At 40.0% G+C, this 140,208-nt stretch overlaps 10 protein-coding genes across 13 annotated transcripts; 5 read left to right on the forward strand and 5 right to left on the reverse strand.

Moving 5' to 3' along the window:
* Positions 1-7,082: 7,082 nt before the first annotated feature.
* LOC115370273 (protein sel-1 homolog 3) lies at positions 7,083-15,864 on the reverse strand. Its single transcript, XM_030067218.1, has 23 exons — positions 15,791-15,864; positions 15,213-15,687; positions 14,401-14,527; positions 14,184-14,305; positions 13,726-13,841; positions 13,574-13,635; positions 13,325-13,457; positions 12,719-12,854; positions 12,382-12,516; positions 12,069-12,274; positions 11,756-11,935; positions 11,003-11,122; positions 10,428-10,568; positions 10,255-10,317; positions 9,959-10,132; positions 9,739-9,866; positions 9,561-9,644; positions 9,379-9,469; positions 9,175-9,262; positions 8,958-9,067; positions 8,722-8,849; positions 8,152-8,254; positions 7,083-7,332 (listed from the first exon to the last, which is right to left on the reverse strand). Exons 1-23 carry the CDS (start codon positions 15,842-15,844, stop codon positions 7,243-7,245), a joined length of 3,066 nt encoding a protein of 1,021 aa, XP_029923078.1. The 5' UTR covers positions 15,845-15,864; the 3' UTR covers positions 7,083-7,242.
* A 1,122-nt stretch (positions 15,865-16,986) lies between these two features.
* stim1a (stromal interaction molecule 1a) lies at positions 16,987-59,675 on the reverse strand. Of its 3 annotated transcripts, XM_030066658.1 has the most exons (15): positions 59,484-59,675; positions 58,927-59,012; positions 58,557-58,689; positions 49,170-49,300; positions 45,795-45,909; positions 43,418-43,529; positions 41,675-41,790; positions 36,233-36,410; positions 28,312-28,489; positions 25,893-26,060; positions 23,916-24,016; positions 22,919-23,151; positions 21,871-21,951; positions 21,068-21,131; positions 16,987-20,255 (listed from the first exon to the last, which is right to left on the reverse strand). In XM_030066658.1, the coding sequence occupies exons 3-15, from the start codon at positions 58,675-58,677 to the stop codon at positions 19,742-19,744; spliced, it is 2,112 nt and encodes a 703-aa protein (XP_029922518.1). In that variant the 5' UTR covers positions 58,678-58,689; positions 58,927-59,012; positions 59,484-59,675; the 3' UTR covers positions 16,987-19,741. The 3 variants fall into 3 exon arrangements, with proteins under 3 accessions (XP_029922518.1, XP_029922517.1, XP_029922520.1); XM_030066657.1 differs by lacking the exon at positions 58,927-59,012 and having other exon boundaries at positions 59,484-59,674; XM_030066660.1 differs by lacking the exons at positions 21,871-21,951; positions 58,927-59,012 and having other exon boundaries at positions 19,742-20,255; positions 59,484-59,672.
* An 828-nt stretch (positions 59,676-60,503) lies between these two features.
* LOC115370425 (post-GPI attachment to proteins factor 2-like) lies at positions 60,504-66,632 on the reverse strand. The gene is made up of 6 exons (XM_030067441.1): positions 66,337-66,632; positions 65,902-66,081; positions 65,569-65,818; positions 64,934-65,040; positions 63,960-64,068; positions 60,504-61,358 (listed from the first exon to the last, which is right to left on the reverse strand). Exons 2-6 carry the CDS (start codon positions 66,070-66,072, stop codon positions 61,228-61,230), a joined length of 768 nt encoding a protein of 255 aa, XP_029923301.1. The 5' UTR covers positions 66,073-66,081; positions 66,337-66,632; the 3' UTR covers positions 60,504-61,227.
* Positions 66,633-67,129: 497 nt separating this feature from the next.
* Positions 67,130-80,739, forward strand: chrna10a (cholinergic receptor, nicotinic, alpha 10a). 2 transcript variants are annotated; one of them, XR_003929248.1, is made up of 6 exons: positions 67,130-67,310; positions 69,238-69,383; positions 69,527-69,681; positions 70,414-70,946; positions 72,473-73,381; positions 80,729-80,739. XR_003929248.1 is itself a non-coding variant. In XM_030067438.1 (5 exons), exons 1-5 carry the CDS (start codon positions 67,226-67,228, stop codon positions 73,141-73,143), a joined length of 1,590 nt encoding a protein of 529 aa, XP_029923298.1. In that variant the 5' UTR covers positions 67,130-67,225; the 3' UTR covers positions 73,144-74,730. The 2 variants fall into 2 exon arrangements, 1 of the variants encoding a protein (XP_029923298.1); XM_030067438.1 differs by lacking the exon at positions 80,729-80,739 and having other exon boundaries at positions 72,473-74,730.
* Positions 77,097-78,032, reverse strand: LOC115370424 (olfactory receptor 52N5-like). Its single transcript, XM_030067439.1, has one exon. The coding sequence runs from the start codon at positions 78,030-78,032 to the stop codon at positions 77,097-77,099; it is 936 nt and encodes a 311-aa protein (XP_029923299.1).
* Positions 80,740-84,954: 4,215 nt separating the features above from the next.
* LOC115369749 (olfactory receptor 52A1-like) lies at positions 84,955-87,558 on the forward strand. The gene is made up of 2 exons (XM_030066414.1): positions 84,955-85,884; positions 87,457-87,558. Exons 1-2 carry the CDS (start codon positions 84,955-84,957, stop codon positions 87,556-87,558), a joined length of 1,032 nt encoding a protein of 343 aa, XP_029922274.1.
* A 13,504-nt stretch (positions 87,559-101,062) lies between these two features.
* LOC115369750 (olfactory receptor 4D1-like) lies at positions 101,063-106,928 on the forward strand. The gene is made up of 3 exons (XM_030066415.1): positions 101,063-101,965; positions 106,481-106,550; positions 106,756-106,928. The coding sequence occupies exons 1-3, from the start codon at positions 101,063-101,065 to the stop codon at positions 106,926-106,928; spliced, it is 1,146 nt and encodes a 381-aa protein (XP_029922275.1).
* A 5,741-nt stretch (positions 106,929-112,669) lies between these two features.
* On the forward strand, positions 112,670-113,968 carry LOC115369751 (putative gustatory receptor clone PTE03). Its single transcript, XM_030066416.1, has 2 exons — positions 112,670-113,570; positions 113,925-113,968. Exons 1-2 carry the CDS (start codon positions 112,670-112,672, stop codon positions 113,966-113,968), a joined length of 945 nt encoding a protein of 314 aa, XP_029922276.1.
* A 7,320-nt stretch (positions 113,969-121,288) lies between these two features.
* On the forward strand, positions 121,289-122,224 carry LOC115369752 (olfactory receptor 52E4-like). Its single transcript, XM_030066418.1, has one exon. The coding sequence runs from the start codon at positions 121,289-121,291 to the stop codon at positions 122,222-122,224; it is 936 nt and encodes a 311-aa protein (XP_029922278.1).
* A 16,637-nt stretch (positions 122,225-138,861) lies between these two features.
* Positions 138,862-139,794, reverse strand: LOC115369753 (olfactory receptor 11A1-like). Its single transcript, XM_030066419.1, has one exon. The coding sequence runs from the start codon at positions 139,792-139,794 to the stop codon at positions 138,862-138,864; it is 933 nt and encodes a 310-aa protein (XP_029922279.1).
* Positions 139,795-140,208: the final 414 nt, after the last annotated feature.

Here is a 140,208-nt window from a genome sequence, read left to right on the forward strand (position 1 = left end):
TATTAATCTCAAGTCCAAGGTCAAGCCTTGTAGATTTAAGACAAAACTGGAGGAAACCATAGATCAGTGGAAGGGCATAAATGAATTTCATAAACACTGGGGAGTTTACTGCTACAGGTCATCCAACCAAGTACAGAGTTAACAGAACTACAGGGTTCCTTGGCTGCTATGGGAGAGCTCACCAGAAATGACAACAATCACAGTGGCACTCCACAAGTCTGAACTGGTGGAAAAGTGGCTGGAAGAAACTGGGAGGAAAAAAACAGAACAGGAACACAGAAAGTTTGCAAAAAAGCATGTGAAATACTGAAAGCATGACGCAAAAGATTTTGTGGTCTGATGAAACGTAAACTGGAGTCTTCAGCTGTAATGCAAAGCGCCATGTTTGTTTGAAACTTCCTACCAGAAGGAAGACTTTTTTTTTTTTAAGATTATATTTTTGGCATTTCTGCTTTATTTGACAGGCACAGTAGAGATAGATAGGAAAGGCAGAGGAGAGAGAGGGAACAATGTGCAGCAAAGGACCTGAGGCCAGATTCGAACCCCGGTCGCTGCGATCGGGACTAAGCCCTGGTACATGGTGCGCGTGCTTAACCGGTGAGCCACCGGGGCGCCCCAAGAAGGAAGACTATTAAGTATACAGAGAAAAATGAATGAAGGCATTCATGTGACTGCATATACCTTCATGTGCAGTCATACAGTCAAATACTATGCAGGCAAATTCTTAAGAACCTGCTTCAGGGTGCTAAAGGCTTCATATGGGGATAATACTTTATGTTCCAACAGGACAATGACCATAACCATACAGCCAAATTATCTGTGGAATGGCTTCAGAACAGGAATGTGCAAGTCCTTGTGTGGCCCTGCCAAAGCCCTGACTTGTCTCCCTTTGAAAATCGGTGGAACGACTTGAATATAGCTGTTCACAGATGTTCCCAATCAAACTTCACTGAGCACTGCAGCAAATCTGCAAAGATCAGAGAAAATCTACATGTTCCAAGTTGATGTAGATATATTAAAATAAAAAAAAAAAAAAAAAAAAACAATAATCAGGAGTGTACTCATCAGGTTTTCTGGGGGCCACTGAGGCTTGCCAATTCTTTAGTGTGATCTGCCAATCACCAATCCAATGTGATCCAGAATTTTACCCCAACTTTAGATTAAAAATGGCCTATGATGTCAAAGTACACAGCAAGCATAAATTTTAAAATTGGCCTCTCCATGTGCAAATGAAGTCAAGTCAAGTCTTATACTATCATAGTGCTTCTTGCTCCCCTATTTACACTGAAAGCACATCAAAAGTTTACCATTTGGCAGCATAGCCTCTGTCCCACTAATTAAACTTTTTCTAGTCACTGGTCAAACCGCATGAAACACAGAAATTAAACATCAGAAATCAACTGCCAACGTCAGACAGACAACATTCATAGCCTAGCAATGCCCATCTGACTGCACCAAGCTGCTGTATGTATGTTTGAACACTCTCGTGACTGGAAAGTTGAAGTGGTGATGACCTATATAAAATGTTTATCTGCTGATTACCATCACCTGCCGATCAGTCAGCTCACCCCTACGTGCAAATGCTGCCAAATGTGCATCACCAAACTTACAATGCTTGACTGTTGAGGTTGGGCACTGTATTACTGTACACTGTCAAAAAGGGATGTCACACAAAATCTGTAACAATAGTTTGCAATCTGTCATGCATAGGTGAAGGAGGCCTATTGTTCATATATGCACTTTAAATTGTAGGGATGGACAATATCAGCATGTCATCAGTATCAGCTGATACTGGCTTTACAATGAAATATCGGCATCGGCCCAAAATGAAAATTTCTGCTAATATGGCATGCTGATATGTGAAATAGGTCAAATTTGAAATGGTTTCAGGCAGAGCATGACCCAAACCTCTTTAAGTAAGATGAATCTTAGTTTTGTTTGAAAGAAAATGTAAAATAACTATGGCATGTTGTCCATAACCTAAGTTGAAGTAGTTTTCTTAGTTTGCCCAGTAAATGTATACATTTTGAAATTGTATTTTATGTCTGCAGCTGCCAGTGGGCAGTGGTACGAGTAGACATAATAACCTGTTAATTCCACCACAGGTGAGACTTCTCTGCAATTAGGTGCATCAGTATCAGCATCAGCAATTGGCCAAAGGAGTTGGAAAATATCAGCATATCCGATAGCAGCCTAAAATCCAATGTTGTGCATTCATATTAAATTCATTTAAATTTAATTTTCCTTAAACACCAAAACACCAACACAGGACACTAGACACAAGCCGTGCACTGTATATGATTTTTTCCAAGCACTGCAGATAACCACAAATTTGCACATTGACACTTGTGAATGGTTGATGTTCTGTCCAAGATTTAAATTACAAAGTGCATATCCTGTGCTCTCACTTTCAGCGAGGACTCACAACACACCAGAGTCCATCAGCATAATTAAAACAATTCACTTTGGAAGACTCTGGGTGTACTTCTCAAAATGAGGCTGAAAAAATGAATCAGTGGCATAGTCAACTGATTAACTGTTTTTTCTCTTGTAAATATAGGATACTGAAGGAAAACTCAGCCTATGCAATGTTTTTATGGCATCTTATATAAAAAATAAACTATACATATTAGGTTTCCATTTAGGTTTGTTGTGTAACATGTACAACCACCTGAGTCATTTCTTTTTTTTTAAGGTAATATTTAATGAGGGGAAACTGTCCATACCACATGTGAGAGTAGCACATAAGTGTTGCATATGCACCGTGGAGATCTGCTCTACAAATGTAAAAATAACCCAGTCTACCAGTCTACCAGTATACAGAAAATGAATAACTTTGATCACCCTGTCAGCATTTGTTTTGATCACCTTGTCAGTACCACCTAGCGACAGCTTAGTAACTTATCCCCTACATAGCCTACGATAGTCTGTAAATGGGAACTTAACAATATCACACAAATTTGGTGAAAAAGCACAAGTTTCACAGCCTTGTGGTGGGTACGAAAACTGAGGATGCAATCCCACACAACCCTAAAACAAGCACTCACTTATTTTGCCTATGACTGACCCTTCACTATATGTGCGTAAAAAGATTCTGCAGCACATCCACACCGCGAATGGTCTGCATACATTTCATGTTCAACATAGCCACGGCATCAGGTACATTCTTCACTGACGGATCCCTGAAGGAGCCATCCTAGAGCAGGGAATGTCATGAAGACACTCAGAAAGATAAAACTCAGTGACTCACTGAGCTGAAACACCATGCAGGCATGGGCTATCATGGGTGCACAGTGGAGGTGCCAGACTTAATTAGGGCTTGCAGAGACTCACCTGCTATAGTCGTATGATCTTGATCAAATGGATCCAGCTAGACTTTTTGTTTTAGTAAGATGAAACTGACACTCAGCTGAAATTCAACCTGGCAGCTGTTTCAGAAGACCCACATGCCCAACACTGGCCTTTGAGCACAGGCCCACAGCATCAGTTGGAGCAGAGATTATTCAAGATGGACTGTCTCACGCTATACAAGCTGAGACTCCGCAAATGAGTGCATGCATAGCTGTAAATTAACAAATCAATTGCTGAGATCGAGGGTACTCCACAAGTCAAGTTTAAAAAGTTGGATAACTCTGAAGATTATACTATTGGGAATATGTTTCAGTCATTGGTTGATTAATAATCTTTCCCTAGATGGCATTTGTAAGGAGTTATTGGCTAACTTGTTTATGCTGAATTGTGAAATAGCCTCCAGGTTGGGTATTTCTGCAGACATATAATGTTTTGAATATTCTGAGCAAATATAGAAAGGAAATGTAGAAGAAAATCGCTCCTTAAGATAAACCATGTCATTGTCCTGAACAGAAATTCAAAATTTAAACATGCAACGTTAAATTCCAACTGACTAGAGGACTGGAGTGTGAAATACAACAGCAAGACAGCTAACGTTTAGTTCATGTTAATTTACCGGTATGTGTCAGCAATGAGGATGACCCTCCTTTTCAGTGCCTTTTAGTTGCTGTCAAATGAATAAATAAACACAAAATGATCTTTAGCAGGCAACAACTGCCACTTCTTGTTTTTACACAACATCAACACTCAGTGGCCACTTTATCAGCTCCACCTGCACAAATACAGCCCAATACAACTGTTCTACCATGAAGTTTCCTTCCTTTTTTCTGCTGCCTATAATGCTCAGGTTTTCTTTCTGTCACAGTCATAAGGGGTGTTAATTCAGTTCTATGTTTGGCATTGAGCTCACAGTCAGTGCTGCTGTTGTACTGGACTGCATTTTATTGAGAGCTGTTTCCACTATTCTGTCCCCCTCATTGTATATAAACAGGGAGGACAAAAAAATTAGAAACACCTCTCAATATAATGTAGTCCAGTACTAGTCAGGACCGAAAATTGAAAAAGCCCCTTAGAAAAAAACATGGTAGGCATTTTTGAGGAAAAGCACTTTATCTGTTGTTTCTGTATGATTTTTTAGTGCTGAATCCATTTCTGCCTATGCCAAGCTGTAAAAGTTACCGTTTAGTCATAATTATTGATTAATTAGCATGATTATTGATTAGTCGCCCAAAGTTAGAAATGGCTATCAGTTTCCTATTTGTCAATATTGTACACCTGTACAGGTGGACCTGATAAAGTGTATTCATAGCGGGGCACACCGGGGTGATTTAGGTTTGACGCTAACGTCAGCTAACGTTAACCGCCCAAAAAAAAAAAAAAAACAAAAAAAAAACGCTGTTTAGAATAGGCCAGACTGGCGTTTAGCTAGCATTAACATCGCTACTTTGACCGTAAAATTAAGTTTATCTTACCTGTGATGTTAAAGGAGTTAATGCTAGAGATAACTTTGAAGAGAAGCACCTGGTTTTCATCTTCTTCTCAGAAACCAGAGCCAAGTGACTCCTTGACTGCTCTGATGGATTACGACGGGATTTCTAATCGGCTGACGTTCACTCTCCACAGCCTTTCACTAATGTTAGCCATGACCAACCTATATGCCTAACCCACACCTTAACCTAACTCTAACTCTAACCGTAATCCCAACCTTAACCAGTAAGCAAAATGATAACCTAAAATGCGAAAAAAAATCCGTTGCTATACCGAGAAACGCAAATTAGCGCAAGAGAAGCCAGAAAGTCTCAACGCACTTACTGACAGGGTTACCAGGTCTGTGAGACAAACGGACCCAAACAGCAACTCAAAACCAGCCCAAAACCCGCCCAACCTGGTATAAAAACGGCCCAAAAATCAGCCCAATACCAGAACTCAAAATATGCCCATAAAAATCCATAGCCTATATGTTGCTTTTGAAGTCCAACAGCATTGCTATAATTGCAAAATGCACTATAATATCTATAAAATAACATCATAAACATTAAAGGCAATTTCCCCGGCAAAGGCAATTGAAAATCATTTTAGCTCACCTGTTAAACTGCTGGCTGTCTCCAACATAAAAAAGAACGGGAAAAAACTCCATGAACTTGAACTATTTGCAGCATTGTCCAGTTTCTTTTTAGACATGTTGAGATCCCTCGCCCTGGTCCCTGTCATACAGAACTGTATTGAACAAGGCCAGCTTCTCTCTGGTGGGCTCAAACTCGTGGCAGCAGGTTTCATTAGTCATTCAAAATATGAATCTTTATTCATAGGCATTATTCATCATCTGTATGCCACAGGTCTGCCCAAGCCCAATCGCGGACAAACTTTGTTACCCGCGGAAACACTTAAAAAGTAGCCCAATTTGGCGGAAAAAACGCGGACTTGGCAACCCTGCGCAAGAGAAGCCAGAAAGTCTCAACGCACTGACTGACAGGCGGGGAGGGGGCGGGCCTACGAATACCGCGAGTTTTTGTTTTTATTTATTTGTTTATTTTCACATTCATTTATTTATTTGTTTATTTATTTTTAATCTAACTAACCTTTTCAGATGTATTTCAGAAGTGTTTTGGTCCTGCAAGACTTCAGTGGCTGACAATGTCATGCAAGGACAAGTGATTTAGCAAATATGATGAAAAGCATGGGGGGTCAGTATTTGGTATATAGGCTCTATTGGTATTTGTTAAACCCCATTACGCATGTCAGTGCTGTTTTTATCCCACCCCGACCACCAACACCCAACCTTCACCACCTGCCTTTGAGCAACTGCCACACAGAGAGGCAAAGTAATTAAATTTGCCCTGTGGTGTTAATGAGATGTTGTGTGCTAAATGGACTTTTCCTCTTGGAAAGTGCCCATAATTGCTTGCTTCAGTTTGGTTGACCAGATATCAGGTAGAAGGAAATCCCCTGGTATGGCTGTGCTGACTTGTGATGGAAATAGAAGGTAACAGACAAAGAAAAGTATTTCTGCAGATTTTTTTTCCCCCTTTTGAACAGTGGGGGCTCTGAAGCCCTGAAGTGGCATGAGTGGATGGAGAGAGATAGAGTTTCCACACAGTAATATAAAACAGTAATATACACCAACAATAGGTCTGTTTACAGTAAAATGAATGTGCTCATGAGATAGGCAAATCCAGTTTTTTATTTAAGGTACACACATAAGTTATTTAGTACTCACATAATGGTTGCTGCCAATTTTAAGATAAATTGGTGCATAGAAAATAAGCAGAAAATGCTTTTGTGCGCACACTATGGCAACCAGGGTTATTGTATTATAAGTAAACAGTTTTACTCCAGAACCATATTTTGGTGCTATCACGCTATATCAGGAGTGCAAGACAGCGCAGTGTGAGTGGACTCCAGCTTGCTGTATCCATTATTCATGCCAGACATGCAGCTGCACCAGCCATTCATTACCTGAAATCCTGTAGTTCATACACTCACAGACCTCCGTGGGGCGAAGGAATCATTATACTGAGCGACGGCGGGACATTGATAAACAATGTCTTTGACCTACTCCAAAACTTTGATCTGTCTTAAAACTAACTGCAAGTCAAAAACACTTTCTGTTGGATCAAAATATTCAGGCTGCCTTTTTTTATGAAAGGTCAATGCATTTTTTAACAGATACTTACAAAGCAGACACATCACTGTCATGTATCTTCAAAAAATCAAGATTTATTCTTGTCACAGTCACACTATTGTCTTTTACAGATAGCGATCCTCCAGTGCAAATAGATTGTGACTCAAAGTATTGATGTGCAGTTGCTGTGCCAGTTTGTCTTTGTTGGTTTCTGATATTGTTGAGTCATTCAGGTCAGTGCACGGCCGGCCTCGATAAGAGTCATGGTGCTAGTGAAGAGACAGGCCACGCCTCCTGAGGACACCAAGGATGATTAAAAGTATCGGTGGAGCTGCGGCCACTGCAACAGCACTGCAGAACTGTGGGGAAGAAGATGAAGAAAATGTCGACAAGATATCACACCACAGGAGGCTACATCTGTACCGATGTAGCCAGTGCAGGAGTCCAAACTTTTAATGTATGTCTGCTGAGCTGCTGCTGGTCCGTCTCTCAGTCTGAGAACAGAAACAACTACAATTTTGTACAATTTTTTCTATCAGTGTTTCGAGGCACTGCTTGTACTACTTTATAGGAACAGTTCACCCAAAATAAAAATAAAAGCTACTTTCCCACTTACCCTTAATACAACTCCACCATCCACCAGCAAACTGCATCTGTTCACCTCCAAGGAGGACAAATTTGGGGCTGAGAGATACAGTTTGCCAGTGCTGTTGAGCAGGAAATAATTCCCCTAAAAACTCTTCACCTCCAAGGACTGTGGATTATGAAAGAGCTGTTGCTGTTACAGTTTGAGCTCCACAAACAAAAATCCACTCAGCCCCATTTTATTGGGGTGGCAGGAGACAGGGAAGATGGTGCCAGACTGGAAACCAAGCCAGTTCACATAGAAACTATCTGGATTGATAGATTCAATTAAGAGGAAGCAAGAAAACATCTTTTTTGTACTTTTGGGTAAATTGCTCCTTTAAGCTGTCAGCAAAACATGAGGGATGGTGGTGTAATTTGTCAGTTGGAAGGCATTACAATTTTTTTGTTTTGTTTTGATTAAAAACTAATTGTAATGTATAATGTTCAAGAAACAACTGTTTGCAGTAGTAATGCAGGAATGCTGCTGGCATGGATACATGAAGTTTAACCTCTACAGTGGCTACAGATGTACCTGTGTACGTCACACAAACCTTGATAGCCGCACTGTAGTCCTGTTGGAATGAATGCAGGTAAACACTGAAGAGGGCAAGACTGCAGGGCAAGTAGGACTCTGTACCTTCTGAATCTCTGCACCTTTTAAAAAAGAGAAATGATAATGAATGCTTCATCCACTTTACCACTATAGGCTAAGGGCACATACAGTGCTATGAAAAAGTATTTGCCCCCTTCCTGATTTCTTTTTTTTTTTTTGCATATGTGTAAACACTTAAATGTTTCAGATCATCAAACAAATTTTGATATTAGACAAAGATAACCTGAGTAAATATAAAATACAGTTTTTAAATGATGATTTCATTTATTAAGGGAAAAAGGCTATCAAAACCTACCTGGCCTTATGTGAAAAAGTAATTGCCCCCCAACCCTAATAACTGGTTGTGTCACCCTTGGCGGCAACAACTGCAATCAAGCATTTGCGATATGATCTGAAACATTTAAGTGTGACAAATGTGCAAAAAAATAAGAAATCAGGAAGGGGGCATATACTTTTTCACAGCACTGTATATGGACAACCTGTGTGTGTGCATGCAGTCAGTACAGACCTTTTGTATAAAGTAGTTAGGAGCAAAGTGTCGTCTGCCAGGTAAAGCTCTGGAAGGTCCAAGTCAATCAACAGTGACAGCGGCAGCCTGTAACCCTCCTCAGCAAGTAGCCCAAGGCTGTACCAGCCCTGTGAAATAAGAATGTCATTTGGAAGCATATGTATACACACGTATAATCACAAATCTACAAAATTAGACAGGCATACGCCAGGAAATCCTTTTTCAAAGAAGCATACCTGTGGATCCTCCCTTAGTGCTGCCAGTTTGTACATCTGTGCTGCAGAGGACAAGTCTTTCTCTCTCTCATTCTGGCCCTCATACAACAAGTCACCCACTCTAATTAGTGCTGTAAAGGTAACAGGATTATAAGTGTTAGAAATAAAATAAAAAGACGGTTTGGTAGGTTTGCATGCAAAACTTCCAAGAGCAAACTTGCAAAAGCTGCTTATTCACCATAAGTGTCAGGATTTTGACTCTGGATGGTAAGGTTGTAATACCTCCACATACAGTCTGATGCAAAAGCTGCATCCAGAAAACTTCCCTGTTGACATCAAGAATTTTTTTTTTTTAATGAATGAATAATGAATAAAAGAATAACAAAACCACAACAATGCACCTAATACAAAAGAACAGCACATGCACTTTTCTCCAACTCACCGTATTTTGTTCACACAGATATGCAACGTTAAACTGACCTGCTGCATACCCTGACTCAGCAGCTATCAGGTAATATAACACTGACATCAACCTGTTGAAAAACACGAGCATTAATTCAGCTGTAACTGGAAACAAATTGTCTCACCAGAGTCATAGCACGTGTGAATATAGGATATGATTACCTGTCACTCTTGAGATAAGAGGCCAAGGCTTTCTGTAAGACGCTGCCCAGGTATCCATTCTGCTCCGCTGCCCACTTGACCCACCTGCAGGCAGTTAAAGACATTTTAACATGCACTGGTCATGGAGGGGCATATTGATATGTCAAGAGACACATAAATAATAAGATCAGTGACTAACAGTACGGCATCAGATGGCCGCCTGTTCACATAGCCAGGAATCCCAGTGGTCCACATATCAGCAAGGTGAATCGCTCCACTGATGTGGCCTCTCCCGGCAGACTTCAGATAGTACTTATAGGCCATGAACTGTAAGAAAGACAATGTATTACTCATACAGTAAACTCAAATTAACACTACAGTATAGGCAACCTAGTAGATGCATTCACATTTGACCTAACCTGGTCTGCAGCTTTGCCAGGATACTGGCCTTGGGAGTACATGACACCAAGATTCATTGCAGCATCTGGACTGCCACGGAGGTCAGCCTGTTCCCACAGCTGCACCGCACGCTCATAGTCTCTCTCATACTGCTCATAGTACCAGGCAAGGGCATTGAATGCAGGAGCAAAGCCCTGTGGGGCAGAATAGTATGCCAAGCAATGCAGGGTATAAAAAACTTACAGTATACAGTATAGATCATCACACAATGTAACACTAGAACACTGAATCATAAAAAAAAAAAAAAAAAAAAAACCTGGTCCATTGCTCTCTTCAGCAAAGTGACAGCTCTTGGGACATCTTTTTCAACCCCGTGACCCTACGGAGCAAAGAACTAATATTCACCAAGGAACGCTATTCCAGCAGATGATAATATCACTTGTCCTGTTTCCAAACTCTGCATCTCTCCCCATCAAATGTAAGTCTGACCTGCAACAGGACGATGGCATAGTCATAGATTGACACTGGGTCCTCCAGTTGGACAGCTCCCCTCTCATAGTGTCTCACAGCCTTCTGGATGTTTGCAGTCACTCCCTGCTGACCCCAGAACAGCATGCGGCCAATGGCTTGCTACAAGGTAGTGGTTGAATCATCACCAGGATTTAACAATACAGCATGTCCACCTGCCTGAGATCAGCACTTTTCTTGCCCAAAGCTACATTTTCATGCAAGACAAACAATTTTGCATGGCAAAAATCTTTGATGCCGAGTAATCATTATCCACTTACACTTGTGGTTATGAATGAGAACACACATACGATACCTGTGCACACACACACACACACACACACACACACACACACACACACACACACACACACACACAAGCTTTGGTTATAATTCCTTGGAATTTGAATTGAGCTTCTTGTCTTTTTTCCCCTCCTTGTCTTTATCTGTATTTAGGTGCTTTGATTTCTGTAAAGCACATGGTGAAAACCTGAATATGAAACACATTCTATAAATAAACCTAGAACTTGTCAAACAAACGCAGTGAAACACGGTACCTCAGCCTCGGCTGCTCCGTGGCGGGCCTGTAGTTTCAGCCAGTGGAAGATATGGTGGTTCTCATTGGTCTGGAGGTTCAGCATCTCCTCATTGTTCAAGTAAATAGACTCGACAGTCGCCTAGAGAAAGAAAGAGAAACATTAAAAGTCATGGATTTTGATTTTCTCATTGACATACAATAGTAGCAAATTCTCTTCGCAGCTGTTTTTGTTTGTATGTACAGCAGTGGCAAGCAAACGTGATGGTCATGGGAACAAAATGTAGCAACAATAGGGAAAGCAGAGGGTGTGTGTATGTATATGAGTGTGTACTACTCACACATTATACCTCATATGAGCTCATAATGCAAAGTAAGCCCATAGCTCCCTAAAGCAGAGAAAATCTGGGATGTGGGCAATTCACCCGACCCTTTGCATGGCAGTCGTGTCTGTCACTGCCATTCATGACAGAAAATGAGATCTGTAAATCTGTTAAAAGCTCTTTGAGATGTATTTAGTAATGTAGGTGTCACTTTATTATCAAGAGATATTTGGGATAATTGATCAAAGTTAGGTAGACTTGATTTATTCATTCATTCATTTATTTTGGGATCCTCCCTCAGTATTAAAGTGAGAAAGACATTTGAAACCCAGAGGATTTGTGATTTAAAGAAAAGCACAAGAAGTCATTAACCTATGATAATGCATTTGTAACTGTGTAAAACCTTTTAGATTGTTTATGATAAGGAAAGGAGTGGTTTTTGTGTGGATTACCTGTTGGGATGAGGGATTCTGGCGGTCTAAGGCTGTCTGTTTAGCAATGTTAGCATAATATGCATAGGCCAGGTCTGGGTCCTGGTTCACGCCGTGGTCGCCCGTGTGGTGCAGGTGCCCAAGGTGCAGAAGTGCCAGTCTGTAGTCCCTCTGGGCTGCCAGCAGAGTCAGCAGCCATGCCTGCACAGAGCACAGGGGCATGTGAGGAGAACAAAATTGGATTTTTATTTATTTATTTATTTATTTTTTTCAAATACTTGACTCAACCACTGCAAGGACAAGTTTGGGCTCAAGCTCACACATTAACACACACCTTATTGGGCTGTTTCTTGACTCCCAGGCCAGCACTGTAGATCACAGATGACAAGTGCAGGGCTTGGTTATCTGCTAAGCAGCCAGCTTGGAGCAAAAGAGGTAATATTCTGCTCACTACTCCAAGGCTGCTGGCTTTGCCCAACTTATGAAGTGACAAGGAGTACAGGGCTCTGCCCACTGCTGCCAGGCTAACTCCCTTTCCCCCTGTGTGTGAAGGCAAATTAAACGGATTTGAATCTTTGATGCTTCATGACACATGGATGTCATATGCCTGTCATGTGCCACTCCATTTTGTACAGCTTAATTCTTACCATGTTTAAAAGCCAACAATTCAGCCAGTTTTGCAGCATATCGTCTCTGAGGCACACTCGCTTCCCACAGCTCACACCGTTTTAATGGATGTGAATCTTTTACCCTCCAGTTATGATAAACATCCATACAACTCTCTGAAAAACAGAACAACGACATCAAGTGCCGTAAAGCTCTGGTCGTGGTCCAAAGGACAGAGGAGCTACAAGGCAGTGCAAGAAGGGAATGTATAGAGTGCAGTTAAATTCAGTCTGCACACCAAGCACCACAAGGAGCTGCTGGAAATATTTAAGATTACTTTAGTACCATCTAGTGGATAACAAAAGTGACAGCCACTACCAGACTCTGCCTTCTGCTTGGCCTTGAGGGAATATCCACTGATTTTCACATTTAACTCAAGATGAAAACGCTGACAGGTCTTCAGCCATCCAGTCAGGTTCACAGTCTCAATAAGGTCTGGCACAACGACTTCAGACTGCGGATGAGAACAATTAAATGTACAGCATTCAACAGCAAACGGAAAGCATGTACATTTACTCAGGTATTTTACAATTTTGCAGAACTTTCTACTTGAGTATTTCCAGTTTTTACTCCACTCCACTACCATTTATCTGATGGCTGTAGTTACTTTGCAGAATATACTTTCACTTGCAAAATACATAAAAGTTGATGCATTGTTAGAGTTTGAGCTATCAGTATATGGAGCAGTTTGACCTAAGGCCACCGGGAACAAATGTCCTGTATAGGTTAATGCCATTCTCCAGAACAAGCACTTTCATTTATTTTAGTTCCTTTACTGCTACAATTTATATGCTTGTATAAAAATTAATTTTCTTCTACAGGAGTGTTTTTCCATCATGGGTTTGCTACTTTGACATAAGAAAAGGATTTGAGGTCTTTTTCCACCACTGACAGCAGACCACAGATAAAGGCTGTGTGCATTACCATGTTGTAGGAAGGTACTCTGTTGCGGTAGTAAACCACTGGCCCATAAAAACCTTCCACTCCTCTGATAAATTTTCCTCCTCCAATCACAAAATATCCCTCTGTGTCATCCAGCACCAAAGCATGTTTGAATCTGTAAGAGATGGTTAAAATATACACTTTATAGCACATAAAGATGCCTCAGTTTTGAATGGGAACCAACACTGAAATGACATGCAGAATATTTTGTCATGCTAAGAGTAGACTTACATGTGCTCTGTAGAGTGAACTGTCCGCTGCTCCTCATCTATGCACATCATGGAGACAGTAACCTGAGATGAAGATGACAGCTTTATTCACCAGTTTTCCTTCAGTCCAATTAATCTGCTCTCATACGTCCTCTGGTGAAAAAGATCACTCACAATTTGACCACGCAAAACCAAATTGACTTGGCACCACTGACTTAGAGGCACTGTGAAAGGACAGAGGAATGCAGAGGATTCCCCAGACTCTCCGCTCATCTGGACATGTAGCTGGCCTGCGGACATTTCCAAAAGTTGAGACTATTTAACAGTTACAGGAAGACTCTAACATTGTGGGCAAAACACCTTTTTTTCAACTTACCCAGACTGAGATAACATACCTTTTTCTCATCTGTATGACCGCTTTGATGGAGCTAGGCTAATGACTCCCATATAAGTCTTTATGCTAAGCTAACACAAAATGCTACCCATAGCAACAAAACCACTGGATATGAAAATGGTATCAAACATGCAGAAAGGGTTTTTTGCCTAAATTGTTGGAATATTCCTTTAAATCCAGACACTGTTAGTATACAGTGACATTTAAAAAGGCAGGAGAGGTGTGAACCCATGTGTACCTGATCTTGAGAGAAGCAGTGCAGGTGTGATGTAGTTATTGTGGGAGTCCAGGTGGTAAAAAACTCCACACATTCTTTCCTGACAGTGTCTCGACACTAATATCCAGATGGAAAACATACACCTGGCAAACATGAAAACAGCATTTGACAATCTGACCCTAAATGATGACTTTTTGTAAGAATAAAAAGCTTTTTTAATATGTGTCTTTTGCCTTACCATGGAGAAGAGACCGCCTTGAAACGCAGGAACTCCAGAACCTCACTGCTGTGAGCGTCCAACATCTTAGTGATGCCAAAGTTTTCTCCAGTCGAAGCGTATATTGAGGACAGCAAAGGCACCGTTTCTAAATGACATCAGGATTTTTTAAATTTTCTACATTTGAAATGAAAACTGGCCACACAAATTCATGCAGAATTAGCATTTGGCTTCCGAATTAGAATTTCCACGTGAAAACAAAATGAAATCACATGAGATTTGCATCTTCACATGTGACTAGTTTCTTCACATGTGAACTATAATTTTCACATGTGAAAGCAACACATTTCACATTACATTACACATGAGATTTACATGTTCACATCAATTCCACACTTTCACATGTGACTGGATTCTTCTTATGTGGACTAGTGAAATAATCACATGAGGTTTCAGACTACATGTGGAAAAATCAACATGAAAATCACATGTGAACTCATATCAGATGTTGTACATCACATTTTTCCAAAACCATATGTGGTTTATTTCACATGATTTTTACATAAAGGCAATTCACTAGAATTGGTCACAATTCAAGAAAAAAAAAAAATCAATCCAACATTGTTTTAACCTGAAACAATTTAATTCTGAACATAGACCAAAATTCATATCAAGGCCCGCTGGACAAAATCACTTGAATTCACGATCTGAAAGTCAAGGTGGAAATGCAAAGCATGACAGTTTGAAACCTGTGTTCACTGGCCAGAGGGCAGACAATAGTTGTGTGCTGAGTATAGGTCCTTTGAGCCATGAGCTCACTTCCCTAACCTTACCTTTCTCCAGTGGGCATTGTGTCTTTGAAGACTGGGGGTTTATTTGGAGCATCTGTGTACTCCAGGGAAGGCAGAGTTGATGCTGCTTGAGAGGACGACTGAGAGGGGGTTTAGGCTCCAGGCTCGCCACATCCTGATCCAGGACAGCCTGCTCACTGACATCAGATCCACTGGACTCGACTGACGCTCGAAGGATGCAGCTCAGCACCCACTGTGAGTCTGGAACTATCCCATCGGCTTTGAACACCAACCAATCTGGCAAGCTCAACTTCAGAGTCCTTATTTTGATGCTGCTGGGCACACAACTCCACTGTCTGAGCACAAGTGTGGAGGTAATGCCAGAGTCAAAAGAAATAACACTCTCCAGCTGCACTCCTGAGGGTTTATCACAGGAGTAAAGTACCTTCAAAAGATAGTCTGATACAGGCTCCTCTGGAGGATTCAGGAGCGTCACCTCATTTAAACCCCAGACAATCTGCACAACAGGAGACATGCAGGTGTTGTTAAGAGTATCTTTCATTAAACAGATTCTGTCACCACTGTGTAACACATTTAGGAAGGGATACTTCTATTCCTACCTGTATACTGAAGCAAAACTGACAGATGTATTTGTACAGTCTATGATAATCCATGGTCCACACTGTCGTTTCATGAATATTCCCATTAAAATCTGGGATTTTCAGGAGAAAATAAAGGAACAATGCCGCTATCTATAGAGTTGTAATGTCACAAAAGAACATAAAACACCTTAAGTTCCGGACACCATCCTGCTTCAAATGAGGCAAGTGGTTAGGTAAATATTTAACAGCACCTGCCTCCACCTATTTATGCACAGGGTGGAGTCATGTGAGCATGGAGCTACAGAGAAATGTAAACAAATGTCATAGCCTACAGCAGGTAGGTATGTTTTTTTTTTTTTTTATACAGTAAGAACCTGCTCTAATCACTTGATAAGACCAATTTACAAATGCAATTCATATTGGAATTAACTGTGCAATTCATTTGCTTTATTTTGTGAACTGGGAAACCTTATAACGCACACCTGACACCTGAAAGAAATGGGACAAAATCTCAAAATCACACAGTATCACCAACTGGTAGCAGTAAAATGTAAAACAAATCAGCTCATTTTTCATTCAAAATAGTTTATTGCTATCATGCAGGAGTGCCATAAAAGTCTAGAACATCACAGAAGATGCAAAATTATCATTTTCTCTGTACAAATATATGCTTTCATAAATAGAAGCTCAAAATGAGAAATAGAGAGAAAAGATAGGGCGGAGAGAGCCAAATGCTCCAGTCGATCCACTCCTCTAACCCAATGTAGGTTTTGTTACAGCAGTTGACATGCATCAACATTACAGTGCATTATACTTGGAGCAGACACTGACACACGTACAAACACACACACATACACGCACAGTCACACTCACACTCGCACTGACGACATGATCCATTTACAGCTTCATCGTGCAAAAGAGGTACAAATGATAAATTTAAAAAGTACTGGTAGGAAATTCATGTTTTCAGCTGGCTACTAAACAAAACGTTTAGACACGTCTTTATACATCCATACCATCTGTTACACTATGAGGCATCTGTCGGGGGGGCTGATGGTGTCATTTGCAGCACTTTTTGGTTGTTCAATGTAATCAGGAGCGCACTAGGTGTACCGGTGTCTCAACTACTTTAATCTAGTACCTACAGCTACTGATGCATAGTTCTGTGCTCATATCAAACCATTAGTAAAAACTGGCACTATATATATTTTTTTTTGTTGTGGTAATCTGAAGATAGCACTTTTCAGGAGCAAGGAGATGCCTGCGTTCCTGGTTCTGTATGTAAACTTTGCAAATGGATTATTGTTGCACAAACAACACCCGTAGACATTCAGTCAGTGCTTAAAATCATGATATACAACCCATCCCAAATATCTTTTTGTCTTAAACATGAGGATAAAAGATGCTTTCAAACAGAAGTGAGGAGCTGCTTTGAGGCTACCTTATTAGGGGCTTTGTGAAAGAAGTTGGAGGGGTCGAGCACACCACAAAAAATAAATGGAAAGGCCTCGTACGAGAATAGCGATTTGGCACTTTGACATGATTGGCCTTGGTCTTTAAAGTGTGCTTGTAGGACTTGAGAATATTTGTTTCAATAAATATTCAAGTCTAAGTCTAAATCTTGGACAAAAATGAGTACAACTGGAGAAAAATTATTTTTCTTACGACAGAGTATGTCATACAGACCAAAGGTGATTTTGCTAATTCAATGAGATCATCTTCTGTTGTCTTTGGAAAGAAAACCTGCTCACACTCAGCTCTGCATGGTTGTACATGGCTGAGTACCCAATTTAAACCGGGTATAAAGCAAGAAGAAAAAAAAATAATCTGAGATTGAAAAGTTGTCCAGGGAAATGTGTACATGATTTTAAATCAAGTGTTTTATGAATCTGAAATGGCTGCAGGCCTGACATCAGGCATGGTGCCAGAGAGCTTTAAACCCTGTCTAAATTATTGGTAACACTTTATTTGGAGTTGTGCTCATAAGACTGACCTAACACTGTCATAACTGCGACATGACAGCTGCCAAGACCATAAATGAATATTTATGAGTGTCATTAGGCATCTTTCTGTCAATTCTGTCACATTCCATGCAAAGCTGACATTTGTCGTCGTCATGACAACTTGACATTGGTGAAGACAATGTCAACTTTGCATGGAAAGCGACATAACTGACAGAACGACACCTGATGACAGCAGTTATAAATATAAATGTGTTTAACAGCTATCATGCCAGTTACGACAGTGTTAGGTCAGCCTTATGAGTACAACTCCAAATAAAGCGTAATCAGATTACTTTGACCATTATTTCTATGAAATGATTTTTATGATACTGTAATGCTATCTTTGCCTGAACTCCAAATGAACTTCACTGACTGTTAACTTTTGTTTCAGATTATATGACCAGGCGTTGAAGTGCAGCTGACATAATGAAGCAGTTGCTGTCAGAAACATTTCTGCCAGGTTTCAAATTACCACAACTCACAAGGAGGGGCTGCGCCTCACATCTCAGCGCTCTGTGGCCCCCTTCCTCACTGACTAATACTGACTGCTGTGAAATATCCACTGTCCTCCTAAATGATTATTAAAACAGAAAGGACGCTAGCCTAGGAACCCATGTTAAACTCACACCCTGTTTCACTGATTCAGTTCACATTCAGCGGACAAATGTCAGATCCCATTTATCCTGTCAGGCAGTCTTTGAAAACAAAATGGAAAACTTTTTTTTTTTTTTTTTTTTTTCAAAGGAGAAATGACAGCAAGGCTAGGTGCTTTAAATGCAGTTTTTTTTTGTTTGTTTTTTTGTTTTTTGTTTTTTTTTTTTTTTGGTAGGAACAATTATTATTATTTTTTTTTTAATCAAAACACCCAGACATCAAGTTTATTCTCCAGCATACACCATGGCTAACCAATTAAATAAAGAAAACTAAAGGAACAAAGGTCCCGATTCAGCCTCAACACCTTTGCAACACTGAAGATTTTGGTAGCGATACACATTTCCGGAAATATGTGGGAGTAGGCTGCAACAAAACCTTGCAAGCCAAGCATTACACACTCACTCACACACACACCTCAGTATAAATGTTTCAATATTTACCAAAGCATCTAGTGTTGCATTTTGATGGTCCTTGTAAAAGATCGACTCTCTGCAAGTTAGGTGAACTTTCAATAAGTGAGAACTCTATTATTCAGTTTATTCTCCATGCATGTGGTCTGATCTTTTACAGGATCAATTTACTCTTCATGTTACTGTTTTGCAAATTTTCCCACCACGAAAAGTGTTTAGTTGTTTTGTTTGTGTATTTTTTTTTTTTGTTGCTGTTGTTTAACTAGTTTACATGAAACACCTCAACGTGCCATTTCTTCAACCGAGAAGACATTAAAATACAGACAGGTAAGCATCAATAAGAAAATTATAACAGTCAGTTAAAAGAAACTGAGTGTGAATTCAGTTTGGGTTTGTAGGCTAGGTGGGTAATAAAAGAAACATCAAGCACTGTTTTAGCAGATTAAGGACATGAACCAAGCAAACACTAACAGCATTTGAATATCAGTCAAACAAAAGTGAAGACATGCAAACTGATATATATTGAAGAACAACAACAAAATAATAATAATAATAACAACAACAACAATAATAATAATAATAACAACAACAACAACAACAACCGGGAAACATATTTCCCTTTTATAGACCGGCACCATTTCCTGCAGAATAAATAGTTCTTTACATTCCAATATACAAACCTACCCATAACCCACATATTCAACATTGACCAAATAAGGAGAAAGAACTGACTAGCTGGTTGCTCCCACAGTTCCTCAGAGTAGGTACCTAGAAAATGATGGAATGGCAACAAATTGTGCCATTATTGACTAATAATGAACCAAAAATGAAAGAAACTTTTTCAAAAACAGAACAAAAAGGAATACAGTCAAACAGCTTTGAAAGCTCGTAGTTCATAGCCCTTATTTCCTCTGTTTCTTGAAGATCTTAAAGGTGTGTTTCTTGCGGCTGGCAGCGGAATCAGTGTCTTCTCCCGTAGAGCCACTGTCCTCCTCCAGGGGGCTCTTCTTGGAGGACAGCTGCGGGATGCGGCTGCTGCCTTTGGCCCCCACGGCCCCTGGCTGCCCTCCTGTAGGTGATGGGGTGTCGGGTTCGGTGGAGTTGGGGCTGAGGGAGCGGGAGGACTCCGACAGGCTGTTGATCTCTCCTAGGCTGGCTGACTTCTCAATGCCATACACCTTCTTCATGAGTATGGGGCTATCGGGCACCAGCTCGCCCTGACCTACCCCCTCGTGAATGCGGTTCCCTCCGTTGGGGGTGTGGGCATGCAGTGAGGCGGCCTCATCTGCACGGGCGACCAGGCCATGAATGAGAGAGGTGGGTTTGACCAGGTGGCCTTTGGAGCTGTAGGCAGACAGCCGATCGCCGACTTGGGACAGGGACAGGGAGGAGTCTGAGTCAGAGCGATTTAGGTCTCTGTGGGGAAATAAAACAAGTGAGAAGAAATGAGAACAGAGCCAAAGAGGTCAAAGTTGAAGCTTTGCATGCCCGCGTTGATCTACACTATGCCTGCAAACCCAAGGACACTCTGGGCACAGCCAGGACACGGGAACTCCACACTTGTTAGTAGTGCAGGCACAGAGCATCAGGAATGTTGAGATGGGTTGGAAAATGGTAAAATAAAAGCAAAAAAAAAAAAAAAGCAAACAAAAGAAGAAAATAAGTTAAAAGGAAAATGAAAGGCTAATGAAACTACTGCAAAGTAAAATGACAGAGAGATGAGAGCTGCAAAGATAAAAAATTATGATGAAAAATGCTTGAAAAGAGTGGAATGATGAATGTGGAAAACAAACAATGAGGTGACCGCAGGCGAGGGAAAACACCCACGCACATGCAATGTGCGCGGAGAACTGAGAGCAGACAGGTACCCGAAGCGGTCGCTGCACGGCGACTGCGATTTGGTGACATCAGAGGAGGTGACATCAGCAATGGTGTCCATGGGCTGGAAAGAAGTGTGATGTAGATGGGAGGAATGAAGGGCTACGGCGCTGCCCACAGAGCTGGGCAAACAGGATGAGGAAGAAGACAAGGAGGAGAAAGACTGAGGATTTGGGCTGGATGTGCAGACGATAGAGGGGTGCGAGACAGCGGAGGAAAGAGAGGGCAGAGGGAGAGCCTCAAACTGCCCAACGGACTGGCTGCGCGCCTGCCTCAGGGTGGCCCTAGACCTGGATGGATACGGGGTGCACTCTCCCTGCTGCCCCACAGATAGGCAACTCTCTACCAACCTCTGGGAGCCCATGGCCAGCTGGGGGTCAATGTGGCGTTGGCGCAGGGACATCATACTGGGAGCTGTGGGCACAAAACAAGATTATCAACAACCGCTCAGATCTCATATGTAACCTGGTGGACATTAATAGAAAGGGGAAACAGACTTGGGAGATCAGTGGAAAGATATGCAGGTGTTGGGATCATTTTTTGCCGGTGTCATTTTTCTAACACAAATTGATTTCAATCTCCTGAAAAACAACCTAAAGACTAAAGGCCAATCCCAACATATAGTTTTGCTTTTGTCCTGCACATCATAATTAGCATTGAGTTAAAATCCCAACAGGTCTGTCTTATCTCTCCTACTGCATTATAGGGAAAAAAGTTCTACATTAAACAAAGGGAAAGAATAGTGATGGCACTACCAAGTCAAATAAATAAGCAAATATACTGTAAAAGAGAACACAGACCAAACACGTGTTTCTATAGAAAGCTTTAAAAAATCTATAAAAGAACAAAAATATCCAATTTATACAAGGCAGTGCCCATAAACAAAGAAAATTAGGTGACAAATTACTAAGGGAAGACAGCAGGAGTGCGCTGGGTGGTGGCTAGTTTAAGAACAGGGAATTAATCTGGCAAGCAAGCAGCTGAAGACAAGGTCAGGGGGATTTTGGATGAACGCAGCATGGAGCTGATTTTCCCTTTCAGCTGTGTCCATCTACAGGGCATCGCTCAATTAAAAACATTGTTTGGTGCGCTGCGTGGCTTTGACTCAAAGAGAGAGACAGGGATGGAACTGGGGCATGAATAAATGGCCAACCAGAGTATTTCCACAGGGGTTGGCAGTCTGAACCGACGGACCACAGGTCACTGGCTCGCCGTTCCAACAGCCAGGAGGCGTCTGCAGGCCAATGACACAGCAGTGGGAGCCAAAGGCCAGAAAGGTGGTGGAAGGGGAGAGGGAAGTGAGATATGGAGTGTAAATAATGTTGATCAAAAAGACTTACTATCGCAGTCCAAAGGGATTCAGCAGTACAATTTCCTCTGCGCCTAGTCAAACCTGTCTGTGTAACATTCTGCTACAGTAATAACCCAAATATTGTCCAGCAAGGCTGCAACACATTATGGCAAGACTGTCATTGGATTTCTTGATAACCTTTGGCTGTTTAAGATATTTTCCTAAGAATTCTTTGATAAAAATAACAAATTCAGTCTTTGTATTTTTTAAATGTGTGGGCCAGCTTTTGTGTATTGAATTATTGTGTTATATTTAAATTCAAATATTGATTCAAATCAAAATGTTCTCATTTCCTAATGAGGAAGTATCTTGGTATTACTTACATAAACCATGTTTAGTTCAGTTGCAGCTATGTGACCAACAGCAGATTCAACAAGTCGTATAGCACATATCAGGACACAACCACTACAAATACATCAGCACAAAACTTGGTCTCATTAAGAAGTATGTATTTCTTCAAAGTTCCACTTCCAGAGCAAAGTCACATGATTCTTCAATCTCCATGGTTCACTGAGAGTCAGGCAAACACTTTTATCCAAAATGGAAGCACATTAAAGAATAGACACTCAAATGGAGATGTGTGTAAAAGAACCACAACAATATTTTGGTGAATTTACAAAGTTATATATTACACATTTGTAAAACAACACTCGTTCAATCACAGACAAATGAGCCTCACTCCTTCCATCAACAAGGAGACCAACAATGACAGATTCAGGTAAATGTAGCAAAACAGGTCCGAATTCTCATGAGGCCTGATTTTTGGATTTCCCCAGCAGGCCCTTGGTGTGTTTAGGGGTTCGTTTACTAAGCCCCACAGAATGGCCGACAGATTCAGATGAACTCTTACATTGCAGAGTTCCAGGCGGCAAGATATCCTCGTCCATGTCGTCAATGTCTTCAGACATCATGAAGTGTTGAGGCGTAGCTCTGCCACCCATGAAGCTGGGATCAAGGTTCAGGGCGGAGGCCAGCGAAGGCAGACCTGGGTTGTTGACGATGGTGAAACCTGTCAGGATCTCTATCTGCTGCCAGCGATGCAGCCGCTCCCGCAGAGCAGCAGTCACCTCACCCAGGGCTTGTCTGCAAGAGATGAGGAGAGAGGGAGAAGTACCAAGAATAAGTGAATAGAAAACATGAAGGCTTTTTATTTATTTACAACACAATTTACATTTTTTGTTAAAACTTTGATAAAATCTGTAGGCTGTTCCGTCTAAACTATAGTTATTTACAAATTTATATCAAAGCCATCCAGAAAAATTATGTTGGAATTAAAGTTATACATCTAAGCCCCAAATCTTTCTTCCCAAAATCAAGTGGATGTTCAGAAACAGCAGAATGAGGGACAAATTGTGGCCCATATTAAAAAGCTGCAGGGAGGCAGTTTTAACAAAGGCAAAAGTCTACTGTGTTAACTTTAAATGCTATTCTAATCTGTGACATTTGTGCCAATATGGCCTGGCATGGCATCTTCTGATGGATGGGTGAGAGGAGTGACATTGGGCAGATACTTAAAGTATTCCTTAATAAGCATATGTGTGAGACTGGGATTTTCTTTCCCAAAGGTGTGTCTAATTTGGGACTGTTAAAATGCCAAAGAAGTAAAACTAAGTTACCACATAAGAAAATATTAATTTCCAGCATTATGAGCTAAAACAGCGTGTGAGAGGTAGCAAGAGATTAGAGCGAGCTGAAAATGCACTTTTGGGAGACATTATACAATGACAGTTAATCTTTTACTGCAAATCTATATAGGTAATTACTGGATTTTATATTAAAAGTAATGCTCCTTAAACATAATGTCTTTTCTAATGATTACCAGGCCATAGCTACAATCTAAGACGTACTTTGCTGCCAGGATTTTGTGGTCCACATCATCCAGGGAGGAGCTGTGAGCAACGTGGAAAGTCCCAAAGAGTGTATTCCTCTTTTTCTTTATCTTCTCAGCCTGCAAAAACATAGGACTGTATGTTTACTTCCATTTTATTGCCATTATCATCGACATACTGCGTTAAAAGGCACATCCTACCAGAATTAAGAATCAATAGCTTGTTACCATGGTCTACAAGAGTCCAATCAATATTCATAAACATTTATATCACAAGGTAAGGACCTGACCTGCTTGACCTGAGTGTGATACATTTTACAGTATTGCTAACAGTCAGGAAAAATGTGTCTAGATCTCTCACTGTCACCTTAATCACCACTCCCAGTTCAGTTACTATAGTGCAAGGCCAAATTTTGCCTTCATTTAGGGATGCACCGATTGTGAAATTCTGGGTCAATACCGATATGACATTTAAAATAACAATTTGACCGATAGCCAATATAACTGGCACAAATTCATACAAAGTTATGAAACACTCTGTCACGTGACAAAGATTCTTTTTGTGAAAACTGTTTCAAAAGCCTTTTAGTCAACTAAACAACTACCTATTCCGAAAAATGTGTCCTTCAAACAAATATTAGCCTATTCAATTGTAGTTTCATGCCAAACACAAATTTTTGCAAGACTTCATTTGAACACATGATGATATCAAAAATGATCTTGGCCAGATACTCATATTTACTGAACAGAGGCTCAGTGCGCCATGATGTAAATCAGTGCAAACTCTAATGATAACAAGGAGCTGACAGCAGTGTGAGTAAGGATGCAGCTCAGTGAGACCCGGGAAATTGTGACCTTGTACCAACTCGGACCCTGATACAAATCCTCATCCGTGTTCAGTCCTGACTTGTAGGCCAACATAAATATAGCTGCAAGCTGCAATTCCGGGGTTCAAGCCAACAAAGACCATTCAAAGTTAAAAGCTTCAATAGTTGAATTAAAAATAACTTAGGGGTACTTTCCAGGTACTTATGTGACACATCCTGCCAGTTTTGTAATAACTGGAAAAAACGACTTCTAATATATAGTCTGATTTCTATTATGGCATGTCTATTCTTTGAAATTACAGTGCCCCCTAGTGGTCCATTGGCATGAAACTTTCAGGGTATGTTTCAGGTACTTTTATAGACATATCCTGCAGGTTTTGTGATGACTGGCCCAGTGGTTGTAGACTTTTGTCCATTTATGTGATAAGCCACGCCCCTTTTGGAGTTCATTGGTTAATATCTTGAAAATGAAATCAGCCTTATGCAGCTTTTGATAAGCTTGGTCCAATGAAGATCTACAGGGAATTTTGAAGGAACTGGACCTATAGCCTAGGAGGAGCTGTCAAAAATGTGTTTTTCAAAAAATTCAAAATGTCGGACACAATATGGAAGACTTTATGGGTTCCTGAGGAAAATTTGTAGAGTGAGGATTCATGCATGTCTGTATCAAATTTCATGTAAATTGAACTTATGGCACAGGAGTTATGAATTTTTAAAGTTCAAGTGAAATTTAATTATTAGCGCCCCCATTTGTGAAATTTCCTGGGTAGCGTTTGAACACAACCTCCAACCTGTGTGCAAAATTTCATATCTCCCCATTAGTTCAGGAGGCATCCTGTGGAAGTTTGTCCATCCCAAATATGTTTTTTTTAATGGATGGGACACTATTAGTCTGGAGCCCTGGAGAAAAATTGACAGATAAATATCTATTACTGACACTGGCAAATGTCAGGTTTTTGGAAGTCAACAAGGCTAATGTCGGCTGATTCCACGGATAAACCTGTCCTCGTGACATACAGTAGTTTCAACTTCTGTGGTTTCTGACTTCTTACAATAGTTGTTCTGATACATGATTTATAGATTTACAGATTAACTGGACTGTTCCTCATCAAAGGCACAACGGTCACTCTTACACGGAGCGGTATCCTCCTTTAAGCTAAAAGGCTCACCCCTTCTTTGGCCACCAGTAGCTGTCGTTCAGCATTCTGTTTCTTGATGTTGTAGTACTGCACCTCCACCTCATGGGTGAGCTGCAGCCACTTCTGGAGAGACTCAGGGGGTGACCAGCTACTTCGGGACTCCAACTCCTTCTCTGCCTTCTTCAAAGCCATGCGCACCTAAAACAAATGTCAAAGGGTGGGTGACAAATTAATTGTGCACAGCATATTGGTAATGATGTGTTATTCTCTAAAAAATGTAAAGAGGACTGTAAGAGTTGTGTGAAACTCAAATAGGTGAAAAGATTTTAATTTTTCACAAATGTACTTTCTTACGTCCTTTGAGATTCCTTAAATATTAGTCAATAACAGACATCATATTAAGTTAATGATTTTCTCAAGTGCTATAAGACCTCACAAAGTTTGATAGCACAGCATTTTGTAGCAGGGAACAACTATACTGGACAAATGTATCATTTTAAAAAAAATCTGCTCTGTGTAGCGTAAGAACACGGGCAAGTAAAGAAAGGTTAGACAAAATATTTACTCAATATTGTCTTTACTTTCAAGTCTTCATGATTAATTTTAATACCCTGTCATTCAAATGAAACAAACTGAAAAAATTAAAAAATGTAACCCCCCCATACTCCTAAGTTTAAAAGGTAACTTTGATCAGGGACTGTATGGATCGTGGGAAAGGTTGTTTTGGTTCAGAAGGTGCTCAACACCTGGTGAGAGAGCTGTTCAGAGAAGAAACCAAGTAAAGGCCAACAGCCTTCACGGCCTCCACAAGGAATTTAGCAGGAGTAATATCTAGGGCATAGGAAGACAGTCTCAAGTGACACAGTATCCATATGATCCTATACTGACTTCAGAATAGCAGCCACGTCCAGATTGGAACTTGGTATATTAGCCAGACAAATTGGGGAGTAACCTTGGCATGGACACCTAATGCAGAAATACTATTAAAAACTTTAAAACTATTGGCAGTAAACACAAGAAGCAAATTAAAAGTCGGTCAATAAAGAGTACTAAATAACAAGTTAGGGACATGCTAATACCCAGTTATGATTTTTGTTTTCATCTAATTTTGACTGACGGAGCTTAATAATCCTTCATTTGAGATGCTAAATACTGTATGACAACATCACATCTTGACTCCTGATTCTCTTTTCAGGCTGTGATAGAGCAGTAGTTTTCAAACCCAGTATCGTGGGGGCGATTTGTCGGAGAAAAGTTTCCTATTGTGTAGCACTCTGACTTCCCGCTTGTTAGTTACACTGCTCCACTACAGTACGTTGTTGTTACAACTGGTTTTATAAGCGCTTCATGAATTTGATTCAATGCACCTAGATGCAAAACGGAGGACTATTATGAAGCAGCTTCAAGACCGAAAAGTCACAGATTCAAATAACAATGGGATTCATGGTGTGTTTTCCCCCATACAGTCCCACTATTGTTATTCAGCAAAGTACTGAGCAGATGTCTGAACTATGCCTACACAGAACATCAGTGTGACTGCTAGAGGACTGAGATAGGTGCTAGACAGTGCTACAAATCCCTTGGTTACCAAATCCTCTGCGACTTCCATTTTGGACAAACAAATCACTGGCATGCCCTTGCCGTGGACCCTAGAGTGAGAGACTGAATGTGTCTTGCAAGAGTGAATCTGAGAGCATCGAATGTTACAAATTCATGGCTGTATTTCTGTAGCAAAACCAAACAGTGACAAAGGTGTCTGCAAAAGATCACTGTGATAGTCCTTGGATGCTAAGAAAGTACTCAGTCTGTGCCTGCTGCTTATTTGTGTGGGCAGTGCTCTGCTGTTCCTGCCAATTTCCTAATGGACAAAGAGCTTAGTGGGTGTATTTATACTATAGCCAATCTGAATCTGACAAACCTAAACATATTGTACAACGGCCTCCCTGCAAACTGATACACACCATCCACTCAGTTTAAGTGTTTATATTCATCTCTTGATCTATACTATATAAATGCTTCTTTGCAGTTAAAGGGATTGTAAACCCAGTTAAAATTTGGGATTTTCTTATTTACTATCAATCTTCTATCTTCCTTATCCACAAAGACTTTCTGAGTTCCTGCAAGTCAATAACTGTAACAAATGGAGCTTTAGGGACTGCATTTTGTACAGTAACACATTCTAGCCGCATACTTAAGTGCTCTGTTAGAAACAGTTACTGTTACTAATATTGGTTGTACCTTGTGAAACCTAGTTTCATGATTTCAACACCTAATGGTCACAATTAAAAAAAGAAGACTTAATATTTTAATCAAACATTACCCATTTTAGTTTAGCATCCCTTTATAATATCTTTTCAAGTGCAATCCATCTTATTCAATTCAACTGCTTACCTATGGAAAACCAAAATGTCTATGGCTGACTAATGCTTGCCATTTGGAGATACTATACCTGTTCTAGCTCCTCCTCTGCATATTTTTGCCGGCTCAGCTCATTCTCTGTGCCTTCACGCAGCTCCTTCAGCCGCTGGGCCTCCTGTTTGGCTGAGTTGATCTCATCCCTCAGCTTCTGTTCCAGGTTCACCTTCTCCACCTCCACAGTGCGGTGCTCCTCCTGGGCGATCTGCAGCCTGAGGACATGGACAGTTAAAGAGGAATTGATTACAATATCTGTTTGTCCCAAAACAACATTAAAGACAAAAAGTATAAATGGCTGCTTGACCATGCCAAGACTATGAAATGTAACCTATGTGTGCCAATGCAAATCAATCCTCCTGGCTGCAAAAATACTACTGGTGAAGGGGAAAAAAACTGAAACTCGAGACAACCATTTCTTCGTGCTATCACATTAGCCTCATGATTTTCCACAGCCAGTGTTAAGTTGCGCTAATTGTATTATTTTGAAAAGAGCTTGGATGAAACCTTCAGTGAAGTGATGCTGTCTTTTCTTAGGGCCAGACAATACATGTAAGGAGGTGAATGCCATGTATGCCGGTGGAATGTACAGTAGCACTTGCATCAGTCATGCGTCACCGGAAACCATGGCTAATGTGTAGAAAGCAAGTGACAGCGGTCAGCTGCCGGTAAGCTTACAATAAACTGGCATCGGAGAGGGCAAAACTTAGAATGAGGGCACAGTGACACAGCTGTCAGCGTGCACTTTTAGAACAGTCCAGCACGGGATACGATGCTCCTGTAGTAACCTGAACATACATGTGGTGGCTTGTGTCTGGCCTATTCTTAGACTAGCCCACAGAAATAAAGGTCTTCTTTGTCATGCATGACATAATCATTTGTGCTCAGTTACACTACATTTTAAGCTTGTCTGTTTCAAAACAATTAATAACAGATACATTTTGAAAACTAACATGTTTTGTACAAATATGATATGCACGGTGGAGCTGAAAAAACAGTCGCTGTAACCGTTTTTTTTTTTTTTTGGCTGTCACACCATTGCTTACTGTGGGATTCAGGGTTTCCATCAAATATGTCCCAGAACAGCTAACCTATCATGACAACAGAATTCCCAAGTTACAGTATTCAAATATTACTCATTTCCATTTTACTGTAAATGCACACTACGAGACCTCTGGAACTGAGTGACAAAATAGCCACGTAAAATAAATGATTAAAATCTATGAGTGTAGAAAAAGCCAGAAAAATACTGTGTTTATAGCCTTGAAAAATACACGTGTAAAATACACTATGATTTTGTTGTTTTAAATAACAAAGGGCAGGAAACAGGAGAAATGCCAAAACAATACTGTTTTTCAATCACTAGGGAGCAGCACTCTCTTCCTTGTCAGGCTGACAATAACAGTAGAGCAGGCAGAGAAACACATGGACCCAATGAAAGGTGATCCAAATGGTTGGTTATGGAAAATGTGGGTGGTGGACAGTCCTGCTAATGCTTTCGACCCTGACCTCTGTCATTCTCTAGCTAAGACTTGAAAGCACTGGCAGAGCTACAATACGCAGCCCAAATACTGTTAGAGTTGCTCTGCATTGCAGGGTTCACGCGACTCAAACAGAATGTGTCTGCAGATCCTGTTGCAGTGGGTAACTCTCTGTAACCAACAAGCTTTTAATACACTAATAAGCAATATGGCAATGAAGTAACATGCATGAACAACATTAACTTTATGTGGGGAAACAACTTAGTGCCTATCAAACATCCAGTGTTAATGTGTAGAGGTTTCCAGTCCCTGAGCAGGATGTCTGCACGCCACACCCCAGTCCAAATGTGGGTGAATTAGCACTAGAGCTGACACGTCAAGCAGCCATGCTCAACACCATCTCCCACCAGTGTGACCATGACAGGGCCAGGCCACGCTGTAAAAAAGGCACCCAGGAAATCCACCTCCAGTCAAAGCCTCCTCCCACTGTCTCCTAACAGGGAAGCCATGGCTGGGGCAGGCTACTTGATACCGCCACAGGATCTGCTTGAAGGTCTGGAACGAGAGCAGCTGGCAGGAGGGATCAGGAAGAAAGGCATGACTGCAGACACAGAGGACAAACTCCCGCCTCGCTCCCTCAGCTCCCAAAACACATAACTGCAGGAGAAACCAGCCTCTTCTACTCTTAGTCACAACAGTCTAATACATAATGGATATTTTTCAGTACCACTACAGTTCCATTTGCATGTCTTGCCTAGATAGCCACACATAACCAAGAATGATTTAGAGCAGTGAAATGTTTAACAGTAACTGTGAGATACCAGACAATCAGGCATCCTTTTAAAAAATAAACAGTGGAAACACCGTCAGTGACAGGCTAGCTCAATTTCAGCTTTTCATGAATTCCAAACAATATGTCACACCACATGTCATTTATGGATACTCAAACTACTGCAATTCCCAGGTCAAGTCAACTGGCATTTCAATTTGTTTTACTTTATGCATCAGATTATTCTATTTTATGAGAGACAGGATATAAATGCTGAAACACAGAATGCCACCTGCGGCTTGGCAGCAAGCAGAGGACAATTGCTTTTCCATTTCTGCCTTTGAAATCTTATCCACCAGATATGAGATTTAAATCCAGTTGCACACCAGCACAACAAAATGGCAGAGATATTTTACTATGAAAGTGAATGAACAAGCAGAGGATTGGTACTCACTATATCCACTGTCATGATATGGGATATAATGCTGCAGCGTCTATATTAGTTAACGTACATCAAGAGCAATGACAATAATCTGTTCCAAGACTACAATCTATTGAAAACTTTGCTATTAAAAAAATGGAAGGAACTGCATTGTATAAGCTACGGTTGATTAAGGTGCTCCTTTACAACTTCTGGAATCAGGCACTGTTTGAAAAGGCTGCCTTGCATTCAAGATACAGACTGAAGGACATGTAGTCTTCTCTATGCCAGAGAATTAAGCATGAGCCTTAGCTTAGCAGGACAAAAACGTCTGATGTCACTTCAAAGTTGACATTGGCAGGAGCTTGTTCACAACTGATGACAGCATAAAACCACAGAGCTACCAAACGGACTCACCCAGAACAAAGTTTGACCACTCCACCCCTGCTTGACCCACTGGAGCAGAGAATAGACTCTTGTCGATATTCAGCAAACAGAGCACACAGACATGCTTTCCAGTCTACTCTTACACTGATCCCAGAAAAGGCTTTACATACACCACAACGCTACATATGTACAACAAAGCAAGACAACATGGGTGCACAAACACACGAGCTGTGTGGGAGATACTGTAATGCTGCAGGGAGAGGTGCAACTGTATGGAAAAAGAGCTGGGGGCAAAGGCTGAGAAGAACACAGGTGGAAAGAATTTGGTTCAATCAATGAGGCTTCTGTATTATGGCCTATCCACTGTACATCCAAAAGCTTGTCGTCTCAATTTTCAAAAACATGTTTCCAAAACAGACTGCTGAGAATATACTGTGTCTGAACCAGAGAGCAACTGTTAAGAGTAATTAGGGCAGTTAAAGACACTGAAAGGTTTGATTCTCACAAGTATCCCTGTCCAATGTCTCCACACATCAGGGCTGGAATGTTATGCAACCAAAATTGCAATGGCTGTCACTGCCCCTTACTCTGCCCATGACACCTAACAGATGATTAAAAGCTCTAGGGCCAAAAAGCCCTCTATCTTGCCATTCTTGCTGTTAAATTGAACACAATCAGAAAGTGTTGGAATTTGAGAATTCAAACTAATGAAACATGGTCTCCAACATCAAAGTCACCAATACAACCCAGTCAAAGCTTTGCATCAAGTATGTACATTATTTACCAGGTTCTGTTGTCAGAACCTGGTGCCAGTGCAACCTGGGGTCCCTCAGTTTGCCCCTGGCTCATGCCAAAGAAACATTCACTTAATGTTATACAGGACTTACAGGGGTTAGATCCACATGTAATAGCTATTCCTATTCACACTTTGACTATATGATGCCCACAGTGAAGATACTGGATGTTCCTCTGTTTGTGCACAGGTTAATTCAAAATCTTGGCTTTTATATTTCACAAAACTGTGTGATGAAAAAAAAAAAAAAAAAAAAAAAAACATGCCATAGACTTTTCACCTTCTCATATCTTTATCTTGAGACACTGCTACCCAATACTGAGTGCTTTTAATTCAGTTTTGTTTAAGATGGTGACACACAAAGACTGAATTGGAATTTACCCTTGAAACATTAACTGGACAAAAGCATAAAATATGCTTTGAAAATATTAACTGGCTTGGCATATTCCACATTCTGCCTGCAAGAAGACACATGCAAATTTATTTATTTATTTAGTTTAACATCAAAAGATTTGTCTTAGAGTTAGTTAAGACTTGCTTTCTATTCCAATTACCAACAAGCCACTCTCTAGCTGCACTGAAGCTTAGTGTTGACATTTGTTATGTCCTTGTCTGCATAACATAGTACCAGTGGAACAGTCATGGAATATTTTGTTTCTGTATTCCTGTACACATGGTCCCCTGCACTCTGTGGACTGAGGCACATATAGAGTCAAAGGAACCTCACATATTTGGAGAGCATACGACACAATGGAATCTGCCCTTAACTGTGCATGTCAAGGTTAAAAATAAACATCTACTACCTTAATTTTTGTCCGGAAAAAGGAACAGTAACTTTCATCTTTCTGTGCAATGTCAAGACAAAGATATTCCCAGTAAAGATCAAAAGGTTGGCACACCTTAACAATCTAGGCTCTATATATGTTTAAATGCAAGATGGGATTTACTTTACATTTGTCACTTTTTTAAAAATAACATTGAAATGGAAATTTCAATGGTGTCTTCTACATGTTACAACACACTGACACACTTTGATTGGTTAGTTCTTTGATTAATATGAGTGAGATGTCTCACTATGGGAAGCAAACCTCGCTGTGACCCTCAGAAGCATTTATGTCATGCCACCAATCCTGACTGGCAGGTGAACGCATCTGTCCGCATCAGGTGAAATAGTGCTACTTACTATAAATGATGCATGCAGAAAATATTACGCCATTCAAGATAAGCAACCTCTCCTCACCCACCCAAGCAGGACGGGTTGTCTGGTAGACATCTCATTTATATTAATCAAAGAATCACAGTTATGGATCATAACCTTAAGTTATTTTTCATAATATTTGTTTCAGTGTCTCAGTATGGGATGTGGTAGTTCCCGTGCTACCAAGTTTATCTAGTGTCCACCAACCTAGAGGGGAGAGTGCCATGCATGGGGCTAAGACATCTAACATCTAAAAGCAGACGAATGTGAGAGGAGAGTACCAGCTCGCTGCAGCACAAATGTCCTCAACAGACAGACACTCCCCTGAATAAGGTCCAGGAGGCTAAGACATGAGTCGAGTGCGCCCGCAGACCGGTGGGAGGCCTGATTAATGTAAGCCAAAGCAATAGCCTCCACCACCCTATGGGAGAGGCGCTGCTTTGTGATAGGTTTCCCTTTATGCGGATTAGCCCAGGAAACAAACAGCTGTTCACTCAGCCTGAAGCCTCCTAGTCTTATCCATGTAAATGCCCACAACACGAGCTGGACATGGCGTGTGTGACCTACGAACTATTTGTGACAGTTACAGTGGCTGGGATTATTATAATGTTGTTACTGTTCTCATTACTATTTATTATTTTAGAGATAATCCACAATCAGTTCCATTTTAAGATTATGTGCAAAACAATTCACAGTAGATTGCTTTAAAAGCTAACTGAATATGCCTTGGGCTTGGCTGCCCTTCTGTTCTATGTTTTGGTCCAGGCTAACCACTTCTGAGCAGTCCTTCCTCGTGCTATGTCCCGCCACAACATCTTGTTTTAACTGGAAACACTTCGAATTATGGAAGAAAGAGACCATTAAAATGCTTTTTCCTTGTGACTTTAAACAATTTCCTGGCACTACCTCTGCACCTTCATAACACTTTCACCTTCAGATGTATCAAGTATGGTTCAGTGTAATCAGAGGAGACGGTGCGGATAAAAGTGCGTTCCAAGCATTCCATAATAGTCCAGTAATTTTAGGCCAAAATTGGGGTCAACCTAGGACAAATTGCAAGAGAAGCAAACTCAACTGATTTTGGATCCTCAGTTTGTCCTGAGTGAGGGAAAAAAAGTCCCAAGAAATCCCATTGGTGGAAAGTTTTGAAAATCACCTATTTATGACCACATATTACCAAAAAACACTGTTTTTAACACACAGGGGAAAGGGGTTCAACATTTTACTTTCAGATATCACTATAAAAATTCACAAGATGATTACACACACAAAGACAAGAAAAAAGTCAATTACAAGTTCTTTGAATTATTCTGTTTTCACATGCATATCACACATTATCTGATTTGATATGTGCTAATAAGGAATATAAGGAATAAATGCCAGAAGAGACATTTAAACAGTAAATTAAAAGGTTACTATATATATAGTAACCTTGAATTAAAAGGTTACTATATAACAGTGAATTAAAAGGTTACTATATATATAGTAACCTTTTAATCCACTGTTTAAATATCTGTTCTGGCATTTATTCCTCATATTCTTTATTAGCGCATATCAAATCAGATAATGTGTGATATGCATGTGAAAACAGAATAATTCAAAGAACTTGTAATTGACTTTTTTCTTGTCTTTGTGTGTGTAATCATCTTGTGAATTTTTATAGTGATATCTGAAAGTCAAATTTTGACCCCCTTTCCCCTGTGTGTTAAAAACAGTGTTTTTTGCTAATATGTGGTCATAAATAGGTGATTTTCAAAACTTTCCACCAATGGGATTTCTTGGGACTTTTTCTCCCTCACTCAGGACAAACTGAGGATCCAAAATCAGTTGAGTTTGTTTCTCTTGCAATTTGTCCTAGGTTTTTTCATAAAATGACTGGACTATAAGGGATAAAGTGGACCAAGGTAGCTATAATTTTTGTGTTTTAAGTTATACTGTTATTAGGGTTAAGTATCAAGAAATAGTGCCAATTGTGTGCTATTTTGTCATTAGTTGGATCCAAAATACCAATAAGTTCTTGGATGAATGTTATCCCTGCTGGTTCTTAACTGTACAATTCATTTTAATCCATACACACAATTCCCTAATGCATTTCCTAATATAGCCCAGCATAATCATATTTCTACCCATAATGTAGTAGTGCTGCAGCTATGGTTGTGTTCACATTCTGTGGATTTCAGTCATGATGTGGAAGAAGAAAAAAACACAGAGCATTGCAGAGAGGTTAAAATGTTTGAAAATCAAAATATGTGAGTGGAGTATGGTGAATCTAGGCAAAAGCACTTTTTAAATTGCCCTTAATTTCTTACTGAACCAACACCAGTGTCTTAATCAATCTGAGTCAAGATCTGAATCAGGCCAGTTGTGAATTTACAAGTGGAAAAGACTGTGAAATCTACTTCTAGTTATGTTTTTATTTTTACTTATCATATCACCTAAATAACTCTGCTTTGGAGGCAGTACTGATTTTCTCATCTGACTCTGGGTAAGACACACAAGTTAATTTCTCCAAAATGTTAACAGTCCGACCAATAAATCACAGCCAAGTTCTCACAGCCTTTTATGATTCAGCTACATTCTTTCACTTCCCATTTCTGATGAATGGGCCTCCATATATGCAATCACTGCAGCGTTTACATGACTATATGCCAGAGTAGGACTCACCAACATTAATGACACAACCGCAATTTGCTTGAACTACTGAGATTACCAGCCTAGAAGGTTATATACCATTGTGCGACAGTGGACTCAATGGATGAAAAGGTTCTTAAGAGAAAACTTTAATAAACCAGAAGTTGCTCTGAGCGGAAATGCAAAACACCAAATGTGTGTGCATGATGCAATTCTATAAAAAAAAAGAAGCAGCTGCAGAACATAGTTTGTCCTGTGGTTTTGGGAAAAACCCTCACTTCTGTTGTAGGTCATGAAGACTCTGCTCAGCTCTCTGCAGGCCCTCCAGGTCTTTCATCATCTTCTTCATGTGGTCTTTGGAGTACCGGTTCTGGATGTAGGCAAACCAGCAGCCACCCATGCCGATGACTATTGACACTACCAGCATGAAATCCTTCAAGTGGTTATGTCTATTCACTGGGGAGACAAACAGAAACAAGAGAAAGAAATATATTTTAGTATGGTAATATCAAAATATTAAGGTCAGACTGGCTAACCATGAGCAAGCATGTTGTGCATTCAGTGTGCGGTAACACAGTCAGCTGCAGGAGAAGAAGAGAAAGAAAAAAAGATAGCAGTTTGACCACAGCGTTGTCATACTGCAACTGTTGAAGAGACATAAATAGATGAGAATTGGTAGCACAACCTCAGAGTGGGTTAAGTGGGCCCAAGTTCAAGATAAAGCCAGCTTAACACAACCTTTTTCAGTCTGGTCCGGATGCTCATAAACATGCACAGAAAACCAATGTATGGGAACGGTGACATTTTGTTTCATGATGAATCAAACCTCAGCTCTTGTCCCTCTTGTCCACTGAACGATCAGCAGTGAGGTGTGAGTGTCCTGTCATGCCGTCATCCTAAGGCATTCATAGCTGTTCAATTCCTAACAGCAACAGCCAGCCAGGCATCTCATTTATAATTAGCCACAAAACCTCAGATAGGATTCAGACCATCTTTCAAGCAGGCAGAGGTTTAACAAAGGCAATGTAAAAAGGAAAACTCAACACAGAATTAATGTAGGAGCTAAATCCCATCCATTTGTTATTTGTCAAGTCAGAAAATCATACTGTTATGTGGCAATTTTCAGAGAGCATGAATGAAACAGTCTTGCAAACCAGATGATCTCACAAGCTGATCTGGCACACAACACCTGTGGCTTAGTGTTGCTTGCAACACTTCCACCCTGGAGCATTGCCTTCTTGCATTATGCTAAAAACTTGCTTGACAGTAATAAATATGCCAATTGTGGTTATTTAAAAAAAAACAGTAAGTCAAATAAAAATGTTTGTCTTCACATAAAATTAAGTTTGCACAGCCACTTAAGCTGCTGGCCAGAAGATTTATTTTTTTTTTTTAGCTTGTGCAAATGTTTTGCTAACTTCCCAGTCAAATGTAGTCAACCGAACTTGTTACATTATACATCTTCTGGAATAGATCCTATACGTACCCTATATCCCTTTTGTTTGTTGTTTTACTTCTTGACTGCAGCATCTATTACTTGTGATGCTTATATCACTAACAGAAGTACCTGCAGACGAGCCTAAGCCAGTAACTGGACCCAAAGAGCAGTCCTCTATTCTTATTCCACACTTCCTATGTGACAGTGTGGCCAGACATGTTCTGCAATGTGATCAACTCACATCGTTCACATTGTGCGAGGAAGCGATTTCACACCCTCACTGGAAAACAAAATCAAACTGGAAATACCCTTTTGTGGTTGTATGCCTCTGTCAACCAGTCAAGTTGCAGTTTACATCAATGTCTGTCCACCGTGTTAATATCAAGACCCCAAACCGTACTGAACTGTGTATTGCAACTGTGTACTGGCCACCCAGCTCCTCAATGACTACACATTGAACAACTTAATACAGTTCATCAGTGCACCTGGTAATTCCTTGTGTTCATGAGAATGGGATGGATGGACCCAAACCCAAAAATATAATGTCTGGCCACGACTGGTATACAATCTTCAGCACATTTCAATATCAAACATAAATCCAATTTATTATTTTGCTTGATTTTTCTTTCAAAAGTCCAAAGGGTGTGTGTGGGATCAAGATTTAAACCAAACACTACACGCTTTATGGAGTGAGAAAAGGAACTAAAATGAGGAGGAAAGAAATGCCAGTCTTGCATGGGACTTGCATTTTTTAGATAAGATCAAACAGGACATGCCTGACAAACTAACTCCTGTAGCACTGCTGTTATTTAAAAAAGGAACCTCAGCCACATTCACTCCATAAATCAGTGTTTCTCCCCATGACACAAAGCTCCTTTATCATGTGTCCAATGTAGGATAATAGGCACATCATTAAGCCTCAGGACTCTGTATACTCCTGTAGTCTTGCTTACACAATCCAGAACAAACACAGGCCAGTCAGACCCAAAGGAACTTGGACTGTGTGCAAGTGTGTTATGCTGTCACTGCAGCAGAGCAACAGTATGGCTATAGGCCTGTGGTCCTGTCTTTTCTCAATTCTGCAGAACCAGAAGACCACACAGCAGAGAGATGACAAGACTTAGGCTTTATTTACTAATGACATCTTTACATATCTAACGCTGATCTTTGCTTCCTTCGAGCACGACCACAACTACCTAAATATGTGGTCATGATACATATCAGGACAAAAATGTGTTCTGAGAATATGTTGGGTGTACATCTGGATTTAGCACAGCCAATTCAGAGGAATATCTTGCATCCCTGAGGTCATATGCAGTAAATTTCTGATGCTACACTACTCATGTTGCTGGTCTAATTACTGCAAGTAGAACATTATCTGTTCAAAACTAACTACATGCTAGTTAGCCTTTTTTTTTTTTTTTTTTTTTTTTTGTTATCACCTGAGTCTAATCTGTCATTACCTGCTTCACAAATTGTGCATCACTGCCTTTAAGGAATGCCACCAAAGCAGTCCAAAGTGTCATTTAATTAATTATTATACTGGGAATGACTAGACTTGACTGTGTTCTATGTCTGTGGTGAACAGTTCCATTATATAGAAAATGAGTCCTAAACAAAGCAGTAAGTAGACCCAATTTAGCAAAACTGTGTTAATCATTGCACAAGTGTCCACTTCTGAGCCAGATTAGGATCAATCCATTGTGAGACGTGTCTTAAAATGCTGTTGCTATATCCAGTCAGTGGATGTGCTATTAGCAGGGCCCCCCTGGCTTTGAGAGGCTGTCAAAGCCAGACAGCCCTCTCTAATGTCTTCCTTCGGGTGGCACTCTGACAAAACACATGCACAATGACACATGCCAGACACAGACCATTGCATACATTTTGGCTGTGCAGTTACTTTCCTTTCTAGGAGATTTCATTAATTTTACTTCTTCCTTGCTTTCACCAACCCTACTCTTCCAAATATGCATCTCTCTGCTTTTAAAGTTTGTCTAACTTGCTCCAGTTAAGATAATGGGTAGAACTTCAAGGCTAGAGAAGGCTCTGGGCAACATTAATATTTTGTATTGTTACATAACCCCTGGTCTGTGATTCTACTGTCTTCTTGGCCTAATACTGCAAAATCCCAGTATGGACATGTCTTGCTTCAACTTCTCCACACAAAGCCCTTCACATCAAAAGAAAAAAAAGAAAAGAAAAAAAAATGGACATTTTGGCAGGGATTCTGGGGACATGTTTTCCCTTGTCAGCATTGCACGGCCAAGGAGGTCGACGCCTAGGGCGAAACCAGTTCAACCTCTATTGTCTTACTGCTATGCATAGGAGCATATCTGCTGAGACACACCTCGTTTAAAGTAAGGGTGTTACAGTTCCCATGAAATCAAAAATTAAAAAAAAAAAAAAAAAAAAAAAAAAAAAAGGTGGGAAACTTGATAGTTCACATTTTATTGTGGTGGAATAGAGTGGTGATAGTGGAATAAGCAAGAGAGGAGGGGAGTGGTGTATTTATTTGTCTCAGTGCGCAGAGAGGTGTGTCTGGAATACAGAACAGCCTGGTCTCACCTCTTCTCACTTCCTCAAACTCCCTCAAACTCAGAGAGCTCGCTTTGCAGACTGAGAAACTGGCTTTCTCTTAACTATCCACTTATCTAAGTGAATAGTTAAAGGCTTGGCCGGGGCATAAACTATCTCTGGTAAAACTGCAATGCATGGTTCAGTTCTCTTGCCATTAATCAGAGAACAGCATCAAACATTAAATGAATGGGAGTCATGGGGAAACAATGATATGCCTCTTAGCTTTATTCAGCTTTAAAAGAGGTTTTTGTTTTTGACTGATGACAGTATGCCCATGCTTTCTGAACCATGACAGTTTACCCACATGACTCCCATTCAGTAATCAGTAGGTAAATTTTGCATAGACTGGTATTGAAATTATCTGAGAAACAATCATACATTTCAAATTCATGTGGGACATTCACGAGTTTCAAGACAAAAAACAACCATCCTATTAAAAACTAAACTTCTGAACTGGAATATTAATTGCTTTAACAGAAGACACTTGGCAACACCTTGGAAACAGAGAATTAAGTATCTGTTGTTGACAAATAGTCCTAAAAATAGGTATAATGCCATGATGATAGTTGTCATTACTGCATTCAGCTAGAACTGTCCTCTGGAAGGCTGGCCCCTGATACAATATAGAGTCAAAGCTGACACAGAGGTTAATTCCAGCTGCAATATTAACACTTAGGCACACAAAGTTGATTTAAAAGACATATCTGATGTGAAATTACTCACTTTTGGTGACTAAAAGATAAACATGACATTCAGTCAAGTAAAAATCTTGTGTTGTGTATCCTTTGACAGATCTAGGTTGTAAATGAAGCAGTGGTTTGTGTTTATCTGAGTGCTGCCAAACATGGCGGAATGAAATTTTATTGATTTCTGTGATTTATCGCTCTTCAACTAACTCTCCTTCCTCATTGGCTTGAGCCTAGAAATCTGTCCAGGTTTCATTAACATAAACAACTGCAACACTTGTTTTATTTCTAACATAAATTAGTAGCATCTTCAGTCTCTGATAAGCATCATATGTGTACACACAGTATGGGCCACTGTTCACCTGTACAGCCTCTTATGATAAGATGTAAAGACTTATTTGACCAGCCACAGTGTGTGCTCCACTCTACGTACTACATATTCTAATCACTGATGCTACAACTTGCTCATCAAATTGTGGAAAATGTGAACATTAGTAACTTAACCTAATATCCAAAGTCAAACTCAAACTTTTGTGCATCTTTCACAAAGTCCACTTGTTAATAGAAAGGATGAAAAGACGTCTAATTCAATCTTGTATGTGCCAGTGAGATACTTTAACCATTTAAACATTTGTAATGGGTAACGGTAAGCCTGTTAGTGATTTCTTGTAATCAAAAGAGTAAATTATCTCACACTAAGACTGGACCTGAATTCAGAGTAACTGTTTATGAGTATAATATGTTGATAAAAATACACCCAAAAATACTTCCAACTTCAAGGCCTGAAGGCAATATTTACTATTCAACTTATGTGCTCATGTCGGTTCCTTCATTCAGGTCATTTCAATTCTTTTTTAGTATTTTAAATCATTTGCCTGCTGTAGTTATACAATTAATTTAATTGGCAACTGAATTGCTTTTCTGCGCTCTTGTAAGGGTTTTGGACCTATCTGAATCAATTTATTGGTAATATATGAACAGTAGATACAGGTACAAAAAAAATTAATAACCTCACTTACTCAGTGGGGCTCCAAACAGTACAGTGTCCAGAGCTTTGAGCTGTAACTTCTGCACGTGGCTGCGATCCAGGATCTTCAGAATAGAAACTGTCAGAGTGGCATTCTTTACAGCAAGCCTGAGAGAGAACAGAGACACAACTGTTTTGCAAGAACAAGGAAGGAAGCGCAGAACTATGCATACTTTTACATTAACTTTTTGAAAGCATTTACTTTTCTCTAAGATACCATTAATAGAACATGTTGTCACCCTGACACATTTTACATGATGTGCCTCGAAAGAATCTTACCTTTTAACTACTATGACTCTTCCCTTTGATTTTTTTTTTAAAATTATTATCACTTTAATATATACCAAAAATGCTTTCATCTACTCCAAGATAATCAAATTTGGAAATACAAGTATAGCCTCATTTCAGAAAAAAAGGCTAAAATACAAAATTAAACCTCTAATTTCATTATCAATGCTACTAGAAAAAGCAATTTTCTGCCTTTTATGGTTTCACAGAATAAATGTACACTGTTTTATTTTTATCTATATGCGTGTATAGGCCTAGGCTTATTTGTTCAAGTATGTTACAGCCACTGCCAAGCAAGAGACCCATCTGTCAACTGATGCTCAAATAAGGCTGCTGTGGTTTTCAGTCCTTTCCATTACCAAATCACTGTAAAATATTCAGTTACTCAAGTTGGGTCTGACTAGTCAGCTGGTGCAATGACAATACAACATCTAGTTGTTTATCAGTGTGAAAAGACTTCAAGAAAACATGGAAAATCCATAATAATATCTAGATGTTTAACTACAAAGTGCTCAGAGTGCAGACCTCCACCAAGGAGACAGTTCACTGATGGTTAAAATTGGTGATCAATGCACTGTGACTGGCAGGAAATAATCAACTTTAACCAGTTTTGACACTATTATGCAGCGTCCAGATTGGTGGAAATTGCTTGTAGGAGGAATAGCCTTTTGAATTGTTTATCTGCAAAGCAAAAGCCAAAATGTCTTTTAAATGAGAGCATGACAAATAAATAATGAGAAGAAAAAAACAAATTGGTTAAGGTTAGGAAAAGGACATGGGGGAAATGAACACAAACATCAGTCTCATTTCACAGGGGTATCAAACACCCGTCTCCCACATGATAGTGCTGTGTTTTGCTGAGCTATGCACATCGCCCTCCTGTCTCTGCAGACTTTTTCGCTCTTTATACTATGTCATCTAATGTTGTTGCATTAGGTGACATAGTATTTGTGAATTTGTGTGTCCAACACGACAAAGGATGCTAACTAACTGTCCATTGGCATTGTTTCCGTGGTGCCAGCATGTAATTTTAACTTGTGGCACCACCATGTTAAGATGTTGTGGTCATTTCACAAAATTCATTATTATTCTGTAGGATGGATGAGAAGCTCTGGCCCGCAGGACACCAGTTCACAATCACTGTAAAACATTTCTATGTATATGTAGTCTACGCCACTAATGAATCTTCTACATCTGACCAATTAGAATGAAAATGAACTATTTCATTTATTTGTGCTACTTACACAGATGCATATGCTGAAACTGGACACCTTGTAAAAGAGGTTAAATTTTAGCTAGTTTAAAAGCAGGCAAATAAAGAACATATTCTAAAGATCATCATGATTGATTAGAATAGGGGACTTAACCCTCAAGGTTTTAATTGCCGACACTAAGAATTTGCAGGTTATTAATTAAAAAGGTCACTGTGGCTTGTAATGTCACTTACCTTGGCATTGCACTTCCGTTAAAATGCATCTTGCGGAAGGCTTCCACATACTGTGGCAGTTCCACATAGGTGATGAGCCATTCTACCACCTCATCCACTGTCCAATTATACACTGAGGGGAAAGAAAAAAAAAAAACTTACTCACATATTCTCCTTCATTGTAGAGCTACACTATATTCACTCAGCTATCCAAATCATTGAATTCAGGTGTTCCAATCACTTCCATGGCCACAGGTGCATAAAATCAAGCACCTAGGCATGCAGACTACTTCTACAAACATTTGTGAAAGAATGAGTCGCTCTCAGGAGCTCAGTGAATTCCAGCGTGGTACCGTGATAGGATGCCACCTGTGCAATAAGTCCAGTCGTGAAATTTCCTCCCGACTAAATATTCCACAAACAACTGTTAGTGGTACTATAACAAAGTGGAAGCGAATGGGAATGACAGCAACTCAGCCACAAAGTGGTAGGCCAGAGCGGGGTCAGTGGATGCTGAGGCGCATAGTGCGCAGAGGTTGGTAACTTTCTGCAGAGTCAACAGCTACAGACCTCCAAACTTCATGTGATCTTCAGATTAGCTCAAGAGCAGCGCGCAGAGAGCTTCATGGAATGGGTTTCTATGGCCAAGCAGCTGCAGCCAAGCCTTACATCACCAAGCACAATGCAAAGCGTTGGATGCAGTGGTGTAAAGCACGCCGCCACTGGACTCTAGAGCAGTGGAGACGTGTTCTCTGGAGTGACCAATCACACTTCTCCATCTGGCAATCTGACGGACGAGTCTGGGTTTGGCGGTTGCCAGGGGAACGGTACTTGTCTGACTGCATTGTGCCAAGTGTAAAGTTTGGTGGAGGGGGGATTATGGTGTGGGGTCGTTTTTCGGGATTTGGGCTCGGCCCCCCAGTTCCAGTGAAAGGAACTCTTAATGCTTCAGCACACCAAGACATTTTGGACAATTTCATGCTCCCAACTTTGTGGGAACAGTTTGGAGACGGCCCCTTCCTGTTCCAACATGACTGTGCACCAGTGCACAAAGCAAGGTCCATAAAGACATGGATGAGCAATTTTGGTGTGGAAGAACTTGATTGGCCTGCACAGAGTCCTGACCTCAACCCGAGAGAACACCTTTGGGATGAATTAGAGTGGAGACTGAGAGCCAGGCCTTCTCGTCCAACATCAGTGTCTGACCTCACAAATGCACTTCTGGATGAGTGGTCAAAAATTCCCATGAACACACTCCTAAACCTTGTGGAAAGCCTCCTCAGAACAGTTGAAGCTGTTATAGCTGAAAAGGATGGGCCGACATCATATTAAATCCTATGGTTTAAGAATGGGATGTCACTCACGTTCATATGCATTTGAAGGCAGATGAGTGAATACTTTTGGCAATATAGTGTATACATCTACACCACATGGCATGTAACTGGACACTTGAGATAGACATTTGCGACTAAACTCGATATTTTATGACTTTCTACACCTATATGCTCAATTAAATACGAGGTATCCCCTATCACATACACACACTGGCTTACTCTTAGTAAAAACAAGGTAAGGGAAATCCACTCCAAAAGAGCTCCTGGCAGAGAGCCAACAGTGTGGGCTGCTTGTGTTAATGTGCTGCATGCTGCTGGCCTGAGCAAAGACCCAGTTTCCCTACTCAGAAGCTCCTGAGCCCTGACAAGAAGCTGCAATGCAGAGTAAGTCAGACAGAAACATGAGCAAAAAAGGGAAAGAGAAGGCAGGCTGGAGGCAAGGGTGTGAAAAGGCATGCTACAGCATAGCTGTGAGAGCTGCTCTCACAGAGGACAAGATAAGCCAGCCAAACAGATAGGCAGGAGAGGTTAGAGTGTGTTCACATGTGTGAATTTTGTGTTGACAGATTCACTGATGACCCAGTGCCCGAGGGCTGTAGCTGGTAAGTGGACTGCACTTTGCTTGACAATTGTGCTGGTCAGTCAACTCTCTTTCTCCAGTGGATGAGTGAGAAGATTACACAGGGTAAACCGTGACCTGCCCGTGTCTTTCATGATGAGAAAACCTGAACTCAAGTTTGACGGCCATCAGAAACATTAAAGTACTCCAAACCTCGCAATCAAAAGCACATGCAATCTCACCACAGTGACAAAAAGCAATGACAATGAGCAAAGATACAATAGGGCTTCGCACTGCTCCAGTGCTCGGGCCCTAATAAAACATCAAACAATCAGAACAAGCTAAGCATATCAAAGCTGAACAGAGTGTAGAGCGAGATTCAAAGCCTGCAAGTCTCAAATTCATAAATGCAAAAACATGCAAAGAGCAAATTCTGCCTGAGAGATTTTGCATTTTGGTGCAGTTGCTGGCCTTCAGTGGACAAAGAGAGGCTTCAGTGTAGTACCTTCGGAGCCCTTCCATGCGTTCCACAAGTCCTCCACACTGATGAACTGATCGTCACCATGGAAGCTGTTATGCTTGGCCTTGGGATCGTGGTAGTTGAGATCCTCTCTTAGGAACTGCAGGATGTCAGGCACATTTGATAGAATGGTTACAAAAGTAATCTGTGTAAACTCACAAGAATATGTCAAATTGTTCAACAGATGTTCAATGATGGAAAAAAAATATCTACGTTCACCCCCTTTACTGACACAACCTCACTCAGCTACACAGGCTGCCAGCTAGTCAGTGAATTGTTTCAGTTTTACGTCACAAGGAAATCAAACCTTATCAGACCAGTGTACACATCTTACACAATGCACAGAGTGCTGCTCAGTAGCGGTAGGGAGAATAACAACATATGTAGCACAGCTGAAAACCCAAAAGGACATTTTCAATTGATTTTGCAAGCTCTCTGCAGAATGGCTTGGATATATTGTGAGTACTATGCATTGTGACGTTTTTATCACTATGGCCTTTAGGACAAGTAGCACAGAAACATGTGGGTTACTTATGCCCCTTGGATAAAAAGGGAATTCACGTGGCATGTGTGAGTTTGCCTCATTCACTGAGGAAAGACCACAAAAATGCAATAAATGTCTTGATTGTACGATACCTTAGCAGGAAAATGACTGTTAAAGAAATATCTACCTTAAGCATGTGGATAACATTTTCTACTTCAGATTTAATGGCCTGCAACAGCACAAAACTCCCTTTTATACTACAGCATGAGGTGTGTGTTGATTACCCAGTAAAGACAGTGGTGTTATTAAAGAAAAAATAGTGCAAAGGAAAAAATGATATTTGTGACAGTTACCTGAGAATCCGTATCTGTTCATATACAGAGATGTGTGAATGTGTAAATAAGTCTTAAAAATGTATGTATCTTCATCTAATGAACCTGTATATCAAACTTCATAATTCAAGTTTAAATTCAGGTTTATTTAGAGTCCAATATCACGGTTTAAAGTCTCAAAGGGCTAACGGGAAAAAAAAAACACACACACACACACACACACACACACACACACACGCGCGCGCGCGCGCGCAAACCTGTGGGTTAGTCTTTCAAACTACAAATTCTGGAATTCTGGACCTGAAGCTCAATTTTTAGACCTGAAAACATTGCTTTTCTTGAGAGGGGGTGGGGCAAGCTCTCCTCAAACCACCACAGCCAATCAAAGGCTGCTATTTCTGCACCCACGGTCATTGGCTTAGGATAGATCCAGGTAAAACGGCCTTATTTACTCAAGAACAGTTTAGCATGAAGTGTGAGAAATCTTGCTCTATACAACATTGAGCTAAAGTTAACCCTGTCTGCTAGTAACACTGATGTAGCACACTCTTATGAAAAAGTTAACCTTAACTTGGCAAAAGTTATATAAAAATATTGGTAGGGATGTGCACAACTAATTTCACTGACTAGTCTAAATTAAGAACACACACACAAAAAACTGTCAATATGACAGTCTATGAGCATATGACAATCTATGAGAAAAAATGTGGTCAGAAAGAAACTGTATGGATATAACAGCCATTTACAATGTTTTATGTAATATTCCAGCAACCAAATCTTACTTTAAAGGCTGCAGCTCTGTCATGGTATGTTATCGGCCAGGCACTAGTTAACTGTGCTTGTGGTTATTTTGTGTTTCTCATAGAAGAGATAACTTCATTCCACACTCTAGCCTACTAGCCTACTAGCTTGTAGCACTGCAATTTTTACACATTTATGACCAAGGAGATTTGTTTTTCACACAGCCCTCAGCGTTTTTACTATGAGATGCTCAAGTGTTGATCAAAAAGAGTAATGGCTTGGTAGCTCATGTGGCTTTATTTAGCTAGCTACAATGTGCTGATTTAAAGCATGTAGTGAGCTTACAGAAGTTCATTACATAGTCTTGGTTAATGTTAAAGCTTAAACCAAGTAGTGTTTTACAGAGAGAAATGCCACGGCCTCCCCAGCAACAGTCTCCAACAGAGTTATATTCCCTGTCAATATACAGAAAAAAATCTCCAAACAGTTTTTCTTGCACTGTAATGTTTTGTGCGTGACACTGTATTTGGTAGTCAAATCTTGGGCAATGTAAACCATTGCTACTGGTTGCCCGTGATGTTGTAGGCTACATCAGCCACCACGATGCTCCTTTTCAAAAGAGAGAAATCTTGGCTACATAGCAACTTGCGCCCCCACAAAAAACAACTCATGCAACATGTGTGGAGGACAGTAATAAGTCATGATGATGATGCCTTTCTTTCTTGATAGATTTGTGTGGGAAGGCTTCACTACAGGGCTGAAAGATGGTCTGCACTGCAGGTGAAATATCACGCTCCTGAAACATATTCTCTTGAAATTTAACAGGCTGCCTGTACAAAATAACCAAGTCCCGAGGCTCACTTCATAAGAGGGAGGTGCAGATTCTAACATCAGTTGTGTAGCAATCACCTCTCCTTATTATTCAATCATTGAAACATAACAGGAACCAGGTTCATAGTCTTGAAGTGCTCTTAACTGTTGTGAGCTTTCCCTCTCTTGGCTCCTAGCCACTACTGATATCACTGTTCCCTGCACTGTACTTGATTCTTAGCCTCTGGAGTCTCTGCATGCCGAGTATCTCTTCCAAAAGCAGAGACTGCTGTAGTGGTGAGGCCGCTGGCTTTGCTCTAGCTTCAACTAAATACACTATGCTGAACCAACGTGACGCAGATGATGAAGCAGAGGAGGCCTCTTCAAGGCCACACCATACAGCCTAGACTAGAGCTGAGACTCCAAGCTAAAAAACTGTCAGTGTATAATCAGACCCAACCTCTCACAAGCACCTCCACAGTTCCTTGCTATTGTGGACACACATAAGCCATGACTGTGAAGTTCACTGAAGTTGAAACAAATCCAGCCAACTCTACTAATGTATGACAAAAAAACACACCATGGAACTACTAGCCTCTGTTATGATGTGATACAAATGTATCAAAATGAAGGAACACCAACGTCTGCAGTGTACATATACACCACAGACTGTGACTTGGTGTGAAATAGGCTAATTATTAGATAAAAACGTCAACAAGAAGAGCACCAAAGTGCAAATGTTAAGTGGGGGAAATCTTCCACTTACTCTGAGGAAGTTAAGGGTATTATAGGGCCATCGCTAACTTATCCCATTTACCCTGACCGTCTTTGCAAGGAATCCCTCAAAGACAAAGGATTACAGTAATGATACCTGTAAGCCTCCTCAGACTGAGTTAAGCCTGCTGATGGGTCCGTACAAACAGAGAGTACAGAGAAACACTTTAATAAGAGCACCAACGTCTGTAGATGAAGAGTTTCCAGGCTGGCACTTACCCCGTCAGTCTCTACTACATCTACATTGCCGTTTGCATCATCGTCCATCTGCTTGTGGATGCTGCGGATAGCCTCAAAGCTGAGAACGGCATTCTCATCCTGGCATAATGGCTCATCAATGCGACAGAGTTCTGGTGGAGAAACAGAGTCATGTCAACACATTACTGAGAGAGAACTTTCATATTGATTGGTCAACAAAGAACAGTCGACAAAAATTCACTTTTCTTAAAGTTTCTCAGTGGAAATAAAAACCTCTCTTTTGGCCTTCTGTTTTTGAAAACAAATGTTAGAATACTGTGTTGGTAAAATTGCAAGTCTACTGCAAAAATATGTTACCCCTGCTGTTGCTTCCACTACTACTACTACTACTGTTGATAACAGAATAAAGGGAGACACTATTACAGTCTTCATTCTCCAGCCCCTTAATCTTTTAATGTTCCTTTTTTTTTTTTTTTTTTTTTTTTTTTTTTTTTATACCAGGAGTTTATGTATAACCAAACATAATACCAGGCTGAGGGAGAAATCCTGTCTTCTCAAATGCACAACTACCAGGAATGTAAAACAAATCTGCTCAGAACATTTTAGTTTGATTTTTTTTTTTCTGTGAAAAAAGCAAAAATCTGGAAATGCTCCAAAGTCTTTGACGCCTGTTGTTGTTTATCTCTGTATCCTACTTGTTCAGTCATCCCAAGTCTCTAATCAATCCAAATGGCAACCAAACACCCATGTGTCTTGGAAGCAAGCAATTAAACTGTGAGGCTGGCACTGTAAACTACAGCTAGACTTTAAGGTGTTCACCAGATGCTCCATGGAAACATTTTTATCAGTATTCTCAATTAATAATCACAAGAAAAGTACTCCTTGTCAAGACAAGTGTTGACATGCATGCACACAGAAAAATATAGACAATTAAGCAAGACTAAATGGGATTGTTAAAAAAGACTTGAGGATGGGTATTTGATCAAGTAGGCCTCCCCATGTGACTTAATGCTTGTATCAGCTTGTGTTGCTACAAAAAGGTTTTGACTGACCTAAATAAATCCTATGACATGCTCACAAAGGTTTATGGTTACTAACCTTTTCTTGTTTTCTCAGAAGACCCAGATTCACAAAGTCCCCTGTGGGAAACCCCTGTATCTATTTATGCTCTCCAACAAAGACAGATGAAGTGCAGTATCCTGCAGTATCCAGCTTTGTTTATGTTAGGGTTTTGATTTATTGAGTGGATGTTACAAAGTTCCAATAACTCCCAGCTTTTACTTTCATTTCTCATCCATATTGATTTTTTATTTCATGTTGATTTAAAATAACATTTGCTGGTTAGGTATTAGGGATGGGCGGGGTTAACCGGGTACCCGACTATCCGAGGGGAGAATTTGTTACTCGGTTACAAATTACTACTCGGTTATCCGCGGCATACAAAAGTGCCCAGTCCAGCTTAGGATCAAACTACATTTATACAACAGGTAGATCCGACCGAGCAATCTGATTGGTCAATCAGACGTTTAGAATGTGCTCAAATGAGCAATTGAGTATGGCTAGTCGTGCTTAAATGAAAAAAAAAAAAAAAAAAACCCTCATCACTGAATATATTACTCCTCCCGCAATATTAGCTATTTCCTGAGTCTGTGTGGTTTCCATGGCAACGCAAAACGTTTCACTGAAACCCGCATCAAAAGCCGCTGTCAGCTTTGTTCGCCTGCATAATGGACCGTTTGGTTGTCAATTTTGATTTGTTTGGCGACCTAAGTTTGGATAAACGGCTGAGCGAGGAAGACAAGACAGAACAGAAAAAGGAGAGATACGCGAGAGTGACGAGTGAAGAGCTGGATCAGCTGGAGAGGTCAGGAAATGAAGCCGGTACGGCCCGGTCAACGTCTTGGGCTGTCAAATGTCCACAAGACTACCTGACAAACACCGGGCAAACAGCTGATTTCTCACCTGTAAGGAAAGAAGAGCTAAACATGATCCTACGTGAATTTTATGGGGCTTTAATTTCTAGGCTATAATAGAGAATGAAATGCGGAGTCAGCACCACGGACAGTAGGCTACCTGTAAGATTTTCCACGGAGATGTGTGGCTATAACTTTTTTCTTGTTATTAATGTGCTAATGTAATCAGTTATTAATCAGCCTATTAATCGTTATTAATTTGTTTAGTCTTTATGAGTTGCCTAGGCCATTGATTTAATTAATTTGTCAATTCGTTTGCATCTGTACACTGACGTGAACATTTAATAAATCGACACATCTGAGAAAACTGTCGTCTTTATTTCAGAGGTAAATTGATAACAGCCTGAAAAGGTAATTAGCAAAAGCCTCCGAAAGGTGGAGTTGAAATTATATAACTCTGTTCAGCCTTAACGTGACTGCTTACTGTTACTTTTGCTGCTTAGCCACATTAATCGGAGCTGACGTTAAATTGGAGTAACACAGCCCCAGCTGAAATAAAAAAAATTCCAGCGGATATTCTATAGTAACAACATGATTGAGCTAGCAAATAAATAATTTAGTCTAACATCTAGATAGATATACATTTTCAATTTTCAGAGAGAGGGTACCTACTTAGCTATGCGCATCCACACCGAAGACTGCTTATTCCGTCAGCTTCGTGAACACTGGTTGAGACCGATTTATTTAATAAATGGATTCAACCACGCACACCAGGGAGCATTTATACATGTTTATTTTATTTAGCCTACTCGGACATGGATAAAACATGAAAGCAGTCTACCACCAAGATAACGATGACTGTGAAAAAAGTTTTCTCCTCGATTAAACAGGGGTATATTGATGCACTGTATATGAACGATTTTATGTGTCCCCATTTAGCCTAATTACTCGGGTACTCGAGTAGGCCCAGGCTAGGTTACTCGGTTATAAAATTAATCTAAATGCGCATCCCTATTAGGTATGCTTCTAACTAACATCTGTGTTCCACTGCATTTTTGGATTTTAAGAGTCTGGGTTCAGTGGCACAGAAGTAAAATTGGAATTTTGTGTCCAGTCTAGCACTGCACAACTATTCATACAGAATTTTATATCACACCTACAATTGGCTAAAGTTTCTGAAGAAACTTTAAATGTGCTTGCCCATTGCGCTGAAAATGTGGCCATGTGCCAAACCGCCTTTATTTTGCTATGCCAATTGTAGATAGTGATCTATTTTATATGTAATATTTTGCTAAATTGTTGCTATGGTGTTCTGGGTGGTTGCTAGTGTGTAATTGATGGTTGCTTGGGTGTTGCTATGAGGTTGCTATGGTTATCCTGATGGTTTCTAGGGAGTTGCAAGATGGTTGCTAGCGTCTTCAGGGCTGTTGCTATGGTACTCAAGTTGTTGCTAGGTTGTTGCTAGGGTGTTCAAGGTGGTTGCTTAAGTGTTCCTGATGGTTGCTAAGGTGTTGCTAGGTGGTTGCTATGGTGTTTGGGGTGGCTGCTAGGGGGTTGCTTGGGTGTTTGGGCTGGTTGCTAGGCACTTGTCAGTGCTGGTGGCCACTGAGACAGAAAAGGAGAGATACATCTCAGTGAGAGGGGACTTTCTCTCTAGAAACCTCCTCTGAACATTACACCATCATCAGACTTAAACTGCAATTGCAAAGAATCGGATCGCTTAGAAAACCGACATCCCACTTCTCCTCAACAAGATGCACGTTTTTCGTCATTTGTGAATGTCCGTAGCACAAAATGTGTGCAACACAGAGCCAGGCAAAAATTTGCCAATTCATTTTGTAATGGGCCAAAAAATCGCATTTTAACTGGAACTGCCAAAAACTGTAAAATCCAAATGCTTAGGAAAGTAATAGTACACTTGTCACAATGGGGCTGCAAGTTTGCTGCAAGCACGTAGCTCTGTCGGCAGAGCTACGTGCCGAAATTTGGTCGAATAATAATCATACAAAAGAGTAAGATGTATTGCCAAAGGCAAGCACATAATTATATCTGTCTATGATAAATAATAGAGTAAAAATGCAAACTGTATGTTATGTTAAATTATTATTTTATTTTAAAATTTCAGAAAGTCTCAAGGTGGCCCAACAGGCATTTGCATTACATGTGGCTAATCACAAACTCTGTAAGTGCAACATCTGCCCATGTAACCAAAACAAAGGTTAAGGAAAAGCAGGCACCTCCAGTGACGAGCAAAGTGAAAGAAAATGACAGGCACAACATTACAGAGGAAAATCTTTCTCCTATGTCCGAAGACGCACCAGAATTGTAAAACGCGCCCAATAAAATTACTGGGAAAGAGCAGAGACAACTGACATGTATATAAAATACAAGTGAAACAAAAAGCAGGACAAATTGTGTCTGACCTTGTTCATCCATTGGACAGGATCAGATTTATAGACGCTATAGAGCCGCTGCAGAATACGACAGCAGAGCAGTAGGAGAGGCTTAAGTGGGTATTTATAGGAGTGCTGGAAGAGGTGTGGTCCTGCTACTGAAACCACGCAAGTAGCTTCAATAAATGTAGGGTATTTCTGTCAATGTATCACTCACAAATTGGTTTTTAATAATTGCTTTTAATTGGTTTTATAATAACAGCATAGAAAATGGCATTACCGCGCCCCAGTGGCTCACTGGATAAGAACATGTATCCCTTGTTTAGGGTGCCAAAAAAAAAAAAAAGAAAAAGAAAAAGAAAGAAAAAAAATGACACTCCCACCGTATAAACTGGTTTACTCTGAGTTTCTCCTTTACATCTCTATGTTAACTTCCTTCAAACTGTGTAGCACTGACATATTGCACAAAGGGAGGCTTCAGCCAACAGGAAGAAGGCTGCCTCCCTCTACTTATTTAGAAGTGAACAAATACATAAGGAAGTGTAAATGTTGTACAGTCATGTAGTGCTGGGCAACATTTGCATTATCAGCTATGATGGGAGTCGAAGTTGTGGAACAATCATCATTTACAATGGCTGTCAGTAAAAAAAATCCATCATTATAATGACAGACACTGGTAGGTTAGCTGTCAGTCAGCATTACAGTAGCCTCAACTTAGCAAAAATGCTTCACTATTCATCACCTAAAGTTAAACACTAGGGGTGTAACGATACACAAAAATCACGATTCAGTACGTACCTCGGTTTTGAGGTCTCGATTCAGTACATTTTCGATACAGTATGGGAACAAAATGCTAAACATAAAATTGATTTTAATAAGCAATTTTATGTTTGTTAGGAACTTTATTGTAACATTATACAAAACATTATACAAAATATACATATACACATATATATATATATATATATATACACACACACACACACACACACACACACACATATATATATATATATATATATATATATTTTTTTTTTTTTTTTTTTTTTTATAAAAAAAAAATAGAATACTGCTGCCAAGTGCTGGTAATAAGTTTTCCAATAAATATTCTCATTATAAACAAAATATATATATAAAATAAGTTTTCCAATAAATAAAATATTCTCAAATAAACAAAATACATATACTATATATTTATAAAAAACTCTGATGGCAGTTGTTATAGCTTTGGCCCGATCTGAACTGCTAGGGAGAGGCTGCTTGAATGCCAAAGTCAGCTGCGTTTGCACTAGGGTCATTTTTTTTCTTGTACCAGAGATATTCGCACTCGAGTGATGCCGTTTCAAATGAAATAGCATGTCTGTCGTGTTGCCATGAACGTACCCGATCTCAGCTGAGCAATGTCGGCACACTGCCTTCATTTTATCCACTTTGTCTTTGTCTGTTGCAATATTTGACCAGGAAGCCGAAGTGTTCCCAAACAGGAGATTTTAACGACAAGGGGCGGTCTTCAAGCTCTATTTTCTCGCTAGTGCTGGTTTCGGTAGCATTAGCCGTAGCCATGACATCAGTGCTCAGGCTTCAGGTCATGCTTCATGTGTAGCTTATTATGCTTCTTCTTCGAAAGACTAGGCGCTTCCCCGGCAAACTGCTGCCCTCTACTGTTTCGCACGTGTAGCTGCAGGTGGATATGGATAAATGAAAACGAAACTTATGTTCCGCCACCTATTATACTCGTGTGGTAACTCACCCGTGCTGCACACCTCTGTACCGAACCCAACGCCCTGTACCGAACCCAACGCCCTGTATCGAAATTTTCAATATGAATACATGTATCATTACACCCCTATTAAATACCATAAATATTTATGTTGAAAATTGCTCTGCTAGCTCAGCCTAGCTGTAAATAAAACAATTTAAGAAGTTGCCAGTCATCAAGCTTCAAAATTCATATGATAATTGAAAGATTAAGTAAATAAGAACCTCTATAATACTGAGATAAGTAAGAAAGACATTATCTGTGTGCTAATGTTTTAAAGTGGAAAATTCTGAGAAAAATAATCGTGATTACGATTAGCCCTAGTTCAGTCCTTGAGAAAGCTGTTGTAAATGGCAGTATGCAAGAAAAAACTTACATTCTGTTAACTACTTTAAGAATAAAGAACGAGCCAGAACAGGAAGTTTGACCCTGTTTTCACTACTCTCATGAACCTGTCACATGCCAGTGATAGTCAGTGGGTTGGCCTTGTCATGGTTATGAAACAGCCAGTTAGTGGAGCCTGTCTGCCCTCTGTGTTCCCCCTCTCTCTCTCCTGAGGGATTAGAAATCCTCTGCCACAGATCAAAGATAATGTCACCACTCCCACAAAGAGGAAACCTTGTCTGGTGTGCACTGGAGGCACTCATGGTTTATGTAAAAGAGTGTAACAAAATATCCATAACAAGGGTAAGTTTTGCTGCAATCTGTTTCAGAGTAGAGATTGGTAGAACTGAATACACAAGTCTTCAAGTCTTCAGTGGCACATTTATAATGCAGCACACTTTTGTTGTGACTTCTACTGCCTACTTACACAGGAACCATCACCAGAAAAAAAAAAGGAAGGTGAACGCGAAGGTTAAGGAAGTAAGCTTTGCTCTCAAACATGTGCAAGTTTGTTCTGGTTCTCAACCGATTCAAGGCTTTTTTTTTTCATCATTTCCCAGAGAGAGAATGTAAACTAGCAACTCTTTACAAAAAATATTCTATAATTTCGGTACAGACAACAAACTAACTAAATAATGGCTCATTTTCAGGCTCTGGCAGCAGCTTTCTGACACGCAAATACTTTCCTCTCCAACACAAAGATAGTGCCAACACAAAATATGCCCCTGCACTGCAGCAAAAAGTGGGATAGAGCATTTCTGATCTCTACACAGCTTCATTCAACACAGCACTTGAACCTAGTTGATTCTGATTGGCTATAAGATGGATATTCTTTGGTGGAACCTCTGGCTAAAACAACTACTTATGAATTGGTGATGCCAAAAAAACAAAACATGCTTAAATTCTAAATAATGCACTAATCCATTTCCAGACATTGATATTGCATTTCATGGTGACTGCCTCATCTTCACACTTGCACAGGATGGCAGTGAGCAGGATGAAACAACAAAGTACATATGTCTCAACTGAAACTGCTTCATTGTTAATTATTTCCACCTACTCAAACAGTGTACTCAGCTGTTAGCACTGACCAATATTCACAACGTGACACCCCTTCCCGTTGATCAACTCGTATGATTTCTGTCCATGTTTCTTCAATTCCCAGAGAGTGGTTTTAGTGGTGAGAGAGACAATACAGTGGAGCATGTCATGTGAATATCATCGTGCCCTGCTGAAGCTTAGTTTGGAAAAAAAACAAAAAAAAAAAAACCTCAACCTCAACCTGATAACTCGTTCTGGATGCTTCCTTCCTGGTGCTAAAATGTAATCTTTTGAACCAGTTTGGAGGCATTCCAGATTGACAAAAGTACCTGCAGCACCACATTGTCAAAAGGGAATTGGCTTAATTCCCCCTCTCTCTCTCTGTCACACACACAATGTTAAACAAAGAATGACAGTTACCCATGCTGCAACTGCTACCATCTGCAACTCATTTATATACTCAGCCTGCCGCTCTCTCATTTGGTTTGCAAACCCCGGGAGACACAAGATAAGATATTTACATACCAGCTTGCCCCCTTTTTTTTTTTTTAAGAGCTAAAGTTACGCAAGTTATTCTCTGTGCCTGTATGTAGATATTGATAAGGCCCAAAACTTTTTGTACAACTGAAACTGTTACAGTTTCCATCATCATTTAAAAGGCCTGGCAAGCTTTGAAACCCCCCGTCAGGAATCAGTTTTCTCATGGGCCGTGGCCTTTTATAACATGTGACACATGTTAGTAAAACTGTGCCATTAGTGCATGCTGTGTACATACCACCAAGTCAGTGTCTCAACAGCCTTTCTTGCTGAGATATCGTCACAACCAAATGCTGACAATCAAGCTAGTCTATGTGACTAGCTGTGTCTTCCAACAGTTGTTTTGCAATTTGCTGCCTCAGGTCAAATGACTATACTCTTGGTACTTCTCAGGAATAGATTCAGGCGTCATTATCAGCAGGCTTTTGGCAGAACAAGTGATGTTTAACAGAGATGCAGACACTGTTGACACTGTCATTGTTCATGTGAAATCACTGTTTGGAGTGAGGCGAGAAAGAGAGACCATAAATCCAATAGCAGGCTTCAACAAAAAAAATCTGTACCTTCACAATATAATGAAACACGACCAAGCAAAAATGATTATTAATATTAGTTTATTTATCTAGATAATTAAAGTGTTTATGTGCTTTTATGATGACACATGCGTACGTTGACTAATTCAATTTAACAAGTACTGTGTAATGCAGTAAACAAGCACTCAACAACAACCAGAGTTTATATGTTATTACATTAGTGCACTTATGAGACACACGCTCCACGTTAGTTTTTATGCTTGCTCTTTTAAATGCAAGCCTACACAGTAGATTACTAATTAAGCCTTTGTGCTTACACACCTGTTGGGTTTGTGTGTGTGTGTCCATTATTCAGTGTAGCGCAGTGTAATGCTCTGCACTCTGAGTAAAGCCATTCTTGGGTTTTTGGCTTGTGTTAGGCTGATTTCATGTCACCATTTAGACAATAATAGTGTAGTAAATTGCTATGACTACATTGTTAGATGGAGTATGCAGACAAATGGTGGAAAAGTTATTATTACAGTATACCGAGAAGCCATTTTACACTGTAGTCGTAAATCTATGAATCAAAAGCTGTTCAAAGCATTGCTCATTCCCTCCACTTACTACCAAGATGAATTAGTCCATCCTGTTGACTGGATCTGAGTTAAAGGACAGGGCTTAATGGAGAATGCCTGGCCGACTATTCTCAGCGTGTCTACATTTAGAGCCTGCACAATTTCAAAAATATGTAACGCTATAGCACTACTGCTAGTCTATAGTCTGCCGGGTTTGCTTCAATTATTAATGCACTGAAACAGCCTATACCCTATAAAGATGCTACTGCAGATTTTGGATCAGTAACTCACCTGACACCCCGTGATCAATATGCTGATGGTCCGATGTGGGTGAACTTGGTTTTTCTGTCCAACTCTCCCCAAGGAGACACAAGCAAAAAATCCATAAGGTCGTCACTTTGCTGAACTCCATGACTGATGGTTGCTGGAAAAGAAGCAGAGACATTCCTGTGAAAAAAATGATGAAAAAGTCCCGTCTCGGTTACCGGTGGAAGAGTTTATGGCCGGCGTAATGTTAAGACAATGGACATGCCTCTGTGAAAACCACCCGGGCTGGTTCCGGAGCCTCGGCTCGTAAAGCCTATAGGACCGGCAGCACCAAAAGGAGATAGGGCAGACAAAGAAACGAGGTTATATAAAGATTTCTTTGCAGCAGACTCACTCGAAAAATGGGACTTGCTCTTCCTGACTTGAGTCACCGCGTTCACAGCCACGTTTCATTTGCTGATAACCAGTTTAACGCTGCGTCTGGGAGGATATACTCCGTGTTAATTATCTCTTACGTGGGCTCTTTGTCAGCATGCTTGCAAGCGACAATGCCATTTTAACATTATATGGAAGGAAACAGCTGCCTGGTCTGTAACTTAACAACTGCTACTGACTGACAGCCGAGGGGAAACAGCATTAGCTCCCCATGTTGGCGAGGTAACGTGGTTAGTTAACGGTGGTTAGCTGGAAAAAAGAGGACAATATAACGCTAATGCCGCCAGCGTTATCGCAGTTCACAATTTCCGTGTTGTGAGTTAGCATAATGTCACGGCCGGGTGTATTTTCTGTTAGGCAGCGTTAGCCAGCGGTAAGCTAACCCCGAGCTGTCAGACACGGAACCTGGAGCGGTTAGTTCAGCTAAAGCTAACGCGTTTTATGGAGAGAAGAATAAAATAATACCTGGCGGAATACTGCGTGATTAATATTTATAAAAAACCCCAAACAAGTTACCTGTCATATGTCCGAGCCCACAGATCCTTGGTTTCAGCTCTGTGTGGACATTGCAGCAGATGTCTGGTCCCCCGGAGTCTCAGCACAGCCAGCTCCACCTCCTGTGGAAGGTCTCGGTCGCTCCTCTCTCCTCCCGCTGACTGACCCGACGGGAAAAGCCGCAGAATGTGGCGCGATGGGCGCCTGCTATCTGCTAGACTGCGGAGCGGCACGAGGCTGGGAAGTGCTGCCGCCCTATGTCCGGAGTGTGTACTGCACCGTGGAGCACTAAGGGAAAGTAACAAATACGGACGTGTGCCATCTAGTGGTAGATGTCAGCATTGGCATGTGCGGTTTGCTGGTCTATATATAGTATGCTATATACACTGGGCTTGCCTAAATCAGTGTTTTTTTAAAGTAGGGTCTTGGGCCCCCCTGGAAATACCCCCTCAGCAAAATAAGGAATAGTTATTGTCATGACACAATCAAATGTATGAGTAATAATAAAATCAGCACTTTGAATCTGTAGGCCTGTCAGTGTTCAAGTATGACATCAAAACAATTTCACACTTTAATATTTTTTTCATTGATTACTTCACTTTGATGAAAGTCAACTTGAGGGCCCAAAAACATGAAAAATTTGCAAAACCCTGATCTAAATCACATCCATTCTCTTGTCTTTGCTGTTTATTCAAAAACAAAAAACTACAAACAAAACAAAAAAAAAACAAAACAGTAAATTCTTATTCTTTTTGTTGCTTATACTCATGTGCTGTACAATGTGTAATGTCAGACTAGTAATTGCCCCTAAGTCAGCAATGACAATACATATAATCTATGTTAAGTAATGCTGAGACCTTCAATTTCACATTTTTATTCACAAAAAAAAAATCAGTTGAACTTAAAGCCATTTTACATCATTTTCTAGTAAGCTAGTATACCAATCCCTGGAATCCCTGGAACTGACATGAGGATCTGCTTTCAGCTGTTACCTGGTTTTCACCCCTCCACTTCCCTCCCCCCGCCCTATCAGTGGCCTGAACTTGTGCAGCACAACTGAGTAAGACGTGTGCAATCATAATACCTGGATTAGGAACAGGTCATACAGGGTGCACAGCACACAGACAGTAAAAACACTGAAGATATTAAAAAACTGTTTTCTTAATTTCAACTTAACACCATCAAAATACTTTCACTAGACATTGTTGAACTATTAATGAAAAATGAAAATCGAACGAAAGACAATGTTGATTTATATGCAAGTGTCCTTTCTATAAATTCTTATTCCAAATGGGCAAATTATGGCACCCTTTCCTCCACTGTGAGCAGAGGGGGAAAAAATTAAAAATAAAAAAACTAGGCATCCTGACTTTCACTGTAGCGCTGCTCTACTTGACATCATTTGCAGACATTTTTTTTTTTAATTTCAGCAATAAAAGCCAAGCAGAACCACCACTTTGCTTTGGCATACATACACTATGATCACAACTGTGCTGCATATCGTACAAAAGATCACGTTTACCAAAGTAGGAGGAGGCGTCCATAAATGAGAGTATGAGGCAAAGGACTACACTTGCAGCTAACTGACAGTGTAGACTAGCAAAAGTGCCTTTTTTTTCTCTTTTTAATACTTTCTTTAAAAGTATCATCACGGAAATATGTGGAAAAAGCCTTCTTTCCATTCTTCTTCCTCTTCAGCATGATCATTATTCCCGCTGGATATTGGCGGAGTGGTGGACTCAGTACCTGCTCCTTGAGTCTCTAGTCAGAAGTCTTTATCTTCGGAGGAGGAGATGACCATGACCTCTCTGCTCTTGAAGTCCCACACTGCTGTGAGATGGAAGGCCATGTTGGAGAAGACCACCAAATACTCAAACAGGGCAAAAAACGTATAGCCTGTAAAAAGAAAGACATTTAGTGGCTGCACATGTATATGCATTAGTGATGCTTGGATCCAAGCATTAGTGATGCTTGGATCCTCACATGTTCAACAAGTGAAAGTTAATGCCACTCTAACACATCGTTTCAAGAGAAAACAAACTTCCCCCTGTGATCAAACTGAGACCTTGGAAACTATGAGAATTAACCAAGAAAAAAGTAATATAAGGCAGAGCATGACTTTTTCTTACCTAGCATTACAGTATTTGACTATTTAAAAAGTACAGTATTATTACATGACATTATGATTGAAATTTGTTTAGCTTCTGCCTATTTTTCTGGAAAACTGTGGAATCAATTCAGACATCAAGCTATTTTTTCAAAATTGTGCCTGAAATGTGTCCATAAGCACAGAATCTGCAAAACAAGAAGCGTTTTTCTTGGAGTTTTTTGAGTTCCCAACTTCAGGAAGGACACTGAAGCCCTGACAAAGTACTCAATGCTCGAGCGCTCACTGATCATCACTGATGCTGTGTCAAGTATTCATATCGTCAAATGCACATATCATTAGGGTCCAGGCAGCCTAAGCTGCCAGGACATTATTGTATTTCCAGGTCTTCTTTCTTTCTTTCTTTCTTTCTTTCTTCTTCTTCTTCTTCTTCTTCTTCTTCCGAGGAAATCATACTTCCCATGCATGAAAATTCACCAAACTTTGCACAAAGGTCCAGTCCCATGCCAGATTACCTCAGCTGCAAACTCAAGCCAATAGTCCTGATGGTGGCACTATAGCAAGCCTCTAAAGTTCAAAACTTTGAAAATTCATAACAAATCAACCATATGTACTACAGCTTTGCAACTTTCATCAAACTCTAGCCCCAATACTGAAGAAACTTTTGTGCACTTAAACCTATTGCAAATTATCAAGTCCATCACTCTATTTTTTTCAAAAACTGTAAAACTTCTTAAACCTATCTCCTCCCACAATTTTTGCTCAATTGACACCAAACTTGCTACAGAGCATCTTCAGACTGTCCTACACAAACGTTGTTTCTCAGATTTTTGATTTATCAAAAATTGAGCCTACAGTGCATCAAAATGTTTGACTGGAAACGGTACTGTAAACATGTACCTGCAAATTCTTGCTAAATAAATCTTCAATGTTCATGAAAAAAAATTGACAAAATTCTAGAGTCATGGTAGATGATGTGTGGCAAATTTCAGAATTTTATCTCAAAAACTGAATTTTTGACAGCATTTTGAATTTTGCTCTCATGTGAACAATTGGAATCAATGCAAGAATGGCATTTTTAAACATCAGTTTTTCACTTATGGAGCAAATCAATCATTGTTAAACACAAATGATCAACTTCTCCATGCTGTCTAGATGCAATATGTGTATTTTCAGATTTTTGTCTTAATAACTGAATTTTTGACAGCTGTTTAAAATCTGCCTTTCCATGCATGGATGGCTGCTGTCCTGCACATCAGTGATTGGCTCAGTCAGTTTGTGAAACTACATGTGAAATTTTAGCTGAGTGAGATAGAGGCCCGTCCTTGGTGTCAAAGATTGTGAGTTCAAGCCTCAGCTTGTGCAACATTCCCATGTGCCAAAACTCAGCAAACTTTGCACAAAGGTCCAGTCCTATGCCAGATCATTATTGTCAGATTTTTGTCTTGATGACTTATTATTATTATTATTATTATTATTTATTTATTTATTTTAATTATTATTATTATTTTATTTTTACAGTGGTTTGAAATCTGCCTTTCCATGCATAGGCGGCTGCTGTCATGTGACTGGCTTAGTCAATTTGTGAAGCCTCACATGAACTGACACTTGCCAATTAGCTCCGTGAGATAGAGCATTGTCCTTTATGTCAGAAACTGAGTTCAAGCCTCAACTAATGCAAAATGCATATAAGAATGCCACCTTTCTTTTCATCTTCCTATTCTCTACTTGTTGCTCAGAAGTGCCTAAAATTGCCTGGCCCCGACCATTGCTGCGCAGCACTTATAATGTTTATTGTATTTTAGTCTGCTGTGTTCATTTTGTCCCTATTGTTTGTCCATAGTCTTGTCAGCTCGTTTGTCCTCACACCTGCCCTGCATTGTCTCATTAGCCCTGCCCCCGTGTTGCATGTCTTTGTTGTGTTTTGGCCAGTCATCTGTCCCCTCCAGGCCTGTGTCCGGCCCCTTTCTTACCAGGTGTGTCAATCAGTTCAGTTTGTATTTAAGTTCATATTCTTCTACTTGTTGCTAAGAATTGCCTAAAATGCCCGGACCCGACCCATCGCTGCACAGCAGCTATAATTGAGTATTGTTCTTGACATGACATGTATTCAACCTGATGTCTGCCATTTCTGTTGTTGTCACTGTATTTTTTTAATGTTTGTGAGGGAGTTTTGTCAAGCATTGATCTCCAAGGTCTATCCTCCGTCTTTCGTCAGTGAAGTTGCTCTGTGCTATGCAAAACTACGACATGACGGAGCAGTACACATGTTCTGGTTTTCAGTCTTGCAAGAGATTGGTTCACGCTATACAATTTTTTTTTGTGTGGCATTCAGCACAGTCAATAATACTGGCAAGTTAAAAATCAAAGTACACTGATTCAATACTTACTCCCTGGTTCACAGTACATGTTGTGTTTCCAGTAAAAATATACAGCAAAAGCACAGAAGGATATGAAGAGAAGTAAGAAACGTACTTTCCAATGGTAAGACTTTGCGTCCTAAGAGAAAAAAAAAATGTATAGTTGGCAATCAGTTACTACAGAATTAGTCTTAAGAAGAAAAAAAAGACCAAGATGAACACAGTTTTTTAAATCAAGAATACTCAGACTGGCTGTCAGTCTAACTATGCAATTTCATTGCTGCATTTTGTGATCAAAAATGTGTTTCCGCTGAGGTTGTTTTGGGCTGATTTGTTGTGCACAGGTTCAGCACACTGCATGGACTGACATGCAGAGCAACACACTGCTCCTTTAAGGGTTAGGGTTTAAATGAATGTTTCAGAAGGTACATTAACCCTCCTTTTATCTTTGGGGTCAATTTGACCTTGTTCAGTGTTGAACATCTCTAAATTCATGATTAACGTTGTTTATTTATGTGAAGCACACTGAATTGCCCCTGTGTAAAAAAAGGGTTATATAAATAAACTTATTATTTTTGCTATTTGGTGTCCATAGGTGTTTCACTGGGGTCTATTTGATCCCAGGCTGTTTTAGCTGTATCAAACAGATAGGTGGTTATGTTTTATTTAAAGCCATATTTTGGTAGTCATTGAGAAACATAAAGTACCTGACACATAAACTTGGGTAACAGCTTTTATATAATCTTTTTCTGGGACGTTAAATTGCTGACAAAAAAAGTAAATTTGATGGTAACAGGAGGGTTAATAATTTGGGCTTGAGGGATTTGACATCTCTCTGATTTCTCAGTAATGAAAGTACATATATTCCCTTCTCCCTGAACAGTAAACCAGCTAAGAAAGGTCGGCTAAAAGTGAGCAGGAAAAGGCACCGTGCAGTCACACAACATCAGCACATGAAATGAGGGTTCAGTTTTAAATGTGTGATTTGAGAGTGAGCTCCTTACCTCAGGACTGAGTGAATACTTCTTGATCACCTTCCACAGCCGGCAGGTTATCAACATGTAGATGAGGGAGCTGATGATGAACAGGACAAAGCCCTCCTTATGTACAACTAAGGAGCAAAACAGAGGAGAGTGATTAAGTATTTTTGCCAGAGACACTGTATATCTTCAAACAAAACATTTCTACAATAATTTTAAAATTTAAAACAACTTTTTAATAAGTCATCCTAGGGATTTTTGAAAGGTCAAATCTGTGTCTTCCTTCAAGACAGCAAAGGTAAATAAATTTGTCTAAATTTGTTAATTTGCTGTTTGTTGTAGTTTTATAGTGTCAACAGGGTTAGTTTTAATTTGTCAGCAGAGTTTCTTAGTTGTCTGACTTTTGATGTTGGACTGTACTGGAGTTTGATGCAAACACAAAATATAAACAGTTTTTACAATCAACAGTAACCGGTCTCTATATTTGCCAACACAAATAGAGCATCATAATACATTCAAGTCCATATAGCTGTAACATACAGTCCATATTTGGGATCAGTATCTCAAGTTGGGGGCGAAAAAAATGCAACAAACTTTTGAAACAAAGACGGTCCAAAGACAAAACTATTCAAATTGATTAAAAAACATGGATTACTCACGGTATGTCTCACTGGACGACACATAAGTGAGGAGCAACAGGCCAAAGTTTTCAGAAATGGAAAAAGCCAGATTCAGGCAGCTGAGCGAGCTCTCTGGGAACCTCGAGGCAAAGCGAGTCTTGTAAAACTTAAAGTAGGTAAATGCCACCAAGAACCTTGGCGCGGAGTGCAGCCCGATGCAGAAGCGCCAGATGTGGCACTCGGGGCTCAGGCTGATTGAGGCACTAATCGACGGCAGGTAATTAGGAACCTGAAAACACACACAGTGCAGATTACGGAGTGAGCTGAGGAAAACATTTGGCTGATCAGTTTGCCATGGCAGGGGCTCATTACCTGACAGTGAGTACCGGTGGAGTCCTCAAAATGGAAAACTGAGGATATGAAGACACATGTTGTTAGGCCAAGCAGAGGCAGGGAGACCGTCCCCCACACGCATGAGGTGAATGACAACCTGATGACCAGGGGCCTCTCGTGCCCAAAGATATGTGAACCTTGTAGCATCATAGAAATGGTCTGCAACAATGAAAAACTTGGACTTAAAAACAGGTAAATCTTTTGTACATCATGAGCCTATCTAACAAAACTGGGCAGACATTAATCATTTAAAAAATGAATGTGGCATGCCTCAACCCACTTGACAAATCAATATAATGAACTAAGTGTGTGTACAGTTTATGATCATGCAATTCCTGTTAGCTTAGGATGCATAAGGTTAATTCATAACCTACTGAACAAAATAAAATATAGAGCAAAAGGTATAAGGCTTACCTCCACTCTGCACACTGTGGGGAAGCGTGTAAATATTACGCACAAACTACAAGCGCTTGGCTGGTAGGTAATTACGATTAATTTGATTATAGATGGCTGCAGGATGGATCTGCATGTTCCAGAGGCTGACAATGGTGTGCAGCGCCTTCCAGGAAGCTGGGCATCATCTACCCATCCAAGGCTAGGCTAGTCTCAAACCTACGACATTTCTTTGCTCCCGTGTCATTTTCAGGTGTAATCGATCGCCCCAAACGAAAGGCCTGCCGTGCAACATCGTCCTTGTCCTGTGCTGTGCGGGAGGGGAAATGCGTGGGTACCAGCGGCACCCGGAAGAGAAAGTGAAGCGGAGGAGAGCGGCGAGCCCGCACCGCTCCGCTGCGGCAGGGTGGCGGAGCCTTTCAAAATCATGCACACATCAAGGGCTGCGTGCTGAATAATGGATGATTATGTGTCCCTTTCAAAGGCGAGATATTGTTACAGCGGAAAGTACAAAGCCATGCATTGTATACTGATGCTGTGTATGGGCTGGGCTGAGGATGCCACGCGGGGACACGGCGGGAGCTCTCCTTGGTGCTGAACCCGTGCAAACATGACAAAACATGCATAATTTATTAAGCTTGGCTGCACGAAATACCAATAATAAAATGGTACCTTTGTGTTTGCGAGTCACTGCACTGGCATCATGTGTGCTGGGAAACACGTGGTGCGTTTGTATTAAACTTCGGGTTATCTGTCAACCCGCTGCCCCGCCCCTCTCTCTCTCTGTTAAGATTAACAGTGCACTTGCTTGCCTTGCCGGACATGTGCATGTTGCCGCTGCACTGCTGGCCCCCATTTTACCAAAGTGGATGTAACGTGATTGGCACAGAGCAGCTCGAATGCTCTCTGGATGGAGATAATCTGTGCCAGCAAGATGAAACTATGCAGAGTCCAGCCTTTATTTCTGTTACTTCTGTTTATCAGTGCCATGCCAAGTAAGTTTCTGTTTATTTCACTATTTAGTTTGATATCTAAGTGGTTTAAATGGTGTTGTTGTTGTTGCAATCTCTGTTATACAAAATGTGAGATAATGAGAACAAGAGGGAGATACATGTTAATCTCAAACAATGTCAGATGAGATGTAGAAGATTTGTTAAAAATAGCTACACAGCCTATGAGCTTTCTATCATCTGCTATAATTTATTTGATTTGAATTGACATAAAAATTATTATTATTGTAATAATTCCAGTGGTAGCCACCAGTATTTCGTCTGAAATCGTTTTTCATTGTTCTTCCACGCAAACTGTTTCCGAGAATCCGCAAACTTCCAGCCTGTTGTTTGGGAATTGTGCGATCTGCCGTAATCCCGCATGTGGACCCTCTGTGTGCCCAGCTCAAAAAGCTTTAGTGAAACAGCAGCTCATCGCTGACATCTGGCTGGCCCAAATCCACTGTGGACACTGGAAACGCTCTGCTCCGACAGGGGTTTGAGTTTAGTGATTCCCTTTTTTACAACCACCACTGCTTTTGCTTTCAAGTCTCCATGTGATTTTGAAAAATTAATGCAAATATAATAAGTCGAGCTCATTTCTTCCGGATATACACAATGTAGCATAAATTAAAAATGGGATTTATTATTAACTGGAAAAAAACCTGAAAGATAATCTGTTGAAAGTGATTTGGCATTCAGACACCACAGCCCATAGGTGTTTCGTGCTGTTTATGTTCATTTTGATTCTGATATGATATGTGTCCCGCGGATTAAGCATTCAATCAACACATGCCCACTCAGGATGAACAGAGGAAGTCTCTGCTGGTTCATAATGGCAGATTTGCCTGATCTCTTGCTGGAGCTTTAAAGAGGAGCAATCTAGCCTGAAATCCCCTTTGTCCCCCTTTCACCATCTGTCATGTATTCACATTTACTCTGATATTCTCCCTTTTTCCCACCCCTGCTTCCATGTCTTTGCCTTTACTCTGCAAGTTAATGGACACAATACTCAGTCATTTGACTCATCAGCTGGTCAGTTAGACAATCAGATCAGATTGTCTTTCTCTGTGATTATTTTATATGTGCTGGCTGAGGAAACCTCAGGTGTGATAATCAGCGGAAGTACAACAGAAAAAACTTTGAGAGAGATTACTGTATGTATGCATGAATGAATGAATGACTCTGTCATGCCCATGTGATGCAATAATGGCCCTTCCCACACAGGATTACAAGACACATTATTTTAAAAACAGTACAAACAGCTGACAGGCTTCCAGATCAGATGTAGCTAAAACTGATTATGCGTTCAAAAAGAAAAGATCGTTCTGTTGATAAAACTTATAGTTTCTAATAGACCGTGCTTTATTAAAGTACTCTGCAAATGCAAATGTTTCTGTCTCACATAACCACTTCAACTTCTAAAATGACTCGTAATAATCTTATGAAACAAAACCTTTCTCTGCTTATAATACAATGGACAATACAAAACAAAATGTGATTCATTTCATTTTCAGTTTCATGAAGTTCACAGAAAAAGCAAAGCATGCTGAGTTCATCAGTTCCCACACATCAGCCAGTTTCCAAATGTAAGGGTCATATTTTGAAGAGGGCAAATAAAGATCTTTGGGAGAATTATATTTTACAATGCTTTTGATCAAAGCATGACTTCATAACTTTCTGTTACTCAAAAAACTGATATTTTCTTTCAGTGTTTACTTGTTGGCATCTCTTTTGTTTACATCCCGCCCTCTGAAACATGGAGCGAATATACTCTGCCCAAGGATCACCAAGTTGACTATCCCACATCAAAACTCTCTTGTGTAGTCGGCTATCATCCATGCTCAATAATCTGTTGAACAGATGGCACAAACATGCAGCCCAGCGACTTGACACGACTCTAAACTGATTCTCACCTCTCTCACTGTCCTAGGTTGTTGGTGTGCCCATGGGAATTATGCACAGAAGCTCCTAAATGATTTATTCACCAACTATACTAGTGCTCTGAGACCCGTGGAGGACACAAACACCATCCTGAATGTGACCCTGCAGGTTACTCTGTCTCAAATCATCGACATGGTAAAATAAAATGAGACTCCACATTTTACTTGTGCAAGTTATGGGTCACATGCATCCATTGCTCATGCTATGTTGATGTTCTATCATTCAATCATATTTCTGTTTCTGGTCTATCATCTGCTGTTATTTTCAATGTTTTACAGGATGAGCGCAACCAAATTCTGACTGCATATCTATGGATACGGCAGGTGTGGGTTGATGCACACCTCAAATGGAAAAAAGATGATTATGATGGACTCGATACCATCCGTATACCTAGTAGTTATGTATGGAGACCTGATATAGTCCTATATAACAAGTAGGTCGGAGTGGTATTGGGTTAATCAGTCAAAACTCCACCATCCCGCTGTTCTGCTGTGACTCCTCTCGGTCAGTGTAAAGGCACAAGCTGAAGATTCCTTGAAGCCGTTATTCATGGGAATGTTCAGGCCTCTCTCTGCTTTTTATATACCAGTGTACTGAAAATGAAGGAATGAATGATTATCCAACTGGCAATAAATACAGTAACAGATGTCAAAACTAATGAAATAAGAGGCACCACTACTACGGAGAAAACGAGCAAGATGACACTGCAGGTGTCATCTAAGTAGAGAGTGGGAGCTCAGTTTCATGTCTCATTTGGGGGCCATTCATCCCAAGTGGTGTCCCTGATTACATTACATTGGTTATGATGATCTGATAGCGACTGATATCAATCAAACAATGACACAGAAACCTTGCAGAAACAGATATCTGGAATTACTGGAAAGTTATAAAACGCAGAATCGTCACTGAGGCAGGAATATAACTCTCTAGAACGTGTTAACTCCTCCCTCAGTGGGTGTACTTGTGCCTTTTCCTCATGATCAGTTTTATCATTTGGCAATTATCCACCTTCTCCAGGAAATTAGACCGGTACATAGGTCTGGAGGATCCATCCAAACCTCAGCTGCTCTTGAATAATTAAAAGATCCAAAATATAAATTTGTTTTTTGTGTCACTGTGAAAACCATTCATTTCCTTTCTTTGAAGTGCTCTCTCTGCTTTTCAGTGCCGATGATCATTTCACTGGCCCCATGGACACCAATGTGGTGATCCGGCATGACGGGCAGATAATGTGGGATTCCCCGGCTATTACAAAGAGCTCCTGCAAAGTGGATGTGTCGTTCTTTCCGTTTGATGCCCAGCAGTGCAGGTTCACCTATGGCTCCTGGACCTACAATGGTAACCAGCTGGACATCCTGAACGCCATGGAGAGCGCTGACCTGGCTGACCTGGTGGAGAACGTGGAATGGGAGGTGCTGGGGATGCCGGCTAAGAAGAACATTGTTCTGTATGGCTGCTGTGCTGACCCTTACCCTGATGTGACCTACACTCTGAAACTGAAGAGGAGGGCCTCCTTCTATGTCTTCAACTTGCTCATTCCCTGTGTGATGATCTCGTTCCTGGCCCCACTGGGCTTCTACCTGCCTGCTGACTCTGGAGAGAAGGTGTCTTTGGGCGTCACTGTGATGCTGGCCCTCACTGTCTTTCAGCTGCTGGTTGCAGAGATCATGCCCCCCTCTGAGAATGTACCACTTATTGGTAAGGCCAATGAACTGTGGACAAATCACAGCCACAGTAAAGAAATATGTGGCAGTGAATTTATGTTTGATCCCTGGAAGCTATGCTGCATTCATGTTAGGGTCTGATCAATATGTTTTTTTGTTTTGTTTTGTTTTGTTTTTTTTTTGAGACCAATACCGAGTTTATTTTATTTTATTTTTTTTAAACCAAAGCTGCTGATAACCAATCTTTTGTGTCAGTATTCATTATCTTTAAATCTGAAAATTACTAAGCAAAAAAATAAACACGAAAACTATTAGTCCAGCTCTAGAGCTACACTTTTTCCAATTTCAGTTCAAGTGGCATCAGAGCACACAAAATGGCAGATAACAAACCTTGTTTTGTTTTTTACAAATAAGTGTGAGTGCTTATTTACTACTTAAAGGTACCTAATGTAGGTGGTGAACACGAGTGGTGCTATAGTGCATATCAAGGAATCTAAAAAGAAGGAAAATATGTCATAGCGACAGCATTCCACTGGTGCCAGACTTTGGTGCCACTAATGCAGAAGTCAATGGGATGAACATGTTAAATCCAACTATAAACCAATATATCTACACCATTTGAACTGTGACAGGACAGAGATTTGACTACGTAACAAAACACACTTTTCATAATGCAGACTGGTGTTTTTTTTGGTCCAGTCTGTGCATTAGTTCTAGTTACTGGTCTCAAAACATCAAGCCTCTGCCCAGCAGCTCCATTAAACTGAGCATAAAGCCCAACTCTGGCCAATCTGGGCTCACACGCTACTAAATAACATATTGTCCCTTTCTTCTTTATACATTATTTGGTGCACACAAGGAAAAGTGTGTCCCCATATTATTTACATAACAAGTTTTTCCAGAATGCCACAAGCATATCACATGCACTAATGTAAACAATGTATTTTTTAAAATAGGTAATGTTATGGAAATGGTTGAGGTTCATTGAAGGAAGGACACGAGAGAGAGAGACATGGAGCCAGGATGACTTAGGTTTAATATTCAACTTTACTGAGTCACGTGCCTCAGGGGAAATGATCGCAGTCTCGGCACCACAGTCAGTTCTGACAGCTCTTCCACATACTAAGAACTTAATAGATCTCTGAAGGACACTGAACTTAGATTGGGACTTATCATGGAGACAGTCCGGAGACAGTGAATCTTTGTAATAACCAAAATAGCTATCCTAGCCTTGGAAAATAGACCAAGCTGATGCCTCTGCTGTAGCCTATGTACCAGGACGCTAGATAAGGGAGAAAAGGAAGAAAATCATGGATGAAGGACACGCATAGAACTTGTTTATAAGGCCTCAGGGACACACACACTTTTCAAATGCAAACCAAGTGTGTTTACAAGGGAAAACATATAGTTACTTTTAACCATATATTGCGGCACGTACTTTTGGTATTCCCTGAGAGGGAAAATTACTCGTTGGAAATGCTGAATTTTAAGTTGCGTGCATTAGAACTCCACAGAAAATCGTCTGCATGTTGATGCTCTTGTCTTTTTTGTCTTCTTCAGGAAAATATTATATTGCAACCATGACCATGATAACAGCCTCCACTGCCCTGACCATCTTCATCATGAACATACACCACTGTGGCCCGGATGCCAAGCCTGTGCCAAAGTGGGCCAAGAAAGTCATTCTGCAGTACCTGGCCAGGATGTGCTTTGTTTACGAAGTGGGGGAGAACTGCATGTCGCCACAGCCGGAGAGGCAGGAGCCTCCGCCTGTAAAGAACAACAACTGCACCATGAACGGACAAGCTGGGCCTGGCAGGGAGGAGTATGCGCTCAAAGTGGAGAGAGGACAAGAGGACATGGAGCAGATGATGAGTCCAATAGGCTCAATGGGGAGGAACCCCACCAACAACTACAGCACTTGGAAGAATGGGATCTTTATGAGCATGGACTGCGGTGACTCGCTGGGTGCTCCAAGGAGGAGCAGGAAGGGAGGTGTGAGTGATGGAGAGAAAACAGAGAGAGACACTGCCTGCCATGCTCAAGGCCACGAGAAGCAGGTCCTGCGTAACATTGAGTATATTGCCAACTGTTATCGAGATCAGAGGGCCACACAGAAAAGAACTGGGGAGTGGAAAAAGGTTGCCAAGGTCTTGGACCGATTCTTCATGTGGATATTTTTCATAATGGTATTTCTCATGAGCCTGCTCATCATGGGTAAAGCCATCTAACTGCAGAACTCTGGAGAGAAGTTGGTTTAGCTGTCATCCAGATAAAGCACAAGATTTATTATCTACTAAAAGTCCATGCTGATTGCATTGTATTGGACCTTCTCAGATTTTAAGAGGAATATGGAAAATACTATCCAGGAGTTTTTGCTGACAAAGAAAAGCAGAAAAAAAGGTTGTAATAAACTACTGTATATATGTATGTGTGGTATGGCATGGTATGTCTGTATGATCACGTACTGTCCCACCCTGAATATATCATTTTCATTTTTTATAATTTTCTTGGTAATGATATTTCTTGTGACAGCTTGCATTCCCTAACTTTCTTCCTCATGCGGTGTGAGGGTTAATTAGCTCTGCAAAGACACAACACATCTGTTGACAACTCAATAAACCTTTACGGACTGAGCAAGTGACATTAGTCCACCGTCGGTACGTTGTCGACTATTTGTACTGACTTTTGTTCTTTTGCTTGTCACCGGGGTCAGCTTTTACCGTACGAGTTTCCACAAATCAGCTTCTGTTTATTTATAAACATAAATCTGGACATTCACAAATGAGATAAAAAGAAGAAGAAACAGAATTTTGCTTTGAATATTTTCATCCCGAAATTTGGAAATAATAACAGTAATTCTCTTGTATGACTGAGGGATCATAGCAAGGCCGTTAAAGATATTTTGTTTCAGCAGAGCAGTAGAAAAGCATGATACAAAGGACAGTAGTATAACAAAAAGACATCAAATGCACACTGATGTAATCCTGGATCTCAGCAGGGCGACTTCCCATAAAAATGGGGAATAGTTTCATTTCACTGAAATTGTATCATTTACGCGTGATCCCAAATAGAGAGGGCATGATAAAGAATATTCTCATAAAGGGTTTCTCTCTTATTGTTATTTTCTTCCTGTATAGAGTATATACCAGTGATCTTCAGGACTCTAATCAGCGGCATTCAGTTGGTGTCTCCAGTCTGAATCAATCTCTGTTATCCCTGATAGAATGAAAACCAGATGACTCACACACATCCTGAGGACCAGCGCTGGTGAAGATAATGTTATTTTTATTAATATGTCATCGAGCACAACAAAAATGTCCCTTGTGGAAATTAATGACAAGTAAGGCACCTGAGACCCAGTATTTATCCATTTAGATTGTGCCTATGTGTAAAAGACTGTGGGGTAAGATGTGACTGAATGGGTGAAGTGTTTTCTGTTCAGATCATGATATAAATCAAAGAGAGAGGACGTTGTGTGGAGAAATCTTTGAGATCCTGCACACCCCGATGGTCTCAAGGATGAGAGAGGATCAGTGATTAGTAGGTCGGGCAATAGTATCAGGCTGGGTTGTGTACATAAAATCAGAACAAGAAAAAAATATTACAATGTCTTACTGTAATTCACATGGATTATCTGCTAAATCCCCTGGGTCATGACCATTTGCTTTGCTTGATGTGTACTATCCCAGGTCCTTATGCTGCACACTGGATTGTGAGTCTTTCTTCCAAACCCAAAGGACAAAAGAACAAACTGTTAGCCGCTGGAGTCGAGCAGAATTCTGTTTTGAAATTTTAATAAAAAGCGCTGAATAAAAGTGTTTTCTCTTCAATTTTCAAGTGCAGAGTACAAAAGCTGCTCCGAGGTGGTGACTGCACTCTGAAGGATTTTGAAGTCCATCCTTCCACTGTATACAGAACATGATGAGATCTCATAGGGATCATCCTTCTCAGATTTGTGTCATGAAAGTCTCAGACTCATCTCACGTTCCTCTTGTTACTTTAACCAAGACATGGATGATCAGGTCAGATCAGGGGTATACAGTGATGAGACCTTCTCTGCTTATCCTTCTTCAAAGATATTGCGTAAATGGTACTTCAATCCAACTTCACTTGTCTTAAAGAAATATCCTAAGATCATTGCATTTTTATCTTTTCATTGCTCAGGAGGGACTCTTAAAAGTCCTCATCAGACTCAAACGATGACAGAATGAGTGAAAAATGAAAAGCTGAAGTTAGTCTTATGATCCCGAGTATCATGAGAGAGCAGCGTCAAACTGAAATCTATGTAATTAATTTTAAACCTTTTATGAGTCCTTTTAAGTCTACATTTATATGATTTATTTTTAGCATTACACACCAAGGATATTCTTATTATGTTTACAACAATAAGTGTTGTATATTTTGTATCTCAAGTGTTGAGGTTGCAAGGTGTCAGCAGTGCAATAAAGTGTTACTGCTGTGAATTATTTTTTGTAACATGTAGTAACCATACACATCCAGGTGATGACAGAAACAATGTCACATTATGGATGTGTGAGGATAAATACTGTATTTGGCAAGTTACTCTAATCTGAAGTGAGGCTCTGAGTGAACTCTGTTTTTATGTTCTCTTTCCTTTTACATTCATATAAATCAAATAAATCAAACTGAATGAATGAACTGAGTGTGTAGTCCTGGAACTAAAATGTACATGCTTGTATTGCTGCAGCACACATCATTTTTAACATATATTTTTAAAACGCTCACCCTGATTTTGACACCTCGCTGTTGATACCAGCTCAACCTGCATTTTATTGTCAAGGATCATTCTAACTGGCCAAATTAAAGCTAATAAATAAACATGAATGAATATAATTTGTCCATGTTAACAGGCCAAAACAGTGACTGCTTGCTGCTCAAGCAATTTAAACATTTTGTATGGGTTTTGTAGATTTTGTGGACTTTTAGGACAGTTTAAAACATTGCTGACAGCTTGCTCTGAATTCACAAGTAAGAATGATAAGGTTTAAGAATATATTAATATCCATGAAGCAGCATTCAGCCAATTTCCTGTAACTCTGATCTCTTGTGAAAATCAGAGCATTCAGTTTCATTGCTATTGTTGCTATTATCAGTCAAAAGAAGAAATGCAAAAATCTGAGAATTAAAAGTGGGGAAAATGTAAAATATCCCTGAACGGGGACTGGTTTTTGAATTAGTTTCATGATCAGTGCAGAAAGTAATAATGGAGCACTGAAGAAAGACCTTCATGTTGTTTCACCATTCAGACACAAGAGGTCAGTAGAGAGCTTTTTTGTTGGTTAGGCTGTGACCCTAAAGCACATGTTTATTAGGCCAGGATGATCCCATTATAGGCCGACACATCTCGTACCTCATTGCCTTTTAGTTAATTATATTAAATGATATTAGTGTTACAGTCCTGCCAGGTGCCACAATAATGCTTGATTGAATGAATATCTTTTATGCATGAGTCAAACACTCACTTCAGCAGCAAAGAAACCTCAGTTTTAATGATTACCATGGCTCACACACTTTCCAACACTTTACATTAGGAGGCCACAGAAAATCCACTCCAGGTCACTGAGGTGTTTACTGGTGATGTCTAATGACTTGAATACAAACCCCATACACAAGCAACAGAGACTAGAGAGCTGGTCAAGAATGAGCCATCGTTTCAGCGAAAACAAGCTTCTCTTATCTGGAATAAATCATTTTTATATTCTAGCTACATATTAAGGCTGGGCAATATATCAATATTACCAATATGGTGATATAAGACTAGGTATCGTCTGAGATTTTGGATATTTTCATATTATGATGTAGTATAAGTGTTGTCTTTTCCTGGTTTTAAAGGCTGCATTACAGTAAAGGGAGTCAGTTTTCTGAGCTTAATAGACTGCTCTAGTTCTTCTGTTATTTACCTCTACCTGGTGATCAAATCCACATTACTAATTATTATTGTGTATCACAAATCTCATGGTGTAAATATTTTACAAAGGCCCCAGTAGTCATCCCTTCAGTATTGCCACAATAATCATATTGAGGTATTCAGTGAAAAACAGTGTCATATTTCATTTTGTCCATATCGTCCAGCCCTACTACACTTAAGATACAGCAAACCTCAAAGAGGCAAAACTAATTGCCTGGCTTTACTTTCAAGCTTTGTTAAAGATAGGAAGTGTTAGGATGGAGTCACTTTTCTGCTTAGTCTTTGCACAATTATATCCCGTAATGACCTGGTGTGCATCCCATAGATGATTGGATTCACATTTGCAGGGACAACATGAAACAAAATGTACGCAATCTTCCTTAAATCGGGGTAATTTGGGAAACGGTGCAGTATGATGGTCAGAAAGCCTGACCACAGCATGATGAGGTAAAGGACGAGGTGGCTGGCGCAGGTTTGCAGAGCTCTGTTGTTCAGCTCTTTGCTCTTCTTGACCCTGCAGACGAGAGCTATTCTAAAATAGGTGACGGCGATGCTTCCCATCGAGGAACTAAACAGCAGCACGGTGAAAAAGAGCCCGTAGATGTTGTTGACTGACACATCCTCACAAGAAAGCTTGAACAGTGAGGCGTTGTCACAGTAAGCATTTTGTATGAGTGATCGGCAGCGTGACAGCCTCACAGTGAGTCCTATCAGTACAGACACTAAAACAATTGATGCTCCCCACGCAGACACTGAGAGCCCAACCACAGTTCTGATAGTCATGATTGAGCTGTACCTCAGAGGATGACATATAGCCACATATCTGTCAACTGCCATTATTATCAATATCATATGTGAAGCTGATCCAAATGTGTGGCTGTAGAAAGCTTGAGCAACACACTGGTTGTACGTGATAAAGCGCTCCGTGGAAATGATGTCAGTCATGAGCCGCGGCAGTAAGACCGTGTTTCCTATCAGGTCGTTAACAGACAAGTTACAGAAGAGCATGTACATCGGCTGGTGCAAACTCCGCTCTGTGATGATGAGCACAAGCACTCCAATGTTGGAACAAAGCAGGGAAAAGTAAAAAAACAGGATTAAGAAAAATAGCGGGTATGTAAACTCTGGAGAAATGTTAAAGCCCTGAATTTGAAGGATGTTGCTAGAAATCGTAATGTTGCTGTCCATTTTTGTTCTATTTTGAAGAAAAACCTATAAGAAAAAAAAAGATTTGTGGTCATGACAGGTGACACAAAGAGACAAAACCCATCATGATTTCCTATTTAAATTCAACAGATTTCTCACTTAAATGCTTTATTCATCTATTTATTTTGTATGTCTGACTTAGCATGTATGTTTTTGTCTCAAACAGGCAAAAATTGCAACAACACAAAAATAACAAAAACTCACAGAAAAACATCTAAATGGTGTTTTTCATGCTGTGTTTGGACAGCTCTTCCTATTAGTTACTTTTGGTCTACTGCCCTGCATTAATACTGGCATCATCAAAACACAGTTATCATCTGTAATTACAGGCCTTATTCAATTAAAAAGCTCAAATCACTACCGTAAAGCTATAGATTGATTGGGTAACTACACTCTCTCTGTAGATCCCTGTATGTACCAGTATCAGACCACAGTGATGGTGGACTGTATGCTGCATGCAGAGTGAATGCTAAAAAAAAAAAAAAAAAAACACCACTGAACATGAGAGCAGCTTTTCCAAGAGATGACATTACCTTGCCTGTGGAGGTGGGAGTCCAAACTGAGCAGCTAGTGCTGACACTTTTTATCAGGGTCGTGACGTCTTTCATCATCAAAAAGTATCAAGTGCACAGTGAGGTCAGAGCCAGATTTGAAATGGATACACTCTCCACACTGTGCTCCTGTTGTTTTATTATTAGATGCTAAGGTATTAAAAAAAGCATTTCTTTAGAAACACTTTCAAGGGTCTTGAGGAACTAAAGGTCCAAAATATCCAACAACCCAAAGTCTGTTCTGACTTCATGATTCCTTGAGGAGCTGCTTGGGTTGCTACATGCAGTATCAATGTCTCACATCAGGACACAAAGTAATTCTACAGAATAAACTGTGCTACCTACATTAAACTGGAAAATGTGGTGATTTAAAATTTGGAAAGAGGTAGTGTTTTTCATGAACAGTGTTTTGTAGGCTTGATAAGGCGGGGCCTGCACAGTGTGTTGCCATGTTGACAGGAAGGTCAGCTGGTCAGCAGGCAGGTCCAGAGGACGTATCTCTAAGCCTATCAAAATATCAAATATAATCAAAATCTACTCAGTGGACTTCCATGAATTTTGGTATCAACATTTATGTTGGCTAGAGGATGACAGCTGGCCAGTCTGGTGAAACTGTGACCTTCCCTCTGGTGCCACAAACAGGTCAAAATGTTGTAACAGCGGAAGTGGTGGTAGTAGTGTTTGTAAGAGCTGAAATTTGTGACAACATTCAAGTTAGCTAGAGCAGTGTTTCGCAAATGGGGGTACACGCACCCCTAGGGGTACACTGAAGTACTGCAGGGGCTAAGTGAGATTTAAAAAAAAAAAACGTTAATTTAAAAAAAATCACTCATGCATAATTCCTAAAATAATTAGCCTATGCTATAAGGAGTTAAATAAAAATGCAAATATAACTTTAAGCACATTTTAGATTCAGTTTTCCCTCCAGGTTTCCTGAACGTGTCAAATGTGTGTGTTTGTACTTTAAATAGATCAAGGATGTTTGTTCACTATGACCAGGAAGCCAGACAAAAGTCAAGGAAATTGATTTGTGATTGAAACACAGCATCGATACAGCTGAAAACAAGGAGAAATGAGTGAAAAAGAAGCAAAATCCGAGACAACAAAATATCGTCAGTATCAGGTTGTTGTCTCAGACACAGATGGCGCTGGATTGGACCTCAACAAATAGTACTTTTTTTCCTGCTATTTTTTTTTTTTTTTTTTTTTTTTTTTTTTTTTTTTGCCCTGGGCAGGAAAAAAAAATATTCCAAAAGAGCAACATGATTAAAAAAAGTCTGAGAACCACTGAGCTGGAGGATGAAACCCGGCAGCGTGGATGACCCCATGACCTTCCATCCTGTGCCACCAGGAGGCCAAGCAGGGCATCTGCATGAGAAATAACACAAATTTCCAACTTCAGTGGCCGGCCACATCTATTTTGGTAATTACTGAAATTCCAGACCGTATTATTGCTCAACTATGGGAAGAGAGACATTGGCCTTTCCCTTTCCCTAATCTTAGCCATAACCAAATTATGCTTAACCCTAACCACCCTAAAAGTGTTATGACTGTTGGTAGTGAGCAGCAGAGCTGGAGGGGTGAGATAAGGAAGCCCGGCCTTCCTGATCAGCACTCGGGTCACACACTGTTACTGGGCTTCCATTTCTCAGGAAGTGTCCATAACAAGCACCACGTTCAAACACCAGTAGACTCACAGAGCCACGTAAACTCTGGTGAGGTGTGTAGTGAAGATGTGTATCTTGGACAGAACAGTTGCATGTGTATAATGTGCTGTCAAGGTGCAGCTAGCCAACTTCTAGTAAGATTTGAAAGATTTTCAACAGAAATCTGCAAAGCTGAGCACCGTGTTTCAAGACTGAGGCAGCGGCCCAGGGTCGATTCCTATCTGAGCCCATGCCACCTGCATGACACCTCCTCTCTCTCCCAACTCTCTCTACCATTGCTGACAAATAAAGCAGAAGAGCCTAAAAATAATCTTGAGAAAAAAAAGAAGGAATCTGCAAAGCTGTTCACATTAGCCCCAACATAACTTCACTTTATGTGAGAGCTTATGCCTCGGGAGTGCATAAGGCAGAGTTAGGCAAAACTCTTTTAAAAGCATTGCAATGCAAGAACGTTTTGAAGGTATACTAAGAGTTTTAGTGTATTCTCCAAATATTCTCTTATGACTGGGATTTTGATGGCAAAAAATGTCTTTTGCACTGTATCTGGTCTTTTAAAAATGTTGAAATGAATCTCTATTTGTTTAGTTCTGGATAATATCCTTTTTTGCAGTGGGTTAGGATGACGGGGCAGCAGCAGCAGAAGAGCTAACTCACCTACTGTTATGTGTCTAGTGAGCTGCAGATGGATTTGGACAGTGACATACTGTTGGATATTTTGGCGCCCTACTCTTATTAGATAAGGAATGGCATGTTATTTGAAATTATCTGAAAGCTTATTGCATGATTTAAACTGGGGCCATGTTGGATGAACAAAATAAATAACCGAAGCCCTTTATTATTTTGAATTCTAAACTTTTTGAGCATTTGCAAAGATTATAATTATGTGCATTATAATTTAGTTAAGTGATTAAGGCGACCATTCTGAAGTGTCTGCAGCTCACCATGAACTCTGAGTAGTGGGTCCTCCTACTGGGATCATGAAAGTATCAAATACAAATACAATTACCATTATTGCTAAAATTATTATTATAACAATACAACAACAATAATAAAGTACTTTCTCTCTAGTTTGTTGGGGAAAAGAACATGTCTGACATGTACAAACAGCACTGGACTTAAATATTTGATTTTCAGGTTCACCATATGCAGTTATTCATGTAGAGTAATTAGAGGCTCAAATCAATTATCAAGGCAACTCAGAGTCCATCATGTCCATTTCTCATGGGAGAGATGATTAGCCTTTTCTGACACCCTGATGTGACCACTTCAGTGCTCTGTTTCAATCAGTTTTTTTTCAATAAATATCTGCCCCTTAGACACCCTAACCAATATGAGAAGCTGAAAATTAAAGAATGCTTGTTTCATCTAACGTTGAGCAATAAACATTTTTTCAAATATAACGTTAAAATACTGTGGGTTCACTGCTAAATACATTATAGACTTAGAGTGAAAACACCTCTATAGCAAGGTCTGTGTTGGAGCAAACAACCATGTTGTCAAAATACTTAAAACACATTTTGCATCGGCGATTAAGGAATCAAAAATTATTGCAAGTGTTAAAGCAGTGACCTCACACTGCGGAGCCTCCCTATGGGTGTTATTAAACAAACCCTTCCATTAACAAACATCGAGGTATCTCATTAGCAACAGGGGGTTTCAGAACTGTCCAGAGATTAATTACAATATGAGACAGTTAATAACACATCATGTAATCATACCTCAAAGGGGCTCATTAATACGTGTGTTTTTACAGAATAATGAAACAGCTGGCTGATGTAATCCCATAAATTCTCTAGCTACAAAATAGTGTTGCAGTAGCCCAACAGCACACACACTTACGGTGCAGACAATTATTCTCTAAAGGCCTAAATACCAGGGGCATAAAGGCATAAATAATTTTGTTTTCTCACCTGTCATGGACAATGATAATGTCAGTATTACAACTCCTAATGATGATACTACTACTTCTACTACTACAACGACGAATGATAATAATAATGATAATAATTAATATTTAATACTTCAGAATTTTAAATATTTCCATTCAGATGAGCTTTGACAACACTGTACTAATCACTTATACCAACAGAATTTGTGAATTTATATTTTGGCTAATATCTCTAGAACAAACATACACAATATTTCCAGTTGGCATCTTGAATATTGCATACTGTGTGTATCCATTTTGAATCGATGACATGCCTGTGGGTTTATTGGTTTTATTTTAGTACTTCAAAACCTGTTCAGCCAGACTCCTCACCAAAACCAAAAAAGCACATTATTCCTGTTTTAGCCTCTTTTCATTGGCTCCCTATGAAATTTAGAATTGATTTCAAGATATTATTGTTAACCTTTAACCGTTAACCAGCACCTTTTTCTTTTACATTTCTTCCTAATGTTGTTATTTTTACCAGTTTGTCAACAATGTTTATTTGTTGTCTTATAAAACACCTTTTAACTTGTGCTTGCTTTAAGTGGTACATAAATACAGTTTATTCTTATTCAAAATCTTTTTAAAACTGAACCCCCTCCCCAAGCCGCCCTTCCTCCCTTATGGTACATCTATGTGTGAAAATGGACAATGAAAACCAACAAACCCCTCAAAACCAGCCCTGATCTGCACTGGAAGCTGTTAAAGAAAAACACACAATACGCGTCTAGCATGCACAGCACACTGACACATAACACTCTGGCCTCTCAGACATGTGACTGGACAGTTATTGGATCGTTGTCTTGAATTTTTGAATGGATGCCCTCACCCCTCCTCCAGGCCACTGCTGCCGATTTGCCCCTCTGTGATCGCTGACATATGGCTGCGTACCGTCTGCCCTCAATAAGGCCCTTTTAAATAAACTGAAAACTGACTGTCTGTCTATCTGACGTCGGACACTGCATCCTGGTGTTGCCCTGTGCCTCTCCTTCCAAACCTTTCCTCGAGACAGACAGGTGAGACAGGGCAAAGGGAGAGGATGACATGCAGTAATGGCCTCAGACTGGGCCTCAAACCCCAGTTGCTGTGACCAGAAACTTGATCTCCATCCCAGACACAAACCCCAGTCATTCTGCCTGCAAGGTGGCTGCTTTCACTGCCCCTCGACGCCCTCAGACATCCCACAGCACGCAGAGGTGATCTGTGTCAGTATGTAACAGTGCTTCCAAACCCAGTCCTCAAGGCCCCTTTGCCCTGCAGTTTTTTGTTTCAGCTCTACTCTTTCACACCTGATCCATTTAACCCTATAAAGCCATTTGTATCATATATGATACACATTTTCAATTCCGTTTTTCGTTTTCAGTTTAATCAATACTTGACCAAAATACTGTTGTATACACTTCCCCTGTTCACCCTGGACCATACCATTGGCACTTCAAGTACATATCATATATCATACACCAGAAAGGTCGTGTAATAACATATTTTTTGATTTTTCTTTTTTTTATATATATTTTGTTATAGGACTAAATAAAGGGTTCAATTTTTTAAAAAATTGGAATTTTCTGCCAATTCTTTCATAGTTCAGGCTTTATAGGGTTAAGGGCTTGTGTAACAGTTTAACAAACCCACGGTTTGGTTTGCAAACCGTGGGTTCAGAGATCAGAGATTTGGGATAAGGAAATGAAATCAACAAATATCCTTTCAGAGGTAAAAATTTACTTAGACCATTTAAACTTAAAAATACTTGAAGCATTCTCATTAATTCATCAGCTCAGTGCGTGGTTAGATGAATCTCATGCAGTGGATGTGCTGCACTTTGTAGGGTGTACTGTGTCGGGAACCGGTTTGGTTTTACACCTCAAATGTCTATATGAGTAAAAAACACTTTTATACACCTGAAAAAAATTTCATTCAACAAATGATGATGACCATTTTTTGGGTGAAAAGTTGTCACCATATTTTTAAAATGATTAAGGGTACTGTGGATGCTCCCAGCCTCCTGTCCCAGAGTAAGTCATCTCACCACTGACATTTTCAAATCCAATTTAAAGACCTATTTCTTTCTCTTGCTTTTAGTTCATTCTGAAGTTACTCTGAATTTGTCCATTATTTAATCTGTTGATGGTTTTATTCAGTTTTCCTGGCTTTACTCATTTCCTGTTAATTGTTTTAAGCCTCAGTTTCGATTTTACCTTTTTTTCCCCCAATGTTTCTTTTTCTTTTTTTTTTTTTTCCATTTTAGTCTTGGCTTTTACATATTACACTTTTAATCATGTCTATTTGTACTGCAAATCCCTCTGCCATGATTGTTAAGCAACTCCTGTTGTTTTTAAATGTGCTTGAACAATAGAAGTGACTTGACTGCTTTTTTAAAATAGAATTTGTGATGAAAGTTATTGTCACCTTTTTTTTAAGAATAAATTCAACTTTTTAATTTTAATTTTAAAACAACTTTTCTGCCAAAAATGGCTGGACAATCATGGTTGAGATTAATAAAGCGATTAAAAATCCAAACCTTTATGTAATTTCATATAATTCCCCTACTTCCACAACACCCCTCACTGTCCCAGAGGAGGAAACCGGTGATGTAAACAGGCTGTGTGGTGATATTTAATGCACTCTCACCGTGACATCTCCTACTTTATCCAGGAGATGCACCCTCACCCTTAACTGCTTCAGTCATTTACTTGATGCACAATATTGTGATTTTCTGACTGTTTCTCCTCTAGGTTTTCAGGAAGCTATATGAAAACATGAAAAACGAATCCTTCAGTCTTTACACTGAACTAAGCCTGGACCCGTTTATCATCCCACCTGGAGGAAAGTATCCTATATTCTTTCTTGGTATCGTCATTTATTTTTTTGGCATATTCTGCAATCTGACGTTGTTGACTTTAATTATCATGCAGAGGAACCTTCACAAGCCCATGTATTTCATCCTGTTTAGTCTTCCCCTCAATGATCTGATAGGCATCACTGCCATGCTACCGAAGGTGCTATCGGACATTGTGACGGGCACTAACAAGGTTTACTATCCTCTCTGTGTTGTACAGGGGTTCTTGCTCCACATGTATGGTGGTGGGGTTTTGTTTATCCTTGCAGCGATGTCCTTCGACCGTTACGTTGCCATCTGCATGCCGTTACGTTACAGCTCCCTCATGACACCCAGAGTTGTGATCTGTATTATCTCTCTGGTTTGGGGTCTTGACTTTGTGCTGATAGTGTCATTATTTTCTTTGCAAACAAGGCTTCCCAGGTGTAAAACTGCTATCATGAATGTTTTCTGTGATAACCCCTCTCTCCTGAAGCTCACCTGTGGAAACACCGCAGTCAACAACATCATAGGGCTGTTTAACACAGCCGTCATGCAGCTTGTGAGTGTGTCCGTTCAGACGTTTTCTTACGTGAAGATCCTGATCACTTGCTTGGTTACGAGGAGGTCTGAGGCGAAGACCAAAGCTATAAACACGTGTGTGGCGCAGCTGATCATATTCATCACGTTTGAGATTGTGGGGACTTTCACCATTTTATCGCACAGGTTCAAAAACGTCTCGGCTGACTTGCAGAAGATAATGGGCATGCTAATATTTCTGGTGCCCCCACTTCTGAATCCGATTGTATACGGACTGAATACGAGTGAAATACGAAACACTCTCCTGAAGGTCTTTAAGAACAAAGTGTCAGTCTAAATCTAGGACATGGTGCTTAAGACCATTTTGCTTTCATGACCCACAATCACCGTGAAGACAAACTAATGTGCCAAACAGCACGACCGCAGCACACACTGTTCCTGTTACTGAAAAGAAGAGTTTCCATTCAAATCAATGTGAAGCAAAGTGATTCAACCCAGTGTTTTAAAATGGCTGGTTTCAAAATGTGTAGCTTGTGGTGGGAAAACCTATTTTTTCTATGCATGCTTGGTGCTCTTTACCAGTGTGATGCACAACTTCTTTGACTCTGATTCAAGAGCAGTGGACTCTCTTATACATGAAAACATAACCGTCCCTGAAAAACATCTGAACAACTGAAAACCAACTAATTTCATGTGGAAATCTGATCTGCTATATGTTCTGTAAATTTGGGAAATTATGCTCTATCTGACTGCCATAGACTGAAATTGAAAATTGGAACAAAGTAATCATTTATTATTAATCATTTTGTTTTATTAATCATTTATTTAATCATTATATATAATCATTATTATATAACATAGTGGAAAAGTGGGGAAAAAAAGTTCTGCAGGCCTTTGTTTTCTATGTCGTGGGGAATGTGGATACACCTAGTAAACAACAATCAGTCATGTCAGGATGTCAAGGTGTTAAATGATGGTGAATTTGTAATAAAATGTTATGAGTTTATTTATCATTGTAATTTTTTGTAATTGTTTGCATTTGTTTGTACTTCTGTATTGATGTGTATAAACTGGAGAACATGGGTAGACACTATGTATTTCTCATACATGATTTACTTCATCATTATTTATAATATTCATTAAAACCGCTTTTGGAACTCTGTACTCTTGTCATGTTCACATTTGCTGTAATGTGTCTTTACATAGACATCTATTTTTTTTTATTTATTTATTTATTTTTTTTTAATTAGGCTATTTGTAGTGTGAGTTTGATGTTGTATAGGCCCACAGTTACACTTTATAATTTAAATGTATAAGGGCTGTGCATTTTAAGTTGCATTATTTGGTGGTATAGTTTCATTTGATTTTCTTATTTTATCTAAAAGGGACAGTGTACAGCTCAAACATATACTGTATGTCACTATTTGATGCCATATCTTGCTTTGCTTTTTGTTGACACTACAATAAATCTGTTTTTTGAAGAATAGTTTGATGTAGATGGATTATTCAAGGTATTTCCTCTAGTTTTAAAGCTTCTTTTGAGTTTCTAGTTCTTGTAAAGCTAATTTGATGGACTGTCATGGAAATAGAACAGTGAGCAAAGAAATTTGGTTAGAGGATTATTGCTTTTAATACCATTACTTAAAACATATGAACATGCTGAAGGCTCAACACTGTACAGCAAGTTTCAAAGGAGCGTAAGAGAGAAAGAGGGAGGTACAGTAGTGCCAGACAGCAGTTTTTTCATGTCCCCTCCAGGAATTACTCTCTGAAATTTTGCTGTTTCTCAGTTATTAACATAACTGAGAACACAGAATGTACTGAATGAATGGCATGCACTTTAAGGAATGCCAGAACAGTAATGAAAGCCTTAAGAGTGGAAGGGATTGAATTTAATCACCAGCCCATTAGAGGTGGTGATCATCTCAGTGAATTATTGCAGAGAGAAATATATTTGAGTTTCAAGATGGCCACTTTCATATATCCAGGCCTAATGAAGAAATAGATCTCAGACTATTCTTATAAATATTTATAATCATTTTCAAATGATCAACACTGTGGACACTTTGTTGTTTTTGTATGGTTCTTTTTTTTTGTACAGCATTAAACAATAACAGAAGTTGTCTCAGGGTGGAGAGGGTAAGACTTGGGATGGGTTCTAAGAAACAGGTGAAACAGCTGAAATTAGTTCAGACAGGTTGAATGGAGAAAGGCAGTCTAAATATATGAGGTTTTCCATCTGTACCTAAGGCTCCTGTATTTGAAGATATTCAGACTTTCATTCAAAATATTCAAGTTTCATTCCATATATTCAGACTTTCATTCAAAATATTCAAGTTTCATTCCATAAATTCAGACTTTCATTCCATATATTCAGACTTTCATTCAAAATATTCAAGTTTCATTCCATATATTCAGACTTTCATTCAAAATATTCAAGTTTCATTCCATATATTCAGACTTTCATTCAAAATATTCAAGTTTCATTCCATATATTCAGACTTTCATTCCATATAGTCAGACTTTCATTCAAAATATTCAAGTTTCATTCCATATATTCAAGTTTCATTCAAAATATTCAGACTTACATTCCACATATTCAAGTTTCATTCCATATATATAATATTTTCCTAAACGGCATGCCATAATATATATATATATATATATATACACACACACACACATAGATACACACACACATATATATATATGTATATATATATATATATATATATATATATATATATATATATATATTTTTTTTTTTTTTTTCAGCGTGACAAATACAATATGTGGTGGGACTGCGTGACAAAAGACCCAAAAGAGTGACTGTCACGCTCAATGCGTGACACTTGAGAGCCCTGCTAGTGCTCCAGCCCCTTCCCCAGGTGTGTCTTGTTTGCTCATTAGTTCTTGTGCATTTTAGTCCTGTTTTGATTCCTGATGTTTCTGTCACTGGGAATTGTTAAATCGATCACCATTGTCATTTTCTGCTCCTTGTCCATTACCACTACTATCGAGATGGCTGACTGTTTCACTTATTTATCTGCATGGACCTGGACGTTACACAGTTCTGTTGGTAGGATTAGGTGTTATTATCACTTTGTTGCATACTTGAGACTCTATGGGGTGATCTTGTGAGTGGCGGCAACCTTCGGGTAATCACGCGGGCGCCCTCCTTTATTGGTGTATCGCTGAATAGGTCCACAACACCTCCAGAGGGTTCAGCAGTGAAACCAGTGTCCAGGGCTCACCGCCTAGGTGCCACAACTCACCTGACCGCCCAGGTGGAGTCCTTCCTCTTTAACCACAGCCACTGGCTCCCCTCTTCTGCAGCCCTAGAGAGGTCTTTCACAGCTTGCCGGTGAGCCTTCTCTTGCACTCCTGTCTCCCGCAGCAGTGTGGATGTTGAGGTGGCTACAAACCCTCTGCAGCGTATCTCTATTTTTTATTTTATTTTATTTATTTGTTTATTTGACAGGGACAGTGCACATTAATAAACATTTCTGTAAATGCGCCAGAGTTAGCCAAGAAGCTATTTTTCATCTGTAGTTCCTGGACAGATGTTACAGAGTCACCCTAAAAACAGAATAAAATATGAAAATGAGATTGAAATTACAAAGTTACTGAGGTCATTTATAAACATGCGGAACAATTAATAAAATGAGGGAAAAGAAAAAGAAAGAAAGAGGGAAGAAAAAGAAAAAAAACATATATAACATAAATAAAAAAAACATCAATTCAGGACATCCTTAAAACATGCAACACAAATATGCAAGACAATAAATACATGAAGAAATTAATGTTAATAGAAAAGTAGATTGAATAAGACCACATTGAACTGCATTGTTAAACAATAACTAGAACATGCAAAGCAGAAACACAGATACAAAAGGCATGCACAATTTGTAAAATATGACACAATAAAGGCAAAACCACAGGTCTACTGGGTGGACCTTCGCTATCCAGCCTTGCTGTTGTACTTTGGCCGCAAGCTCAGCATACCTCAGCTTCTTGCGTTCGTCGGCCTCCTCCACAGCACCCTCCCAGGGCACCTTGAGCTCGATGATGTACACAAGCTTGAGGGAGGCCGACAACAACACAAGGTCTAGCCTAAGGTTGGTCGACGCAATCTCCACTGGAAAGCAGAGCTTATGGCCAATGTTCGCCATCATCTTCCAGTCACATGTGCCGTCAAGCCTCCCGCATCTGGCCTCAAGATGGTAAGACTGGCTTGGCTCTTGCCTGCCCGGAGGAAAGTTGTTGGCCAGCAAAATGACAGGGGAGGGAGGGCATTAGTGCTCAACCGCTGGTTTTCCAGCACTGCTGCAAGACACTGTAGTACCTGGTTGTGCCGCTAGGTGTAACGGCCTTGAGTGACCCAGACATAAAAACAAATGTGGTACCATTTAAAAGGGAAATAAACAGGCTTTCCAACAGTATAAGATTTATTGCCAAGAAGCATTGTTACAACAAAGAAATAATCTACCAAACACAAATTTCCTTACTTTTTATGCAATGTTTACACACACACACACACACACACATTTTCCTGTATTTTGCATTTGAGCCTAATTATGCCCATTAAATTACTTGTTAAAACTATATGAAATAAAGTAACTGAAAGACTACTGAGATGTACAGCATAAGCAAAATGTCATTCATGTCATATTTGTGATGAAAATGAAAGATACTTTATGGATATTCTGTTCAGATATTTTATATGTGTGTGTTATTGCTGGCAGGGAAATGTGAAGTAAGAATTTCCTTGTCAGATTACTGTGCATATGACAATAAAGACTTCTGAACAACATGAAATGAAAAAGTGGAAATAAAAAAATGTGTGCAATTTGTGCAATCCCTATAGTAATAGATGTACTTAAATGATTTATTAATAAATTTAATGTCATGCTAGACATTTGATATTTTTATGGTTCATGGGAAACAAAAGATGACGCCTCAGAGCCACAGCCAAGACATGCAGCACAGAGAAAGCAGATTTAAAAAAAAAGCTGTTATTTCAAATCAAAGCAAATGAGGGAAATTTTTTTGCCCTATAGATAAACCTTGTTTTAAATTAAGGCTTTTGACTTTATCCTCCTCTGAACAAAAGTGATAAACCTCTTTCTTATTTGTGTCATGTGCAGGGAGAGCAGGTGGACTCAAATGCAGGATACTGTAGGCCAGCAGGATTTTATTGAGAGCTGTTTCCACTATTCTGTTGATATTTTAATGGTTCATGGGAAATAAAGATGAAGCCACAGGGTCACAGCCAAGTATTGGAAAGCATTTGACTGCAGTCACCAGTCATTAATATTCACATTTCTCAAAACAGAGCTGCTAATGATCAGAGCTGGTTTCTCAGGTCAGTTTCAGTTCTCAGTTCTCTTTCAAACAGGGAAAACCTGTTGGAAATGTCAACCAGCTGGTGATGAACTGTGGTGGGCCTCTACTTAGGGCTTTGCTTCTTTCAGACAGTTACCCTGCTGCCCTGGCAGGAAAGCAGGAATTAATTTGGCACAGGTGATCTATGATAAACACTGTACATAAACGCCTCCTGTTTAGATACACAGATACAGCACTTGCTGCTGTTTTGCTAAAGCTGGCATCCGATTTGCAGCTTCCGATTCCGGTCCACTGTAAAAATGGTATAATGCCTGCAGATGGCATTGTTCAGTAACTGTCAAGGTGATTCATGAAGTGAAAAATTTTACAAATGGGGTTAATTTAGTCTTCTGCAGTTGTCTACTTTTTGATCATTTTTTATTGCCCTAACTGCTATTTCTGCCTCTTGCCTATTTCTGTTATTCTGTTATTCTGAGTTTTTACTGTAAAATTTTTCCCTCATTGACTTGTTCAATGAATCTCTGGAGTCAAGGAAACTCCAGAGATTCAGTGAAACACAGTTTCAGATTTGGGAAATCTTTATTCTGTTTGTGAAAATGCAAAACAGGGATATTTCTAGGGCTGGGCGATATACCGAAAATTTACCGATACCGAAATTTATGACGATAACCGACTTCACTTTGCTCATGTCGGTATGTTCTGTATTTAAAAAAAAAAACAAAATAAAAGTCGTTTTTGTCTTTTTTGGCTGTGTAGGTAGGCATGTTCATGTCCCTTTAAGACGCTGTACTACGTGTACAGCGTGTGTAGTCACGTGACTCCACCCCCTCCAGTCTGCAACAAGAAGGGCAAGAGACACTGAGGAAATGGAGGACGGCTCAAATGTAGAAGCGGCTGCGATTCAGCCGAGGAGGACTTGCTTGTCATATTTTATAATTTTAAACTTGGTTTGATTGTCAGTTGTTCAATAAATTTAACTAAAATTATTTAATATGCATTTTCTTGAGTTATTCTCCGACAGCACAGAGTTAGAGTTGCACTTCTCAGGCATGCAAACTTGTTGCCTTTCGGCTACAATCACCGTTTTTTTTTTTTTTTTTGGTCAATCGGGTCATTCACGTGAATCGCGTAGTTTGGAAGAGATGCCTGGCTTCCGAGTACGATGGAAAGTTTTAACGTTAGTTTGAAGGAACCGTCTTACGTTAAATTATGACGTTATGCTTCGAGCAAAATGGCTAACATTAGTTAGCAAGACAAGCGGGCCATATGATGATGGAATTTCCATTAGCAAGATAGCGAACTAATTAGCCAGCCAACGTTAGCTAGTTCTAATTAGTGGTGGGTGCGATTCATCGGAATTGCGATTCATCGCAATGTTTTCGTGCATCGATTTGCATCGATTTTTTCATGACGATTCTTTTCCACCAAGCCCGAAAAAAAAATAACGGGTACCCGGAAAAAAAAAAAAAAGTAGGTAACGCGCGCGCCACCCGGACAATTTAGTAGGTGGGACCACAGCAAACAGAATGCCGTTGTAAAATCACTGTAACTCACGGCTTCTCGGCGCTTATTGCTTTTATAAAACGGTTAGTCTCCATATAGCCCATAAAATAAACACACAAGAAAAAAATGCAACAATAAAATTGAGAACTATTCATTCTTCCGCCATGCAAGATAGAGTGCATAGAATGCAGAGTGCAGATGGTAAGATTGCTTTTTCATCTAGCGCCATCATCATGTCATATCAGGCTATTTGGGCTCGTTAATGTTGAATTGAATATTTCCATTAATAGTGCAATTGTTAAAATAGTGTTCAATTATGTTTGGACTCGGGGACTTGCGGGGACGGTGGCGTGCGTTTCGCCACGGGTGTGTTTTTGCGCAGGCGTATGCCTAACGTCGGATGTAACAATAACAATAATAATAAAAGTATACCGTTAATTTACCATACATCGGCACTGTCACACTGTGTCCGCTTTGGATGGAGATAAAAGACAGGTGGATCAGGAGGCAGCAGGGAGAGGTAGGCTGTTTCTCCAGGGAGGCCACCGGACACAGTGGGTTACCCGGCTGCTCATATATGAATCCCCGCAGGCTTTCTATGTTTTTTTTCAGCAGCATATTTGTGATTTTTCGTGCATTCGTTGAAAGACACGGTGGCATATTTTAGGCCTTTTTCGTCGTGGCGAATGCTGAAGAGTGGGGCTGTAATTTGCGGTTGCCCTCGTTCGCCCTGCGTCCCATATGAAGCTGCACGTCAAATCAGACTTTACAGACAAGCCCCCTCCTGATCCGCCGGCCTTTTACCTCCACCCACGAAACGCACCCCACCGTCAAGTACTTTCGCAACACGATAAATTATAAACTATTATAAATAAATGAATGAATGTACGTATGTATGTACAGTACAGGCCAAAAGTTTGGACACACCTTCTCATTCAATGCGTTTTCTTTATTTTCATGACTATTTACATTGTAGATTCTAACTGAAGGAATCAAAACTATGAATGATCACGTGGAGTTACGTATACAGCCTATCATCCTGCTGGGAACAGAAGTGTGGAGTGCTTTAAGTGCACCTTTGGCAATATGCTACAAGCTTTGCCTCCTTGTGAGAGTGGTAAAACACAAGTGGCCTCAGATGATCAGCATCCTGACTTTCTCATACAATTGTACCAACCATGAGACAACAGGTTGTGCACCTTTCTATCTGATGTTTGGAAGGATTCCCCATTGGCCAGTCGGTGTCATGTTTGAATCTGCTCTTAGAGATGAGAGAGTAGTTGACTATGATGCCGATGTCACTATAAGCTGAAACATGACCTGAGGGAGTCAATGGAAGCTGCTCAACATCATGCAGCCAGACAGCAATCGCGTCAAAAACAGCAGTTTGACAAAAAGGTCAAAATTCTCATGCGTCTGTGGGCGACCGCATGCTCCTGGCAAATAGGACATAGCGAGGAAGAAAGAACCTGGCTGACCGATGGGAATCTGACCCCTATGAGCTCATCTGGGAGGATCCTAAACTCCCTGTGTACCGCATGAAGAAAAAGAAAGAGAAAAAGAAAAAGAAAGATAAAATGGTTCACCAAAACCTAATCATGCCTGCCAACTTTTTGCCTTTGGATATGGAACAAGAGGATGTGGAGGATGTTGTGATGGAGGAGTTGAAGTGGAGGAGGAGGATGAGAGAGAGGAGAGAGATAGCAAAGACTCACCCAGCGCAGCTGATAGAAAGATTCTCCTACTCTTATAGCTGTAGCACCAGAACCCACTGACCCTCAAACATGCCCCAACTCTGTAAGCCCTGAGGCCCAAGCTGAACCAAGTGGTTTCCACGGCAGAGGTGGTCACAATGTAAAGGCAGTTGATGGATTTATATGTGGAAAGATAGGCATTGCATCCTTCTTTCCACAGAAATATGAACCCCAGGTCAAAGTAGTTTAATCTGTGTAATCCCTAAGGAAAAAAATAGTTTAAAAAAGGTTTTGAATCAAATTCTGTGTTTGAACAAATGTTGTCAGTAAGTGTGTGTTTTTTTCCGGGTCTCAACTCGGTTATCATGGTTTTGGATGACCCTTAAACTTGCCAGATTTCTAGGTCTTCCTCAGAAAGTCAACAGTCTGCCAAAAATCTACAAAGCCCACATAATTTGTTGTATGTCACCTTGACAGCCAGCAGTCATTGTCTTTGCATATGTACATTTTTTTTTTTGATTGATTGATATGTTTATTTATGTGTCCAACACCACAAAGTGCCCAGCCCACATGGACTTATTAGACACAATAACAAAAAAGTATACATACAGATGCACAAGATGTACAAGATAGCTGGTGACTTAATGCACCGAATACAACATGCGTTGTCTCACTAACCAGGCCTTCTCAATATACCTTGCGAGGGCAAATACATCATTTTCAAACATCCAACTAAGGATTTCCCCTTCCTGTTTCCAAAATACGTCAGCATTTTTCTTTTGAGCCGATTCAAAAAGACAATTCCTCAGTTCATCATAACACGGACAGTAGAAAATAAAATGAAACTCATCTTCAACAACATGTAAATCACAAAATTCACATATACACAGCTCTTCTGGAGTGCCCTTAAATCTGCTTACTTCAATTGCCAAAGGCAGAATACCAAATCACAGTTGTGCACATATTATCTCTGTCTTCTCTTTAACTTAATAAAAACGTAAGTTCTAGTGATTCACTTTTAAAAAGTACATAATTTCGAAGCTTTAGCTTCTTCCGGATCTCTTCTTCCCAAACATCCTCATGCATCATAAACATTACATTGCAAATTATTTCTGAACTGCATATGAAAATCAGAATCAGATAAAATTTCAGAGACTTCTCTGGACCAAGGGTAATTATTATCTCTCTCCCAATTGAAAATTTTCCTAGTTAGCCTTTCAACCGGCAGACGGATGGTTCCACAATCAAATAATTTCTCCTCATTGTTTGATAATACATGGCATCCACCCTGCATCTCCCTCAATGGCTACTTTTGCTGTGAATTTATAGACACCCAAGAAGCATCTCAGGGCCCGATTCTGAATGGAATTACAGTCAGGAACCTTCTTATAGCCCCATACTCCCACTGCATAAAATAAAACAGAATCAACCAAGGAGTTATATAATTTAGAAAATATTGGAAATCCGAGATCAAGGCATAATTTCAATTTACTTAATAGAGACCCTAATGCTCTTCCAGCGGACTCAGTTAATAGTTTTGTTCCATCTAAGAAATTCATATTTTCATCAAATACAAAACCAATGTATTTATAAGAGCAGGTGTATTTTAGAGGCACAGGAAAATAAATAACGACTTTGCAGTTCACCTTTTTTCCTGAAGTGAACAATTTGTGTTTTTTCACTGTTAATGTCAAATCTCCATTTACTGCACCATGACCCCATAATATCCAACATTTTTTGTAAATTAAATTCAGCTATCAAAGCTATCAAAGCAATATCATCAGCATAAAGTAAAATGCTTAAATTAATTTCATCTACCGGTATACCCAAGTCAGCTTACTTAATTTCTTGAGCAAGATCATTTATATACAATGCAAATAAAGCAGGAGAGAGTAAATTTCCCTGTTTTACTCCAAATGGGGTCGGAAACCATCCAGTTCTTAAATTATTTAACTGAATACAGGCAACAGGGGAATTATACAAAGATTTCATAGCATAATAGAACTTTCCACCAATGCCAGATGAAAGTAATTTAAATTCCAGGAGGTCTCTATTGACACAATCAAAGGCTTTCTTAAAATCAATAAAACAAACAAAAGTGCTTTTACCATCTTCAATCCGAGCTCTTACTACAGAGGATAACACAAAAATGTGATCAATACATGCTCTATTTCCTAAATCCATTCTGTTCATCAACCAAGACTCCATTAGATTAGACTCCATAAAGCTATTAAGTCTGTTATTTAGAATCCCGGAATATATTTTGTATACTATACTGAGCAGGCTTATGCCTCTATAATTTAGTGAGGTTCTAGGATCGTTGTTAGGGGATTTTGGAATGGGTTTAATTATAGATTCATTCCACACAGATGGAATGATGCCATTATGAAAACAAATGTGGCATAGGTGCTATAAAACATTATGTAGATTAGGGGATTTGAGGACCTAGTTGGGGAGGTCCACAGTACCCACAGCTTTGTTTGGTTTCGCTTTGTGCAATACCTCCTGTACCTCCTCAGCCGTGATATCACTATTCAACAGATCTTGAGTTGAAGCACAGTCCATACCATTTTCAAGTTCAGATTTCAATTTACGTGTTTCTTCTAAGAATTGGTTGTCAAACAAAGTGGAACGACAGCATGCATATAGATTTCTATAATCTGTTTCCCATTTTTCCAATATTTCAACAGGCAGAAAGGTCACCACTCTCCATCAAAACCTCCATGGGGGTTGAAATACTCTTTTTGGGTATAGGTTGTTTATTTCCTGCCAGAACTGCTGTGGGTTACCAGAATATAGTTGTTCTAATTGGAGAGCTTGGCCTCTCTTAAACCTCCTCTTAAAGAACCTCAGTCTTCTATCAAAGTCAGACTGACTCTGCCTGAATTCGTTTAGAAGAGCCCCCCTGAGATCCCCAGATTTACATTTAAGGAACCGTCGCTCTGCAGAACACAGCCTAATCCATAGCCCATTCAGTTCCTCATTGCAGTGTGGTTGTTTTACTCTATAATATTTTTTGTCTCTCCCACGTCTCTGACAGGACAGTATTTATCCATTTCCTTATGCAGGAATTCACAAAGATCACCATAGCACTGATCCACTTCAGTCTGAGTTTTCTGGCTAATTTCTAGATGCTCTGTTAGTTCTAATAAGGATCTGTAACATATCTCCGAGGAAAGGAACGCAGGGTAATTCCTGTTCCTTCTTTTTACTCGCTGTAAGCGGTCACCCACGGAATTGTGTGTATCAAGTATTTCTGTTGGTTGAAAACATAACAATAACACTGAATGGTCAGGGAGTCTACTATACAAATGAACCCTTTGGCACATAACGGTCACTACAGTGGACAGCTGTTTTAAAGTCATTTCTCCTAAATGCAATGGTTTCTATGGTGGAATTGCATATCAGCTGTTAAAATGCTCTCTGCTGCTCACCTCCATTGAGGTTTATGCAGAGACTGTCAATTCTTGTTGCTAAAAACATATTAATACTAGTATAATGACATGGTAATACCAGTCCTGCATCCTTAAAGAAGTATGGAGACTCACAAAAGTGTTCATGCCCTAAGAAGAGTAAAAACACATAAGAAAAAAATCTTGACTCAGGCTTTCATAATTCATGCATCAAGGGGTTAATACCTTCCTGACCAACTAAATTTAACATATCAGACAGGGTATAGACATTAAATTCGAGGCACTTGTTCAAAGCATCATGTGATGTTACTATATAATCTACAACCGCTTTACCCCTAATGGAAATGGAAGTAAAATTATCATTTCCAGGATTTAACCTCCCATTTAGACTCCTTGAGAAACTCAATAAGGGAATGACCATGTTTATTTACCCCCGTGTCCAGGGTCACTCTGGAAGTCGTATCATCTCCCTCCACATAATCTTTGAGATCAGCAATACGGCTATTTAAATCCCCGCAAATATACACAGCATCCCCCTTAACAGTGTACATTAGCGCTAATAAATCACCAAAGTAAAAGTCTGCGTTTCTTCACCAAATCGAGGATTCTGGGGACAGGTAGCATGAAATAATAATGAAGGAATAGCGCGACTCTCTATGCTCAGCGCGTAAACAGAGAATACCATCATATGCCTTATTTACATGATACATTTACATGATACTGTTCCAAAACAGTGTTTTTAACCAACATACCAACACCCCCGAGGCTTTAACAGCTCTCTTGTGGACGATGCAGTTCAACCCAAACCAAGCATAACCATCAAACTGAGGAGTCATTTGATAAGTGAGTTTCACAGAGAGAAATGAAACTGGGATTCAAGGACTTCAAAAGCACTTTTCTGAGTGTGCAGTTAGTAGGCGTCCAATCATTGACATTCCAATGCGCCAGCAGAAATTGTTCAGTCACACACCTTACAGGCTGGGCAGGCAGTCCTCATCTGTCACTCAGACCTAAGCCTCTCTCTTCTTGTGCAGGTTGTGTCCTCTTCATCAGGCGCCTGTTCCGCATTAGATAAAAGTCCCTTCCACCTGTAGATTCACGGATTAAAGTTCTTAAATTTAACTCCACCAAACGCTTAGTGTGCGTCTTCGCCAAAGACATATTGACATTCGCGAAGCGCACGTTATCCCTGAGTTTAAACTTTGTGCGCAGCGCCACCATTTTCTCCTGTACCAAGCTCATCTCCACCTTCACCAGCCCCGGTAGGTCTCCCCTCGCCCGCATACGCTCCACGGCGGCCGGATAGAGTGATGGCTCACACCCAAGTCCTGAGTGCAACAGGTCTTTCAGCTTAGCCATCAAATCCTCGCCGTCAGTTTAAGGGAGCCCCGAGACCATCAGGGAGACATCTGGATCAAAGTATCAAAGTTCTTTACTGCTCTCTCAGTAATTTTCTGCTCAATCTTCTCAATTCTTGTACACTTCAGTATCCAGGTTCGAGCGCATATCGAACACAGCTTGATCCAGGTCCCTCTTAATCGCCTCCTTATTTTCTGAGATCAGTTTCTCCAAACTTTCCCGCAGACCGCCAATTTTTCTGTTGACTTTTCCTTCCATAGAGGTCTGCATACTTTAGACTTTTTAGACTTTAGACTTTATTTATTTATACGGTCCATTTTCTGGTTCAGAGCCCTTATTTCATTCAATATCGCCATGTTGCTGCGACAGCAGTCACTGTCAGGTTTACTAGTCGCTTCATTTTTATTACTATTTCTCGAGGATCGACCACTCATTTTCTCCTCCTCATCTCCCATACTTTTGCTCTAATATTAACAGCTTAAACTCAACTGCATTAGATAGCCCAACTTGGCCAAAATAAGCTATTTTAAATTTTTTGGAGACAATGAGAATGCCGAAAATACTCACGCAGCCAACTTGCACATGCGCACCAAGCCAGAGCCACCAAATGTATGTACACATCTTCTCAACATTAATTTTACTGACTTCCAATGGGTGTAACTGGATGTCGTTTCTGCTGATATGAATAACAGTTTCACCATATTTACACTTGTCCTTAGCCAGCAATTTTAAAAAGGATTCAACATTGCCTGCTGTGGCCCCAGGAAAGCATTTGACTGCAGTCGCCTGTGTCGCTAATTTCATATTTCTCAAAACAGAGCTGCTGATGATCAGAGCTGGTTTCTCAGTGGATGTGAGTAGGGAAAATCTGTTTGAAATGTCGGCTGGCTGGTGATGAACTGTGGTGGGCTTCTACTTAGGGCTCTGCTTCTTTCAGACAGTCACCCTGGTTGCCTGGGGGCTGCCATGGGGAAAGTAGAAGCTATGTTGGGTCTGCCTGCACTGGCTTTTGGGTGCTGGCTGACTACAGCAGCTAACTTCCAATCACTAACCCTTTGTCTAGAACACAAGCATACCAGACCTGTTTTTTACCCGCACATCTCACACAACAGAGACACTCTTCAGATTCATGCCGCTGTGTGCACCGGTTCCATGCTGGCTCATGTCTCAGCTACATGTCATTGATGTAACTGCAACTAATGTAAGTTTAAATGTAAAGCGGTAGCCTAATAAGCTGCTGTAATGAAGAACAAAGCTAAATCGACTGGGTTAAGATAAAGCAGCAAAACGCTGCCAGTAAACTCCAGTCACCATCACGGCGTCTTTTTCCAACCGTGTCCTGGAGAAGATACAGTGTCGGTCAAAACCATCTGGTGTTTTGTCGCATTTTTATTATTCTTTTAAAGCCTTTTACAAAACTTCTCACTGAAAGACTAATTTTTTCAAATGAAAATGAATTTCACTTTGAGATTTGCCAGATCTCCTGCTGCCAAATCTGTTATACTCTGTTACAGCTTTAACACTGAATATTGCATTGCACATTGTTATTGCATTGTACAGCTAATGCAATGACACAACCTGACTGTAACGACATACAAAGAGATCATTTGACTTTAGGATATGTGTGTGTTTTTTCACAATAGCTAACAATTCTTAATAAGAAAATATATCACAAAAGAAAATATATCACATAAAGGCTTAATCGTGTAGCCTTTATTAAGGCTACACTATTAAGCCTTTATTATGCTTCCAGGGTGTCCTTACAACATGAACCTACTGTTCACCTGCCTCTCTTAAGGTCACTAGTGATTTGCTTAGGTGATCCTGAAGGCAATCTTAGCGTAAACAGGGTGGTGATACAGGTTGTGTTGCTCTGGTTGAGCACCTCTGGTTTGGGAATTCGGTCCTGCCACTTGGTCGTCAGTGTGTTTTTCAGACAGCTCAGATGCTGATTGGGCTGCTGATGAGTTGTTCTTGTGCTTAAACATCGATAAAAGAGCGGGTGTTTGCAGAATATTATCACAGTTGAGGACAAACATGCCAAAGGGTAAGATCGGAGGGGACAGGTAAATCAATCAGCAGCCATTAATCTGAAATTGTCTGTTTATTAAGTGCTGTTTGCTACTTTTGTCTCTCCTCTGCAAGAGTTGTGAGGAATATGACTTTCAGGAGAAAGCAGCGGCATCATGCAATTATGAATACAAATGCCTCTCTTCCTAATGGAACTTTACTGATAATGGAATCATTAGATTTATCTACAGCAACTATTTACCCAGCATTCCTTTTTGGGACCCTTACATATATATTTATTCTGTTTTGTAATTTGCTGATCTTAACAACAATTGCCTTGAATAGGAAACTGCATAATCCTATGTTAATCCTACTTTTCAACCTGCCCCTCAGTGACATCATGGGTGCTACAGCGTTTTTCCCTCACCTGGTGCTCAGCATCATGTCACAAAACAGATTGATTTCCTTCCCGGCATGTTTTATTCAGGCTCTGCTGATTCACCTTTATGGTGGAGGTAATTTGCTCATCTTAAGTGCTATGGCATATGACAGATATATTGCTATATGTTTTCCTTTGAGGTACAACTCCATCATGACTCAAAATAAGCTGGTGGGCTTGATTATTTGTATTTGGCTTTTAGATTTTTTGTTGATACTAGTTCTCTTATTGCTGGTCATGCGGTTAAAATTTTGCAGGACAAATATAGTGGATGTATACTGCAACAATCCCTCATTAGTGAAATTAGCCTGTGAGGACACTAAAGTAAACAACTACTATGGGATATTTGGGATAGTAGTCCTCCAAGGCGGATCACTGGCAGTGATCATATACACATACATCCAGATCTTGCGCACTTGTTTAACAAATAAGCAGCCACTTGCCCGACAGAAAGCCATTCAGACATGTGGGACTCACCTGGTGGTTTTCTTAATCCTACAGATCAATACTGCTTTTGTACTGATTTCTCACCGCTTTGAAAGTGTGTCTCCTTACATGAGAAGGACTCTTGGTGTGTCAGTCCTAGTTTTCCCCCCATTTTTGAACCCTCTTATATATGGGCTGAAAACTAAAGAACTCAGGGAAAGTGTAATGATGTTCTTCAAAAGAAATGTGTGTTCAGTCCAGGAATAACAAGAAACACAAGTCACTTGCAAAGTCAAGGCTTTCCTACTGTTTCTGCAAAAGTTAGGCAGAAAACAGTTTGGAGTTAAGCTGTAACAACTGAGTTATACATATGTTATGCAAAAGCTGCAGATCGCTGCCTGTTCCACAAATGCATGTTCCTTACAAATGTAGTACCATTTAAAAGGGAAATAAACAGGCTTTCCAACAGTATAAGATTTATTGCCAAGAAGCATTGTTAATAATCTACCAAACACAAATTTCTTACTTTTTATGCGATGTTTATATATGCGTATGTATGTGTATATATATATACATACATACATACATACATATATATACACACACACACACACACACACACACACACACACACACACACACACACACACACACACACACACACATTTTCCTGTATTTTGCATTTGAGCCTAATTATGCCCATTAAATTACTTGTTAAAACTATATGAAATAAAGTAACTGAAAGACTACTGAGATGTACAGCATAAGCAAAATGTAATTCATGTCATATTTGTGATGAAAATGAAAGATACTTTATGGATATTCTGTTCAGATATTTTATATGTGTGTGTTATTGCTGGCAGGGAAATGTGAAGTAAGAATTTCCTTGTCGGATTACTGTGCATATGACAATAAAGACTTCTGAACAACATGAAATGAAAAAGTGTAAATAAAAAAATGTGTGCAATTTGTGCAATCCCTATAGTAATAGATGTACTTAAATGATTTATTAATAAATTTAATGTCATGCTAGACATTTGGGGCTCTATTTTCGCAGACCAGGCGAGGCGGAGGCGCAGCGCAGGTGCGCTGCGCCAACTGGGTGTGGCCAAGTGGATTTTGCTATTTTGGCACGCCGTGCGCCTTGGCGCAACTACTGCGCCGTTCCTCCTACCGGCGCAAGGGAGGAGAGAAGGCGTGGAGTGGGTTTGACACAGCCGATTCACTTTAAACCAATCAAATGAGCCCCTGTCCTCGCCTTTAAAATGCGCTGCGCGAAGGCGTAATGAACGTTCACACAATTGACATGGAGAAAGAGAGCAGCCAGTCTTGGCTGCTGGAATGTCGCTGGAGCAACCTGCCATCCATCTGTCCATCCATCCATCCATCCATGCATCTATCCTTAAATTTGAGTCCCCTGTCTTTCCATTACCTACCTGCCTCGCATCTCTCTTTTTTCCAGCTCTGTCACCGTCTGTTAAAGTAATTGATTTTTACAAGCAAATATAAATTTAACTCTGAAGCCCCCATTTTTGATGAATGTTTTTACCTCAAAGGATAATCCTCGCCGTATTCATATAAATACATGTTTGTTTTGCAACTTTTGACTCCCATCACTTACTGATGCAACAACACACTAGAGATTAAAACAAAATCTGGTTCATGAAAGCTTTTACATTCGCTGTTCTAAACGGCCAGTGTCTGGCAAGGAACCGATGCATTTTACATTTTCTATATGTGTAGAATCAGTGTTTCCACTAGAAAAAAAAATTGGCACCGGACAATGTGACCGGCAGGTTTTCAATTTACTGGACAAATGTTTGAAATTCCGGTCAAATATTATCTGAATTTATTGAGCTTAAAATTATATGCAGGCTACAAAAGAATGATATCAAGGCATGTCAATTTATAGCGTAATATTTTTATTGAAAAGTAGGCTATATCAAATAAAATGAGTGCCGTCAATTGACTCAAGTGCATAACGTCTAAAATAAATAAATAAATAAATAAATATTGCACAAGCCTGTGCTCTTTTAACATGAACATTGCATACAATTGCAAACAAATGCAACTACAATTTGCAAACAAAAAAACTGGCTCATACCATTTTAATAACGCTGCGTGCTGCCAACTTGAAATCAAATAGATGCAATAAAAACTAAATTCAGCAGCTGAATTAAAATCGAAAGTCTCAAGTGTCTCTCCGCAACTTGCAATGCGCATCAGTCTTGTGACCTTGTTCTCCCCCAGGCGACTTTGCTGCGCTGTTTTGATCCGGCTCTGCAGAGAAAAACCTCTCTCTCTCTCTCTCTCTCTCTCTCTCTCTCAGGTACACTGGAGACAGGGATCACGCAGGCTATTTTTTTTTTTTAATAAATAAATAAATAAATAAATAAAATTACGTGAAAATTGACTGTTTTAATAAAATTCAAATTGTGCTTAGAGGGAATATTTTCACCGGGCATTTAAAAATTACCGGACTTAGGCTGATTTTAGGCTACCAGTCATAGTCTGGTGATTACTGGATAACAGAAATCCAGTGTGGAATATTTATATATATGGAAGAAGAACTGTGTAGTTAACAGGAGCAGCACCAGACACCATGACTGGAAAAAAGACATCACCGTACTGGACAAATTGTTTGACTGACAGGTGATCAGGTTGGGTTTCCATTGTGCATGACAAACGGTGCCAGTCTCCTTTGATCTGACATCAGTTGTGTCGGGACAGTCGATATAGGGATACATTTATGTGCTGATTGAGATTATAGCATTGAATTGTGTTTTTTGTGGGTATTTATTGCATTGTTACTGTGCCTGACAATCTGTGAGGTTGTGGTGACGTGTGCGCACTGCCCGCCTGCCAGCCAAAATTCCACTGCGCCGGCCCCGCTGCGCCTTGCGCCGAAAGTAGACGTGGTTTCAGGAGGCGAGCTTTTGGCGCACCTCGGCGAAGCCTTTTGGCACGAAAATGTCACTGCGCCAAGCTGAATGTGTCGGCACCTCCCCCTGCTGCGCTGCCACTCCCATCTCGGCGAACTTCGGTCTGGGAAAATAAGAAACTGTGCGCCCCACGGGTTGCGCTGGTCGAAAATAGCTTTGCGCGGGGTGCGCCTCACTGCGCCACCCTGCGCTGTGCCGGGAAAATAGAGCCCTTGATATTTTTATTGTTCATGGGAAACAAAAGATGACGCCTCAGAGCCACAGCCAAGACATGCAGCACAGAGAAAGCAGATCAAAAAAACCCTGTTATTTTCAAATCAAAGCAAATGAGGGAAATTTTTTTGCCCTATAGATAAACCTTGTTTTAAATTAAGGCTTTTGACTGTATCCTCCTCTGAACAAAAGTGATAAGCCTCTTTCTTATTTGTGTCATGTGCAGGCAGAGCAGGTGGACTCAAATGCAGGATACTGTTGGCCAGCAGGACTGAAGGGGCTGATCAACACAAACAAACAAACAAACAAACAGTTAATTAATTAATGTATACACTCAATGGCCACTTTAATAGGTCCACCTGCACAACCTAATACAACCCAATCCAACTGTTGTGCCATAAAGTTTCCTTTTCTGTTGCCTGTAATGCTCAGGTTTTCTTTTTGTCACAGTAATAGACGTGTTCGTTTGGCATTGAGCTCATAGTTAGTACTGCTGTTGGACTGGACTGCATTTTATTGAGAGCTGTTTCCACTATTCTGTTGATATTTTAATGGTTCATGGGAAATAAAGATGAAGCCACAGGGTCACAGCCAAGTCTTGGAAAGCATTTGACTGCAGTCACCAGTCATTAATATTCACATTTCTCAAAACAGAGCTGCTAATGATCAGAGCTGGTTTCTCAGGTCAGTTTCAGTTCTCAGTTCTCTTTCAAACAGGGAAAACCTGTTGGAAATGTCAACCAGCTGGTGATGAACTGTGGTGGGCCTCTACTTAGGGCTTTGCTTCTTTCAGACAGTTACCCTGCTGCCCTGGCAGGAAAGCAGGAATTAATTTGGTGATCTATGATAAACACTGTACATAAACGCCTCCTGTTTAGATACACAGATACAGCACTTGCTGCTGTTTTGCTAAAGCTGGCATCCGATTTGCAGCTTCCGATTCCGGTCCACTGTAAAAATGGTATAACGCCTGCAGATGGCGTTGTTCAGTAACTGTCAAGGTGATTCATGAAGTACAAAATTTTACAAATGGGGTTAATTTACAGTTTTCTGCAGTTGTCTACTTTTTATTGCCCTTACTGCTATTTCTGCCTCTTGCCTATTTCTGTTATTCTGAGTTTTTTCGTTTTTTACTGTAAAATTTTTCCCTCATTGACTTGTTCAATGAATCTCTGGAGTCAAGGAAACTCCAGAGATTCAGTGAAACACATTTTCAGATTTGGGAAATCTTTATTCTGTTTGTGAAAATGCAAAACAGGGATATTTCAACGTTTTTTTCCCCATTTAGACTATATTAGTCCAGGCCCTGCTCAAAACAACTACACTTAGACCTGTCAAATCTCCCCTGGTGCTAGTCTGGAAGAAAAACAGAGACATTTGTGTGTGCACTGATTTTAGGAAGCTAAACAGATGTACCTTCAAAGATGCTTTCCCTCTGCCTCACCAGTCTGATGCTCTAGCTGCTCTTGGTAGCGATGCCTTCTTTAGCTCCATGGATCTGATCTCTGGTTTCTATAATGTCCCCCTCCATGAAGAGGACTAAAAGTTTACTGCATGCACAACCCCTGTTGGCCTCTATGAGTATAACAGACTGCTACAGGCCCTCGGTAACAGTCCAGGTTCCTTCATGAGACTCATGACATCCAACTTCGGTGACCAGAACTATACTAGTCTCCTTTACTACCTTGTGACCTCCTCATCTTGGTACCATCTGAGAAACTAACCCTTGAGAGACTTGAGATGGTGTTCAGTTGCTTGCAGAACCATGGCCTCAAACTTGCTCAAAAGAAATGTCACTTTCTGAGATGGAAACTCAAGTTCTGGACCATGTAATCACTGAGAATGGTGTGTCTACAGGTCCAGACAAAGTTAAGATCATAGAAAACCTTACAGAGAAGGACCTTATGATGGAGGACTGGTGTACTCCCTCTCCTCGGAAACTGAGATCAGTGTTGGGCATGTTCAACCTTTACAACCACTACACTGAAGGACTCTCTACCCTAGAAAGACCACTACAAGCTGATGTCTGAAACAGGCCCTCTTGGACACTGTGGTCCTGCCTACCTATCTTTCTGTGTCGACTCCACTATACCACAGAAAACCGTCAAGATATTTCCAAATAACAAACCTTATATCACAAAGGGAATCAAGGAGTACATAAACAGGAAAAAATCTGCCTTTAAAGAGGGTGACACAGAAGGAGTCAGAGCAGCTCAAAAAGAACTCAACCAACAAATGAGAGCAGTGAGGTTGCAGTATAGAAAGCGGGCAGAACAGGATCTGTCCATGCACAACTCTAAAAAGCTGTGGGACTCAATCAGTGGTATGACTAATATGGAGGCAAAAAGGAAGCCTCTGGTTGCCCATAATGAAACTGTAAAGGCAAATGCACTGAACATTTTTATATGCGTTTTGAAACGGATAACATCAGGGACTGCTGTATTGTTTTAGAAAATGTAACTTGTAATGGGAAGGACAGGATTTTAATCAATCCACACGCAGTTACCAAGGTTTTTAAAGCTGTGCACTTAAATAAAGCAACAGGGCCAGATAATATGTCCATCTTCTTTTTAAAGACATTTGCAGAGGAACTGACTCCAGCTTGGCACCAGCTGTTTCAGCTCTCCATCGACACACAGACTGTACCTGAGCAGAGGGTGAGCAGAAAGCAAGACCTGTTGCTTTTGCCAGCAAGTCCCTGAACCAAGCCCAGTCCAGATATCCTGCACACTGCCTTGAATTCCTGGCTTTGAAGTGGGCTATCTGCCACAAATTCAATCAATGGTTGGAAGGAAGGCCATTTATGATGTGGACTGATAACTGCCCACTCACCAACAGCTGGATGCTAGTGAGCAGCGGTGGGTGTCCAAATTAGCCCCTTTTAACGTTTACATCAAAGATGTCCCAGGTGTGCAGAATGTCATCCCTTTTCCCCTCAGCAGTCCCTTTTATTAAGACCAGTATCACCAGGTGAATTATCCGAGAGCCTTGCCAGTGTCTTGTCAATGAGGCAAAGGAGGTTCAGGCTGATGACGTCCAGGTGAACACTGTGGTCCTGTCCTCAGAGCATGAAACACCAAGAGAAAAATGGCAGATGTGCAGATGGCACGTCAGTGGTTTTATTGGTTTGGCCAAGAGCTGGAGGTGAAAGAGTGTGTAACAAGATGTAAACATTGTGTCTTGAGCAAATCATCAGAGCCTGAAGCGAGAGCCCCTCTTGGGTCCATCCATACTCATGCTCCACTTGAGTTGGTGTGCATAGACGTTTTGTGTGCTGAGAAGTGGAACAATAGCTCTGTGGATGTCCTTGTGGTCACAGGTCATTTCACAAGCCTTGCTCAAGCCTTTCCCTGTGCAAACCAAATAGCAAAACAGGCAGTTGTGGACTGGTTTCGTTTGTGTGTATGGCTTCCCAGAGAGGATCCATTCAGACCAGGGCTCCAACTTTGTGTCTCAGCTCATCAATGACCTCCTTGACATGGCCCACATTCAGAAATCTCACACCACAGCCTATCATCCTGCTGGGAATAGAACCTTTGGCAATATGCTACAAGCTTTGCCTCCTCGTGTGAGTGGTAAAACACAAGTGGCCTAAGATGATCAACAACCTGACCTTCTCATACAATTGTACCAGCCATGAGACAACAGGTTGTGCACCTTTCTATCTGATGTTTGGAAGGATTCCCCATTGGCCAGTCGGTGTCATGTTTGAATCTGCTGCCAGAGATGAGAGAGTAGTTGACTATGATGCCGATGTTACTAAGCTAAAACATGACCTGAGGTATTCAATGGAAGCTGCTCAACATCATGCAGCCAGACAGCAATCGCGTCAAAAACAGCAGTTTGAAGAAAAGGTCAAATTTCTCATGTGTCTGTGGGCGACCGCATGCTCCTGGCTCCTAAGCTCCCTGTGTACGGCATGAAGACAAAGAGAGAGAAAGAGAAAAAGAAAGAGAAAATGGTTCACCAAAACCTAATCATGCCTGCCAACTTTTTGCCTTTGGATATGGAACAAGAGGATGTGGAGGATGCTGTGATGGAGCAGTTGAAGTGGAGGAGGAAGATGAGAGAGAGGAGAGAGACTCACCCAGCCCAGTTGATAGATAAAAAAGATTCTCCTACTCTTATAGCTGTAGCACCAGAACCCACTGACCCTCAAACATGCCCCAATTCTGTAAGCCCTGAGGCCCAAGCTGAACCAAGTGGTTGCCACGGCAGAGGTGGTCACAATGTAAAGGCAGTTGATGGATTTATATGTGGAAAGATAGGCACTGCATCCTTCTTTCCACAGAAATATGAACCCCAGGTCAAAGTAGTTTAATCTGTGTAATCCCTAAGGAAAAAAAATCTGTGTTTGAACAAATGTTTTTTTTCAGGTCTCAACTCGGTTATCATGGTTTTGGATGACCCTTAAACTCGCCAGATTTCTAAGTCTTCCTCAGAAAGCCCACAATCTGCCAATAACCTACAAAGCCCACATAATTCACTGTATGTCACCTTGACAGCCGGCAGTCTTTTGTCTTTGCATATGTACACATCTTCTCAACATTCATTTTAAAGACTTCCAATTGGTGCAATTAGAAGTCATTTCTGCTGACATGAATAACAGTTTTACCATATACACTTGTCCTTAGCCAGCAATTTTAAAAAGGATTTGACTGCAGTCCAGACCTGTTTTTTACCCGCACATCACACAACAGACACACTCTTCAGATTCATGCCTCTGTGTGCACCGGTTCTGTGCTGGCTCATGTCTCAGCTACATGTCATTGATGTAACTGCAGCCTGACGCATTTACAGTATGCTTCAAGTCTTTTCCCCTTGTTTTACTTGCATAACTAGTCACCGGGCATTGGGCTCAGAGTGCTTCTGAAATGCAGGTTACGGTTAAAACTACATAAAACTCCTCCTGTTTAGACACTCAGACAAAGCTGCTGCTGCTGTTCAGCTAAACGTGTCTGATCATGGTATACTCTCCATCTAGACAAGGGGTAGGCCTCACCTCCAGCAAAACAGCTACGCTACAGTTATTACATGTACCAATATCCCTAAAGGAGGCAGAGGAAAGCTAAACATAAGACACACTGAGCAAGAGAGAGAAGTCATTGCTAACTGCTAAGCTAAGATAAATAGCAGCTAGTGCAGCTAACTAGCAGATCTGACTAGTGTGTAAACAGCCATAAGCAAGAAAATCGCTCAAAGAAGGGGAGAACTAAAGTGCTAGAGTAGAAATAATGTAAGTTTAAATGTAAAGTGGTAGCCTAATAAGCTGCTGTAATGAAGAATAAAGCTAAATCGACTGGGTTAAGATAAAGCAGCAAAACGCTGCCAGTACAACTCCAGTCACCATCACGACATCTTTTTCCAACCGTGTCCTGGAGAAGATACAGTGTCGGTCAAAACCATCTGGTGTTTTGTCGCATTTTTATTATGCTTTTAAAGCATTTTACAAAACTTCTCACCGAAGGACTACCAAGCTGGCATTCAACCAACGTTCAACATTTAAATATAATTTAAAACATGTCAGTTGTTGTTTCAACATTGAAACAATGTTGAAATAATATGTAAAGCTAAATAATTGCGGAAACGTTGTCAACCTATCAATAAATCAACGTTGAAATTTTAACAAGATCTGTATGTTGACTCAACCTTTTGTCCCCTTCCATGTTCTATTTTGAAATTATCATTATGATGGTTCTTTTTATTTTACTAGCATTTTTTGTATTTTGTTCATAATGTTCCTCAATTAAAAAATTCAAAAATATATATTTTATATATTAAAAATAGACACAGATGAGTTTGTGTCCTGCATGTGGTGTATTCGAATACAAAGAGGTAATCTCGAGATCACATGAGACTTCATAAGCAGGAAGTATAGAAAATGATACAGGCAATAGACATAAGGCAGAAGTTGTAAATCTTATAAAGGATCAAATACACAAAATTTGGCAAGAATATTGGAATATTACTGATACAGTGCAGGAGCCCAAGGGAGAAGATCCACTTAAAAATAGGCCACACAGGACTTGACCAGACTCTGCATATTATAGGAAAACACCCCACTGGACCTGACTGCAATACACCAGAAACTGTCAAACATTTACTAATAGGCTTCAATTAATATAAAGAAGAAAGAAAGAGGAAAGTAGTAGGAAAGTAGTAGGAAAAATAGTTCTGCTTTGAAAAATGTAACTAGAAAAGCAAAGCAACATATACTTTTTACACAGTGACACTTATCGAGGCAGGAGTGCCAGCTCCCCCATAGACTCCCATTATACCTGGAACCCACAAGCTGGGGAGAGAAGGAGAAACACACACTTTTGTAACTCGCCGGAACTCGGGCATTTTGGGGAGTTGGCAAATTATTTTGACACAGTTTGAAAGCCCAAAGCCTTACCTTTCTCATGATACCTTTTATTTTCTGCTCGGTCTTACTGTCATTGAGAAAAAAGCATTTGTTTGAACACTACTTCTAGGCGCTTCTCTGCCAAGCGCCACTGTCACTCATGCTGTGTGCTTTGTAGAGCCTCTTTTCTGGCTCAGGCCACACAAGCACCAGTAGCACAATGGATAAAGTCTCTGCCTGCCATGCAGGAGACCAGGGTTCAACTCCCCCCCTGGGCAAGAGCGACAACACTACACAACCCACAAACAGCATAGGGCTGGTGGTTTACCACAGGGTCGCAAGGGTGGCAAGCACATTCAGAGTTTCTTCTTCTTACTTTTTAGTGATTCAGACAGAGGTCAGACACGCACCCCCCGGCAATGGCCCCCGAGGCACTCTCAAAATTTCCGCGGGGAATTTTCTATATTAATTCACTCTTGGGCCTTCAACATTAGTTCACTCATGTTGAAACCTAAGACACTGAAACAACATCACAATATCAACATTGATTCGGTTTGCAAAATCAAAACCAAATTCAACATTGATTCACCCATGAGTTATGATGTTGATTCAGTGTTGAATAAATGTTAAAATGCCAACTGGGTAATTTTTTCAAATGAAAATGAATTTCACTTTGAGATTTGCCAGATTTCCTGCCAAATCTGTTATAACACTGAATATTGCTGTTTGTACAGCTAATGCAATGACACAACCTGACTGTAACTACATACAAAGATATCATTTGACTTTGGGATATGTGTGTGTTTTCACAATAGCTAACAATTCTTAATAAGAAAATATATCACAGCAAGTGACATAGTGTTTTGATGTAGGATGGATCCGCCCAGTGGTCTAGTGATCTACCCACTGGACACTAGCCTTTATTAGTGTAGCCTTTATTAAGGCTACACTATTAAGCCTTTATTATGCTTCCAGGGTGTCCTTACAACACTTCTCTGAACCTACTGCTCACCTGCCTCTCTTAAGGTCACCAGTGATTTGCTTAGGTGATCCTGAAGGCAATCTTGGCGTAAACAGGGTGGTGATACAGGTTGTGTTGCTCTGGTTGAGCACCTCTGGTTTGGGAATTCGGTCCTGCCACTTGATCGTCAGTGTGTTTTTCAGACAGCTCAGATGCTGATTGGGCTGCTGATGGGTTGTTCTTGTGCTTAAACATCGATAAAAGAGCGGGTGTTTGCAGAATATTATCACAGTTGAGGACTGTGATAAGAACATGCCAAAGGGTAAGATCGGAGAGGACAGGTAAATCAATTAGCAGCCATTCATCTAAAACTGTCTGTTTATTAGGTGCTGTCTGCTACTTTTTTTTCTCTCCTGTGCAAGAGGAACATAACTTTCAGGAGGAAGCAGTGACATTGTGTAATTATGAATACAAATGCCTCTCTTCCTAATGGAACTTTACTGAAAATGGAATCATTAGATTTATCTACAGCAACTATTTACCCAGCATTCCTTTTTGGGACCCTTACGTATATATTTATTCTGTTTTGTAATTTGCTGATCTTAATGACGATTGCCTTGAATAGGAAACTGCATAATCCTATGTTAATCCTGCTTTTCAACCTGCCCCTCAGTGACATCATGGGTGCTACAGCGTTTTTCCCTCACCTGGTGCTCAGCATCGTGTCACAAAACAGATTGATTTCCTTCCCGGCATGTTTTATTCAGGCTCTGCTGATTCACCTTTATGGTGGAGGTAATTTGCTCATCCTAAGTGCTATGGCATATGACAGATATATTGCTATATGTTTTCCTTTGAGGTACAACTCCATCATGACTCAAAATAAGTTGGTGGGATTGATTGTTTGTATTTGGCTTTTAGATTTTTTGTTGATGCTAGTTCTCTTATTTCTGGTCATGCGGTTAAAATTTTGCAGGACAAATATAGTGGATGTATACTGCAACAATCCCTCATTAGTGAAATTAGCCTGTGAGGACACTAAAGTAAACAACTACTATGGGATATTTGGGACAGTAGTCCTCCAAGGCGGATCACTGGCAGTGATCATATACACATACATCCAGATCTTGCGCACTTGTTTAACAAATAAGCAGTCGCTTGCCCGGCAGAAAGCCATTCAGACATGTGGGACTCACCTAGTGGTTTTCTTAATCCTACAGATCAATACTGCTTTTGTTGTGATTTCTCACCGCTTTGAAAGTGTGTCTCCTTACATGAGAAGGACTCTTGGTGTGTCAATTCTAGTTTTCCCCCCATTTTTGAACCCTCTTATATATGGGCTGAAAACTAAAGAACTCAGGGAAAGTATAATGATGTTCTTCAAAAGAAATGTGTGTTCAATCCAGGAATAACAAGAAACACAAGTCACTTGTCAAGTCAAGGCTTTCCTACTGTTTCTGCAAAAGTTAGGCAGAAAACAGTTTGGAGTTAAGCTGTAACAACTGAGTTACACACACGTTATACAGAAGCTTCATATTAGGTAAGTGGCTGCAGGTCACTGCCTGCTGCCCTCAGGTGAATAATTAACATCAGTGAGGTCTATGTGTTCATTTAAAATTACTAATCTGATCTCTGGAACATATATAGAAATCATCCTGAGTAAAAGGAAAGAACACTGATCACAAATTGCACAGAAAACATGCAAATAAAATGTCATAGACCTATTGAAGGTACTTGCCAAGTTATTTCCAAGTAGAACTTAGGACTAATTTTATAAATATATGAAATAAAGTGCCATCTAATGATCAACTGCTCACTGGAAAATAAAATATAATTATACAATTATCATGATACAGTTATTATACAGTTCAATTATTTGGCTGTTATTTCTCGAAAATTTCACAGAAGTTACTTGCTAATTATAATCTATTTACCAGGAAACAGTGGACCAGGGAATAAAGTGTTTGTAATTGTGGCAATCAATCAATCAATTACTTTCCTGGAAATTTTGTAAAGAAATTACCATCCATTTATAACCTGCTCTTGAGAAACAGCAGAATATAATTATGACATGATGCTGCCGGCACTTTTTTTTTTTTTAAGCAAATATTGAGGTAAAAGTTGATGGGAGTTATTTCAAAGAAATTTCCAAAACATGTTACTTGCTAATTATCCCAACTTGTGATACAGGTCAACAGGTCATATCTGCAACACAGGCTTTATGTCATCTTTATATATATATCATGACGAATGTGATATCAGGATGTATGCGAAGGAAATATTGTGAATATGCATCACATTAATGACATTAATGATGACTGAAAGACTATTGAGATGTACAGCATAAGCAAAATGTCATTGATATCATATTTGTGATGAAAATGAAAGATACTTTATGGATATTCTGTTTTATATGTGTGTGTTATTGCTGGCAGCACAAAGGGAAATGTGAAGTAAGAATTTCCTTGTCGGATTACTGTGCATATGACAATAAAGACTTCTGAAGAACATGAAATGAAATTGTCAAAATAAAAAAATATGTGCAATTTGTGCAATCTCTTTAGTGACCGATGTACTTAAATTATTTATTAATAAATTTAATGCCATGCTAGACATTTGATATTTTTATTGTTCAAAAGATGACACCTCAGAGCCACAGCCAAGACATGCAGCACAGAAAAAGCAGATTAAAAAAAGCTGTTATTTTCAAATCAAAGCAAATAAGGGAATATTTTTTGCCCTATAGATAAACCTTGTTTTAACTCAAGGCTTTTGACTTTATCCTCTTCTGAACAAAAGTGATAAGCCTCTTTCTTATTTGTGTCATGTGCAGGCAGAGCAGGTGGACTCAAATGCAGGATACTGTAGGCCAGCAGGACTGAAGGGGCTGATCAACACAAACAAATAAAACAAAAACAAGCAAACAAACAATTAATTAATTAATGTATACACTCAATGGCCACTTTAATAGGTCCACCTGCACAACCTAATACAACCCAATCCAACTGTTGTGCCATAAAGTTTCCTTATCTGTTGCCTGTAATGCTCAGGTTTTCTTTTTGTCACAGTTATTGACGTGATCAACAACCTGAATTTCTCATACAATTGTACTAGCCATGAGACAAAGGTTGTGCACCTTTCTATCTGATGTTTGGAATGATTCCCCATTTTCCTGTGGGTGTCATGCTTGAATCTGCTCTCAGAGATGAGAGAATGGTTGACTATAATGCCTATGTCACTAAGCTGAAACATGACCTGGGGGAGTCAATGGAAGCTGCTCAACAACATGCAGCCAGACAGCAAGCATGTCAAAAACAGCAGTTTGACAAAAAGGTCAAAGGTACTCATGCATCTGTGGGCGACCGTGTGCTCCTTGGCAAATACGACAGAACGAGGAAAAAAGAACCTGGCTGACCGATGGGAATCTGACCCCTATGAGCTCATCTGGGAGGTAGGGCTGGGCAATATGACCTTTAATTAATATCTTGATATTTTTAGGCCATATCACGATACACGATATATATCTCGATATTTTGCCTTAGCCTTGAGATGACGCTTTGATGCATACAATCGAACCAGAACGGCCATAACTTGATATATACTGATATTTTTTCTGTGACTTAATTGGGGTTTCCCCCAAAGCATTATAGCATAGCATCCTTGTTAGTTTCTTTCTTTTTTTTTTTTCAATATTAGAAGTTTAAGCCACGTGCCAAATGTCACACAGGCATGTTTATTAACAGAGGTCACTCTGCACAATATCAAAATGTATAAAACAAATTGAAAAAAAAAGTGTGCATTTATGAAGTAAAATGCTCCTTGAATAAAATAAAACAAATAATGTCCCTTTTCTGCATGACAAAAATACACACAGTAATTAATTCAAAAATACACTACGTTACAAAGTGCATCTCTTTGTGCAAATTTCAACAATCATATAAACAGGCAGGCCCTGTCTGTTTACATGATTGTTGAGTTGAGGGTTTGTTTCGGCGCAGCAGGCTGGGGAGGCCTTGAGGTCGGGGTCGCAGCATGTAGTCTGACACACTCCTCGTACTGCACTTTATGGTGCTGTTTTAAGTGGTGGAAGAGATTTGCCATGCTCAAACCTTTAGTTGCAACAGGTTTTTGTCACTCTTTACAGAACACATTTTGCTGTTGGTCATCTGACACTTTGAATCCAAACCATCTCCAAATTACTGAGTGAGTGGGGCGGGGTGGGGTTGGGGTGGGGTTGGGTGGGGGGTTGTTAGGTCACAACCCCCCACTGCTGGGTTAAAAACAACTCAATTTGGGTTATTTTGGTAACCCAATGCTGTGTCAAAAAGGGACCGACCCAGCACTGGGTTGTTATAACACAGCACAGTTGGGTTATTGGTCTGACCCAGCATGTTGGGTTATGTTTTCTACCCCAAAAATGGGTAGAAATGACTATATTGATGGGTTAAACTTACCAAAAAGTGGGTTGAAAAATACAACCCAAATTCTGGGTTATCGGTATTATATGGATTAAAATGACTTTTTTCTATTGACTTCTGCATTAAGAAATGAACTAGTAAAATTAATTTATAAAATTATGAAACAAGTACATAATATCCCAGGCATTATTTTATTAATATTTTAAAACAATTCATTTCACATTAACGATCCTCATACCAAACTTTCTTTTGGCAAACAATTGCATATTGCAAATTAAAAAAAAAAAAACAAAAAACGTTTTCAGTAACGTTCATGGACTAATTATTATTTCCACTTTAAAATCATGAAAACTTGAACCATTGAGCCAGAGGTAACTGAAATCTTCGGAGCCTGTTTAGCTCACATAATAAACACTTTAACCATCAAACCTAGCATAGACAGACAAAATGTTTGTTTGTTTGGTAGATTTTTTTTTTTTTTTTTTTTTAAGCTTGGGCGCTGCATATTAAAAAGGTTTTTTGTGTCCCATTCATTTGAGTTAGGTGCTGCGTAAAAACCTTCAGTGCTGCGCCTAAGCTTTATAATGGCAAGGAAAATAATAAACTCACAGCTAAAAATACTCTAAACTTACAGGCTGGATGTCAATGAAGGCCTTGCGAATCTCCAGGCTGCTGGGGTGGAAAACTCTTCTCCCGACTTTGTAGAGTGCAGTTGGGAGCAGCACTGGAAGCAGCTGCAATGCTATGTCACCTTGTTTATCTGTAAAATATTAAAATGTCTGTCAAATACAACAATAAACATACACTATATTACCAAAAGTATTCGCTCACCTGCCTTTACTCATACTATGAACTGAAGTGCCATCCCATTCCTAACCCATAGAGTTCAATATGATGTCGGTCCACCTTTTGCAGCTATTACAGCTTCAACTCTTCTGGGAAGACTGTCCACAAGGTTGAGGAGAGTGTTTATAGGAATTTTTGACCATTCTTCCAAAAGCGCATTGGTGAGGTCACACACTGATGTTGGTCGAGAAGGCCTGGCTCTCAGTCTCCGCTCTAATTCATCCCAAAGGTGTTCTATCGGGTTCAGGTCAGGACTCTGTGCAGGCCAGTCAAGTTCATCCACACCAGACTCTGTCATCCATGTCTTTATGGACCTTGCTTTGTGCACTGGTGCACAGTCATGTTGGAAGAGGAAGGGGCCCGCTCCAAACTGTTCCCACAAGGTTGGGAGCATGGAATTGTCCAAAATGTTTTGGTATCCTGAAGCATTCAAAGTTCCTTTCACTGGAACTAAGGGGCCAAGCCCAGCTCCTGAAAAACAACCCCACACCATAATTCCTCCTCCACCAAATTTCACAGTCGGCACAATGCAGTCTGAAATGTACCGTTCTCCTGGCAACCTCCAAACCCAGACTCGTCCATCAGACTGCCAGATGGAAAAGCGTGATTCATCACTCCAGAGAACGCGTCTCCACTGCTCTAGAGGCCAGTGGCGGCGTGCTTTACACCATTGCATCCGACGCTTTGCATTGCACTTGGTGATGTGTGGCTTGGCTGCAGCTGCTCGGCCATGGAAACCCATTCCATGAAGCTCTCTGCGTACTGTACTTGGGCTAATCTGAAGGTCACATGAAGTTTGTAGCTCTGTAGCAATTGACTGTGCAGAAAGTCGGCGACCTCTTTGCACTATGCGCTTCAGCATCCGCTGACCCCTCTCCGTCACTTTACGTGGCCTACCACTTCGTGGCTGAGTTGCTGTTGTTCCCAAACGCTTCCATTTTGTTATAATAGAGCTGACAGTTGACTGTGGAATATTTAGGAGCGAGGAAATTTCACGACTGGATTTGTTGCACAGGTGGCATCCTATGACAGTTCCACGCTGGAATTCACTGAGCTCCTGAGAGCGGCCCATTCTTTCACAAATGTCTTGTTTCACAGTCTGCATGCCTGAGTGCTTGATTTTATACACCTGTGGCCAGGCCAAGTGATTAGGACACCTGATTCTGATCATTTGAATGGGTGAGCGAATACTTTTGGTAATATAGTGTATCTATAACTAACTTCACTCATAAGGCAGGGAAGCTTTTGTACATTTTTTGCCAGTGGACCCATAGAAGTTCATTCAAACGGCAATAAAGTTAGCACCAGATAGCTGTACAGTATATTATGTACAGTAGTGATTGTTATAATTATTGTTATTGTTATAATTACACAAAATCTGTATGCCTTTTAAATTTATTTTATTTTTATTTATTTTCTTTAATACCTGACAGATTGGGCCTCCGAGTCAGTGCATAGGAACAGGAACATAAATTTGAGTCTGTACCCCAACGTTCTTAAATTTTGTGGCACCGCCCCTATATATTGTGTTTTCACGCCCTTACCTCCCCTTTTGTTGTTGACCTCCATGGGAGAGGTAAGCGGCCTTGTAGTTGGGAAGTTTATGTGAGTTAGCATCGGCTGATTGTATTTATATGTTTAATAGCTAGCTGCGAGGTGCTTGCCTTAATATGTGGCCTTAATATGGGCATTGCATCCTTCTTTCCACACAACTATGAACCCCAGGACAAAGTAGTTTGATCTGTGTAATCCCTAAAAAAATAGTTTAAAAAAAGGTTTTTATTTAAATTCAGTGTGTTTTAACAAATGTTATCAGTAAGTGTTTTTTTTTATTATTATTATTATCAAAAATACATTTGATTATATATAAATGTGTGTACGGCTACATTATATCAATGTTGAGTAGAGTTACCTGGCCAGTTTCTCTTGCTTCTCTATTTATCTATTTTCTGGTAACAAATAATGCATCTGTATGAGTGAGTTACTCACAGCTTTTTACTAATTCTGTCTCTCCTGGTGGTTTCATGTTCAGAACAAATCTAGTTTTATGCATGTGTTTAATAAGTTGTTTTTTTAATGTTATGCTTGAAATTATCCTGTAATTTGTCAGTTAGATAATGATGAGTGAACTTAGCTATAGCAATCATTCCTTCATACTGTAAGTTTTCTTTGATTGTAAGTTTCCTTTGATTATGATTTTCTTTTATGGGAAATATTTTTACTGAAACCGGGCTTGTATCCCCCAGATCCTGAAATGCTTTTAAGCAATAAACAAGATCATCACTGAGTCTACATCTGAGCTGTGTGTGTCTCTGCACTGGAGTTGACTAACTAACCGTCAGCCATCAGTCCACCATCAGAACACAGAGTAGAGACCGATGGCTGTCATCACTATGAGTCAAGTGTAAAGTCAAGTGTGAATTTCCCAGTCTGGGATCAATAAAGTATACCTATCTATCTATCTATCTATCTAAATTTAATGGGGGTTTTATAAAGTGTCTTTTTTTATATAGTTAAATAAGGGATTAAACCCCATTACAAATGATGTGAAGCTTTCATTATTGATTGCATGAATCAGAGCGCAAACATGAAGTGTGAGAAACAAAAGAAAAAACTAAAACCCCCTTTTCTGTTTATTGTTTGGTTCCCCACTAGGTGTCAGGTTTCAGTGTCCTTAAAACCAAAAGTGTAGGATGGAGTAAATTTGGACTCAAGTGCAGAGAACAGAGTGGATGACCTTTGACCTGTTATGCAGTAAACCGAGAGGTCATACAGGCTTGGCAAGATAACAAAACCTAAGGTCAAGTCTGTTTGCCTACGGGTCCCAGACAAATCCAAGTCAAATAGAAAACAACTTGAGTATTAAAGCCCTAGAATTGAGGCTGTGCTACTAAATTTCCTTAGCCTACATGAAACTATGGCAAATGTTTAATCTTCATCTAGGTCTAATATTGTTTTTTATTAGTATTAATAAAACTAACACTAATAGTGGCATTCCCTGGGGAAGGGAGAAGCCATTTTTCACATAATCACTTGAGTTTTTTTTTTTTTTTTTAAATCTGCATTGAACACCTTTTAGTAGTTTTAACATTTAGATTTTTTTTTAGAGGTTTGTAGATACCCTGTTACAATATATGTAACATTTTTTTGGTATACTCTGGTGTTGAAAAGCGAGCAACAGAACTGAATATTTTCCTAAACATGGCCCCTTGTGAACCAACACTTGAGTCATTTCCATAACAGTATGATGATCGGGTGTATGATACCTCAGAGGACTCGAGGGAGTTGCCTTTCATTCAGCCACGATTGCATCTATAAAGCCACAAATCCTACTAAACAATTACCAGCTGGCTGTTGCCATTGCTGGGTAATGATGACACAACAATGTTTGTTATTCAGATATTTATTCAGCCTGAAACTAATTTATCTTATTTATCTTATTTTCTATATGCTTGAGTTTTAGTGCAAAACAATATCAATAATTTGTCATATAGATACAGTGTAGACTGCCATGTTTAACTGAGATGTATGCACTGTCTGAGCCTCTGGACACAAAGTAAAGTGGCACTGGGTTACACCTGCATTCATTTGGTAAGACTTTTTGTTACTGCAACAGCACAACCTGTTCCTTTGTACAATTTATAACTCATCATTATCTGCATTGTATTACAATTTGACGAGAGATTGTGTACTTTTCACCTTTTATCTGCCTCTACTACTCTTTCCATATTACTGATGATGCTAATTTGAAAAAGTTCCTCTGCTACTAAACTGCTGAAACACTGATCATTTTCTCAGGATTTTAGGACAGAATTAAAAATGGACAACCTCTACAACACGTCGTCCATCTTGACGCTGCAAGGTTTTAATCTCTCCTCTCAAGCTATCATTCCTGCATTTCTTTTTGCAAGTCTAAGCTACATGATCATACTTTTCTGCAACCTTGTGCTTATCCTCACCATTGTCCTGCACAAATGTCTCCACCAGCCCATGTATTTGATTCTGCTCAATCTTCCCATCAACGATCTCTTGGGCTCTACGGCACTCTTCCCACAGGTCATTAAGGAAATACTGTTCGACACCAAGACCATGAATTACTCAGCTTGTGTCGCCCAGGCTTTTGTTATTCACATCTATGGAGTGGGCGCTGTGTTTATTCTGACTGCTATGGCATATGATAGATACATTGCCATATGTTGCCCACTGAAATACAAAACTATTATGACTAATGGTCACATTATGAAAATAATTACAATAATTTGGCTGATTAATTTAACTTTAATGGGTGTGCTGTTTCTGCTGCTGTTGCGTTTACCTCGCTGTAGATCTCTAATGACACACAGCTACTGCGACAACCCCTCACTGCTCAGTCTGGTCTGTGCAAACACAACCATCAATAACATTTATGGCCTCAGTACAGTCGCCATTACACAGGTGATAGTTAATGCAACTATTCTGTACACGTACCTTCAAATCCTTATTGCATGCTTCAAAAGCAAACGATCCGACACAAGAGCTAAAGCCATGCAGACGTGTGCAACTCATTTGATAGTTTTCCTCCTGTTGGAGTGCCTTGGGCTTTTCACCATCATATCATACAGGCTGAGGAACCTCTCGCCACATTTAAGGAGATTCATAGGTGTTTCAACGTTAATTTTCCCCCCTACATTGAATCCAATCATCTATGGACTGAGAACACAAGAAATTCGGGAGAAAATAGTAAAAATTTTCAGCAGAATGATCTCTCCACTATAGCTTGTTTCTCACTACTGTTGCACATTTTTCTTGTTGTAACAGTTTTACCTCACAGAAAATTTGTTTTGGGGCTGTTTTATCATTGTCATTAACTGTTAGCTATACATTTATCTTTTAAAAAAATGCTTTCTCTCCTATGACTCAGTTGGAGTTAGCCATCAGTGGCAAATGCTCTACTTTTTCTCTAGAGTTAGAATTATGTGTTAGGGCATGTCATTATATCGTTAATGTTTCTGTTATAATTATTTTACTATTCACAGAAAGTGTTTGCAAAGTACTTGTTGCATCATACCAGACCCATCAGATCTTTTTCTCTCCAGTAATCAATTAATGCTTTGGGAAAGAAATATTTCTCTTCTCAAATGATTTTTTTTTTAATGACAATATCACACTCAGCTCTGGATTCACAATAGTGCTTTTAATTACCTACAAATTTTTGTTTCAATATTACTTTTCTAAAAAATAATCCAACCAAGAATTATTATGTTATTTTAATGATACTCTGAAAAGGAAGTCTGATTAATTGTATGAAATAAATCTTTTTCCCACAGAGATATTTGAACCCATATGAAATGAATATTTGATTAAACCTTAATTCTGAAATGTGAGAAATTTAATGTGTGCAGGGTGGGTTGTACAGGACCCAGGACACATTGAATTAAAGAAGAGCTGTTATGTATCAAAATTTTATGATGATTCTGCTTTTGATCTTCATCTGTTGCCTAGTTATAAAAACACATGAATTTTAATTGTTGTGTTTACAGTCATGTCTGCTGTGCCATTGTTGTTATACTCTTGGGATTGTTTGAAAGCTGAGTGTGCCATGGCACAAGCATTTCACTGTATTTATTACAGACAACAGTAAAGTTGAGCTTGTTATTCAAACCTACAGTCGGAGCTTCACACGTACCACTCAATAACCATGGTAAAAATATTTGTAACGTTAGCCATGTGTTTTTATAACTAGGCAACAGATGATCAAAAGCAGAATCATCATAAAATTTTGATATGAGCTGAAATTGAAATCACCACAGAATGTACAACTTACTACAGGAACACCACATGAAAACTGTGAAACGGCAGTGCTATGAGATTGCATTTCTCAGTTTCATGGTATGATTTAACCATAGACCTGTTAATGTGCCCAAATTATTGTACTACACTTGTCCTCACTGTGAAAATGTGGTGAACTCCCTCTGGTAGTCAACAGAGACAAACAGATAAAAAATGTCAGTTATGGAGCGAATGATGTCACTTAACAGCACATTCTGCTAGAAGCTCTCATTGGTTGACAGCACGCATAATTAATGAGGTGTCACACAACAACCAGGCAGCTGTTGTCAAACTAGCTGAATAAGCCTACTAGATGCTTAAGTTCAACCACTGGTTATTTGTTAAAGAAATAAGTATCGCTGCACACTGGATGGCACACTTATGAGAAAAATTAGGCTCTCATTTCTAAGCTTTATAAACATCACTTATCAACCTGATCATCACAAAGTAGACAATACATATGCTCCTTATATTTCAAATCAATATGATGCTTTTCCTAAAAATCACTGAACTGAATTATTTGGGCATTATCAAGACATGCAACATTTATTTTAACACAGTTTTCTGAAAATGATATACAGAATATTCTTAGACTGAAGGAGCTGTTCATCATCCTGCAACAGTGTTGAATTATGAACTAGGCAGCAAAGAATTTCATAATCTTTAATTTCAGAGGTCATCTGGATCCCATGGTGATGATGGGTCACATGGATGAGAGAGCTTTACGCCTTTACAGAACCAATGAAACATTACAAGTGATTATGCCCACCAATTAAAATAACTTTAAAATACAAGAGAGCGTCCAATACAGATATGAATCCATAACAGCTAATATCACATTATAACTTATGGCTTATGGGTACTCTGTGTTGTGCTGCCCTCTTGTGCCACTGTTTGACAAATGCAGGGAGGCCAGCCACATACATATAGTCATAGAGAGAGAATTTTCTGTGTTAAGAGCTCAAAAAGTTACCTAGAAATAGTAGTAAAATTAAGGATGAAAGGAGATGTTTTATTTAACTGAAATATAAGGATAGAATTAACAGAAAAAAACTGGAAATTAATGATCCGTTTCAAAATGTAACTGAAACACCACAAACAGTCAGTTTTAGCATCACAGGCCACTGCAGTGAATGAAGCTGAGAGAAATTATTTAGTGGCCTCAGTGTTAAGTCAACACATTAGTCCCTGTTATGTCCATGTAAAGACAAGTTTCTGTCAGAATACACAAACATCTATTCTGTACATCTGTTCTAAACACTAAACACTGACTACTGGCAAAAACAAAACAAAACAAAACAAAAAACATCACAGTATTCATTATATAACCTGGGAATTCTTGGTGATCTGAAAAGAAATTGTATAGGTTTCCACAATTACAGTTACACAATTAATATTTCTTCTGCATAGTAATAGTAAGTGGTGTTATTAGGATTTTAAAGAATCACCAGTCCTTTTTCCTCATGTTTACATTAATTAAAGTGCATGCTGATATTCTGTGGTGTATTCCCAAGTCTAAATGTTCTTCATGTTTTTGATCACAAGCAATATGACCTCTGTTGTCATGTGCTGTGCGCAGTCCTTCACAGCCCTTATCATGAAACAGCTCCCATGATCATTCTTGCACTGATATGGTGGCAATAATGGATTCTGTCACCACACTGTGGTGAATTTTGGCATTGCACACCTCCATCTGTAGAGACCACTCCTATTATCTGCTGGCCTACACGCATGTGATTTCATTGTGTAATAGATGTTATATTATGCTTATACAGATTCAGGTACAGGATAAAGGTGTCGGGCTGAGAAATGGCCTCCCTGCCTACTCACTGGGCCACCAAAACATAAAAAACAACTCATATAAAATATTTTTTCAGTTATAACTTTATCAGTTTTTCAGTTTTACATGTTTTCCAAAGGGAAAACATGTAAAAGTGATTATTAGCACTTATTTTCGACATGAAAAACATGAAAAAAATGCAAAGAAGCACAAGACTTAAGAACTCTCAAAAAAAAACTAAATACAATACTGAAATCCAAAAACTACACCACCACAATTTAAGAAAACAACTCGCACATTAAAAAGAGACAGATAAAATAATGATGCAATTGCATATTTCATTATAACTCAGATACACTGTTCCATAAAAAAGACCTAACCTGACTTTTGTATATATTTTAAGACTGTATCTCAGCAGAGGGCTCTTCCACAACATGACACCTTGCCCTGGCCTTTTCTGTATGCTGTAGATTTTGTATTTTCTCCACCAGTTTCTGTAGCTGTCCCTTGGGTGCTATGGTTTCATCTCACATTCAAAAGACATGCAAGGTGGGTGAACTTGGGAATATAAAGTGTCCTTTAGTTATGAATGTGAATGTTGATGGACTAGAAAGCTGCTCAGTGTGTTTCCCTGCCCTGTGACAAGCTGAAACTCCCTGTGACCCTGCATGCCTTCACAATAAGCAGGTCAAAAAATGAATGAATGAATGAGCTACCCAGCCGGCTAACCAATAACTGTAGTGCTCATTCAAAGAAACTAAATCTGTGGTTTTCAAATGGTAAAGTAGTTACAGATTTCAGCCACTAGCTGGCATTATGGCTACAGGGACAAAACAGGCGACCACAGCTCTGTGGTGGAAACACAAGGACAGGGACTGTAGAGACACTGAAAATGCCTGTAATAGATAGATAGATAGATTTACTTTATTGATCCCAAACTGGGAAATTCCCAATTTCCATGCATGTACACTGAAATTTCACACACACAGCACTGCAAACCTGTAAGGCTGGTTTACCAGAGGTGCAGGCTTTGCTACAGCTGACAACGGTGAATTCATAGCATATTTTTCATTACATAAAAAACCTGCATCAGTGGTAAAAGAAACTTCTGAATCAGCTGGTGGGGAAATGTCCTAGCAGCATGTACTTTGACTCATAGTTGAAAACAGTGAAATTTTGTCAAGTCACCATCCATAGTAAGGTCTTGTGTTGACGGTTGGTTAGTTTATGTCAAGTTGCCCAGGGCCAGCTGTATTGCAGATTGTCTGAAACCCACAAGTCATTTCAGCTCTGCAAAGTTCAGTTCTGCAAAGAATATCTTTCATTTGTAGAGGGCTTCCAGAGAAAGAGAGTGTTCAGAGAGCTCTTGAGAAAAGCACATTGTAAAATACATCCACATCAGCCCTTGACTCAACATTAGGTTTTAAGTAATTTAAAGTGGAGTTGGCTCCACTTGTGCTTGATTTTATTCATTACACCCTCTTGTATTCCTGCATCTTCTTCTTCTTCTTCTTCTTCCTTTCTTTCTTCCGAGGAAGTCCTACTTCCCAGGCGCGAAAAATCACCAAATTTTGCACAAAGGTCTACTCCCATGCCAGATTACCTCAGCTGCAAACACAAGCCAATAGTCCTGATAGTGGCGCTATAGCAAGCCTCTAAATTTCAAAGATTTGAAAATTTATAATAAATCAACCATAAGTGCTACAGCTTTGCAACTTTCATCAAAATGTAGCCCCAATACCGAAGAAACATTTGTACACTTTACACTTAAACATCAGTTTTTCACTTATGGAGCAAATCAATCATTGTTAAAAACAAATTACCAACATCTCCATGCTGTCTAGATGCAATATTTTCAGAGTTTTTTTTTTTTTTTTTTTTACAGTGGTTTGAAATCTGCCTTTCCATGCATAGACAGCTGCTATCATGTGCTAGCTTAGTCAATTTGTGAAGCCTCACATGACTTGCCACTTGCTAATTAGCTCAGTGAGATAGAAGATGGTTCTTGGTCTCAGAGATTGAGAGTTCAAGCCCCACCTAATGCAAAATGCACATTAGGATGCCACCTTTCTTTTCATCTTCTTATTCTCCACTTGTTGCTCAGATTTGCCTAAAATTGCCTGGCCTCAACCATTGCTGCGCAGCAGCTATAATTCAGATTTCTGATGCTTGGAGCTCAGTCTAAGAAGTCATACTTGTAACCCTGGACTTTGATTGAGACCGCGCACAGGCACTGTCCAGACTCTCCACAGCCCCCAATCTAACCACTGTCACACACAGCACGAATACACCAGCCCCTTACAGCGCCACCTGTCTGCATCACAGCAAATGTACACTGATGTACAAGCTTACTGAACAATATTAGACCCAGACAGTGAAACAACTATTTTTAAAGTAAAGCAGAGATGCAAATGAACACAGTTTTCCCCACTGAACAATACCGCATCATCATATGCCTTCATATTTCATACAAGCAGCTCAGTCTGAGATCCAAAAATAAACAAATGACTAGGCCAGCCACCAACAACAACAACATTCACGCAGAGACTTGAGACTTATTTTCATTCTTTAGCTGACTGATTGAGCTCTTCATCCAAGAAATAATAACAGACAAATTAACACATCAAAGAAGAGATGAAACCATTACTATATTTTAGGCCTTACATTCTGTTTATATTTGGAATTTAAATAAAATTTGAGATAAAAAGAGAACGACTTGTTGGCCGCTGCTGTGAGGGCTAATCCTGCTCAGATTATTGTGCAGATTAGGAGTGGCAGCAGAGGTAACAAACAGGTTGGAGAGGTTTTTTGCATTTGGTTGCAGATGTCTCAAGAGATTTTCATTTTTCTTAGTTTTCTCTGAACCACGTCTTTTCTTTTTATTTTGCCTCTCCATTACGTTAGCTTTTGTTGTGACGCTGCTGACTTCCCCACTGTGTCTCTGCCAGATGTGTCTAAGTGAGGAGGGCATTACTATTAGCAACTAAATTAAAAACAAAACAACAGCAACACCAAAAAAGGTCTACTCTACCCACCAGGATTTCTCCCGGTGCTCCAGATGGCCTGTCCACCACTACTTCTAACACATATTTAAAATGTTGATGCAACTCAGATAATATTGTATGTTCTGTGTCATACTTTTCAAAAGGTAGGAAAATCGTGATCAAGCTCTGTTGAGCAGAAAATATCTGATAGTGAAATAGTTAAGATAAATATTGTGTCAAGTGACACATTATTGCATTTTAATATTTAAATTAATTTAGTGATTTGTAGTTTTGCTAGTTTTGCTAGTTTGGTATAATAATTTGGCACTTTTTAAAAATCTCTAAGTTGTACTTTGATTCTTGTTTCTTTCCTGTTTTATGTTTATTTGAATGTCTCTGTGATGCTTCAGGTTGTATGGCTGATGTGGCGAGAGATGGTGAGAGATGGGGGAGGAGCACAATGCAGAACATAGAACGATGCAAGTTCGACATAGGGCTGTATACTTACACTAGTGGTGACAATAGCAGTGACAGATTTTTTTTTATTTATTTAAGTGTCATGCACCTTCTGGTGCCCAGCCCATATGGGCTTACAAGACACTAGATAACACAGAAACAAAGATGACCGTATGACAAATACTATTGTGGATACAATGTTTCTGTCTTTGATGCCAGGCATCTTCCATAAAATTCACCAAAACAAAAATCTCCACATTAAAAAACCAACTCATCATATCAGCTTCAGACGGCCAAAACAAACCAGGATTTTTCATCTGGATCCTTTCCAACAGAAATGCTAACAATCATTACTGCTATTACATGAACATGAATGCTATCCCAAAATTTCACCTGTTTCACCAAAAACTGACAAGTAACATCATCTAGCCAACGTGAATGTTGTCAAGGCTTAGTTTTTGAGATAACAGTGTTTAAGGTTAAAAATTTCACCTGCTGGTGGCACTGGAGGGAAGGTCATGGAGTCACCCAAATTATCAAGTTTCATCCTCTAGCCAACAAGAATATTATTGCAAAATTTTGTGGCGACCCACCATAGAGATTTGATCATATTCCACTACAATAAGGACATTAGGTTTGCCACAATAAACAGAGGACATGCCCCTCCGGTGCCCGCCTGGCTCACATGATGATGTAAACTGCAGGCCCCTGCTTCTCAGCGGGGCAAAAAGGAACTGCACTTTGAGCTTAGTGATTGGAACTGAGCCTTGGGAAACACAACACCTATCAAATTTGCATATTATCATGCTAACCTGCATCTGACTGGCTTGTTTTATGTGATTATAAATCAGTGTCTCGTTTCACATTAAATGTTATTGTTGTTAAAAAAGGCACTCAAGTGAACCATTGCATTACAGTTGCTACCAAGTGTTCACTGTACTTTCTCTCAACTTTGCTCATTAAGTTAATGACCTCTTTGTTTACAACGGTGTTGATAGGAAAGAAGTAAAACACACGCACGGCTCCCCTGAGAGATTCAAACTCTGTGCTTGGCTCTGGTAATGAACCTCAAAGGCTTTGGTGACACACAGCGCGGTAAACAGTCACTACCTTGTTTGTGACAGCTCCCACTGTGCGAGACAGATGAGGCAAGAGGTGCAGTGGATTGAGAAAGATATATGTTGGCGGGTAAAGTTTGGCTCACAATATTTGTAAATATATAAACAAGTGCCTTTTTGCACAATATGCACATAACACAGTGAAGATATAAAATATGTACTGTTATCCTGATCCTCTTTATCTACATCTCAAGATTTAATAAGGAAAATCAATGACAAATAATGTATTTTGCTATCTTATCAGTGTACTTTGTGAAAGAGTTCAGTGATTGTAATATTTTGTACATTCAGTATAGGTCTCCAATTATCATAAGCAGATAGCAAAAGCCTTTTGAGCCATTTTAGCACCACAAAAGCTAGACAGCCAACCAGGCCTACAGTAAATTGAGCCAAACAAACCAAAAAATCATTCCAGCAAAGTAGGCAGCTGCGGTATCAAGACACAGATGTGTGAATGAGCAGTGACTGGTTGGTCGGCAACAGGGCAGAGGTGAAAGTATCATCATGAAAGGTGGCATGAGGACTGAATCCTTGTTACTGCTGTGCCATGCGTCTGATCTTGTTCAGGTGTTTTGAATGTTTGAAACTGCAGTTTGTGTGTTACTGAGTCAATCTGGTGCTTTAATACCCTGCTGTGAAACAAAAGAAACACTGTAAACAGAGATGAGAGGACCAGCTGCTCTTTTTTGCGTGTCTTAGATGATTATGTGAGAAGTCCCTGAATAATTACAATTCTGTACCTTTGTAATTTGACCCTTTTGTTTTTCATTGCTCTTAGCACTGAACCAGTCATGATTTTGCAACAGTCTCCCCGCAGCCTCAGCTCTATTCTGGAAGAAAGGCCTCAGCTTCATACAAACACTTTCTTATTTAAATGATTACTGAACGATACTGTAAATTCTCCCTCAGTGAGCCAACACCAGTTAATCTAAAAAACAAAAACAAAGAGTAAATGTACCATCCCTTCTCAGCACGTGTAGGAAAGTGACTTTCAGGTAGCTACGTTACTAAGAAAGCTCCTGCATTGGCACAACAGTTAAAGTACAAGGACCAAGAGAGACATTCAACAGTTTAATATCCTTCTGAGGGATTTCTCCCAGGGATTTGCAATTTTTTTTGAAAAATAAACATCACAAAAAGTAAGGAAATTTGTGTTTGGTAGATTATTTCTTTGTTGTAACAATGCTTCTTGGCAATAAATCTTATACGGTTGGAAAGCCTTTTTGTTTCCCTTTTAAATGGTGCCACATTTGTAAGGAACATGCATTTGAGGGATGAGCAGCAGAGCTAAGTATGTGGGTTGTGCCCATGAAAAATTTGCCAAATCTTCTCTGCCAATGCCAAACAGCTTATTCTGCCACTGACTCTTGTTTGGTGTTTGGTAGATTGGATGATTGAAGTTTGAAGAAACAAGACATATTGGCAATCTAACAATTTATTCATTTAACAAACAGGAGCCTCAGTAGCATGTGGATGAACCATACACAGCCACAACACACACTGCTGTGGGATGGCATCCCATTCTTCAACCAGCATTTGTGGCAAGGCAGCCAACATGGTTGTGTTGGTGACTCTGACACGAGCAGCACGCCCCACGCTGATCCCACAAGTGTTCAATGGGGTTGAGGTCAGGACTGCTGGCAGGCTGTTCCATCCTCTCCACTCCCAAATTCTGGAGGTCTGAGTCTCTGATAAACCCCGCTCTGTGGGGGTGAGCGTTGTCATTTTGGAGGGTAGAGGCTATGTTTACACATACATGGGTACTTTTAAAAACGGAGATATTTCCCTTCACTTGTGCCCTTCTTTTACACGCAAACGGCGAATTCGCCTATGAAAACGATTCTTTCTAAAAACTCCGGCCAAAGTGGAGATTTAGGAAAACTCCTGTTTAGCGTTTGCATGTAAACTGAGAAAAACGGAGAAATACAGAGTTTCAGGCAGCCGAAGTCACATTATGCGCCAAAAGTGCGTGCAATGATCATAGACATGATATACGTATATTATGTCTATGATGGTGATGATCATGGATGTATTCACAGTAGCAGGTGCATTTCTGTTGGTGCAAACACTTTCCATATGTTTGCATTTGCAAATACAGCTGATTTTTTATATCGAGGAGCAGAGACGAATGAGGGCTCGGAGGTCAGCAATTTTGCAAATTCTCCTCCCTCCAACACAGAGCCAGTCCGCGGCACTGCCAGCATCGCCGGTTTTGGGTCCGACCTGGGCGGACTGCTGTCTGGTTTGGCTTCTGATTGGCTTGCATGGCTTTCTCCTTCTTCCTACACCGCCGTCCATAGGCTTGGCGTACTTATGATGGCGCTCAACGGCGTATTTATGCGGGATGATGTAAACGAAAACTTTTTTGAAAACGATGCCGTGTGCACAATGTTATTTTGGAAAACAGAAGGAGGGAAATATTTGTTTCTCAAAATACCCGACTAGGTGTAAACATAGCCAGAGTTCAGTCCCAGACTGTGGAGGTGCCAATCAGGCACCTGATTGGCAGCACCTGGGGGTATCAGAAGCTCAAAACAACCCTGTGTTCCAAATCACATACTTATACTTTTTACTTTTAGTATGTACTGCAGCTGCCCTTGCAAAGTATGTAGTTTAGTATGAAATATGCATGCGTATGCATACTATTGGGACACACTACATACATCGTCCCTGAAGTCCGCCCCTCTTGCTCACTTCCGCCGCCGTCCGTAGCGGCAAATTTGAATGTTGCTGTCAAAATGCCGGTGCTGTTTCATACTGCGCTGTGTCTGTCATATTTCTTATCTTCTGTCTTCCTGTCGCTGCTGCTGTCACTGAGCGAGTTTTGTGTGATATGTGTGTTTTGTTGTCGTCCGTATATGGGCGTGGCTTGTACACGCAACTCAGTCAGTGCCACGTAATGTCCGCTGGGCATGGGATTGTGGGTCAGAATGGCCAGTGGAGCATGTTGAAATCCATACTGCGAATTCTGACCGGATGTAGTAGAACATCCTGGTACTCTTGGCATACTGCATGTGACATACTATGTATTGGGACATACTAAATCTTTTTTTTCCCCTACTAAATAGTATGGTAGTATGAGTATTGGAATGCAGGGCAAGAGTCAACCACAGCAAAATAAGTTGTTAGGCATTGGCAGAAAAGATTTGGCAAATTTTTCATGGGCACAACCCACATACTCCGCTCTGCTGCTCATCCCACAAATGCATGTTCCTTAAAAATGTGGCACCATTTAAAAGGGAAATAAAAAGGCTTTCCAACAGTATAAGATTTATTGCCAAGAAGCATTGTTACAACAAAGAAATAATCTACCAAACACAAATTTCCTTACTTCTTGTGTGATGTTTAGTTGACTGTTACAGATGACTGACGTGTCAAATAATACATCCAGTGCACTGTCAGCTGGAGACTGGCAATATGACATGCAGCTCAGCATATGGCAGTTAAACAAAGGGACAGTGAGCAGGCTCTGATCCAGGCCTCTCATTAGTTTTTGTGTTGTCTGACAGGTTGAGGCCATGTCCCACCTCCACCAGGACTGGGCAGGAAGCAGGACTTTTCAACAGCATGAAATGTCTTTTCTTCAACAAAATAGCAACATCATACTCACAAAATCATTTTCTAAATTGATTTCCCCCAACAATAACCAGAATCTCATAAATACAGATGCAGATTAGGAGCAATTCATTTGGTCGACAGGAAGTTAGATGTGGCCACATGAGCCATGAGCTGTTACTCACAGTGATTAAAACATGAATAATAACCCTTTGTTTTGCTCTGTGGTTGCTTTAATCTAAATATTGCAGTGTTTGATAGAGTGCTAATCAAAGCCTACAGAGACAGAAAGCGGAACAAAAACGTGCAGTACAGTCTTTTGGCCATCAGGGGCACTGCTGAACACTTGCTGAACAGAAGCGAATATATGGTGGTCACTATGAAATCATCTGATTGCACATTTTTACCACTTACTGGACTATTAGTGTCATTAATTCAGGTCGCAATATTTATAATGAAGGCATAACTATAAGTTTATGTGAAATTGATGGTTGTAAAATTATGTCAATTTCAGGGCCTGTCTCCTTGGAGGGACTTCAGGACTGAAGGCTGCACCAAAGAGCTGTTATCTAAAAAGTAACTAAGACAACATGTCGACATAAAAAAAGTTAGAAAATGTTTCAAATGTAACTGCAATTTCAAAGCTTTTAATCCACTCAGTCTGTTTCACTCTTAGTTTTGATAGTTAACTTAGGTGGTTTGTGAACAGATGAGTTATTTATTATGTTATGTATTTATTATGTTATGTTATTTATTTGTTTTAAACTGAAATGAATAACACTATAATCAAGTTACATTCAAATGTCTAGTAACTTACATACATGTAGTTTTTGCTTTCTATTTCACTTGTATCCAAAGTCTGTAAGTCCTCAAAATGAAAACTGAGCGAATTGGATTTTGGGATCTGGAAGATGACAGAGGATACACCTGTTGATCAAATTCAGCTAAAAGAAAGCTGTACATTTGGGCTGCGTTCAAAGGTCATTTTGGACTGTGACAACCGTGTTGAGTGACTGTGACATATGTGGTTAGGAAATGCAACCCTCCAACTAGGACACAGCTTATGTGGTGGTGAGCGGTTTCAAAAGCAGATGGAAAAAGCTTCGGAGCCACTGGGAAGTGGGAGCCTGTACATCACCATGTCGGTCAGCCGGTGGGTTGGTGAGGAATAACATCCAGAGGGGCATGTCTATAAATCTGTTTGGTCAATCGCCAGGAATTTTGGGAACAACATTCATGTTGGCATCTATTGGCACCTTCCCTCTAACTCCACCAACAGGTCAAAGTGTCAATGTTGCACACCTAATATGTCAAATGCAGTGCCATGAAATATGGTGAGAACATTCATGTTGCCTTGAAGATAAAATCTGGCAGGTTTAGCGACCCCATGACTTTCCAGCTCCACCAGCAGGTAAAATCTTTAATTGTGCACATTAATGTCTCAAAAACTCATGTCTCATTTAGTTACAATGTTGGCTATTATGATATGAAAAAAACTTTCATTTTTCTTTTATTAATTTCTCTCTGTTTAGCCCAATTTTAGCACTCGATGTTGCCCTCTAGAGGTGGCCTCACATATTCCTACTTGTGGAATATCTCCCTGTATAGACTAAACTCTGCTGCTAATCCTGATTACAGATAATCACAAATTCTGCAACTGATTACTGTTAATTCACAAACACTAAAAGTATAATACAAACAAACACATGATCACATGCTAAAAACATGTATATCAAATTTAAATAAAAAACAAACAAACATGTATTTCAAAAAATGTTTCAAGTACAACCAAAAATAAAAATACAAAAAAAAAAAAAAAAAAAAAAAAAAAGCTAATCCCATGCAGTAGAAATGTGTTCTTTTGGCCTGTTGTAAAACGGAGTGCAGACTGGGGCCTAAACAGTCTTGGAGTTGCATAAATTCGGTTTGACTGGAAAGCTGAGACTCCTCTGGATTGAGCCACATTTGATACATGTGTGGTGATGTTAGCCCCCATAGGAGCCATTTCATTGCAGTCAGATAATTTTTTTCAAACTTGATGTCAAAGTAAAAAAAACAAAACAAAACAAAAAAAAAAAAACCTATTGTGACCTTTAGGATAATCACAGCTTCATGAAACTTTACAATCACAAACTAGAGACTGAGGACATTCAGAGGGTGTCTGGTTTCCCAAGGAATATTGTCAATGAAGGGAGTTTCAGAGCAATTTCCAGAACAGAATGCTCACCAGCCATTTGCCAAAAAAGTAATCCTTACAGATATCACCAATCAAATCAAAGCATGGATTTTTCTATGGAGTTCCTCAAGGTCTTGGTGTATCAGTGTGGTATTTTGGGGGGAATTAAGGGATGAGGGATTTTTTTTTTTTTTTTTTTTTTTTTTTTTACCATTTTATTAATTTTCAAGTGATCAAAAATGCTAAAATTTTGCACCAAAACTGTTACAAATAATATCAACCCAAAAATTGCTGCAACAACTTATGTCACATAACTGAGCATCATATAGCTACTCCTATTAGAGTTCTCATCGGGCCTGAAAATTAAGACCCGACCCGACCCGGGCACGACTGGGCCAGCTCGAGGCCCGACCCGACCCGACTAATTAGCCGAACTTTAGGCCCGACAGCCCGATAAAGCCCGAAAAAAAAAAAAAAATCGCCAAATTCGCCATTATTTAGCAGAGCCGGTCGGCCGCGGCACCGGGGCACCATCAGTCGGTATCAGGCGGGCCGGCCGCGGCACCGGCCAGCATGAGGCAGCTCACCTGTCAGATCCGGCAGACCTGACGGGTGGGCGCGGTATTGGACGGTGCCGCGGCCGACTGATGGTGCCGCGGCATGTGCGGGTCAATACGGTAGTCTAGATAACTGGAGATTTTTTTTTTTTTTTTTTTTTCTCGTGCGCCCCCAAGTAGATTGCGCCCTGGGCAAAAACCATAGCAAAAACCGTCCCTGCTGCCGAGTCTGCCAGCACAGACGGATAGGCTACTGCTGCAACTCTCTCTCACTTGTTTGCGCTGCGCTCGCACAACTGAAAGTTTAGCCTCCAAATCCAATCCAGTCTCTCACTCTCTCCACCAGTCACATAAAAATGAAACGTCATAATCAATAACAGAACACATAATTCTATTTTTTTATTAAAAAAAAAAATCCCCCACAGAACCCGAAGCCCGACCCGACCCGCCCAATTCACGTAAATTTTAGGCCCGACCCGACCCGATAATGTCGGGTCGGGTCGGGTTCGGGCAGAATATGAGAACTCTAACTCCTATCATAATGTTCTAACCCTAATACACTCTAAATAAAATGTAAAAAATTAATAAGCGCCTAATCAAAACACAATGTTTATTACAGATTTGTGACTATAATAACTTGATTCAAAGAGCTGAGCTGCATCTCAAATTAATCTTATGTTCCCAGCTTTAAGATGATGTTTACCACTTGTATGAGGTAGGCCTATCTTGTGTTGACCTTTTATTCCCCCCTGAAATAAAAAGGCAGGGGCAGGGGCACGGGCAGAGGGGAGGGCAGCCCATCTTATCATGATGTGGAAAGGATGATGACCATCACACAATTTTTAAAAGAATACAACTTAGAAAGTCCAGCTATAACAAAGACAACTTTTTTACTGAATCATAACACAAAATATGAGAGCATTTCACTCTGTTGTTTATGTTTTGTGAGCATTTGACATTCAAACATTAGATTCAGGACGGGCATTTAAAATTTGGTACTTGTACCAAAGCACTGTAAACCCATATCAGCAAAACTAAAGTAACAGATCAACAAATGCAAGAGAAAGAAAGAATTCAAATACAGTATTACTAAATACTAATTAATGTCAACATCAGCATTAGCTCAAGTCAATACAGGCAATTAATATAAACAGTGCTCATGTTAATTAGCCTACAGTAATACAAGTACTACTGATGATATTTTGCTGAACATGGTTTTACTCAAAATGTACCACAAATTGTCTTCCATTATTTCAAATTAAAATTCTTTGTAATCTCTTAATTTAGACAAAAAACTCATTCCCTTATTAAAATACTTGTGTTGCTAATGGTGTGATAAGAGATCAGTTGACAGGAGCCTCTGGTGACAAAACACTTTTCATATCTTTTTGCCTGTCATATAGCTCAGCATGCATCATTTTTTTTCATTATTTGGATTAATACAGAAACTATTATCAGTCAATCAATCAATCAAACTTTATTTATAGAGCACTTTTCATACATAAAACGTATCACAAAGTGCTTTACATGTTAAAAGCACCCCCCGCCCCACTCCAACCCCTAGACCCCCACCCCACGATTCTCTCTCTCTCTCACACACACACACACACACACAAGTTGGTTTCCATCACTTCAGAGGACATTACATTGACTTACATTCATTTCCTGGAGATTTATCCTAACCTTAACCCTAACCACTACCTGCCTAACCCTAACCCTAACCCTAACCATAACCTAACCCTAAAGTTATCTTAGCTTTAAATCAAGTCTTCACCCTAAAATGAATGATTTTCACTTATGGGGACTTGCTTTTTGTTCCCATAAGGGAGGCGAGTCCCCACAACGTGACTGTGTAAACAGATTTATGTCCCCACAACATTAGCAATACCAGGTACACAGATACACACACACACACACACACACACACACACACACACACACACACAATGTTTGTGCGGCTGAGTACAGAGGAACCAGGTCAGGAAACGCTGCCATCTGCGCTGGGGGCTGCCCACGGCCCAGGCCAGAATGCCACAGGTCAGGGGCCCACCAAGCCACAGGTAGGCAGAGGACCCACGGTGCTGCAGCGGGCCCCACCACAGAGCCCCCACCCACCCCAGCCGGTGTACCCCACGAGAAGAGACATCCCAGCCCCAGCCGATAACAGCCGCCAGCGCTGAGGGCCCCCACTGAGGAAACACTGGATATATGGGATAAAAGTATGAAAACATATAAGATAAGAATATAAAATGTATATAGAGAAATAAAAACATATAAGATAAAAAATATATAAGAACATTTATAAAAGCTAAAATAAACATGTATAAACATATAAGAACATTTAGTTAAAAGCCAAAACAAAAAGTATAGGGCATAAGAAGAACATTAAATAAAATTAAAGCCAGGTTAAAATAAAAAGTATAATAAGAACATGAGTTAAAAGCCAAATTAAATAGGTGGGTCTTGAGCCTATTTTTAAAAATATCAATGTTCTCTGCGGCCCTCAGGTCCTCCGGCAGGCTGTTCCACCATCGGGGGCCATAAAACTGGAAAGATGCCTCACCGTGTGTTTGTGTTTTTACTCTGGGAATAGATAACAGGCCGGTGTCGGAGGACCTGAGGGTCTGCGAGTGTTCGTAAGGTAAAAGCAATTCAGAAAGATAAGAAGACCCCTAAGACATTTAAAAACCATTAAGAGAACCTTAAAGTCGATAATGAAACATACAGGGAGCCAATGCAGTGATTCTAAAACCGGTGTAATATGCGCCTGCCTTCTGGTCCTCGTCAGCACATGTGCAGCTGAGTTCTGTAGAAGTTGTCTCTCTTATACGGCACAGATTAATTTTGATATTTGTTGATAATTAACAATGCCATAATGACAATGAAAATAAGAGAGAGAGAGAGAGAGAGAGAGAGAGAGAGAAAACATTTTTAATGAACCTGAATATCCCTCATTCTTCAGCACTCCTGTTTTTGGAGTTTCTTAAAAATCTTGTTTTTTATTTCTTTAGTTCTAAGACAGTACACAAAAGGATTTACAAGAGACGGACCAAGGATGGCCCCGACCATCAAACCATGACGCTCCTCAAGAGTCAACACCACACCTGCCCTGGTTAAGACTACGCGAATAAATACTGGGCCATAATAACAAGTAACCACAATCAAGTGACTCAAGCAAGTGCTGAAGGTTTTCTTTTTGTCATTTTTGGAGAATGATCTCACTGCAATTATGATCATTAGGTAAGACAGGCAAATTAAACCAAAGGTGAAAAATAACAGAAAGAAAGTTATTATGGTTATCAGTCTGAAAATGTAACCAGGGTTGCCACACGTAGCGCGCACTACAGCAGCAAAGTCACAGAAAATGTACTTGAGCCTTGAGTGGCAGTAAGGCAGAGGAACCACAATGGCTGGCATAATTGCCACAAACGCAGCAGCGACAATCCACAGGACATACGCCAGGACACAAGTGCGCGCATTTGTTAATAAACTATGATATCTGAAGGGATAACATATGGCAATTAGTCTATCAAGTGCCATAACAGCTAAAGCAAACATCTCCATCACCCCTGCCAAGTGGAAAACAAACATTTGAACCAGGCATGGCACATAAGATATGGTCTTCACCTCAGAAACCAGAACCCCGATCATCGTCGGGGTGGAACTGGAGCTGTACAGCATGTCAACAACAGCCAGATTGCAAATCAGAAGAAACATTGGTTTGTGTAACTGCCTGTCACAAACAATGAAAAGTATATTCGCTACATTGCCCACCATGACGAGAACGTAGACGACTAGCATCACCACCCCGACTAACACGGGTCTTTGAGTTGTGTCAAAACCACCTATGACAAATTCTGTCACTGTGGTTGACATATTCAGTAAGGGCATACTCAGCAAAAAAAAACCTGCCAAATGGAAAAATGTAAACCAAAAAAAATCTTGTCTAAAGGAATAGAGTGAATCTAGAAAACAAAACAAAAACATCAAGCCATAATCTGCTGCAGTCACATTACATTATAGAGCAGGGACGGCACTATGTTCAGTCTCTGGGTCTTCCTCCTACAATGGTGGGGATGTTTAAGGCTGAGCTGATGAGTGAGCTCTTATTGGACAGGCTCATTATCCAATCACCCTGGAGTTTGACCCATAGTGGTTAGGTTCAAGCCAAAACACAGTGCTAGAATGCAGTGACATCAGGCAGCAAAACAAAACACAAGACACACCAGCGACGACCCGACGGGGCATTCTAGAGAAATATGAGCATGCCACACACACACACACCTGAAAGCAAAGTAGTTTTGC

The sequence above is a fragment of the Myripristis murdjan genome, chromosome 13 (assembly GCF_902150065.1).
Source record: "Myripristis murdjan chromosome 13, fMyrMur1.1, whole genome shotgun sequence".
NCBI classification, from domain to species: domain Eukaryota; kingdom Metazoa; phylum Chordata; class Actinopteri; order Holocentriformes; family Holocentridae; genus Myripristis; species Myripristis murdjan.

Bases quoted from the DNA above. Each gene is read 5' to 3' on its own strand.
- LOC115370273 (XM_030067218.1), bottom strand. From the start codon at position 15,844: ATGGATTATCATAGACTGTACAAATACATCTGTCAGTTTTGCTTCAGT. The intron at 10,133-10,254 runs GTTTTTTTTTTT...TCTGCCCCACAG, and splicing joins TGAAGAGAGCAATGGACCAG to GGCTTTGCTCCTGCATTCAA. The intron at 9,263-9,378 runs GTGAGTTGGAGA...TGATGTCAACAG, and splicing joins ATCTGTGTGAACAAAATACG to GGAAGTTTTCTGGATGCAGC.
- stim1a (XM_030066658.1), bottom strand. From the start codon at position 58,677: ATGGAGTTCAGCAAAGTGACGACCTTATGGATTTTTTGCTTGTGTCTC. The intron at 41,791-43,417 runs GTAAGTGACATT...GTTCTCTCTCAG, and splicing joins AACGGAAGTGCAATGCCAAG to GCTTGCTGTAAAGAATGCCA. The intron at 36,411-41,674 runs GTAAGTGAGGTT...TTGTCTCCCCAG, and splicing joins ACTGTTTGGAGCCCCACTGA to TGAATAGACATAACCACTTG.
- LOC115370425 (XM_030067441.1), bottom strand. From the start codon at position 66,072: ATGATGCTACAAGGTTCACATATCTTTGGGCACGAGAGGCCCCTGGTC. The intron at 65,819-65,901 runs GTAATGAGCCCC...GTGTGTTTTCAG, and splicing joins CCACCGGTACTCACTGTCAG to GTTCCTAATTACCTGCCGTC. The intron at 64,069-64,933 runs GTAAGGAGCTCA...TTTTTCTCTTAG, and splicing joins AGTATTCACTCAGTCCTGAG to GACGCAAAGTCTTACCATTG.
- chrna10a (XM_030067438.1), top strand. From the start codon at position 67,226: ATGGAGATAATCTGTGCCAGCAAGATGAAACTATGCAGAGTCCAGCCT. The intron at 69,682-70,413 runs GTAGGTCGGAGT...TCTGCTTTTCAG, and splicing joins GATATAGTCCTATATAACAA to TGCCGATGATCATTTCACTG. The intron at 70,947-72,472 runs GTAAGGCCAATG...TGTCTTCTTCAG, and splicing joins TGAGAATGTACCACTTATTG to GAAAATATTATATTGCAACC.
- LOC115370424 (XM_030067439.1), bottom strand. From the start codon at position 78,032: ATGGACAGCAACATTACGATTTCTAGCAACATCCTTCAAATTCAGGGC.
- LOC115369749 (XM_030066414.1), top strand. From the start codon at position 84,955: ATGAAAAACGAATCCTTCAGTCTTTACACTGAACTAAGCCTGGACCCG. The intron at 85,885-87,456 runs GTCTAAATCTAG...TTTAATCACCAG, and splicing joins TCTTTAAGAACAAAGTGTCA to CCCATTAGAGGTGGTGATCA.
- LOC115369750 (XM_030066415.1), top strand. From the start codon at position 101,063: ATGAATACAAATGCCTCTCTTCCTAATGGAACTTTACTGATAATGGAA. The intron at 101,966-106,480 runs GTAATGATGTTC...GGCCTCTATGAG, and splicing joins CTAAAGAACTCAGGGAAAGT to TATAACAGACTGCTACAGGC. The intron at 106,551-106,755 runs GTGACCAGAACT...GTGTGTCTACAG, and splicing joins ACTCATGACATCCAACTTCG to GTCCAGACAAAGTTAAGATC.
- LOC115369751 (XM_030066416.1), top strand. From the start codon at position 112,670: ATGAATACAAATGCCTCTCTTCCTAATGGAACTTTACTGAAAATGGAA. The intron at 113,571-113,924 runs GTATAATGATGT...AAAATGTCATAG, and splicing joins AACTAAAGAACTCAGGGAAA to ACCTATTGAAGGTACTTGCC.
- LOC115369752 (XM_030066418.1), top strand. From the start codon at position 121,289: ATGGACAACCTCTACAACACGTCGTCCATCTTGACGCTGCAAGGTTTT.
- LOC115369753 (XM_030066419.1), bottom strand. From the start codon at position 139,794: ATGCCCTTACTGAATATGTCAACCACAGTGACAGAATTTGTCATAGGT.